The 130,599-nt window shown below is 46.4% G+C and overlaps 6 protein-coding genes and 1 long non-coding RNA gene across 15 annotated transcripts; 3 read left to right on the forward strand and 4 right to left on the reverse strand.

The window, feature by feature from the left end:
- Positions 1–6,067: 6,067 nt before the first annotated feature.
- On the reverse strand, positions 6,068–23,435 carry FBXO10 (F-box protein 10; the record flags this gene model as incomplete). Its single annotated transcript, XM_080638353.1, is given in 16 exon segments — positions 6,068–6,339; positions 6,498–6,604; positions 7,596–7,718; positions 7,720–7,907; positions 8,202–8,471; positions 9,876–9,986; positions 9,989–10,027; positions 10,596–10,666; positions 14,246–14,382; positions 17,505–17,624; positions 17,628–17,644; positions 17,647–17,967; positions 18,050–18,386; positions 22,719–23,007; positions 23,009–23,283; positions 23,400–23,435. Coding segments are annotated over 16 exon segments (2,640 nt in total). The 3' UTR covers positions 6,068–6,140.
- Positions 23,436–25,948: 2,513 nt separating this feature from the next.
- On the forward strand, positions 25,949–32,242 carry SLC25A51 (solute carrier family 25 member 51). 3 transcript variants are annotated; one of them, XM_080637661.1, is made up of 4 exons: positions 25,949–26,074; positions 26,421–26,763; positions 27,027–27,076; positions 29,660–32,242. In XM_080637661.1, exons 2-4 carry the CDS (start codon positions 26,748–26,750, stop codon positions 30,572–30,574), a joined length of 981 nt encoding a protein of 326 aa, XP_080493787.1. In that variant the 5' UTR covers positions 25,949–26,074; positions 26,421–26,747; the 3' UTR covers positions 30,575–32,242. The 3 variants fall into 3 exon arrangements, with proteins under 3 accessions (XP_080493787.1, XP_080493789.1, XP_080493788.1); XM_080637663.1 differs by lacking the exon at positions 27,027–27,076 and having other exon boundaries at positions 26,421–26,602; positions 26,694–26,763; XM_080637662.1 differs by lacking the exon at positions 27,027–27,076.
- Positions 32,243–35,924: 3,682 nt separating this feature from the next.
- On the reverse strand, positions 35,925–57,762 carry DCAF10 (DDB1 and CUL4 associated factor 10). The gene is made up of 7 exons (XM_080638560.1): positions 57,391–57,762; positions 54,337–54,450; positions 44,903–45,100; positions 44,218–44,423; positions 43,310–43,420; positions 42,804–42,949; positions 35,925–39,926 (listed from the first exon to the last, which is right to left on the reverse strand). Exons 1-7 carry the CDS (start codon positions 57,693–57,695, stop codon positions 39,558–39,560), a joined length of 1,449 nt encoding a protein of 482 aa, XP_080494686.1. The 5' UTR covers positions 57,696–57,762; the 3' UTR covers positions 35,925–39,557.
- Positions 57,763–58,485: 723 nt separating this feature from the next.
- On the reverse strand, positions 58,486–65,145 carry LOC308232399. 5 transcript variants are annotated; one of them, XR_013958817.1, is made up of 4 exons: positions 64,778–64,850; positions 63,743–63,888; positions 61,950–62,049; positions 58,486–58,729 (listed from the first exon to the last, which is right to left on the reverse strand). It is a non-coding gene; the product is annotated as an uncharacterized lncRNA (long non-coding RNA). The 5 variants fall into 5 exon arrangements; XR_013958818.1 differs by lacking the exon at positions 58,486–58,729 and adding an exon at positions 60,214–60,663; XR_013958819.1 differs by lacking the exon at positions 58,486–58,729 and adding an exon at positions 65,027–65,145 and having other exon boundaries at positions 60,694–62,049; positions 64,778–64,862.
- A 205-nt stretch (positions 65,146–65,350) lies between these two features.
- TRMT10B (tRNA methyltransferase 10B) lies at positions 65,351–70,620 on the forward strand. 3 transcript variants are annotated; one of them, XM_080638561.1, is made up of 8 exons: positions 65,351–65,505; positions 65,620–65,728; positions 65,872–65,996; positions 66,359–66,511; positions 67,256–67,334; positions 68,174–68,241; positions 68,541–68,664; positions 69,693–70,620. In XM_080638561.1, exons 1-8 carry the CDS (start codon positions 65,356–65,358, stop codon positions 69,797–69,799), a joined length of 915 nt encoding a protein of 304 aa, XP_080494687.1. In that variant the 5' UTR covers positions 65,351–65,355; the 3' UTR covers positions 69,800–70,620. The 3 variants fall into 3 exon arrangements, with proteins under 3 accessions (XP_080494687.1, XP_080494688.1, XP_080494689.1); XM_080638562.1 differs by having other exon boundaries at positions 70,093–70,620; XM_080638563.1 differs by lacking the exon at positions 66,359–66,511.
- Positions 70,621–71,554: 934 nt separating this feature from the next.
- On the reverse strand, positions 71,555–96,822 carry FRMPD1 (FERM and PDZ domain containing 1). The gene is made up of 15 exons (XM_080638354.1): positions 96,401–96,822; positions 95,428–95,585; positions 93,431–93,533; positions 93,053–93,098; positions 90,429–90,536; positions 85,376–85,471; positions 83,027–83,152; positions 81,747–81,866; positions 81,306–81,442; positions 79,861–79,987; positions 79,380–79,475; positions 77,915–78,097; positions 77,360–77,507; positions 75,298–76,113; positions 71,555–74,076 (listed from the first exon to the last, which is right to left on the reverse strand). The coding sequence occupies exons 1-15, from the start codon at positions 96,499–96,501 to the stop codon at positions 71,753–71,755; spliced, it is 4,689 nt and encodes a 1,562-aa protein (XP_080494480.1). The 5' UTR covers positions 96,502–96,822; the 3' UTR covers positions 71,555–71,752.
- A 28,596-nt stretch (positions 96,823–125,418) lies between these two features.
- On the forward strand, positions 125,419–126,476 carry TOMM5 (translocase of outer mitochondrial membrane 5; the record flags this gene model as incomplete). Its single annotated transcript, XM_080637690.1, has 2 exons — positions 125,419–125,539; positions 126,061–126,476. The coding sequence occupies 2 exons, from the start codon at positions 125,419–125,421 to the stop codon at positions 126,093–126,095; spliced, it is 156 nt and encodes a 51-aa protein (XP_080493816.1). The 3' UTR covers positions 126,096–126,476.
- Positions 126,477–130,599: the final 4,123 nt, after the last annotated feature.

Consider the following 130,599-nt stretch of genomic DNA (forward strand, 5'->3'; position numbering starts at 1 on the left):
AGTGGGGATGTGAGTAGATGAGTTGATCCCTCAGAAACAGGAATGGGTGAAAGGAGAAATCCAGTGGCACAGGGGAAAGATGCTTTGCTGGAAATGAGGAGAGGTTTACTAACACTCTTCTTAACTTTCTGGGGTCATGTTACTCAAGACCACATCCTGGACATTGAGAATGCAAGATAGGCTGGTATCTCTCCAGAAACTTGTGTGCAGGTTGGCCTGTGGGAGGCTGACTGACACAGAACCTCTCCCCATTAATCCTCTGCCACTGCCCAGTACTTTGCTAGCATACAGAAAGCATTATAGTCCTCTTGACAATGTGCTTGGCCACCAGATAAAAGATTCCATGAAATAGGCTGGACACAGGCTCTTTCTCACACCTAAAAGCATGGAGCTCTGTAGGACAGAGGTTGCAGTTAGCTTCTCTCAGCAGTATTGGTATATTGTCTCACAGGTGGCTCCTGCACAGACAGCAGGAGGACAGGCACAGCAGCAGGGAGGCATTCAGCTTTTTTTTTTTTTTTTTTTTTGCCTTTCTGGAAATTATGAGCTCTAGTTAACTTACAAGCAGACAAATGCACTAATTGAGCAAAGCAAAATGCAAGGTCTGTGCTGTGCCAAGAACTGGATGTGCAGCTCATGTATGTGCACTGGTTTTGCACAATGTTCAGGTGATGAAGAAGCCAGCAGAGCTCTGGACTATGCCCTCAGCATAGTGCCATAGTGCCCTCACACCTCTGCCGTGTCAGGGTGGCTGTGAGATGTTACCCGCTGTGTCATGATGAGCACCTGAATTAGGGTGTTGCACAAGTACAGCAGCAGCAACCCATTCTGCTTCCATGATGCTCTACAAACTATACATTGTAATACAAGATCATGAAACATTTTATGATTAATGCACACCGGTGACAATTAATTATCGAGGGCCCACTGAATTCTCTCCACAAAAGAGAATAGTCTTTTCTGACTTTGTGTCTGAAAGTCTTAACAGTACTAACCACTCAGGGCCTTAAATATATTTAACATAATATTGAAAGATTAATTGGGAAAGCAAACTTTATTTTTGCTTTCTTTGTGAAGATGAAGTCAGTATGAGCATTTGGATTTTTCCGTAGTGATTGACAGTGCAAATATTAACGTTTGAAAACAGTATTTGAACCCTACTTCCAGAGCAACCTGTTGAAAGTTTAAGAATACTTACTCCATATATTGCAATTAACTGCTTATATTCTGCAATGTGAAGTGAGATAAACTATGTGTATTTTGTGAGCAATTTTCTGTATGCCTGCTTGACAGCATGTAGATCCTCTATGGGACATTTTGCTGCCCCAAAGTGAAAAAAAGCACTGAACGAAGAGGATGCAAAAGCTATTATAAAAATCCCACATCTCACTTTTTTTTTTTTAAGGTCTGGATGATGGGATTCAGGAGCCTTTGGGAAGTGCCTGAACAAAGTAATTCTCTGAAATCCCAACATTTGGGCCACTACAGTCAGCCCCATTACAGATTCCCCACCTTATTTTTGAGGTTCTCAGCACTGGCTTAGAAGTATGTTGACCCTTCTCCACCCTGTGTGTGCCAGTAACCACCACTGTGAACAGTCTGAGCCTCCACACCTATTGCCATTGTGCTATGTATTCCCTTGCAGGCATTTTCTGAGTAGTACTGAACATTTCCAGGTGCTTCTGCAGACATTCCAGCCTTCTGACAACTTACAGTATAAACAGTCCACCATCATCTTTCTGTCTGTGCCGGCAGCCTGCCTCTTTCCTGACTCACGTACAGCCCACTCTTCCTTTCTCAGTTCCCCTGTTTCTGAAGGTTCCCCAAGGTGATGCTCTCCCCCCCCATCAAGGATGTGGACACATGCCTTTGTACATGAGGCAGTACTGCAGAGACAGCCACACAGAGTTTGGGACTTCAGGTTCCTGACCTGCAACTTGAATTTGGGGTTTTGCATCCTTCCCACAAGTCCGTTCTTCCTAGGAACCTGTGCATTCACTCTCTTGGCACTTACCCAGTGACTCAAGCAGGCATGTTGTCTATTGGCCTCTCTCCCGCTACTACTGCTGGATTCTTCTACTGTTTGAGCTTGTTCCTCTCCAGAATGATCCACCAAGCAAACTAACCCTGTTATGAGATGGAGGGTGGGTCTCAGTTAGGAGCTACAAGCCTGCTTTCCCTGAAGTTTGTCTCTGTCAGAGCATCACCATGGCAGGGACTGCCCTGCCATGCCCTAGTGGGTCTCATCTTCCCATTTCCCTAAGCCTACTTCAGCTCAGCCATGCTAAGCTCAACAGAGCCCTGTGTTCAGCTCTCCCTTGTGCTGTGCACATTTTTCCCCATGCTGCCCACGGAATGGTGATCAGAAATTTGTGCTTCAGCTGCACTGGTCTCTTAAAGCTTGTGCTAGGCCAGCTTTGACTCTATCCTGAGGCAAATTAGGTGTTTGACCAACTCACGAGCCATACTGTACCAAAATAAGACTTTTTAGCAGTAAAAGATTTCCGGTGGTGGTGGTGGTGGTGGCGGTGGTGGCGGTGGCGGTGGTTCAAGATGACTCCAGACTGCACACCCAGAAGTAATACATTTTTATACCTAGGGGCAGAGATTTGCCAACTTACAATGTTGTTGCTTAGCTCTGATTTTAAACCTACTCCTGAACATAGGAAAACTCCCACGGCTTTGGCACAGGCTGTATGCTTGCCAAGTGCCCAGCACTGCCAGATGAGCCAGATGCATCCCATGGTCTTGCAGTGCAGTGAGCCTCTTCAGAAACAGTTGCCCCACAAACCACTTTAGGAACTTCACTCAGTTTAGAAAGCAACCCAGTTATCTAAATGCTTTTAAAATACAGCATTTTATTTGTGTCAGCTTTCCTGAGATTATAGTAAATAGTAAGATAGTACTTCTCCTTAAAAAAAGATAATAATAAAAAATTGAATGGACTGGATGTTCTTATATCATTGGTCTGCAGAGAAGCAGCAGGCTGTGCAACACAGCTATACCAGCTTGTATTGGGGGAAACCTGCATGGCCAGCTTGTTACATGAATAAGACAGAGAATATTCAGCTGGGAAAAAACTGCCAGTCTCAAGAGGGGGATGACAAGGCAGGAACTGCTAGCTGGTCACATGAGGCTATGGTGTGTGAGCCTCTGTCTCTCCACAGCCAGAACGCTGAAGCCCAGGCGCTAGTGGGGATCCCCAGGACACCCACCCTCTCCCCAGCGCCTCACAGACCCAGGGGTAACTGTCACCAGCACAGGGGGCAGGGGAAGAGCATTCTGGGATTGCACAAGTCTTGTTACAGGGTGCCTGGGGAGGAAACACATGTGGGGCAACACAGGCATTGACAGTTTGAGGAGAACAGGTTTGGGAAAAGAGAGAGAGAAGGTGATAAAAAAAGCCACCCACTGTATGTAAACAGGTGGCTGGTGATCAAGGACAGATCATGGAATGGTTTGGCCTGGAAGGGACCTTAAAGCTCATCCAGTTCCAACCCCCTGCCACAGGTAGGGACACCTTCCACTAGAGCAGGTTGCTCCAAGCCTTGTCGAACCTGGCCTCGAACACTGCCAGGGATGGGGCAGCCACAGCTTCTTTGGGCAACCTGTGCGAGGGCCTCACCACCCTCACAGGGAAGAACTTCTGCCTAAGATCTCATCTCAATCTCCCCTCTGTCAAGGTAAAAGCCATTCCCCATTGTTCTGTCCCTACATGCCCTTATTAGCATAGATGCTGGTCTGGCCATGCCTATGAGCACATCCTGTCTGCTCATCAAGTGCTCTTTCTAACTTTTCCTGGGATGAGAGCTCTCCCTTTGGTATGGGTGCCAGCATCACTGGTGTGTGTGGATCTGCATGGGCATCAAGTAGTTTGGAAGCCCAGAATCTGTCTGTCTGTCAGGGGGGGAAGGTGAGCTAGAGCCTCCTGGTGTCAGAAGCTGGGGAGAATGGGACCCAGGGGCAGGTACCAGCCAGACAGCATCCCATCCAGTTGCTGGAGGGACCTTACTGCATGGATGTATGTCTGTGCCCTTGTCTGTCTGCATTACTTTGTGTGCCCCATCTGGCTCAGAATCAGCACAGATAGAAATAGAGCAAGACCACAAAAGACACGCTGTTAGTCTCAGAGTCTTCTGGCACAAGTGCAGATAGTCTCCGACAAAGTATCTCCAAGGTAAGTGATTCCCAAATAAATAATGCTGCAGGCCCATGGCAAGACAGGTTTGTCTGGAGCTCAGGCTGGGGAGGCCTGGCCTGGTACGCTGCTGGTCCTGCCAGGAGTGCATTTCATCTAAGAACTGCTTGCTTGCAAATTACCCCAGCAGTGATCTCAGTGGGCAAAGAGGAAGACATTAATGGCTGTTTTCCCAGCTACTTTTTTTTATTTAATGAGGTGCCAATGAAGTTGCAAAATCCTCCGTGAAAAGGGAGTACATCCCAGTAAGGGTCCTCATCCCTGAGCTGTGACAGCTTCCCAGGAGTAGCTCTGGAGAAAAGACAGATGGAGAGATCACTGAAGAAACCTCCCTCCCTGGTCAAAGAATGGTGCAGAAGATGATTCCATGGTTGTGGCAGCCCCCATACACTCTGGTGGTTATACTGGAAACCCTCTGACCTCCAGCGGCCGTGCAGGACCCCAGCGCACCACCTTCAATGCAAGGCCATGCTGGAGGGTTGATCAGCATGCACTCCATATCAAACCTGCGAAAAGGAAAGATACCCCATATGGCCATGAGCGGATAAGTCCTTACAGAGCATCCTTAGAAACACTCCCTTGAGGTTTACCCTTCAAGGAGGAAAGAGGCAGAGCACTGCTGCCAGGCACACGACTCATCACACAATGTCTGTTCCAATACTCGAGTGGGACAGAAGTGACTGGAGAATTGACGCAGAACATCTTGCTTTACTGCAAAATCTACAATCCATGATTTCACAGCCAACACCTCTAAGTGACTGCAAGTTCTGAGGGAAGAGACAAGAGCCTGCAGAAGGAAAGTCAATGCTGGGACCTCTCACTAATTGCTTAAAGGAGGCCAGACTTAAAAACCTAATGGACGAATCATAGGGATAAGGGCACTGAGAGTCCCTAGTAGAGTCTAAGCTGAGAGTCCTTACTAGTACACTTGACTTTCATGCGATGGGATTCTAGAGGACCAGATGAGAGCATCATCAATCTCAGAGACCACACGTCCTAACATCCCCCCCAGTAGCGCAAGTCTTCCAACTTGCCTTTGTCCTCTCCCACACCCTATACCAAGATTTATGACCCAAAGGGAAGATTCAAGGTCAAATTTCTAATGAAAAAGAACAATCCACTAAATACCCAGCCCTTGCATGGATGATGAGGCTCCAGTTTTCCCTCCACATGCATCTGCTTCAGAGTCCTGGCCTAGAGTGATCGGTTTTGAACGAAGCTCATAAAGATGAGAGTCACTGACATCTGGGTGACAGCCAGCAGCTAAGGAAAGCTTTTCAATACCTATTAGAGATCTGCAGCTACAGACGTACCTCTGAAGACCACCATGAATTCTGTCTACTGGCACAAAGACAAAGATAGCTAAACCATGCCAAGGAAAAACAAGGACTCCAAGATCCATTTTCCCATTTGCCATTCACATTGCTCTCGTAGCAAAAGCCTGGAGGTGGAATCTGGTGCCCAATACCACTCTCCTCCTCACCAGCACAAAAGCACAATACGGATGGGGAGTGTCTCTGGACTTCCCTCCTTCCCTGACTCTCATAGTCCAGGCTACAAAAGCCCCAGGGCTGTCCGAACTGCAGGGACAGTAGCGCAGCCTGCAAACATAGCAGCCTGGCTTCAAAGGCAGCACTGCCCAGGCGAATGAGCTGGCCAGGTCAGAGGGCAGACATGCCTATACTCAGAGACATCGTGAAGACACATGCTGGCCTGTCAAGGAATAATCCAAGCTCCTCTAGAGGGGCTTCAGACATATCCTGTGAGGAACCTCCTGGTTCTGCTTGATCTGCAGTCCTCACCTACAGTGGTTACGCACATAAGGCTGGTGCCATGGGTCAGCTGGTATGGGAAACTGCAAAGGAGAGGTACAAAGCAGAGCTCGCCTAACAGGAGAGTTGTGAGTGCAAGCTTACAGCTGCACTCCATGGTGCCAGGGGCTTCACCTTTCCTTGAAGGTGAAAAGCATGTTGTTTTGGATGATGCAATCCTCTGCATTTGATATCAGTCGCAAAATGGATTTCTTGGATCTCCCTTGGAAAATGAGGTTTTCCTGCACCACGACTCTGGCTTCATTGAAGAGAGCAATCCCATAGTTCCAAAAGGACTGGATCCTGTTCTTGGTCACTTGCAAAATAAGCCTTAGAACACAATAGCCCAAGCAGAAGGTCATTGCTCATATGGCTTTTTGATCAACACAAAACCAAATCCCAAAGCTCTACCACAGGCTCACCAGCACTCCCTGGCAGATTGGGAGCATGCCATGGGTTCAAACTGAGCAAGCTATAGCCACGCACACAAAAGCTTTCCCAAGGCCTTCCACACATTAGAGGTGGCCCCAGCTGGCAGCTCAATAGCTGTCAGTGCTAGATGCTCCAAGCTTCCCCACAGCTGGTACACAACACCCTGTTGAAAGACAAGCACAGATGAGGCCGAATGTGAACCTCTGCTGCTCCTTGCCCTTCAGATTTGAAACAGCTATACTTAGAGGCTGTCACTTCTTTGTATATGAAAAGAAAGTACTTAGGAGTCTCTTCTTCCCCAAGAACCACTGTGCCATCGTCTGGAAGATCAGTCCTTTCTCCTTCCTGCAGCTACAGCTGCTGCAGTGCTTCTTGCCGAGCACTCTCCCCAACCCAGCACCACAGACCATCCCACCCTTTCTCAGGCTATCTGCTTGGCTCTGCCAGTGGGCAGAGGAGAAATGACAGCACCATGACATTGCCAGTACTTCAAGAAGGACCTGTTGCCCATATGAACCCTGCAGCATGAATCCTGCCTGTATGCTCCAGGAGACCAGACAGCCGGGACCATGAAAAATGCAGTCGGCTTTAGTTTCTAGTCCAGAAGACAATGTTTTCCTACAGGCATCATTTTTCGAAAGAGTCTGCAGTCCCTGCAGGACTCATGCAGAGCATTTGTCTTGGCAGAGGTTTCTGTATACTCATTTTAGGGGTCCTTCATGATGAGTTAAATTGCATTTATCTATCATTTCGATGCACAATGGCTTCACCTCAACAAAGAACAGAATGGAGGCAGCCTTGAGCCAGGTACTAACCTTGGGAACTGGTTAGATGCTGGAACACTGCATCTAACTTCCAAAAATTCTAGTTCAGATGCCAATTATCCCAGTTCTTCAGCACAGCTCACACTGTGATCACAGTCTGTGATCACAGGATCACTGGGATCACAGACTAATAGAATGGTTCAGATCAGGAAGGACATTAAGATTATCTATTTCCAACCCCCTGTCATGGGCAGGGACACCTCACGCTAGACCATCTTGCCCAAGGCTCTGGCCAACCTGGCCTTGGACACTGCCAGGGATGGAGAGTTCACTTTGCTCTCAGCTGCAGGGACACACATCAGTGCTCCATCAGCAATCTACAGGATGTACGTTTATATCTGCTGCCTGAAGCAGCTGAAGGCCACACTGCTGGTTGCCAGTGATGTCATTCTCTGTGATGATGCCCCCTCCCCTGGAGACAATGTTGTGGCTGCAGTTCTCATAGATGCCATTTTCCACGTATCTCCACCTGGCACTCAGGCTTCACGAACATGCCTCCCCGGCTGTTACAGGTAATGCTGTTGCTGGCAACACTTGTCAGCTGGCTGCTCTGCACCACCACCACCCTGCCATCACAGTTGGCATGAATGAAACTGGCGATGACATTGAGCACTTTGCTGCTCTTGACATGCAAGCTGGCAGCTGTCAACAAAAAGTCCTATTGGTCAAGAGCTTGCAGTCTCAGTCATGATGGCCACAAATGTATTTCTATGTCTAAAAGACACACAGTTTCTTCTATCACAATATGACTTTCTGACTGGGAAAACAACCCATCCACACTCAGGTCTCAGACCACCATTCTCCGGGGTCCTTCTGGTCTAGTGGCTGCTTAGGTAGGCCTGGGAGACCCCACTGCTGGTGGGCCAGGACAATACACTGTTCTGCACACCACCACTTCTTCTGGAGCCCAGGAAAAGCGGCAGGCCTCGAGCTCACCTCCGTTGTAGTTGATGCTGTTCAACTCCACCAGTGCCACATTGATAGGATGGTGGACAGCTGGGTACTCCTCACTGTCAGGGTCTTTCTCCCCTCCAGCACCCTCCCTTTCCTCCTGTAAATTCTCGTAGGGCCCCTGACCAGTGGGATAGTAACCAGCATCCTTGTGGCAGAACACTGCCACCCCATAGGTGCTGTTGTGGCTGATCTGGTGGCTGATGAGGTGTGGGAGGCTGAAGGACATCATCCACACACCACAGCCCTTGTTGCCTGCAGTGCAGGGTGGCACAGCCCATCAACTTAGCAGTGCTTGGAGACCCCTAGCCCTGCCTCAAAGCAGCTGGTAGTCCACATGCAATGCAGGTGGGATGAAGGCAAACTCCTCTTTGAGCACACATGAAGGCTAATCCAACGCATGAAGGGCTCACAGAGATCCTTTAGCCCAGATTTGGTCCCACTGGGCTGACTCAAGTCTGTGAGCCTTTTTTTCCCCACCTCTGCCCTTTCCTGGCACTGTCCATGCTCTGACTCCAGCTCAAGTTCCCTGGTTCAAGTCCTGCAACCAAGAGGTAAATTCCCATTGCCCTGGGGCTCTGTGGGATGGCCAGGCAGTCCCATCCACTGGCTCCATGCACAGGTGGCTTTGTGGCAGATGGGCAACCATAGAGTGGGAAGCCCATGTGCCCTGGTCTCTCCTTCTCCAGGACTGGGAATCTCTGTGGCCAGGGAGTGTGCAGCTTTGCAAGCACCAACCTGGGTTTCCCTGCAGCTTGGCCTCATGTGCCCAGACGTATTCTCCAGTTTCTAAAGCAGGCTGAGCCACAGCTTCGTCATGCACAGGGTAGCCAGCCTCTATGACCACCCTCCTCCTGCCCTGGCCACTGCTGATCCACAAACCTCTGGTAACTGGTAATTCCCTATCTGTGTACCTTACCCTCACTGCAAGAGGCTGACACTGTTTGCCAGCACTACAGACCACCACCACGGCCAGCATTACTAGTGGGATAGATGGACAGACAGATGCACACAAAGCCATGCTATGTGACTACCTGTGCTGTATCTTTGTCTCAAACAGGGCCAAAGAGAAGTTCAGCTGCTCCAGGATGTAGATCCATGGCCTGGCAGTGTGGGTTTCTCTGCAGCACTTCTCTCTCCACAGCTCCTTTAAATCCCCTTTAAAAAAAAAAAAAAAGCTATTTCTAGTTTCCTAAGAAAACCACATCACGAGTTTAGCCTCTGTCACACGGTTAGCCCAGTCACTGAATTACAGACCCTGCCAGACTGCTATGTCCCTTAGTTAGCTGGTGCAGGACAGCAGCAGATACAACTCACTTTGTCCCATGCATCCTCTCCTTCAACCCTGTCCTGCATGAGGGTGATGGTGCTAGACTGGCTTCCTTCTCAAGGCTCAGAGGGAAGTTCCTGCCCTCCACTGGAGAGAAAGCAGTGGTGAGGGAGAGGGCCTCTCGTGAGCAGCAGCCTAGCAGTGCTGGTGGCATGACCTCTGGAGTGCTTGCTCTGGGCTGGGCTGGGCTGGAGCTGTTCCCTGACAAGCCTCCTGTGCACTCATTGCCAACCACCTCCTGGGCTCCCACCACAGCTCTGGGGTGTGCCAAAGGTAGAGGGCAGCCTAGCAAGGCAAGAATCATCCCCCATCCGGGTTTGTTTCCTTACCATAAGTGGTGTTCCCTTCAATGAGGCCCTTCCCACACTCGCCTATCACCACACTGTCCGAGCAGCTGTAAGAGATGAAGTTGTTCTTGAGGACTGGGTCATCCCCCAACAGATATCTGCTCCACCCCACTGCTTCTTGCAGATGACATTCCCTAGGGCAAGGTAGGGAGGACGAGGTGACCGCACGGGCCTCCTGTCCATGGAAGAGCGAAGACATCTCGCTAGCTGAGATCTGGCCCCACTGGAAAACTCCCATTGCCTGCAGCAGAGCCCGAGCCTCAGGAGCTTCCCTAGCAATGCTCTCCCACACAGGCCACCAGTCATTAGGAGTTCCAGTAACCATCACCTCCCTGTCGTCTGAGATGTAGAGCACAGTGGAAGACCACTCAGAGGTGTCAGAACAACGGGAAAATATCACTGACAGTTTTATAAATTGGATAGCATGGGAGGGGAAAAAAGCAGTCTACATGTTAGACTGCTCTAGAGCACAGTTCTATGCCCCAGCTGGGACAGCGACAAAGAGAACAATAATTTGGACGACATGCTGCAGAAAGACATGCTCCCCCCATCAATAATAAAAATGCCAACTAGAAAATGCAAACTAGGGGATTATTGCACCTAAAGTCACCCAAGAACCACAACAAGGTAAATTTTGCAGTTGAACAGAGAATTAAAGACAGAAACAAACTGGGCATAACAAAACCATTTTCATTCCCATACCTGTGATCTGGCCTCGCCTGTTATCATTCACTGCTATTCCAGCAGCCAGTCTCTGGAAAATATGGTTCCCACTGAGGGAGGAAGAGAAGAAAGTTGCCGGCAACAGCGTTGGCAGCTCAAGGTTTGGACTGATGCCATTACAGCAGGTCTTTGCAGAGGCACCAGTCCCCCTGGCTGGCTACTTGTCACAGCCTGTTGCCTGTGCCTAGCAGGAGAGCTGGGCATGGGGCAGCTGCACAGTGAAGTGCAGGGAGAAGGAAGCACAGTGGGAAAGGAAGGCACATGCAAAGCAGAGCAGAGCTACAATCAGCTGAACCACTTTCAAGGAGGCAAAAGCACAAAGAGGCACAGGGAAGCACACATCTCTAAGAGTATTCAAATGGCAGGAGATGCTCATGAATTTCCATACAGCCACCATATTAGACCACTTGTCTGTCCAGCCAGGGTCTGCTCTCCGGGAGTGGCTAGCCACAGCTGCAGCCACAGAGAAACTACTGACAAGGAGAACCAATGACTGCCTCCTGCAGCCTGGCTCCTCCACCCCACTGGTTACCTGCACTCACAGTTATCCCTACTCCCAAGTTGGACTTTCCTTTTCCTCAGGATTAAACTCACTTCCCTGCAAACCAGCCTCATGTTCGGCTCTCCCAGCACCACATAGAACACCTCACAGGGAGGCAGGCTACCCACTGCAAGCTGCTGCAGCCTCCCTACCCCAGAGGTGCTGATGAGCAGAGAGGCTCCAAGCTGCAGGCTCCTGTGCCCCATAGAAGAGCACAGAAGATGCAGCATGTAGCAGTTGAAGCCCACCTCGGTTGATGCCACAGAAGAGTCTGGGCTTTAGCCTCCTTCAACCATCCCCCTCACACCAGGAAGGAGGTGAGAGACTTTATCAGCCACGGAACCGCTGCTCTGAGAGGAGCCCCAAAACCAGCATGCAGATGGCGACCATAGCTGATGGTGGGAAATATTAGACACAGTAGCAGGAGCAGAGGCAGTTCTGCATTGGAAATGATAGCCTACAGAGCACATGTGGGCCCTGTTGTGCATGAGTAGAGGTGCCACCTGCTGTCCGCTGGGCTTCCACGTGCCTCCTGTCAGAAGGAACAAAGCCCAAGAGCCCCAACCCCACCACCAGCTCCTCCTCCCCAGTGTGACCCTGAATCTCTGGCTTGCTGCTGAGATCCAGAGAAGGAGAGCAACCAGGCTGATCATGAAATAAAACTACCAGCTGAGCACAGTGCCTGCCACAGACTGCATCAGCATCCACTCAGGAGCACTCACCAGAGGTGGTCCACTCCAACCATGCTGTGAAGTGAGTGGAGGAGCTTCTGCAGCAGTGAACCAGGGTGGGAAAGCAGTGCATGTGATATGCGATCACAAGCAATGCACGATCACTATCACTGGCTGGGGGTGTAGGGCTGAGTGCCGCACTTCAAGCTGCTGTTCTGCTCCAAGGATAAGCGCAGGCAGTGCAGGGGCCATCCATCTTGTCTGGCCAGACAGCTGTGTCCTTGCTGTCCTTCGTTTGCCCCAGCATGGCTGCCCCTCCTCTCACTGCTGCCTGCTCAGGCAAGGCTTGGCAGCTGAGGAAAGCGCCTACCATCCTGCCAGAGCAGTACAGGCTACCAGCAGTGCCCAGCGAATGGAAAGCTGCTTGTGGGCCGCAAGGCCTGGTGTGACATGTATGCTGGCCTCTAGAAAGAAGGGCCAGGCAGGAAGAACACACAATGTGCCCATACTGGACATCCACACTTCCACCAGCAGCTGCAAGGGTGTGAAGGAAGAGAAGCTGTGAAACCATCCTAGAGGCAATCCTCCAGGAACACAAGGCAGAGGCCATCACCTGTGGGGCACTGCCCTCCAACACTGCTTTCACCAGCTTAGGGGAGCAGGCAGTAGCTTTGCACCCCCAAGCAACACCATACTTGGCACCTCCCAGCCTCAACCTCAGCACAGCAAGGGATCAGTCTCACCCAAACGTGCTGCAGAGGGTTCTTCTGACTGGAAAATACACATCCCAAGGCACCTGTATCATGCTTAAAAATGGTACTTGGCACTCAAGTAGCTGGCACACTTCTCAAAAGGACACCTCCCTGCTTTCTTCACAGAGCCCCTTGCAACATCTCATCTAAACTTGTCCCCCAGCCAGGCAGCTGCACATAGTGACACAGGACAGAGCTGGGCTTGCAGGTCTCAGGAATGAGCACAATATTGGTCTGCTTCCAGGTGTGGAAAAGGCATCCAGCAAAGGACATGCTCCTACCATAAATATCCCCCTTCTGCCAGCCCTGTTTGCCAACAGCTGCATACACCAACCTGTTGATGAGGCACATCCATGCCAATAGCTCCTGTTGAGCCCCATGCTCAACACAGTACGTGGCACTGGTTGGACAGCATGCGTGCATGCAGCCTTGGCCAGGGCTGGAGCCTGCCTCAAGCCAGCACAGAGCAGCACTCATGAGACGAGCTTGAGGGCTCCTCCAAGCAGGCAACTGGTCAGGAGAAAAAAGGTATCTTCCTGCTGAGCTTGCTCTCTGCCTTCTCCCCATCATCTCCAAGGTGCCAGCAGGCAAGGAAGGTCATATGCATCAGTCACAAGGTGCAAGCTGTGGTTGCAAACAGTGTTGTAAGAAGGTACTAAGGGAAGGATATCTAGTGAATCTCTCCATCCCCCAAGATACTTCCTCTGCACTGCTGGGCTCTGCTATTACAATACCTCTTTGAGAAAGCACTTTCATAAACCCTTGTTGGAAAGCCCAGCCCTGACACCTGTGTTTTCAGGGCCAATACTTCTGCTGCAGACCTCTCCAGGTCCCAACCTAGACTAAGAACCTCAGTAACCTGTTCTTAATTGTCCATACAGGTAGTCTGTCTAAACCTCACCAGCTCTCCATGCGGGTCACAAACCTTCAAGAGGTCACTTTCATTACATCTGCAGGACTCAAGGCTGAAGCAGTTATTTATCCACACTTCCAGCATGAACACTCACAACGTAGCTATGGGGCTGATCCAGGGCAATCATTTTCTTCCCTTTGTGCCCCATCCTGCTCTACAGTACCGTGAGTTACCCTATGCCTGTTCCTTATCACTCACAGGCACAGTGACAGGTGGGAAGGGGTGGCAGTACAGATGAGATGCCCCCCTCACATCTGCAACCAAAACCATGCTCCAGCTGCCATTTCATTTCTGGGCTCATTGCTACCAGTTGATACCACTAGGTAAAGCTGATGGCATCGACCTGAATAAAGCCTTCCAGAGACCAGCACTAACATCTAAATCAAATGGTATTAAACACCTACAAGTTACCAGCATCAGATGTTTAAAGCTGAAAGGTGAATTGGAGTAACAACGACTGGAGTGTCGAGGTCCTTTCCCCTTTTCCTGCAAAAGGCACCATGACATGTGAGTTGTTCATCTTGAACACAGCTTGAGTACTCCTCAGATCTGGGGAAAACCTGAGGACTGGCACTTGGCAAAGACCTGTGTGCAGCAAGCAGAAAGAGGAAAGTCAAAGAAAGGCGCTAGCACATCATGGTCCTATTTCTGCTCTATGGTGGGGATTGAAAAAAACAGAAGTGTGCAGAGTGGGAGGAATAATGCGTAACAAACAAAGGAGGAGAGAGAGAGGTCAGTGCTAACTACCATACCTCGCAGCAGGGTTTCCATTATACCGAATATAAATGCCAGCTTCTTTATTTCCATAGATCTGATTGCTACGGATGATGCCTTTTTTGTTGCCAACAATGACAATGCCTGAGCGAAGGCCGCTGTGTATCTTATTGCATTACAGTTTCATTTTTGCACATGTAGAGTGAATAAAAGCAAAAGGGAGGAAGGCCACTTATAAAAGTGAGTGAGACATCAACCACAGAGAAAAGCAACAGCTCCCAACCCTGCTGGGGAAAAGGGCAGAAGGGTAATTAATCCAGCTGCCAAGAAATCACTCTGAAATGGTTAATGCACACTTAAATTTTATCTTTCTTTGGGTTTCTAGTAAACAACGCCACATTTCTCTTCCCATCATGCCAGCAGCCTCTTCTTCCTCCAGCAGCTCCTGCTGCCATCTCCAAGGGTTGCCCCGGACCTGATGATGCTTCATTCACCACAGCCCATTCAACACTGGGCAGGGCTTGTGGGGCTGCAAGTCCAACACCTCCCATGTCCAAGAGGAAAAAATGCCAGGCACAGAGGTGAGACTGACTCGTCTGTAATTCCCTGGGTCATCCATTTTCCCCTTCTTGAAAATGGGGGTTATATTTCCCTTTTTCCAGTCATCAGGAACTTCACCTGACTGCCATGATTTTTCAAATATGATGGACAGTGGCTTAGCAACTTCATTCGCCAGCTCCTTCAGGACCTGTGGATGGATTTCATCAGGTCCCACAGACTTGTGCACGTTCAGGTTCTTATGATGACCTTGAACCAGATACTCTCCTACAGTGGGCCTAGTGTCTTCATTCTCACAGTCCCTGCGTCTGCCTTCCAAGATTTGGGTGGTGTGGTCAGAGCATTTGACAGTGAAGACTTCAGCAAAGAAGTCATTAAGAACCTCAGCCTTCTCCAAATCCAGGTGTCCTGGGTTCAGCAGTAGCAGTCATTTTTTCTCCTTCTTAGTAGCTGGCGCAGTGCTGTGTTTTTGACTTTCAGCCTGAGAACAACGCTGATAACACCGGTATTCTTAGTTGTTGCTAAGTAATGTTTACTCTGACCAAGGACTTTCTGAGTCTCATGCTCTGCCAGGGAGCAGGGGAAGCTGGGAGGAAGCAGGGACAGGACACCTGGCCCAAACCAGCCAAAGAGGTATTCCTCTATACCTATATACCTATATACCTATATACCTATATACCACAGCACATCATGTCCAGTATATAAACTGGGGGCAGTTACCCGGAAGGGCTAGATCACTGCTCAGGTTGGGCTGGGTATCGGTAGGCAGGTGGTGAGCGGTTGCATTCTCTTCCCTTGTTATTTCCCTTATCATTATTATTATTGGTGGCAGCAGTAGTGGTTTGTGTTATACCTTAGTTACTGGACTGTTCTTATCTCAACCCGTGGGAGTTACATTCTTTTGATTCTCCTCCCCATTCCTCTGGGAGCGGGGGGAGGAAGGGGAGGAGTGAGTGAGCGGCTGCATGGTTCTGGGTTGCCAGCTGGGCAATCACGGCACCAAGACACCAGGGTAACCAGTTCTCCTGCTAGCTTCCAGAGAGGGCTCACACTGTATCTAGTCTGTCTTTTATTTGCAGTGTACCTATAGAATCCCTTCCTGTTATCTTTCACATCCCTAGCAAAGTAACAACCTAGTTTCCACTAAGCAAATAAGTAAATATTTACATAATAGCAATCTTTAGTATTTTCCAGCCAAACAAAATTATGTCTTAAATCCATGTCTTATGAGTGCTAAGAAATAATCTACAAATTGCCTTTGCATATCCCACTTCAATGAGCAACACAGATCAGAAGGTAATTAAATTATACTACCTTTTATTTGCACACTCCGGAATGGTGCTTCACTCAATCTCTCAGGTAAACATTGCCTGACAGCTGCCCGTCTCCATCAGTCACGCTTGGCTGCCTGGGGAGGGACCTACAAGAGGCAAGAAATGCAGGCACCTGCTCCAGCTAGGTCCCACACACCAAACCCTGGCCCAGGAGTGCCCTGCACTGGAGGGTCCTGGCTGTGCAAGGACATCGAGCCCTTGCCAGCTCCACCATGCTCCCACTTTGTGTATCACCTTGCTCCCATCTCACATCCATGCACTCCACTGCCTCCCACCACCTGGTGCTCTGACACTCACCTCTCAACAAGAGCCTCTGGTCTAATTCCTAGCAGAGCAAATTCTCACTGAGAGCAGCAGCTGGGCTGGCCTCATCTCCCTCTCATTTGCCACCAGTTAAAACCAGGCTGCTGAGCAAACTGGAAGCAAACGAAAGAGAACAACAGAACAGAGGCCAAAATGCTGGATCTGCATTTGTTGCCAGCCTAACTCCTATGAAAATAGCCCCACAGCAGCTCAGAGGGGCTGAACAGCTAAATTTAGCCTCCACTCCCTCCTGCTACTACTTTGTCCATGGGTGAGCCTTCAGGAGGGCACCTTTGGTACAGGTATTCCTTGGAAATAAAAGAGGGGTCTTCCACTGGCAAGAAACAAGGTGTTTCTGCACAGGAACAGTGATCTTGGGTGGGGACTGCAGATGAGGAGCTAGCACAAATCACAGCAGTCCCCTTTCCCAGAGTCAGGTGGAAAAACATCTCCCACCTTCCCTTGCACAAAACTTTTCCTTGCAATCTTTAAAAGCAATAGTCTGAAAAGTGGGCCCAGATCCTGAGCTGCCCTGACCAAGCAGTGGGGATGGTCTTGCTCTGGGCAGGTGGCTGGAGATGATCCTTCGGAACCTCCCTGACACTGGGGGTTTTTATCACCCCAGTCCTTGTCTCCTGTCTGAAGAGAAACACAGGCAGAGAGGTGAACTTTGGGCAAGCACTATGTTGAGAAAAAACTCAGTTCAGCCTCCAGCACATGTCCTGAACCAAAATCCCTGCTTATATCCCTGTGGCAGGCACCCTCCCCTGAGGGTCTCCTGAAGCAGCCAGGTCTGGCCATGGCAACGGTCAAGACCAAAGGCTGACATCACAGTCCTGCAGTCACTGCATTTGTGGTATGTGCTGTGCAGCACTTTTATAGGGTGAGAGTTTAATTTACAGGTAGAGCAGGCCTGACTACATGACACCAGCATGCCACCGAGTTAACATCTCCAATTGCAATTACATTACTGCATGAAGAAAGCAGGTGGCTGCAAGTGACCTGCCTTTCATTTGGGCTGGTTAACACAGGCAATGCATAGAAAGGGAGCCAGTGGAGCAGGAGGGAGAGGGAAGAGGGCTCGCAGCAGTCTTCACAGCACCTTAATGCTCTGTATGCAGCGCGCTGCATAGGTAAGATCCCTGAAGATGCTTCCTTCCAGTTTTGCTTGCTCTTGTGAATAAATGAATAGTCCTCCCTTCCCATCCCTGAAAAGGCACTGTTAGATGATGCAGCCCTGAGAGAGTTGGGCAAAGACTGGGCCTCCTTGTCCTGCTGCAGCTCCAGGAGGAGCTTCAGGAGGAGCTCCAGCAGCTGCAGCAGCAGAGACTTGAGTTTAAGGTCCCTCTTAAGGGTGTGCAGTCTGTTGCTTTGAAGCCTGCTGTCCATAACATTAGCAATTGTGTCACTCAGACTGCGAGCTTGATAGGGCAGTTTGTAGGCAGCCTGAGCATCCTCTGCATTGTCACTGTTTAAGTCACTGTCACTGGAGTTTGAGTGGAGGGCTGGGGATTCCTCCTCCTTTGCTGCCTGCAAGTTGTCTTCGAATCCAGTGCCTTGCTGGGCTGAGCCGAGCAGGGCTTGAGCACCCACAGCAGAGAGGAAGCTGCTTTGTTCTTACCCTACGACAATCTCACATGTTCTTACTGGCCCCAGCAGTGATTCCCCCACAGCCATCCCGCTTGGCCAAAGGGCAGCCAGCTGGGTTGGGCTCCCATATGGACAATGCATGGGATTTGGCCAGCATGGCCAGGTGCTTGCAGGTCCAGTTACAGTCAGAGCTTGGGCAGCCCTCCAGAGTTACAGAGGCATTCTCACTGCTGGTGAACTCACAGCTCTCCAGGATGCAGAGGGCCATGCTGTGGAGGTAGATGCTAGACTGGTTGAAGGTGCAGAACTTCACCTGGCACATCCCTGGTGCATAGATCTGCAGCTGCCCGCTTTCAAAGCTGCAACTATCTAACTGGACATAGCCTGAGCTTGTCTGGAGAGTAAGCACAAAGTAAGTTCATTGCACAAAGCAAGAAAAAGTGGTCCTGGACATACCATCAAGTCCTTCCACAGCAAACAAGCTCATGCTCACAATACGCATTCAGGTGTCACAAAAACAAGCTCACACAGACACAGATTGTTAAGCCGATTTAGCAAGTACCTTGCAACAAGTGACATCTACTGACTTTCTTCCCTGCTGGCAACATTTCCTTAACTTCAAAAGCAAGACACAGCTTTGCAGTTGTCGTGGTTTATCACTTCACTGTTTAAGTGGTTTAAGCCACTTTAATGTGGTTTAACACTTGCCCAGGGAGGCCCAGCAGTCACAAGAAGCAGCAGACAGGGCCTGATGTGCCAAGATCATTAAACTTTAGCAACACTCTCTACACAGTAGAGTTTGCAACTTCAGAGATGTGTTACTGGCCATTGGGCATTGTTAATGGACTTGGGTTTACTGGGTGAATCAGAAGTTAAGACGACATCAAACATTACCTGGGTGACCTGGAGAGCTACAATTCTTCCTGGAGCCACTAGCATAACTGGTGAAGGATGCTGCACTCACAATGTATCAAGCGCAAAGCAAAGAATGTAAAAATTTGTGCCATACTGTTGCACAGGCATTATGTTGTGACACTGCAATGGCAGAGACACCACCAATTACTTGTTACCTCACTGTGGTTAACCGTCTGACTTGCTGGTGCTTGCAGAACTGTGAGCCATCCGTACCATGGCCTTCCTGCTTTGTTAAGCAATGCATATAGGAATTTATGGGTGCTGGTATACCACCAGGATGATTGTGCATCACCAAATATCTCTGCTTATCTACTTAAAAGGCCAACTGTAATGCAACAAGGTACAGAGGAGCCAGGTCAGAAAAGCTGAGTAGTGTGCTTGGAATTTCACAGTGCTCCTAATTTGACAAGAATCTCTTAAATCATTATTTTCTCTTCCTTGATTTGTGCACCACATTAAAAGCAGACTGAAAATAGCTTGTGACAAGTGAGCTGGGGCAATTTTACATATCCAGAGTCTGCAGCCAACATACAGCCCTAACATCTGGTTTCAGCCTCGAGCACCCTCAGAAGTGGTCATACTGCGGAAAGGTTTTGAAATGCACTTATTTGTACCAAAGACAGTAACACAGAAATCCCTTCAGATCACTAGCCTGCTCTAGACTTAATCATACCTTCCCTTTTTCTAACTAAAAAGCTCTAATAAACAGAGATACAATCAAATAAGCTTCTGAGAGGCTGCTTGTGAAAACCTTTCTGAAATTGCAACTTGCAGGGTTCTTATGACTGCCAGGAAGATTGCTGTAAGTTTGCTTTTTATAATTTGTTTTTCATTGATGGCTTGGGGGGGAAATGCTCTCATTTCACCAACAGCAGCTGCACATGGAGACCAGAGCAACAGTCTGAAAGGCGAAATGCAGCCACATTGACCAGCCGAATGAAGGAGATATTACTGAGCAAGACACCATGTGTCTGCTTTAGCAACCCAGCACGTGGCCATGGACAAACAGGGACTTTTTCAGCAGGTTTGTAACTCAGTTTTTCCCACCATGTGCCAGTGCATCATCTTTCTCCTGAGGACTTTCAGACTGATTAAGTTAGATATGATAGCGTGACCAGCAGGTCAAAGGAAGTGATCCTGCCCCTCTACTCTGCTCTCGTGAGACCTCACTTGGAGTATTGTGTACAGTTCTGGTGTCCTCAACATAAAAAGGACATGGAACTGTTGGAACAAGTCCAGAGGAGGGCCACGAGGATGATCAGGGGACTGGAGCACCTCCCGTATGAAGACAGGCTGAGAAAGTTGGGGCTGTTCAGCCTGGAGAAGAGAAGGCTGCATGGAGACCTCATAGCAGCCTTCCAGTATCTGAAAGGGGCCTATAAGGATGCTGGGGAGGGACTCTTCATTAGGGACTATAGTGACAGGACAAGGGGTAACGGGTTAAACACGGGAAGTTTAGATTGGATATAAGGAGGAAGTTCTTTACTGTTAGGGTGGTGAGGCACTGGAATGGGTTGCCCAAGGAAGTTGTGAATGCTTCATCCCTTGTGGTGTTCAAGGCCAGGTTGGACGAATCCTTGGGTGACATGGTTTAGTGTGAGGTGCCCCTGCCCACGGCAGAGGGGTTGGAACTTTATGATCTTATGGTCCTTTCCAACCCTAACTATTCTATGATTCTAGATATTATACATGACATCATAAAATTGTTAAAAGGAAATGAAAGTGTACATTAGAGCTAATGATTGGCTGAATTATCAAAGGAAAGTCTTGTTTTTGGAGGCACAGCCCATGGGTGCAGTATTCATGCTGGGCATATCCCACTCTAGACCAGTCAGCAATTGTCTATGGGGACCAATGCCTTGTCAGAGCGGACTACGGCAACAGGGCTAAGCCCACAATACTGTGTTCTGGCTTAGGTACGCAGAAGACCCTGGGTATCCCAGCTGCGGGCTCCCAGCCCAGGCTGAGGCAGATTGCACATCAACAGCAACAGGCTTTTGGTGCAGAGGGGCTGATGTGGTGCACACTGTAAGGGCTGCCAGCTCCCAGGGTATTTCTTGTATGCCCAGCTTCTTAGGTTGCTCACACCTCGCCACATGGGCAGTTGGAAAGGTGGCTGGTGAGAAGGGGAAAATCACTGAACAAAGGAGAATGCCCACCAGCCTGGGAGCCAGAAACATCCTTAAGAAGCACAGATGCATCTCTGAAGCGCAGCTGGGTACTGAGAAACTAAAGACATCCTGAGATACCAGCAACAGGTGAAACATACAAGGGACTTCAATGGCAATCTATCATCTGGAAAAGTGGAAACAGGCCATAAAATTAAAATCACTCTGAAAGAACAAAAACCATCATTATTGGCTGCTGCAGATGAAAAATTTAAATCAACAGCATCTACTGGTTGCTTAAAGTGGTGGTGTGCTACACCCCCTTAAAACAGACCCACTTTTTATCCAAAATTAAGCCTCTCTCTGAGAATGTCCCACCCTGCATGTACTTTTCATTTGCCCCCCCCTTTTGGGATTGATTCAGTTTGCTCTCCTGCCCCTGGGATGGCTGGGTTCCCTTTTAAATGGAGTAACAGATGCCCACTCTGATAGAGCGAACAGTGCTTTGGTTCAGGTAGCACAAATAGCCATGACTAAAGTCAAACCTGCAGTGCAAACAGTGCCAGGCCAGACCTTCTCAGGGACTAAGAAGCTAGATCAGGTCTTACCAGGAGCTAACAGTGCCAGCCTGAGCTGGGAAAACTGCTACAGCTAACAAAACGAACACTGCTACAGCTGTGCACCTACACAAACACCAAAGAGTGAGGGTTGACAAGTCCATCAATTTGAGTCCACCAAGCTCTCCTCTAGGGTTGCACTGCCTTGACCTCCCTCAAGCAGGGATGCCTCTCAAGATTACTCCTTCAGCCTGAAAGAACTCTTAATATGGCATCTGATATGAGGTAACATGATATGAGGTAACCTGGTATGAGGCATCATAATGAGGTAAGCAATGTTTTACAGTAGGCCTACCTAAAAGTATGTTCTATAGTAATGATATTTATATATCGAGCTGTTGTGTACTTAAAAGTATAGTAAGCAGTAGTGTTTCACCACCATCTAAATTATTGTTTAAATCATTTAGATCAGTGTCAAATCATTGTCAAATCAGTTTCATTACCATTTGATTATTGCTTAATCACAATTTTATTACCATTTAATTATTATGCAATCACTGAATAATTATAATTTGATCATCATTCAACCATTAATAAACCCTCTAGTTTACACCACAACAATGACCTCTCCTAATTCACAGCTAGTTTGATCCCTTCTGAAATCTAATTCTCCTGGTAAGTGTATTATATTATCCATATAAGTAACCTATCATGAGCACATCTGTTATTGTATTAGTGGTAAGTTTGCAATAACCTGTAATAATATTTACCTACTTGTTTGCTACTGTTATTGGTTGTTGCTATAAGACTGTTGCTATTACTGATTGCTGCCATACTATTGATTGGTACTGTATCATTGATTGCTGCTAGTAATCTGTAATAGCCTGATAGCTATTTATATTTGCTTTATTACACAAAGGCATTTTTGCTAGTGGCAATCTGTGTGCCATTTGTGGCAATCTGTAATCAAGTGGAGATATTTGAAGGATAAATCCCCTGAGCCCCCGTGCGTTAGGGAGTCCAAGAACCCCTGGTTGTGCACTCTGAACACCCAAGGAATTCAGGTGGCCTCGGGAATCCTCTGGAATCCTCGGGAATTCTTTGGTGGCCTTGCCATCCCCACAACTCTGCCCTGCCAAGCCTCACCTTGTAGAGCACCAAGGAGAAGTGGGACAGCATGAAGACCACATTGTGGAAGCGAGCAGTGGGACAGTGCTGGTCAATGCTTGCCAGCAGTGCCATGTCCCCCAGTTTGGCCTGCCCCACAACCTCCACAGGCACCTTCAGCAGCACCTCGCTCTGCTCCTCATGCTCAACAGGCAGCAGCAGAAGGTGGTTGTAGAGGCTGGCGGTGCCAAAGGCTGCCTGGAGGCTGCTGAACTCAGCCCCTATGCTAACACAGAGCTGGCACCAGCCCCTCCTCCTCTGAAAAAGAGGCACAGCTGGAGGACTGCACATCCCACATGTTTTTGGCCCAGGTTTTGGAGGCCAGGTAGTGCTGTTTCAAGGCCTCTCTCCAGGACTGTGGCTCCACACCAGGCTGGTTAGGCCAGTTGGGGTATTTGTGCTCAAGGCAGCCCCAGGCAGAGCTGCCACCTGTTTTGTCCAGGCTCAGGACAAGCTCATACCAGGCTCTGCAGATCAAGCTGCAGCAGTCCAGGTCAGGGAGGCATAGGTAGGCTAAGATGAGCTGCCACAGCTCCACTGTAGGCTACCAACCTCCATCAGCATCTGCAAAGGACAGGACACAGAGTCAGTGGTGTGCCCAGAAAGCTCAGGGCAGGGACCCCATGTTGACAGTAACATGCGAGTCCCCGCTGAACGTACCTCTCCAGGGACAGAACTATACAGGAGCAGGCCCATGGTAGCAGGCTGGCACACTTCAGGCAGACATGGGATCTGAGCAAGTGGGGCCCAGCACGCATCCTATGGTGTGCTCCATCCACCATCACCCCTGGCCCTCCTTTCCTCCCTCTCCTGCTAGCCCCACTCATGGGTCAGCAATGCCCAAACAACCTGTTCTGAGGTCTCTGCTCTTTCAGGGTGGTTAAAACTTTGTTGCTTAACTCTGAGGTTCAAAGATGCACATAAACAAGGACATCCATCCTCCCCTAACAACGAATCTCCCACTGTGGCTTCCCCTGTCCCAGCCCCTGCTGTCACCTGCCTGGGAGAGTCGTTTGCCAGCTTCCACACAGTGACATGGCATAAGACCCCACGAAGGAGGGGCTGCCGAGGCAGGGTGGGCATGAGGACAGATCATAGAATCATAGAATACTTAGGGCTGGAAAGGACCTTAAGATCATCAAGTTCCAACCCCCTGCCATGGGCAGGGGCACCTCACACTAAACCATGTCACCCAAGGCTTCGTCCAACCTGGCCTTGAACACCGCCAGGCATGAAGCATTCACAACTTTCCTGGGCAACCCATTCCAGTGCCTCACCACCCTAACAGTAAAGAATTTCTTCCTGATATCCAATCTAAACTTCCCCTGTTTAAGTTTGAACCCGTTACTCCTTGTCCTGTCACTAAAGTCCCAAATGAATAGTCCCTCCCCAGCATCCTTATAGGCCCCTTTCAGATACTGGAAGGCTGCTATGAGGTCTCCACGCAGCCTTCTCTTCTCCAGGCTGAACAGCCCCAACTTTCTCAGCCTGTCTTCATACGGGAGGTGCTCCAGTCCCCTGATCATCCTCGTGGCCCTCCTCTGGACTTGTTCCAACAGTTCCATGTCCTTTTTATGTTGAGGACACCAGAACTGTGAACTCCAAGTGAGGTCTCACGAGAGCAGAGTAGAGGGGCAGGATCACCTTCTTTGACCTGCTGGTCATGCTCCTTTTAATACAGCCCAGGATACAGTTGGCTTTCTGGGCTGCAAGCACACACTGCCAGCTCATGTTAATTTTTTCATCAACCAACACCCCCAAGTCCTTCTCCGCAGGGCTGCTCTGAATCTCTTCTGTGCCCAACCTGTAGCTGTGCCTGCGATTGCTCCGACCCAGGTGTAGGGCCTTGCACTTGCCATGGTTAAAGTTCATAAGGTTGGCATCAGCCCACCTCACAAGCGTGTCAAGGTCCCTCTGGATGGCATCCCTTCCCTCCAGCGTATCAACCGAACCACACAGCTTGGTGTCATCGGCAAACTTGCTGAGGGCGCACTCAACCCCACTGTCCATGTCACCGACAAAGATGTTGAACAAGACCGGTCCCAACACCGATCCCTGAGGGACACCACTCGTTACTGGTCTCCAGCCGGACATTGAGCCATTGACCACAACTCTTCGCATGGGGCCATCCAGGCGGTTCTTTATCCACCGAGTGGTCCATCTATCAAATTGATGTCTCTCAAATTTAGAGACAAGGATGTCATGTGGGACAGTGTCAAATGCTTTGCACAAGTCCAGGTAGATGACATCAACTGCTCTACCCCTGTCCATCAGTTCTGTAGCCCCATCATAGAAGGCCACCAAGTTGGTCAGGTAGGATTTGCCCTTAGTGAAGCCATGCTGGCTGTCACCAACCACCTCCTTGTTTTTCATGTGCCTTAGCATGCCTTCCAGGAGAATCTGCTCCAAGATTTTGCCAGGCACAGAGGTGAGACTGACTGGTCTGTAATTCCCCGGGTCATTCATTTTCCCCTTCTTGAAAATGGGGGTTATATTTTCCTTTTTCCAGTCATCGGGAACTTCACCTGACTGCCACGATTTTTCAAATATGATGGACAGATGCACCTCTGGTGAACGAAAAGCACGGCTGAGAACACACGCTGCACGACAGAGAGCTGCCGCGTGTTCGGCCAGGTCTTGCTGCTAGGAGAGCGCAGTGCGGCATGCTGGATCTGCATGGCTAACTAGCAGGCGTTCTTCCGACGAGCGCCTGCGGTCTTCTGAGGACCGCCCCTCCGGGATGCAGTACCCGATCCTAAAAAAGCTTCTACAGGGCCTACAAACAGTGCCGCGGGGAACACCACAAATCCAGAGCAGCACTGGGAGCTGCGAAGCTGGATAAAGACGATACCAGGAGACAAGTGCTGCAGCGCCTCCCTCCGCGGCTTTCCCCAGCTCTCTCCCCGAAAGCTCCGTGGCTGCCGCAGAGGGAGCATGCCCCGTCCACGGCAGCAGAGTCGCTCCCTCCCTGCCGATTTGTCGCACGGGGCTGCCCGAGAGCACTCATCTGCCCGGCGCTCAGCTCTGCTCCGCGCCACCCCACCACCCATCACATCCGCTCCCGCTACGCCAGGAGCCCGGGTCGCCACACAATGGCACCTGGGCTTTCCCAGGACGTACCGTCACCTTATCGACTGGCAGCATCGGGTCACGTGGAGGGGAGACAGCACTACGCTTCCTCGCCCTCGTCTCCCTCTGCTACCGTCATCCCTTGCGTCGGGCAGTGCGGCTGCGGTACACGCGAGCGCGCGCGGCGGAAGCCGGGGGGTCCAGCCCGCCGGCAAAGACTCCCTTCCTCTCCCGCCCCGCCGCTGCCGCCATGGCAACGGCAGCAGGTACGTCCTGAGGCGTGCCCCGCCATCGGAGCCCCGAATCGGATCGGCTCGTTTCGGCGCGGCACCGGGGTCGCGCAAGCGCGCTGTGTCGGGGGCGGGAGAGAGAGCGTGGTTCCGCTGGGAACGGGCCGCAGCCGCCGCCCCATGTTCTGCCGCGCCGCCGGCCTGACCTTGAGCTCCCTCTCGGGGCCCAGAGCCTTCGGGAACGGGGCAGCCCTTCAGGCCCCGGCCCGGGAGAGCGCCGCGCTGCTGGCCACTCAACCGGAAAGCCGGGCGTCTTCTCTCGTGGCCTCCCCTCTTGCGCCGCTGCTGGGGTACTGACTTGTGCTTGGCTGCTTGCTTTTAGGTCGCCTGGCGCTGTGTCCCGGAGCGGCTGAGATCGCAACCAAACGTCCCCGGCACACCGGCGCTGCGGCCGGGCTGCCCTGCCAGCGTCGTCGAGAGCACTGAGGGCTCTTCAGCAGCGTCAGCCCGGCGAATTTGGCCCTGGCACAGTGGCTCCGCGGAAGCCCCACGCCAAAGAATGCTGTGAGTTTGGAAGCGTAGCAAGGGAAAGGCTCGGTACTGCCGGAGGGCCGCTGAGCCAGAGGTGGTAATCTGGTGTTTGACATCGCGGTAGGTGATCGGCTGGAGAAACGAGTGGACGAATCCATCAGCCTTCCGTGCTGACTGCATGCCTTCAGGATTTGGTTAGTATTTTAGGATGAACATTTCTCATGATGGCGTAAGTGTGAGTTTGTAGAGTTACTCTGGTTTACTGATCGAACAAGTGTTTGGAGTAATCTTAAACAGTGACTTGTCCAGGAGGAGTTCCTAGGCAGCACATTTGTTCCATGGCAGTCAGGATGACAGGAAACACTGCGATCTCCTGCAGAAATTGGAAATACAGAGGCATAATGCAATACCAGATACCAAATGCCTTTTTCTTTATTTTTTCCCTTGTGCTTTTCAGACCTTAGTGGGTCACCTGCTATCATTTTGAAGGCCATGGCCATTAAGCAGGTAAATGGGTTGAGATCTGTCTTTAGAGGAACTAGGTATATGTACCATATGATGTACAGACCTTGGATTAAGGAACCTGATGTCAAAAAGAATTGCATGTGCTCCCTTGCTCTGAGCACTCTGAATTTGGCTGCTGCATTGAGGGGAACTTCTGTGTATAAATGGGATGTTGCAATAGCTCCACATGTTCACCTATATAGGCAATTTTGTTAATTCATATTTTTTTTTATTTGAGAACTGGTTTTTTTTTTTAATGTTAAATTGTAATGGCTGCTGTATTGAAGTACTTATAGATGGTACAGGCCATACAAAGTGTGTCTGAAAACAAGGGTTCTGTCATAAACACTTCTGGGAGGACTTGCTGTGCTTGGCTCTTGCAAGTTCCCAACTCAGAAGCGTGACGAGGATCCTGCAGTCTTCAACAACTCCTTACTGCACACATGCAGTACTTACACCAAAAGGAGCATGTAGCTTCTGAAACTAAAAGTCTGTCTCTCTTAGTTTTGTTTTGTCTTTGTTGTTGTTTTTTGCCTCAGTCAGCTGTCACCCATGTAAATGACTAGTTGTCAAAGGCCTTTTGAATCATCTTGTTATTGTGTGTGATGAGACTGTTCCGTACTGTTAACATGACCCACTATCCCCTGTCTAAGGCTAGCATATCGTCAGATGTGGCTTTTTTAGTATATACAAGTAGAATTACAGTAATCTGAGTAATACTGTAAACCACTTCATATATAGTGATGTATAAGCCATATAATACAAATCCTTGTCTCTTATGTTTCTTCTTATATTGACAGAAACACTTCATCTTTGTAAAATATTAAAGTGGCATTTTCACTTGCTAGACCTTAAAGGAGTAAATAGCATGTAAGTGTAGGGGAAAATCCAATCAAGGTAATTATGTGTTTTGTTTTAGGAAGAAATTGTGTAGTTGGTCAGAATAATCTGTCAGGTTGCTTTGAGCAATCCAGCTTGTTTCTGGATAGCCTCTGCAACACATCCTTCACATAAAAGCCTGTAGTGGCTGCACCTTGAGAATCAGGTCCTCGTGGCAGTTACAAGTATTAGCTTCAAATAACATTTTGAAATCATGGGACTCTCATGCTGATTGCTGGCAGGTAGTATCTGAAGTTTGCAAGCCAGCACCTGCCTCACTTGATTGTTACCAACTTAGCTCAAACTGTGCTGTAATGAAAGTTAGGATTCGAATCAGCTACAGAAACAGATTTTTACAATTGTTGAACAAGTAATCCCATTTTAAGTGATGAACAAGTGTTGCCTGGTAATGATTACTTTAGCGCTTCTCTGCTTTATTTGGTAGAACTGTCTCTGGTTTTGTGTCCTTCAGGACCTCAGACTGAGCCAAGCTCAAGGTCCTAAACTTCTTGACAGAACATGAAAACAAAGTGTGGGTTCAGGAAGCAGTCTTTCTCTGTAGATGAGGCTGCAGGTTAATTAACTGGAATGCTCAGAAATTTTCAAAACTATTAGAATTTTTCTTGTTGTTTAAAGCTGTGGTTACAGTTGTGTATTAGATTTGGTATAGAGTCAATTTTCTTCCTAGTAGCTGATACAGGATTGTATTTTGGATTTGTGATGAAAATTATGTTGATAACACCAGAATGTTTTAGCTATTGCTGAGCAGTGATTGCAGAGAGTCAAGAGCTCTTTTGTTCCTCATGCTGCCTTGCCAGCAAGCAGTCTGGGAGTGCACAAGAGTTTGGAGGGGATACAGTGTAGAACAGCTGACCCTCATTGACCAAAGGGATGTTCCATACCATACAATGTCATGCTCAGCAATAAATCTGGGGGAGGGAGGTTGGAGCTGGGATGCTGCTCAGAGGCTGTCTCCTCTCTCTCTCTGTTGGGTTTTTTGCTTGGTTTTTTTCTAGGGGGTGGGGAGGTGCCCCTTAAAAGATACTTCTAAAATGAATCTTCTTAATTTTTAAACTTTTTAGCTCACTTTTACCTTCCCAATTCTCGGAGGGGGGAGAGTGAGCATGTGATGTATAGTTGCTGGATGGGTTAAACCACAACTGCCAAATTGTTATTTAAATTATCTGATGTTTTCTGCCACAGAGAAAGGCAGAGTGGAATAACCAGAATCTTTAATACTACAGCATGTATTTTATTTATTTGTTTATTTATTCTTAGGCTCTCTTTTGTCCCCATCACCACCATCCTGGTGATGTGTATTTTATTTGCGTGACAATAGGCCTTCCACTGTTTGAATTATTTGGCACAGTGAATGGGGAAGTCCAGCGTATAAGCTTCCTCTTGTTAGCTGTGATGTAGCACTTGCGAAGTTCATATCTCAGTTTTCTTCCCAGTTTCCTTCTATTTCAATTTGAAAATGTATAGAAAGGAAAAACTGCCACTTTTTCAGGTCTCTGAGACTTGAGTAGAAAACAGTACAACATCTGTCAAAGCTGGCATTTGTCGCTTTTCTCCTTCATATTTCATGAGCTTTCCTCAGGTGTAAGATACCAGGTGCTGTTGGAATGATCAGCTAGTGTGGAAAAAAAAAGCTGCAGGGGAACCTGCAGCTCTGCTCATGTTCTTTCTTTTCATTTTTTGATGTAGGTAAGGAGAATTGAGATGAACTATAGCAAGAAAAACAGTATTATGGATTCAGAAGGTTCTGCCCCAAAGAAGGCAAAGGAGTATCTAAGCACTGATGTAATGGCTACCTCTGGAAAACATTATCTTTGTGGCTGCTGTGCAGCCTTCACAAATATAGCAATCACTTTTCCCATCCAGAAGGTCCTCTTTCGACAGCAGTTGTATGGTTTGAAAACAAAGGATGCAGTACATCAGCTGCAGAAGGATGGGATTCGAAATCTCTATCGTGGTATCCTTCCTCCCTTAATGCAGAAAACAACAACACTGGCTTTAATGTTTGGCTTGTATGAAGATGTCTCGTCCCTGCTCCATAGCCACACAAATGCTCCTGAACTGGTCACTTGCAGCATGGCAGCAGTGCTTGCAGGGACCACGGAAGCTGTTCTTACACCTTTTGAGCGAGTTCAGACTTTGCTTCAGGACTACAGACACCACGATAAATTTACAAACACTTACCAGGCCTTCAAGGTACTGAAAGTCTATGGGTTGAGAGAGTATTATCGGGGACTGGTGCCTATTCTGCTCCGAAATGGACCCAGTAATGTACTCTTCTTTGGCCTGCGGGGACCTATTAAACAATGTCTGCCAGAAGCAACTTCTTACAGCACTCATTTGGTCAATGACTTTATCTGTGGAGGGCTGTTGGGTGCCATGCTTGGATTCTTGTTTTTTCCAGTGAATGTTGTAAAAACTCGCATGCAAGCTCAGATTGGTGGTGAATTTCAGTCCTTCTCAAAAGTTTTTGTGAAGATCTGGCTGGAACGAGATAGAAAACTCATCCACCTTTTCCGAGGAGCCCATCTGAATTACCATCGTTCTCTCCTGTCCTGGGGCATAATCAATGCAACCTACGAATTCTTGCTAAAACTGTCATGAAAACCACTATCTTCCTTTGGCTCCTCTGTTCATGTGGTTATTGGGACATACGATGTCCCTTAATCCCAGGAAACAGTGCCTGCATAGTATGAAAGGTAATTAGTCTTGGCCTTCAATATTTATGGAGTGAATGGTGATGCATCTAGACCTTGGTGCAACTAAGGTGAACTTTTAAAATTATTTATTTGCTGGCAGGTGAGTTTTCCCATAATGGAGCTACTAGACAAATAAAAGATTTAAAACAAAAGAAACTTAAAAATACTCATATTAGTCCAGCAGCTTATTCTGTATCACTCCCAAAATTTTGTAACACTCTGATGGAATGTGCTCCATTGTCCACACTGTAGATCATAAAAATCAAGGATTGGCTGATGAAAATTGATTCTTTTGCCTGATAAACATCAAAATCTCAATTTAAGAACTGTATTTCATAATGTTTTAGAGTCTTAAGTACTTCTTACTATTTAAAGCTAAAAGGACAGATCCAAATGGGGATAACTGAAGTTTAGAACTTCAAACTTAAACTAAGCCTACGCAAACTGCTTTTTGCCAGCTGTTTTGATGCTTGGCTTTAAAATGAGTATTTCATTCAGCAGTGTAAGAGTGGTTACCAAATGTTTTAATTTCAGTGTAAACTGACTCCAGAGTGGAATCTGTGTATATGTACGTGTGCCTTCATGTGAAAAGGGAAAAGTGGAAGGAATGAAATGGCAAATCTACTAAAGCTTTAAAGTGCCCTTCCTTGTTAAAAAAACCTTCAACTTGTAAACATGGAGTTTGTTCTGCTTTTTGTTGTTGGTTCGTTGGTTAGTTTTGTCTTTTGGGGATTTTTTTTTATTACTGCTTTTTCTGTTACTTGCAGCTGTGGGGCTAGAAAGATGGCCCTTTCTGTAATGCTCATGAAATGAGTTCAGCTTCCTGCAGCAGACAGTAGTTCACAAATACAGCTCTTTGTACTGAGGTATCTTGTCTCTTGAAAACTTTTCTTTCATTTGAGCTGTGGAATAATGGATCACAAGAAGGTACTTTAACCTGAAGCTTGGTGTTCTGCCTACTTGATACGTACTCTTGATGGTTCTGTAAGGCAGAATTGTATAGCAGCATTGACAAGATGAGGTTTCTGGGTATTACTGACTTAAGTGGAGGTCTTTAAGTGTAGCAGAGATAACAGCCAAAGACTACTTTAGAAGCAACTAGGTAGAAAAGATACAGTGTTTGAAGATGTGTTTAAGTCTTCTATAGGTAACTATTGAAAAAGACTTACAGAAATAGGAAGAAAAATGTGTCTTACAGACTTGGGAGTTGAGAGATAAGACTTGAGGCCTTAGAGAAAGGGACAGAAGAGCAAGCATGACCATAAAACAGATGAGGATCTCAACAAAAAACATTTGATTTTCCTGGGGGACTTTGTTTAATGAAACTCTATGTAAAACAAAATATTTTGAATGTTGGGGGGCAGGAAAGCTTTTAGAAACTGGTCTGAATTGATCTTTTCATAAGTTTTGAATGGCTATTACTTTTTAAAATTTGAGTTTTCCATTTGCTAAACTGTCCCAAAACATTGATTCTAATCAGTGTGTTATAATACAGTCCCTAGCTTGACCATCAGAAATGCCCAGGCACAAGTGAGCATCCTGTATCTGAATGTTGTGATCATCTGTATTTAAATAAAAAGTTTACTGAATGTTTGTTACTGGCAGAATCTGATTTTTACCAGTGAACTGTTTTTTTGTAATCATTCCTTAGTGGAATAAAAAAATTGCATCCTGTTTCTCTGTGAAAAATGATACATACTTCTCTGATTTTTCTAAGAGAAATCTGAAGTGTTTAGAGTAAAATATTAACCTAAGCCTGCCCCTAATTGGTGATGGGCAGCAAAAACAAAGTGTGGTCCTGATCTGTTGCTGTACCTGCTTATGTTGCATGATTAGATTGAGTACATTGCAAATCTGTCATGGTGGAACAGTGTTCAAGTATCACCTTTATAGCCACTGACAGTTTTACAGTACACTCAAAGGAATTGTATGCTTAAGGTACAGATGTTTTATGTATAAGGGGACATACTCAAAATCAGTGAAGAGAGAGATCCAGTGAGTTTTGGCACACAAGTTACTGCTTACAAAAGTTACAGAGTTTACAAGACAGGATGTGTAATCAGTCTTCAAGAGAGCAGAGAAGGAGCTGCAGTGCTTCAACTGTTTAATATTGGTATTTAGGTCCCTTTGCCATGGGACAGCACAGGAGTGGGATCCTCAATGTTTTGCTGCCAAGTCTCATCGCTGTGTTGCTATTAACCCAGGACATTGCCTGAACAACTAGAGGGGCCAGGCCTCAGTTGCTGCGTTCTCTGAAAACATATAGCTCATGTTTTGATCAGCCTCTAAAGGAGAATTTTAAAACTGATTGCTGGTGCTGTGGTTGCTCTTGGTGAACTACAACAATAATTTCCAGCTAAAGAACAGAAAGGGAATTGAGAAGGGGAATTCCACAACAATAATAACTGGAGTAAAGACAGACTAATAGAGCTAGACTTTGGGTAATAAGTGCTTTGAGCAAAGGAGGGTAATATTGCAAAATATTTCTCTGTGGGTTTTCAGGCATATTTCTATTCCAAAGACCTTCTATACAATATTTTATGCAAATCAGTTAATCAAGTTTGGCCAGTTCTTAGCTGTTTACAGAGGTGGGGTATGGGGAAATCTTTTGCAAGTGAAAGTAAACTAATATGAAGGCAACAGCTTTCAGCACCTCTGAAATGACTGACTGGAAAAGGCAAGAGGCTCCAGTAACAGCTATAAGAAGTAAACATCACATACCAGTCAGGCTGTGATAGTTCAGTTAGATTTTGGTCATAGAAAAAATCTAACAACACCTCTAACAACTAGAGAGACAGCTTTCTCATTTATTATGCAGTGTGTGATGAGGGGGTGAGAGAAAGCCACAGGCACTGACAAGCCCAAACGGCATTTTTGCAGCATCAGGGTAGGTAAACTGGATATAGTGTATTGATTTTAGGCAGGGTACACTGTTTATCACTGCCTACTCTGGTGATCTGCATCAGACAGGGCTGTTGTACCGATAAGAGGTTTAGAGTCAAATTTTGACTCTTCTTAGCTCATTTTCAGGAAAGCTTGATGGAGAAGCACTACAGCTGGGTCTGTGACTCACAAGTTTTGAGAACTGCATCAGCAGCTTAGTATTACCACCTTTATTGTAAAGCCAGGGCAACAAAGTGTGCTCATTTCCTCAGCTGCTTAGCTTGTATTCCTTTGCCCAAGCTCAGATCCACCTTCTGATTTAAACCCAAATGTCATATTGCTCCTGTGTGTTGAAGGCCTCATTTACAGAAAACAGCAGATAATGATATGTACAATGTACCTTCAGCGCCCAGTGCCCCATGTCCCCCGTCAGTCCTGCATGACACTGTGACATTTATCAGCTCTTCAGGTGATAACGAGGCAGAATTCAGTTTTTGTGCAGATGATGTTTACGCTGTGCCTAACGGTGAGTGGCCTTTACTGGAGCCCAAACCTTTGCAAGTGGAAGAGGGCAGTGTGTCACTCTCCGCACAGCCAGCCCACGAACCTCTGCTTCAGATACAGCTGTCCATGGCAAAGCAGACAGGGTATTTTCAGTCTCAGGCTGTTCCCTGTGGACAGATAGTTGCCTGTTCATCAGGTGAATGCAGAATTTTACAAAGAACAGCAATGCTGTCTTCAAGGATTGCAAAGCTGTCTACCCCACAGGTACTGTCTCGGGCACAGGAAGGGTTACTTGTACTTAGTTTGTAATTATCATACTAGCCCTCGAATGTGTTCTGCTTTCTGGGCTGCATGAGTGAACTGTTTCTTCTTACAAGCATGCTTGACAGTAAGGACAGTAACAAAGAAACTGGTGGAGGGGAAGAGACCTGCGTACAGAGGTTGTTTTGCTGTAAGCACTGCTTAAGTCTTAGTTGTAGGGAGTAGGCAAGAACCAGTGAGCATTACAAAACACAGCTCAGTGTAAGATAAATACATTAAAATAGATTTTAATTCAGTGAATTATTAAATATTTATTATGCAAGCAAGAGAAACTGTCCACAAATAGTAAGTTACTGTATGACTGTAAGTACAATATTTTAAGAGCAGGTCTGGTACTTCCTATACTATATTAAAAGGCTACAATTTTTACTATGAAATCTCAGATATTTCAAAATATTCTACATGCACAATTTATTCTTGTAATAAAAACCTTAACTGAAGTTACTTAGTGCTTTAGAAAAATGCACCTTTGACTAAGATCAGGAAATGAGAAGTTTCTTTTTCCTGCAGGCTGTTGACTTTTTTCTTTTACTCCAACTTTTTAGAATCTTGTAAACTAGATTTTTAAAAAGCTTTCATTTGGCAAGAGTATTTCTTTTTTCTAACAGTTCATATTTCATAAAGCAACAAACCCATGTTTTATGCTATCAGGACCATTTCCACATCAGTTACCCAAATTAAAAACCAAAATCAAATCACCACCACCACACAAAGCAAAAAAACCCCACGAAAATCAACCACACCATCCCCCAAAACCCTGGAAGAACCTGATGCATACATTCTAATTCTGGTAGCAGGCAATCAAACTGTCCTTACCAAGACTTCCAAGAGTGCAAACAAATGTGTGTGTGTGTCTGTCTATATCACTGTGCTTTTCTTTCTATCCCCAATAGTTCTGTTTGGAGGTTACATTTTTCCCTGAACTACCCATGTTTGACAAGCGGGCCCATGCCCCATGGCTGCATACATACTGAAATGAAATTACCTCATATGGATAAAGTACATATACACAAATGTCATTGTACAGTCTCATTAATAGTTTCTCACCCTACCCACAAAAATCCAACAGTGCTGTAGTGATTTACAGACTAAACTCTAATGGAATACTCAGAAAATGCATTTACTCCCACAACATACAGTCACTGGACTATTATGGAAGATTACCATCTTCAGATACTGGTTTGATTCCTGTCATTGCTCATATACTTTTTTTTCCTGTAGTGATCTTAATTACACAGTTTATCTGCTTTTGCTGATCAGCCCTGCTGTGAATGGAGAAATTCTTTTACTACAGAAATTAACGAATATGAAACCATCCATTTAAAAAACATACTACATGCTTTACAATCAAATTGAGATCTCTTATTCAGTATAAATACTGTCAAATCTATCAAATGATAAACTCTTGAGTGGTCAAAAGTAAACATGTTAAAGAAACCTCTCATATAAGTCAATAGCTTACTTAGCTGTTAGAGCAGTCTGTGCAGTCTTTCACCTACCATTTGAAACATTTTTTTGTATTTATTTCAGGTTTATATATTTATGGAACGTTAAGAATTCATCTTTTGAAACTAACAGCAAGATAAACCTTTTTTTTTTTTTTTTTTTTTTACTATCTAGAAATAATCCAAAGCTCACCAGCAAATTACTTCATTAATCCAATAAGGTACAGTAATACTATTCAGAAATAACTGACAATTACTCTTTCCACCAAGACGGTGGAAAGACATATCAGTAATGATACTCCTGCAACTGGAAAGCATATCAGTTATGAACTACTGAACAATGTTTCAATAAGTGTTGCTTGAATTTCACAGGTAAAATAATTAACTTTCACTGAAAATTTCCAAGATGTGTTGAAAGGGAATAATCAAATTATCAAAACCTAATACTACTTACTTATTCTAATTCAACTTATTACCAATATAATCAGAAGAACTAAGTAACATTTCTACAGCATACATGGACAGAATTAATATGCATCCGCTGGACGCGTTACAAAAACATCAGTGTTACCATCAAACCCCTTAATCAGGTCAATGTCAACTTTTAGCATCAATTCTACACTCTTGCTCAGCAGCTCTGGTTTCCAGAGCTGGGCAAGGCTGGGCAAGCCACACTCAATGCTGTGATGACGTGTCACTTAGGAGTAAAATTTCTTTATACAGAAAAGTTAGTGTCTAATGTTTCAGCACAATACTCTTGTAAAAAACAGTGGATCATGAGGTAGAATTAAAAAAGTAACACTCAGTGCATATTAACAGGCATAGAATTACGGTCATAAGCAGTCTACCAGTTCAAGGAATTTCTGAGAGGAAAAACCCAAACCAGCCATGAAAACAAACAAACAGACCCAAGAACTACTTTGATTTCCTGTGTGCTGCTTTACCTCCAAAATGAACACATTCAAGCCTATAAGAACAGTAAGTTATCTTCAGTTACCTGTAGTCCCTTCAGTGGTATTTAGTAAAACAGTGAGGTGAAAAAACAGCAGCCTAGAAGCGAGTGCTTAGGGAAAAGTCATCATAGTCCACTGCAGAGATAGGGGTAGAACCTGTTTATTACTAACAGGAAACAAATTTTAATGGAGGGGAGTGCAGAGAAATGCAAGTGTTCATACAGTCACAACGCATTCTGTTTCAGAGTACTTCAGGCACATATAACTTAGCACTTCCACTGGTCTAATACCAAGAACACTGTATGCAGAAGTTTTGCCACACAGTTAATAGTTTCGTGGGGTTTGTTTCGTTTTGTTTGGTGTGGTTCCCCCTGCAAACAGCTTAGCTCCTCCTTTGCATAACAAACTTGTGTTCCACAAACAGTCTCAAGTTTGGTGCACACTTCACTTCCACTGCTTTTAAGTCACAGATAACAGAAGTCCCCCTGAACTCTTTCTAACAATCAGCAGATCCAAGTTGCCCCATACGTAGTTTTGGATCACAGGCTGTTACATGTATGCAAAAGGAGCTGGGAGCCAGTGATGGGCTTGTAACTGGTCTCAGATACACTTGCATCTTTTATTTAGTTATTTCATGGCTTGGGCAATTAACTTAAAGTGAACTGTATTCCTTGCACAGAGTACTAAACGTATTCAAAAGGTGCAAGTGCTTGAACTTCAGAGTCACTTTTACAGAAAATGGGACATCTCTTATTTATTATTTCCTTGATCTACTTTTGAGTTCAAGGCAATAGTTTCAGCAACAAAATTGCTCAGAAGATATGCTCTATAATATTTCAACTTATAAATTGCTAGGAAGACTATGGGCATTCATGAGAACAGAAAAGTTAGGACTTTTACCAAACAATAAACCAGAAATCTGTCAGTTGTGCTAACAGTGCATCAGTCAGATGCAGAAAGACTACTAGACATGATAAACATGCTGAAAACCTAATGCAGGAGTAATTGAGTCCTCAGTCCTCAGATTACCAAATATGCAATACTGAAGGCTTTTTAATACTAAACAGTTTCTCCAAAAGATGAAATTTAAATTCTTTTTCTCATTATGTATAAAAACCTTAAGTATCAATGACTGCTCCACCAACACCCAGTGTATATTGCAGTAGTATTTGTTACCTACACAAACTCAAAACTATGAAAGGATCATCAGGCTTATGTATTTTCAGCTATCTCACCTTCACCAATATCTTCTTTTTCCCTAGACATGTGTTTCCTAGAAGGCTTTTTCAAAAAGCATGCTCTGTTGAGTCAGAGACAGCGAAATCTGAACACCAAAATATGACAGTCTCTTTTCGGTAAGGTTTCCTGCTGAACTGAGCATCAGCAAAACCTTAGTGAAATACACACACAAAAAAACCCCAACACAAAATCAAACCACATACACACACAAAAATAAGAACTAAAAACCAAAAAATCCCACAAAAAATCCCCACAACCAAAAAAACCCACATTTTGGAACATATAAGCAATGAGAATATTATAAACCAATCTGGATGTACAAAACTGAAATAACTACTTACAAGGTTAGCTATATTAACTCAAGGGCTAAAACTTGGCATTCATACTTAGCATGTGATTTAATGGTAAACATTAATGTTTTTCACATCGTATGAAAAGCCCAGCTAAATCCAAATAGATCTTACTGTAGACAGGCATGCTTTTAGTCCATTCCAAAACAGTACATGTGAAAAAAGTCTACCTGGTGATACTATGAAATATATCCTAGATGAATTCCTCTCACAGCAATGGTGCAGGGAAGATGTGGAAGAACAGTCAGGTGGGAAAGAGTCTTAACATCAGCAGAAAATACTGCAGTGTTAAGTTTTAAACGCAGGATGGAGGTTTATGTTACTGATGCAGAAGGCTCCTTACAACAGTAACCCTAGAGGCTGAGAAGTCACATATGCCTAAAAGAGGTCAATCAAGGACACCCCCACTGTACAAAACATCCAGTTTGTCTGCAGTGGATAGAGGGCAGGGTTCTTCACCCATTCAACTCCTGCTTCACTGCCCCAGTCTTTTCCTACTAAATTCCCTGGAGAAAACAAATGCAGCTACATTTCTATCCAGAACCTCTTCCTCCTGGCAATAAACGCAGTATATGCAACCACAGGAAACCATATGCTTTAGGTGTAGCAAAACATTACAGAAAGTTGATGCAATTTCTAGCCAATCACAATCGAATACATAAATGAGAAAAACCTTTTCTTTTTGTGACAGTAACTAATTGTGTTATTACTCAGAAAAGTAGCTCCTTATCTATTAATCACCATATAGTAGTTTCAGCAATGTGTACAAGGACATGTATGTGAGGAAGTCCAGCTCTTTGAAACAAGGAGGTGTTGTACCTGTGGAGCCTAGTCAAGTTTTGGCTGAACTGCTACCCTTGGCCCCTCTACAGTAGTTTCAAATAGCCCACTTGAAGTTGCATTGAAAGAAATTATCAACAAGTATTATGGTACAAACAAACCAGAACAATGACCTGATGGCACAGGATCAGGGGTCTGCTTGGAAGGCTGAAAATACAGTGCGTGGAAACAGATTTGTGGATGCACTATGAGAACACATACAGTACTGGGCTGAAAACTCATTCTACTATTGTGTTCGGAGATCATAGTAACCATGATCTTATCCGGATTTGGAGATTTCAGAAATAACATACTTCAACTAAACTGAAGTAAAACCCACAACCACCTGAAGGTCCCATTGATGCAACATGTGCCTAGAATTTTGGCTGATACAGAGAAACACGTCCGCTAAGGCACCCCGAGGCAATCTGACAGTGTGTTGGAGAAAACTTGGTTGTCAGTACCACATCATTGTGAGAGTAGAGGGAACGGATTTCTTTCAGGACACTGGCTTCTTTGGGCAAACAGTCAACAAGTTCGCTGCAGTATGCATCAAACCCCAACAAACGGATCCCAAAGCCATGCGGGGATGAAATCATCCGGCCATCAGGACTGAAACAAAGTTCTTTGATGTAACCTCGGCCCACATTGGCTTCTTCAATGCAATGAGTCAATCGCAAGGAACAACGAGGCGAGACAGGGCGCACAGGAGCTCCTTCCTGGAATTCATAGACACAAGTCCACTAAAGGGAGAGGCAAAAAAAGGAACATTGAAAGAAAAGTAAACCACTGCAAATACTCATTCCCTCCTGTTGCATGTTGAGTAACAGGAATGGTCAATGCTATTGCTTGTCTACTCTTCAATAAGCATCTACTATGAAACACTGAAAACAGGCCAGTTCCTGGACATCTCTACTGCTTTGAACTGCCTAAGCAAAACAGCTGTCTAGCATCAAAGCTGCTTTTATAATTAAATGGATGCTAGATATAATCTTTTAAAATCTAGTTTTATCTGGAATGAGTGAAGCCTAATCCTTTGGCCAGGCATCTGCTCTAATTTAGTAAACATTTAAATGAATTCTACAATAAAGTAGAACTCTGCCTACTGTAATTTATAACTGACTATAGGCATTTTGTGCCCTTAACTTCAAAGAGAAAGAAATCTTAAAAACAAGAGGGAGAAAGATTTTGAAGGAGTGTTATGAACAGCTCTATAGCCCTCTTGTTACTTTAGAGACAGTCTAGGATTTTAATGTATAACCTAATCAACTAATCTCAAATGAAATGCAAAACCAGCTCTATGACAAAGTTTGTATCGTGTTCAAAGATTCAACTTCAACCACCATACAAGTGTTCTTAGTCCTGTACAATGTATTCTACTAAAATAAACACAAAGGAAACAATACTAATTAATAGAAGAGAATAAGGCAGACACTAGGACTACAGGAACCTATAACTAGGTCAATCATCACTATCAATCAACCCAATATAATATCTGCATTCTCAGAATTCTGTGTTGTTTGGAGGTTTGATCTGCTGAGTTTCCTTTCAGTCCTCTCCACATTTGTATCAGATTACCATTACAAACAGTGGTTTTCTTCAGAAACAGCCAAAAAAAACCAGAAAACAAACCCAACAAAACAAAAACCCACAGAACCCCCATAAAACACATCCCTCCCAAACAAACCCAAAACCAAATCAACCCAAATTTACACCAACTATTAACTAAAGTATTCAAATAATTATTTGTGATTTTGGCAAACAAATGTAAAACCTCTGTGTCTGAAAACAGAGTGGTCTGGACAACTGTCACAGCACTAGTTTTGAAATAACCCTAAGACCACGTGGAAAAATCCAGGTGTTCTAAAAGCTCTGCCTGGGCTTTATAAGTGAACTTGAGTCAACCTGGATAACTTCAAGAGCAGGTGCTCAAACCTGCAGATCCTTACTTTTTGTATACAGTCCATGAGAAGTCAGAGTTTTTTCAATATTTCTGAGTGCATTAGACACTGCTTTTTTGTCTTTAAACAGAGCCCCAGTGCATATAGCAGCAATGATGTGACACTTCATAAACAATTTGAGAAACATAATCAATCATAGGCCTTAAAGCCTGCCGTTACTTCTCGAAAGCAGTGTTTTAGGAAGTGAAATCTGCAAGCTGCTGCAGATGAGCTGTAGCTGGTCTTATGACTTAGTACTTCAAGTAAAGGCTTGAAATGGATTCTGCCAGGAAGATGAGCGATATCCAATTTATATTTAAGTTGCAGAGTTTTAGTGTGAGAGCTGAGATCAAGGCACTTTGACATTACATAAACAACACTGGAGTTCACCATACTCAGTCCTACACTGTGGCAGTTTTAAGTAGATGCAGAAATATGCCATGAGATTTTTTTCACAGCAGTGCAGGACCAGCCTTTGGAAAGCATTCATCAGCACAGCAGGAGCACTTCATCCTGGGAGGCAGAAAAAATTGCAAAGGCACTTGCTCAACTTAAACCACGTTCACCAGTACACAACCGTCCAATCCTCTGTCTTTTCCAAGCTGATGTCTCATAGATTTTGGCAGGTGTGTATTTTTAAGTCATGCATTTCACAGCACAACTACTATTTGAAAACTTCTCACAGAGCCATAAAGTATATTCTGTGGAAAAACTGGGCAACAGAAGTACTGAATGCAGGATAAAAAGTTGTATGAGGTCATAAAAAAAAAAAAGAAAAAATATTTTCATTTTGGTCTAAAATTAAATACATTTGTAAGCATAAATAACTGTCTAATTTATTCAAATGCAATTTTATCATAGACTTACAGAATGGTTTGTGTTGGAAGGGATCTTAAAACTCACCAAGTTCCAATCCCCTGCCACAAGCAGGGAAACCTTTCACTAGACCAGGCTGCTTCAAGCCCCGTCCAACCTGGCCTTGAACACTGCCAGGGATGGGGCAGCCACAGCTTCTCTGGGCAACCTGTGTGCGTGCCTCACCACCCTCACAGGGAAGAACTTCTGCCTAAGATCTCATCTCAATCTCCCTTGTCAGTTTAAAACAATTCCCCCTTGTCCTATCACTACTTGCTCTTACAAAAAAATCCTCTGGCTCTCTCATTGTCCCCTTTAGGTATTGGAAGGCTGTTAATAAGGTCTGCCCAGGGTCTTCTCCAGGCTGAAAAAACCCAAGTCTCACATCCTGTCTTCATAGGAGATGTGCCTTCTCTGGACTCATTCCAACAACTCCACATCCCTCTTATGTTGGTGGGCCCAGAGCTGGACGGAGGACTGTAGGTGGGGGATCTCCTCAGAGCGCAGCAGAGGGGGAGAATCTCACCCCTTGACCTGCATCTCACGTTCTGGGGATGCAGCTCAGCACACGTGGGGTTTCTGGGCTCAAGAGCACACTGAAGCCTGGTCATGAGGAGCTTCTCCTCAAACAACACCCCCAAGTCTTTCTCCTCAGGGCTGCTCTCAAAACAGTCTCTGCCCAGCCTGTGTTTGTGCTTGGGATTAATTAAATTTACCCGCAAAACAAGGAAATGTCAATATAGTTTTGTGATCAATACATCTCAATGTATTAAAAAACAAAAAACCCAAACAACAAAACAAGAAAACAAAACATATTTATTTTACCTCCTGGTCATCTGTATTACTTGAGCATCGAAGAAGTGTAGCCCAACCTTTTGGATGCAGCTGTAGTGACGTAATGCAGTTGCCTCGATCTCTTTCTCCAGGAACCTCTGGTGTTAAGACCTCCAAACTATTTCTAGGTGATCCACCTAGAAGGGGAAGTCAATTGTATGTATCAATGAAATCTAGACATTGATCTTCACCTTCTTCATCAGTCTACTGCTGGTTTTGAGTTGGGTGGGGTTTTTTTTGTTTTTCCACATAACGATCACATAATCAGATAAAATAAAGATCTTGTTGCTGTTATCAGATTTCTTGGAAAAAAAAAATAGATGCCCAGATTTGGTGTGCAATGGTATTCTATTGGTTTAATACAAGTCATAGCAACACTACTCTGTTAAAAAAGTCTTAAGAGCCAAACCCACAGTATTTCGCTATACACTCTGGCCTCTTCTGGATACAAAGAGTCCAAGTCCATGATTTTTTACTTTTTAGAAGTCTTTTCCTACCTTCTCGCTGGGAGGACCGTGACATGTGTTTCTCAGACAGTGGACCTGAATCATTTTGGTGACATGGTGAACCAACAGCTCGAGGACCAGAGGAACCTGATGAAGTTACATCTGCAAACAGAATCAGCCATGTGAACATAACAGCTTAACACAGCCCACATACTGTGCACGTTGCCCACTTAACCCTCCTTAGAAGTGTTATGTAAATGGTAGGGCAACTTGTTAAGAAAATACTTTCCAAAGCTCAGTTTATAGTCTAAAAGTAGCGTTCTATTTGTGCCTCATACAAATAAACTGCCACCACAGGACTCTACTGGGAGTTAAGAGCCAAGCTGTATTCCTTCCTTCTTATGCACTGTCTCTGCTAGAAGCTGGGGTAAGAATTTTTCCCCAGGCCACTCCTTTCATATCCAGACACCCCAAATGGCAGTTTCTGTCACTACTTTACTCTATTACTGTCACAAAGCAGGAGGAAGCAAGCAGTGAAATTTCAGAGCATGCCGTTTTTCCAGGTCTGCTGTCAAGAGCAACCACACTACTACACGTCAATAGTAGTTGCTGGAGCTCATGCAGAGTCAGATCTCTCAACATGGATTAATTTCTTCTGTTACAGGACAAGAACAGAACATAAATAAAGCTAAAGATGGCCAGCTCGAGGTGACAAAACTCCACATCCTGAAGTGCTAAAATCTTGACACCAAAAATCACCCTAGAACCCCACCTGAGTCAGAAGATTACCACTCAACAGTACAGATGCGTGACCCTTGAACAACAGAGCAGCTAACATGCCAAAGAGTTCCTTGGCAGAATTCTGCCAACTCCACCTCTGCCTTCTTTTGATAGCTAAGAATATCCCATAAAACACCTCTAACACAGAAGCTGCCACACATTTTTCCAAATGCATTCACCTGAACTTGATGAAGTAGTCCTCCTCGCTCTTAAAATTGGGTAGCTGCCAACCTCTAAAGATTTGTTTAGGTCAAGGTCATGCAAAATCAGAAGATACCCAGAGGAGGTTGAGATCAACATTTTGGAACAGTCTGGCGTCAGCCTCATTCGCATAAGAAAACGGGTGTGAAAAAACTTCTTGTGGGGACATCCATCTTCTGTGCACCTGGACAGCAAAAAAAAAGAGCACAAGAAATGGCTGGAATTAGCTTTGCCTGAAGTCCCTAATAATGTCCATAAGAGTCAAAAATATACTAAGCATCCTTGTTCATCCTAAAACTTTTCTAAGTACTGTCTTTATCCTACTTAATGAGATTTGAATGAAATGGCAGAAATCACATTTTCATTCTATCACAACAATGAAGACAGAGCTTTTTCAAAAAAGGAAAAACTACATTTTGGCACATCAGCAAGAAAAGCTCTCTTTTTAGCTACTGTACAATAACCACACAATGGAGATTCAAATTCTTGATAAGGGCTATAAACCGATCGTGGTATTTAAGAATGCAGTATAGCACCATTCAAGGAAGCAGGTTTTCTGTCTTGTACAGAAGAACCTTATCCTTGTAGATATGTAACAGCATGAACAGAATAAAACATGAAGAACATGAACAGAAACATAAGAGCATGAACACAGCCACATACCTGTTTGTGTCCCAGATGATAACATTTCCATCAAATCCTGATGTTACTAGTAACCTTGTATTGGTATCGTACTCAATGTTTTTAACCCAGCTGGTGTGACCATGTAAAGTACACACTTTCGTGTTCAACTTTCTTAAATCCCAAAGTGCTATTGTAGTGTCATCAGAACAAGTTGCAAACAGTCGATTATCTAGAAACCTGAAAATAGGAAAGAAATACTGTGCCTGCTTAGTGCCTTTTCTAACTTAAATATGCTTAAGCAGGCATTTAAGCTAACACAAGAAATACAGTGGCCACAGAGAAAAAAACCAAACAAACAAAAACAAGCAAACAAAAAACCCAAACAATCCCTCCAAAAACAAAACAGAACAAAAAAAAAAAAAAAAAAACAACAACAAAAAAACCCACAAAACACACAGACAGTAGATACAGCAGAATGTTTGCCAATAGAACAGTTCAATTACAAAATAGTACTGTTGGGATATGAACCAGTAGTACATCTGTAGTAGTAAACTAGTAAACCTGTACAAGCACAGCAGAATTTTATCTTCTTTTTAAACAAATCATGTAAAGAACACACAACTACACAACCACCAGTGGAACAAATGCTCACAAAGAATCCCTATAGTAAATATACCAGTTACCCATCCAGACAATACTCAGCTTTAAACTGAACAAGTCTTTGTATGACACACATGACATGACTGGTCAGTTTTTAAACCACTGGCAAGGTATTCCTATTGACTGGTCTGGCAGCCTCTGCAATAAAGATCTGGTAGCCTGAGCTGAATGTGGTTTATGCCTTTTACCCATTTTTGCCAGATCCCATTGCTACTACAGCCATGCAACACCAGAAGACACAGCAATTCTAAATTTCTGACTACAAAAGGACCCATCGGATCATAATTAAACCCACGCTCTTTACTCTTTTCATTTCTACCCACACATCCACCCTCATTCTTCCCCTACTATTCTACAGATTTTCCTCTCTTCCCCACCACAGGCATAAGCTCTCTGCCCTCACAGAAGGTTTTTTTAAAATACAGATCACTTTCCTTGCTACTGGAAGGCCTCTAGTGTTTTTAAGCCTTGCTGCCCCGTGTGGCACACAACCCATTAGCTTAGCCAAAACACATGATGTCCAAGCCTCCTTTAACTAACACCTGAATGCTCCCCCTCTGCCAGGCCTGCTCTGTACCACACATCATTGCTCAGCATCTGAGGCACTCAGCCCCTGCTGAAGGCTCTCACCACATCTTTGCATCACTGGCACAGGCAGAACACAAAAACACTTTGCAACACTTTTGTTGCAAAGCCTGCAATAGGACCTGCTTTTACAAACACCTGTCTAGCCAGCCCAGCCCAGACAGCAGTGGAACCACTTCTGCTGGAAACACCTAGTGCCAAGCTTATCCATGTGCCAGTGAGGCAAACCAAAGTCTCCTCTTACCAGAAGCCTGTTACAGGATTTCCAGAAGCCCTTTCCAACCAGACCTCCTGAAGCACACGTCTGCACTGAGTGTGCTAAGAAGCTGGGCCCATGGTTTTACACAAGACATACAACAGCGCTTTTCCAAGAGATTTAATCCAGCAGATCAACTGTCTGATGTATGGCTCACATTACTAACCGCATGGTTTACACTACAGATGGTATTACTATCTTGGAAACATGTAGTAAATTTAAATTTGAACACTGCCACTGTTTGCACGTTTCCCTAGACCCTTAATTTCATTTCACCTTTGCCCATCTCTTACTTTAGGTGCCTGTCCAGCAACACAATGCCCCAGGAGCACTGCTCACTGCAGCTGCGGAGCCAGAAACAGCCATGCAGACCTCCTGCATTCAGGCAGGTTTTATACCACCTGGGCAGTCTAAACAGTGTCCATCAAAAAGCAAGGGGATTTGGTGCCCCTGTTTCTGCCTTTCCTTTCCCTACACTACAGTTCATGCATTTGAAGCAGGCACACTGAAGTTGGGCTTTTCGAAGGCACAAAAGCAGGTACATGTATCAAAGTGATAGTGCACAGAGCACTGCTCACGATGAGAATTTCAGATCATCTTTGGAAGTAGCAGCTTCAAGCGGCACAGGCTGCCCAATTTCTGGAATCATCCAATAAAAGTGTGCATTTGAGATTTGAGTGGTTTGAATTTGGATCACAAAATAACATACAATTCTGTTTAACTCAAACTACTGCAAGAAGAGCAAGCCTACTGCTCTGTATTTCAAAAAGTATTTACAAGCCTGTAGTTCTATGCAGCAGTGAATTTATACCATGTGCATCCACATGCACTGTTTATGTTTTGCATTTAGCAGGTCTTGAGCTCCTGCTTTCTGACAGATGAGTCAGTCTAGTCATACTGGTAGAAGATGATAAAGTGGAAAAGAATATAGGTCATACTAGTTGCATTATGACACCAATCAGATTAAGTACTTAGCCTGTTCAGGTGGTAATTCTTTACCATGAAAATCTGTGGTCTTGTGAAAAAAACAACAACAAACAAACAAAACAAAACAAACCCCAAAACTGAAGACTAGACTTTGTCTAAGCATACTTAGACAAGTTATTTGGTTCACTGAGAAAATCATGGGATACAATTATTTGTTTTGCATTACACAGATTGAAGTTTATCATACTCTATTCCCACTGCAATTTATGGGTGCCTTTACTGCGAGATGGTGAGCACTCGCCTTATGATCAGGGCCCAGTCTGGGAGCTCTGCTCTGGCTGTCCTGGCAGTGGCCAGCGTAGGCACCCAGACAGAGCTGATGAGAGGGGAGGCTGCAGTGCAATGCTGAGAGTGTAGAGAGTGCCTGCACTGGTCTTGTGAGGGAACAGTGCCCAATGGGCAGGGCTGCACTCGGTGCTCCTTGGTGGAGGTTCTCCTGCAGGAGGTGCCTGAGCTGAGGGACACTGTTAATAGGCTGCAAGATGTCAGGGAAGCTGAGAGGAAGCAGGACTGCTTGCTCCAGGCCCAAACTGTGCAGGGGCCTCAAGCGTCCCCTGAAGCTCATGGAAGACTGGAGGAGGCCATCAACCCAGGAAGCTGGGAAATAGTAACAACAAAAAAAAACAACAAAAAAAAAGAAGAAGAGGACAATTAAAAGCAAGGGGCTTCCTCCTAAAGCTGTTGTCCCCACCCAGAACCGCTTTGCTGTCCTGCAGGGGGATAAGGAGGAAACACACTTGTGCCAGAAACAACCAGCTGATGCACTGGTAAAGAAGATCTATATTGGTGCTGCCAGGAAGAAGTGACGGGTCATAGTGGTAGGGGACTCTGCTTTGAAAGGGACAGAAGCACTCATCTGTCGGCCTGACCCAGTCTCAAGGGAGGTGTGTTGCCTACCTGGGGCACAGATCAGGGATGTGGCAGAGAGGCTGCCTGCTCTAGTAAATCCCACGGACTACTACCCACTTCTAGTGATCCATGTGGGTGCTAGTGATATAGGTAACAGTAGCCCAGAGAACATAAAGAAGGACTACAGAGCCCTGGGAGAGGTGGTTAGGGGCTCTGGAGCTCAGATTGTCTTTTCATCAATTCTCCAGGGCAAAGGGGAGGACCTTAAAAGGCCAGGAGGATTTACCAGGTTAACAAATAGTTAGAATGGTGGTGCCATAGGCAGGGGTTTGGGTATCTATAACATGGGACTCAATTTAGGAGGCCAGGTCTACTGGGGGCTGGTGGAGCTGGTCTGACAACGAAGGGGAAGAGTGGTTTTGGTAGGAGGCTTGCCAGGCTGGTCAAGGTTGCTTTAAACTAGATGTGTTGGGGGAGGAGGCATCATTCCATCCCAACACACCCACTCAGTTGCCAGCACCTACAATAAATGCTCGGAGCAATGCAGAGATATTCCAGCCGCTCCAGCCAATGAGCCAGCTTCATCTGGAGCTCGGCTCAGATGCCTCTATACAAACGCCCGTAGCATGGGGAACAAACAAGAGGAATTAGAGATGTGTGCACGTCTCCAAGGGTATGATATAATAGGCATCACAGAAACATGGTGGGATGGCTCCTATGACTGGAGTGTTGGAATGGAAGGTTACAGGCTCTTGAGAAAAGACAGGCCCAGCAGACGGGGAGGGGGAGTTGCTATTTATGTTAGGGATAGGCTGGAGAGTATGGAACTCTGTCTGGGGATGGGTGAGCAGTCAGCAGAGAGTTTGTGGGTCAGGGTTACAGGCAGAACAGCGATGGGAGACATTACTGTGGGGATCTGTTACAGACTGCCTGATCAAGAGGAATCTGTGGATGAAGTGCTCTATAGGCAGATAGGAACAGCCTCACGCTCACAGGCCCTTGTTCTCATGGGGGACTTCAACCACCCTGACATCTGTTGGAGGGATAGTATGGCCCGGCACAAGCAATCCACAAGGTTTCTCAATTGTGTGGAAAACAACTTCCTTCTGCAAGTAATAGAGGAGCTGATAAGGAGAGGTGCCATGCTTGACCTCGTGTTCACCAACAGGGAAGGGCTGGTTGGAAATGTGACGCTCCAGGGCAGCCTTGGTTGCAGCGACCACGAGATGGTTGAATTCGAGATCCTCGGGACAGTGAGAAGAGCGTGCAGCAAGCTCACTGCCCTGGACTTCAAGAGAGCAGACTTTGGCCTCTTCAGGAACCTGCTTAGTAAGGTTCCATGGGATATAGCCCTAGAGGGCAGGGGGGCCCAAGACTGTTGGTTGATATTCAAGGATCACCTGCTACAAGCTCAGGAGTGTTGCATCTCAACTAGAAGGAAGTGCAGCAGGAGGGCCAGGAGACCTCCTTGGATGGATAAGGAGCTGCTCAGGAAAATTCAAAGGAAAAAAGAGGCTTATAGAAGGTGGAAGCAAGGACAGGCGGCCTGGGAAGAATACAGGGATGTTGTCCGGGAAGCTAGGGACCAGGTTAGGAAAGCTAAGGCCCAGGTAGAATTAAACTTGGCTAGGGATGTTAAGGATAATAGGAAGGGATTCTATAGGTACGTAGCGAATAAAAGACAAACGAGGGACAATGTAGGCCCCCTCTGGAAGCTATCGGAGAACTGGCTACCCAGGATTTGGAGAAGGCTGAGGTTATTAGTGACTTCTTTGCCTCGATCTTCACTGGCAAAGGCTTTGACCACACCACCCAAGTCTTGGAAGGCAGATGCAGGGACTGTGAGAATGAAGACACTAGGCCCACTGTAGGAGAGGATCTGGTTCAAGACCATCTTAAGAACCTAAACATACACAAGTCCATGGGACCTGACGGAATCCATCCACAGGTCCTGAAGGAGCTGGCGGATAAAGTTGCTCAGCCACAGTCCATCATATTTGAAAAATCACGGCAGTGAGGTGAAGTTCCCCACGACAGGAAAAAGGGAAATATAACCCCCATTTTTAAGAAGGGGAAAATGGATGACCCGGGGAATTACAGACCTGTCAGTCTCACCTCTGTGCATGGCAAAATCTTGGAGCAGATTCTCCTGAAAGGCATGCTGAGGCACATGAAAAACAAGGTCGTTGGTGACAGCCAGCATGGCTTCACTAAGGGGAAACCTGCCTGACCAATTTGATAGCCTTCTATGATGGGGCTACGAAACTGATGGACATAGGTAAAACAGTTGACGTCATCTACCTGGACTTGTGCAAAGCGCTCGACACTGTCCCACACGACATCCTTGTCTCTAAATTTGAGAGACATCAATTTGATAGGTGGACCACTCGGTGGATAAAGAACTGGCTGGATGGCCGCGCACAAAGAGTTGTGGTCAATGTCTCGATGTCCGGCTGGAGACCAGTAACGAGTGGTGTCCCTCAGGGATCGGTGTTGGGACCGGTCTTGTTCAACATCTTTGTCGGTGACATGGACAGCACCCTCAGCAAGTTTGCCGATGACACCAAGCTGTGTGGTTCGGTTGATACGCCAGAGGGAAGGGATGCCATCCAGAGGGACCTTGACACGCTTGTGAGGGGGGCTTATGCCAACTTTATGGAGTTGAACCACGCCAAGTGCAAGGTCCTACACCTGGGTCGGAGCAATCCCAGGCACAGCTACAGGTTGGGCAGAGAAGAGATTCAGAGCAGCCCTGCAGAGAAGGACTTGGGGGTGTTGGTCGATGAAAAAATGAACCTGAGCCGGCAGTGTGCGCTCGCAGCCCAGAAAGCCAACTGTATGGTGGGCTGCATCAAAAGGAACGTGACCAGCAGGTCGAAGGAGGTGATCCTGCCCCTCTACTCTGCTCTCGGGAGACCTCACTTGGCATACTGCGTGAAGCTCTGGTGTCCTCATCATAAAAAGGACATGGAACTGTTGGAACAAGTCCAGAGGAGGGCCACGAGGATGATCAGGGGACTGGAACACCTCCTGTATGAAGACAGGCTGAGAAAGTTGGGGCTGTTCAGCCAGAGAAGAGAAGGCTGCGTGGAGACCTCATAGCAGCCTTCCAGTATCTGAAGGGGGCCTATAAGGATGCTGGGGATGGACTCTTCATTAGGGACTGTAGTGACAGGACAAGGGGTAACGCGTTAAAACAGGGGAAGTTTAGATTGGATATAAGGAGGAAGTTCCTTACTGTCAGGGTGGTGAGGTACTGGAATGGGTTGCCCAAGGAAGTTGTGAATGCTCCATCTCTGGCGGTGTTCAAGGCCAGGCTGGACAAAGCCTTGGGTGGCATGGTTTAGTGTGAGGTGTCCCTGCCCATGGCAGGGGGGTTGGAACTAGATGATCTTAAGGTCCTTTCCAACCTAACTATTCTATGATTCTATGATTCTGCTTCTAGAAGGACAAAACATACTGGTTTATGTTTGGAATTCATGCCTGATGAAGGCATTTGAGGGGGGGGAAAAAAGGCACCCTATATGATGCAAAAAAGGAAAATAAAACCTACCCAAAACCCACCTTGATTGATGATTACTAAGACAAGAATGACCTACACAGACATGTGTGGTAAGTCACCCCTAGAAACAGTGTGGGTTTAAGTCTAAAAGATAAAATGCTACATTAGGTAAAACCAACAACAACTCCAATGAAATATAACCTACTACAATGGGAAGAAACCGACATTTCAGATTTTCAGTGTGAAAGTAAACAAGAGTACATTTCTCACCTGTATAAATCCATTTACCTTTATCTTGGAAGCTATAGGCAAACCTGCTTCACTCACCACAAACAGCTTTCACAAAAAACAGACAGGGAGATACAAATGGTATTGTGAACAGCTTTCATATACAGAATGACCAAGTAGACTAGGATTCACTTGAAAAACAGTTAATTGAAGGTGCATGAGACTCAGGAGGAAGTAAATTGAGATTAATTGTTCCTCATCTCCCTACTTAAGAAATAAAAAAGAACTAGAGGACCTCAAACTAGTTAGAAAGTTTAAAAAACACTGTTAACTACTCCTGTGCCATGCAGCTCTGCCATGGGAGTTTTAATTAAGCTCAAAACCTGACCGAATTCAGGTGGAAAAAAAATCTCCTTCAGATTACTATACACAAATCCTCAGTGACTAGGAGACTGCTAGAAGAGGACCACTACGTGCTTCTCTGTTCCTACATAGCTCTGAGGCACCTGCTATAGGGCACAGCAGTAATGAAACTTGTTTTGCTGCTTATTACAAGGAATTTCTGTATTCCTGCAGTGCCTGAAGTCCTGCTCATTAAGCAGAAATAATATTCCAGGTAACGATGTACTAACGATATTTTGTAATACACAATTAAGTTCCTTGTAACTAAGTTTATAACAAATGGAGACACGCAGGAAAACACAGGAAAAGACACCAATATCCTACAAAGACAAAATAAAGCTTTAAGAAGCATTTTGAAGGAAAGCATAAAGTTTACTATATATTGCTAGGAGCTACCTTAGTCTGGTAGATATTAGATAGCAGACCTAACAGTTACCTGCTTGGAACTAGTACTTGTACTTTCATGTAAATCAAACTACACAAAGAACAGACATTTAAGGACCAATTACAAACTTACAAAGCCTCAGAGGCAGACAAAGTGGAAAGAAAGAACATCCTTTCAATAAGAGAAGAGAGTGGCAGGAAGTTTCATTTGCTGTTCTCAACCAAAGAATTAGATATACTTTCAAGACCAGCACAGCTGACTGCAACAGAGAGAGCCAACCAGCCAAAGAGCCTGCAACAGAATGCTCTTTGTAAAATATGATTGCACTAACTCAAGACCGAGCAAGAGCAGTTTGAATGTGAGGATCAGGTACTGAATTAGGGACGTATAAAACCCAAAATAAATCCATTTTACCTTTGCCTTCTGATATCTTTATAATATGGCTTTATTTCTCACCTTGCTTTATCTAAAAACTAAGCATGTTTAAAGGACAAACACTGTCATGCAAGACAAAAAGCTGTATTTCCTTACAGAAAAGCATGTTCTAAACATCTCCTCTTTTATTTATGTCAGCTAGCCCCAGCTTTTATGTTAGCTTTTCTGACAAACAGACATCCAAATGATGTGAAACTTCAGTCTCTTCTAGCAACGACAGGCAGCTTGTGACAAACATCAGTTTATCTCTGAGTATGTGTTTAAAGCAGGCAAATACATCAGTTTATGTGAAGACACTGGCACCCCTTATTTTATCCAGCTCTGTTGAGGGGAAATTCTCAGATTGCTTATGTAGATTTCCTGGGGGCTTTTTGGTTTGAGCTTAGTCTTTTGGTTTTGTTTTGTTGGTTTTGAGCGGGTTTTTAACTCTTTCTTTGAGGATCTGAGTGAAGAGAGGCTACAATATTGTCCACAAGGTCCAAAAGTGCCTTAAGTTCACATTTCAAAGTCTATCCTCAGACCCAGAACAGCTAAAAACAATAGAATTTGAAAGGGAAATCATTAGATGACAAAAATACTGATGATTTAGGTTTCTGCACTTGTCATTTCCTGTTTCATCCTGATGAACAGTCAGTGGACTTAAATCACACAGGCTGAGTTCAAGTTGAACTGCAGAAGCCATTTCACTTTCCCAGCTCTCCCATATCATGCCTGTATTTAAAGCAGACAATCTTTCCCTGGAAATTTCTATGCAACTATGGCAATTACTCTTACAATTCAAAATACCAGCCATATTCATACAAATACCTAATCTTGCTATGGTCTCAGACTTGCACTTCAAACATAAATCATATGCTACTTCTTATGCTCTGATTTACCACATTCATTCAAGGCATTCCAAAGGCCAGTTTAAACAGGTGATAATATAATAGCTTAATACTCTTGCCTCCCATAAACTGCAGTACCTGACAGCATTACACACCCCTACCACCACTTTCAGATTCCTTTTCTTCCCCTTTTCAGCCTTTCCGCACCTCCAATACCCAAAAGAAGGAAAATGGTACAAAGCAAACTGAAGCCTAACCACTTCACAAAACCCGCACCCTCTGAGAATGTATATAACACAAACCACACTGTCACAAGAAAAGCATCTATGGTAAGACAAAATATTCCTTCTGACTTACCTGATATTATTTACACAGTCTTCATGAGCTTCAGAGAGAGTTTTGATGTGCTTTGAAGATATTGGGTCAAAAAGCAATACTTCAGTCTGTTCACAAGCAACAGTCAGCACTGACCTGCAGGGGAGCAAGCCAAAGCAGAAATATTTGTATTCAGTAAAAGAACTGAGATCTCTGTGCATCCAGTGAACCTCCGTTCCCTATGCTTACAGAAACACAACTTCACCATTACTTAGCTTGGCTTTCTGTTTACATTGCACTAATCTGCAGCAGTGTTTACTTTTTCTTTTTTTAATGCCTTCTTGCAGATGCCTATTCACAACCGCCTAATGCACAAAACATGCAGAAGGAAATAGCATGTTGTTTTATTCCGGAAAAGTTACCTTCTAACTCCCTTTTCAAGAGACCATGACTCTTCTGCCTGGCCGTTGGCATAATTAATGCACAGCTGATGCATTTGGTGAACAGAACACATCATCTTTCAAAACACTTAAAAAAAAAATAAATTAAGGTGGTTGTTTTATAACAGCTATGTAGTTCCTAGATCCAATGATTACATTATTTAAATCATACAGTTAAGAGTATTAACATCAGTGAGTTTATTTATAAGTTACTTGAGGGCAATTTGTGTGGTGAAGTGCACGAACCTAGTGGTTCCTGTCTGGGGAAAAAAGAATAAAGCTCTGATATGAAACCCACTGCTTCGTTCATGTGAGGATACCTGCTTGATTTTGCAGGGAAAAAACCCAACCCAACCCAAACAAAAAAAACAAAAAAGACAACAGCACCCAGGAATAAGTGGAAAGGCATCTACTCTGAACATTCTGCTGCAGCTTTCCCATCTGACTGTGCCCATGTCATGGTATTCCTCTGACATCTGTTGAATGGCAACAATTTTGGGGGAGTTCTGAGACACTGTAGTTTGCTTCAAAAAGAAGACAAGGTGAAGAGCTCTGTAAAATGCAAGGGTCTGACAGATGCTGTCCTGTACTGCAGCAGCAAGTGCTGGTAGCCTGCTCATGTGTGTGAACCAACCAGCTGTGAGCCACCTCTGGATAACTTATACTCTATCACTGCATTAACTACAAAAGTGTTCCCCTAAAACCTTTACAGATGTTACTCCAGCTACACCACCTCTTTGTAACAGGCAACCAGTGCTGAAGTGCAACCACCAACTTCTCCAGGGCAAAGACATACCCTTTCCTCATCTCTTTTTGTCACACTGATTTCAGTGGCTATTTAGTGTGGCATCCACCCAAAATCAGCACAAAGATGACATTCAGACTGCAAATTCAGGAGCAAAATTTTTAAACCAAACTCTAAAGGATAGCACCCTTCCCCAGTAGTCACAGAATGGTTTGGGTTGGGACACCTTTCATTAGACCAGGTTGCTCCAAGCCCTGTCAAACCTGGCCTTGAACACTGTCAGGGATGGGGCAGCCACAGCTTCTCTGGGCAACCTGTGCCAGTCCCTCACCACCCTTACAGTCAAGAACTTAATATCGAATCTCAATCTCCTCTCTGTCAGTTTAAAGCCATTCCTCCTTTTCCTGTCACTACAGGCCCTTGTCCAAAGCCCCTCTCCAGCTTTTCTGTCAGTCCTTTTCGGCACTGGAAGCTGCTCTAAGGTCTCTCGTTAAGGAGCCTTCTGTTCTCCAGGCTGAACCAGCCCAGCTCTCTCAGCCTGTCTCCAGAGCAGAGCTGCTCCAGCCCTCGCAGCATCTTCGTGGCCTCCTCTGGACTCACTCCAACAGCTCCACGTCCCTCTTGTGTTGTTGCCTCAGAGCTGGACACAGGACTGCAGGGAGGGGTCTCCCTAGAGCGCAGTAGAGGAGGACAATCCCCTCCCTCGACCTGTTGCTCGCGCTCCTTTTGATGCAGCCCAGGACACCCCGAATGTACAAAAGAAATTATTCCAGCAACAGTCACCCAATGATGATTTCTGGAGCTTAACTTTGTCCTCTTCAAAAAACAGAGGAATACATAAGGAGTTGGAGCTTGGCTTTAGAGAACAACTATGGCAAAATCATCACAGGGTAGGTGTTCAAGGAAACCAGAATTCTGTTGTGATGAAATGCAAATGGAGCAGCTGACTACCCATTAAGGATAACAAAGCTCTCTATTCTGATTACCCAAACTGAAAAACAACTGTTGAGACCACCCTTGTTTGCAAGGTCTTTCTGCCGAAAAAACTTCACCTACAAGCATACTGCAATATACAACTGTGCAGGTATCTCTGAACTGAACTCTGCTTTAAGCTGGTGTGCAAGGGCTTCTTTTATTCTAAACAAGTCCAACTGTCACTTGCTTTTGTCTACCCTGCTACAAGTGTCTAAACTCATCTGTCCGTGCAGACCCACAGAATTCACAGAACCCTTAATGAATAAGTAAGTATCATATTTCAAACAGAAACTTATGTCTGTGAAGACATTTGACACGAACATAGAAGCGGTTGCCCCCCCGTCCTTGATCTCAACCGTATGCCCGTTCATCGCCTCCTCTTCTCCCACAGAAAGGAGCGGGAACACCGCCGGGCAGTGGAAGCGCACCCCATACAGAGGTGTTCTCCCTCTTACCGCTCTCTTGCTCTACTCGTGCCGTCCTGTGCCTGCTGCTTGCAATGCCTGGGGTCAAACACCAGCCACGCCGCTTGCAGCGTGCCGGGCTGTCGCTGTGACAGCCGTGAGCAAGCGCGAACCTGTGCCGAGTGCAGCCACCGAGCAGTGCCAGGGAGTCGCGTCCGGGCCTGCCGAGCCAGCGCTGCTGCCTGCTTCAGTCCCGCTGCTCCTTCTGCGGAGCTGCCTTGGACCGCACAGTCCTCCAGTCTCGGATCACTACAACAGGGCCCCCTCCTCAGCAGAGACCGACGAGGCGCGGGGTCCCCAGCCCTACGCAGCACCCGGGAGAGCCTCCCGCAGCCCAGCGGGGCTGCTGCAGCCCGAGACACCCCGCGCCCTCCCGTAGCCAGGCACCGAGGGCTCCCCCTCCACTCGCCCGCCGCGGCTGGCACCCGCAGAAAGGGGCGGGCAGCGCGGTGGGACCCAGAGACTCGCCTACCCGTCGGGTGAGTACTCGAGGTTGAAGACGGCGCCGTGCGTGCGGGTGCTGAGATACATGGAGTCGGCAGGCTGGATGGAGCCGTAAAGCCCGGTCATAGCGCGGAACGTGTCTCGTGCCGGGTCCACGGCGGCGCTGCGGCCCAGGCAGCGCCCGCGCAGCCACCCGAATAGGCCGGCCCCCGGCACCGCCCGCGGGAAAGGAGGGGGCAGCGCCGGCTCCATGGCGGCGGGCGAGCCGGGCCTGAGGGCCGCAGAGCCGCTGCCGCCAGTCCCCCTCCGGGGAACCTCGGCTTCCGAGCTCATAACACTGCCGGTCCCCGCCGCTGCCTGCCCTTTACCGGCGGCACCGCGCCTGTGCCGCACCGCCCCTCGCCACACGTCACCTGCGGTCTCCGTGCTTTGCGCCGCGCGGACGGCGTCCTGCACCCGAAAGTGGTCAGAGGGGAAGACCCGGTCGCCTCGTCCTCCCCTAGCCCGGGAAACCCCCGACTTCGGCTAAGGAAACGGCCAGGACACCCAGGTGTACTAGGTCGCACATTGCCTAGCTGGCAAAATGCCGCGGAACGGCTTGTGCTAAGTCACGTAACGGTCCAGTGAGCTTGTTGCCTGCGCAGCCAGGCAAAGACCAGGACCAAAACTGCAATCTTCCGGCTGTGCTCGGAGAGAAGCGCTGTAGTCAGCAGAAGTCACACTGGGACTGGTCACTAGGGACTAGCGAGGCCTCAGCACAGGTTGTGCAGAGAAGCTGTGGCTGCCCCATCCTTGGCAGTGTTCAAGGCCAGGTTGGACTGGGCTTGGAGCAACCTGGTCTAGTGGGAGGTGTTCCTGCTCGTGGGCTGGAACTGGACAAGATTAAAGCTTTGGTCCTTTCCAAGCCATTCTAGGATTCTGTGGCTGCCAAACACTGATGAAAAGGGAAGCCCACCATACTTTATGCCTACAATATGGCATGAATTTTTTTAAGCCTTTTGCAGATTTAGAAATAAGCCACACTAGCTTGAGAACTAAGAGCTTGATCAATCTTTCAGATGCATTGGCATCAGGGGCCATTAGGCATGCTAAACTTCCTCCTTCTCCTCCTCTTCATGCAGCATCCTGCCCATCGTGTAGCATTCCTTGTTTGGGCATAGGTCAATATAATGAGCTATGTGATTAGGCATAGCAAAAAAAGGAGAAATCAGGCCTATGTCTCAGGCATCTTCACGGTCAAAACCATGCCTCTCCAGCTTCTGGAAATGCCCTTCAGTGATATTATCAGCTCGACAGACTGCAAGAGCAAACTCCAGCATTGCCAGGTCCCGGTCACTCAGGTCAGCCAGTTGCCAGTTCACAGTGAGCTGTGAGAAGGCAGAAACAAGAGGCAGCACAGATGGACCCAGCAAACAGTAACTGGCTGACCCCCTTCTTGCTCTGCAAACCAAAGAGATGGCAGTACACAGGATGCAGGGTTCAGCACCTGAACAAAATGAAAACTCATCTATTTTATCGCCCTTCTTGTTTCAGGGACTATGACAGTTTTGCTGGGCAGGTTATGGAGGAGTTCTTGAAATGACCCAATGCCACCAGGACACATCATCTCCCCACTGTTTGCAAGTTCTTCCACAGACCAAATTAAAACAGAAAAGAATGTGGGCAGCAGGATGAATGTTCTGCAGGTCAACCACCCCTCCTTGCATCTTGCTTGGAAGGTAGATGACGATACATAGACCCCTACCTCGAAGTGCTACCCACTGGCTACTGGGCTGACTGCTCACCAGTAAGCCAGGTACTGAGTTAGGGCCTCAGACATGTCAAGATTGGTGGGAACCACATAGACTTTAAGGATCAAAACTTCATGTGAAAAAGCAGACACAAGAGGGCTATTCCCACTTCCCAAAGGACTATGCCAAGGAAGTGGGGAGCACGCCATTGTAATCCTACAGACCTGGTCAGCCAGTGTTGGCTGCTTGGAATATATCCAATGAAGTGCTCCATGTGCAATCACACACTAGGGACATCTGTTCACAACATTCGTAGCCACAATTATGAGCTCTTTGTCTGCCTTGCTGAGTCGTCCTACAGGAACAGCAAAAGATCTGACACACTTTCCTATTAAAAACATCCATCATAGCAAGAATCATTGGGGAAACAGGGAGAGGAGTGCTCTGCATATAGGCAGCCTGCACTACAGCATAGGAGATGGGGTTCAGAGAGCAATCAGGGTCCTGCAACCAAAGCTCCTAGGTGACATGACAAGGAGCAATGGTTTGAACTGAAATATGGTATGTTTACATTGGACATAAGGAGAAAATGTTTTACAATGAGGATGGTGAGACACTGAGACAGGTACGTGCTGAGAAGTTGTGGGTGTCCCACCTCTGAACTGTTCAAGGCCAGGATGGTGGGGCTTTTGAGCAATCTGATGTAGTGGAAGGTGTCCCTGCCCATGGCAGGGGGGGGCGCTGGACTAGATGATCTTTGAAGGTCCCTTCCAACCCAAACCATTCTGTGATTCTATAATTATCCATCCACGCAACCAGTTTACCTGGATAGTTGCTCATGTGGCACCTAATTAGGATGAGGTACATGAGATTTGGTCAACAGGTAAACAACAATTCTGCATAACAGGAAAATTCAGAGGAGCAAAATTACTTGCTCACTGAGTAGGCAGCTCAGTTGGTACTTCTCTTTGTACACCTCAAAGGCAAATGGCTAGGAAGGGTATTGTCTGTTCATTTTCTGATGCTTTATTGCTGCTTTTGCAGAAAAGTGCAGTGTTCTAAAACCCACTAAACAGGTTTCAGCAAGTAAATAAACAACCTCCACAAAAGGAACAATGAAGTACCCTAGGACTGTGGTTTTGAGTAGTCCTAGTGACCACCAGACGGACAAACCGTGACTTCTACAGAGTGTCTATCTCTGTGACTGCTTTAAAGAAGCTGTGGAAAAGAAGACTGTGCTTTGTTATACTCAGAATGAATCCCAGTCATTTTCACAAACAGATTCACAACAGGACTGTGTACAGGATCTGAAGAGCTTGCCTGGCTGCGCATCACCACTGCTGCTCTTTGCCTTTTTAAAGATAATTAGCAGAAGGGTTTTTTAAAAACTACCTTTCACAGGGAAGGTCAAGAGCCTTCCCCACAAAAACTACTGCTTTACTGGACTTTGAAAATATTTCCATAAAATCAGTGTTTCTAAGAACATGAAAGACGCTGCTAAAACCTATTGAGTTAAGGAGTCAGAAGAGGCCTTGCTCTGGTTCAGTCCAGAAAGTGGCAACACTGTGATGCTGCAAGAGAAATATTCAAGAGGGTGGGATCCAAAATATTTCTATTCTTGAAGTCAGATTAAAAGGAAGCATGGGAATGAGAAGGGAAAAAGAGACCCTGGTACAGGTAGGGGCATGGCTTCACTCCAGCAGCATAAGCAGATCAGAAAGCTTCATACAGAGACTGCACATACCATACCACATACCAGCAATAAGGCTGCACCCCTCACTGCCCCTAGAACTTGCCAAGACACACTTGCCCTAGCCCCCATCTCCCAAATGCAGGAGGAGTAGTCTAGATGCACCAGATTATTTTACAAAATCTGGGTTTTACTAATGTACCTTCAAGAGCCAAAGCAATAAGAGGATTCTTGGTGCCCTCTACCACAGGCTACCACAGGAAATGAGGGAGAAACAGGCAGTCCTCAAACTGCATTTCCTCAAAAGCTGCAGAGCCATGCAGAGTTCCCTACAGCCCTGCTCAGCAGCTGCAGCCAGCCCTCTCTTACCTCTACACCAGGGCACCCTGCAGGCATCCTAGTGTACAGCAAGCGCCTCGCTCCTTTCCATGCTGCTGCAGGAGACAGATACCCCTGGGTTCAAAGTCCCTGATGCAGTGCATCAGATGCCAGAGGGCACAGCCACCCTCACACAAATTCTGCCACTGCTCTTGGGCCGCTCACTGCCAAGAACCATTGTGAAGGAAGAGCTGCAGACAGGCTCAGCAAAGACCTGCCTCTCCTTTAGGAGCTATTTCATGCTGGATGCTTGGCTGTGACTTGATCTGAGCCACGCTGTGTTGCCTGGCTGCATAACCATACTGGTCTGAAACCTAAGTGACCTGTTTGAGGATGACTTTCTGGCTTGATCTTGCATCAGCCTTGTCCCCATGGACTTGGCTGGGAAATCCTGGCTGGCCCTGGTCACTACTGCTGGACTGGCCCTGCTGGTCTCACTCCTGTAGTCTAGGGCTGCAGCCTTGCACATGAAATCACTGCCTCTGCCCATGCCCTTCCAAGCACACTTGGCTCCCAGCTCATCTTCTCTTAGGCAGCAGCCTCTCCTTTCTTTGTCGTGACACAGAGTACAGTGCAGTGAGGCAGCAGACCTTGGCTTGGGAGCTGCTTTTAACCACAAGCTAAAGAGTATGAAGCTGTAAGCAGTACAAGCAAAGCCAGAAGCACCTGTGTGCAGTTCCAGCCTCTGCCAGCCACTATTATGGGCTGGGGGAAGGCATGGTGAACCAATGTATCTGTAAATTTTCGCATCTACAAAGGGAAGGGCAGTGTGGTGGTTGTATGGTTTACCTGTGTCTTTGTTCATAATGGCGTTGTAATAAGCAAAAAGAGCTCTGAATTCAGCAGGTCAATGAGACATGGCTTTGAACACATTGGGCAGAAATCCAGTCTGTTGAAGGAAAAACAAGTCAAGAACTGCAACTTAACACAGAGCAGAGGTGACATTGGTGCACTAGGCTCAAAGAACAATTTGTTAGCACAGCAGTGCTGAGGAATCTCTGCAGACCCATTCTCTTGCCCTTTGAGCCCATTTATACATATGACTGAGCATGTAATGATGTATCTCTACTTGCTCTCCCTGCACAGATGCTGCTATGCCCATCCGACCATCCTAAACCTTCTGTAACTCTCTTCTTACCTCTATGCCTACAGGACATGGCTGGCCCAATCTCAACACCACATTGTTTGAGGTGCCAGCATACAGTCGATATATCTGCTGGCACAACAATGCTGCTCTACTTGTCTCCCCATTCTCCCCTGACAACTGGCAATGCCCAGTCTACCTGATAGTGTTTGAGGCTGCCTTTCCCAGAGGCTTGCTGCATCTCATACGAAGGATTAGCTGATGCTGCACCCATCTGTGTCTGGGTCCCAGCAGCTGGCATTTACCAGCAGGGGTTCAGCCTCAGTGCCAGGCTGCCCACTGCAGTTCTACTAAACAAGCTAGATTCACTGTGATTGTGGTAACTGCCCACAGACACCATTAGCTTACCAGCCGCTGTTCTTCAGGGGTTTTACAAAAAAGGAGAGTAGCTCAGGTGTCACAGACTCCTCTGACAACCTCCCTCCACTGCCACACAATTGCCTGTGCCTTCCTTCTGTTTCACTTGTCTGCTTGTTAGTTAACCAAGGGGAAGCTCTATCCTCTTCATCCACAACCTATTAGTTTGCTTAGGAACCTCTGGCAACAGAGGTTAGCTATCTGAGTCCACTAAGTTAACTGGATCCTATACACAGGTCTTCACTGACTCCATCAGTGCACTGCCACATAGAGGTTTGTGTCACACCATGTGAACTTTGATCTGACTCTTCCCCGCTATACCATATTTACCCTCCACTCTGCTGACTCCTTTCATGATGCAGACTTCCCCAGGTCACTGCAATGGTAGCAGAGCACAGATTCAACAGGCTGGCGGGAAGGATAGGGAGGGATGGACCAGCACTTCCCTGAGAGGAAGTTTTTAGGAGAGAGAAGTTTTCACACAGCTGTAGCTGGTGGAGTGTTTTAGACATCAGGAAGGATTATGTGGCATTCCTCCTCTGCAACAGTAGGGAAGGACACTCTTGTCCAAGTCCTTCTTCTTCCCATTATACACAGTTCTGTGTTAGGCTTACTGTTCTGACACTGTGCAGCCCATTTAGCTTTGGAGAAAAAATGTCAAAGCTCAAAAGCAGAAGTATCTCCTCAGCCTTTTAATACTGTCATCAAAACAGCTTCTTCTGTTTTTTCTCCTTTAAAAGTGTTAAAAATACTCCTAATAGTGTCTTAAATAAACACAGTTGCTCTCCCAGAAAAACAAAGTGTTTTTCAAAGCAATCCAGCTTAACCTACGTGCAAGACCCATCTGAAACAACCCACTAGTCTCATGGAACCAGGCAGACTTACAACCCTGTCAACACACTGCATGATTTCCAGTAAAATCTACAGCCTGTACACTGTAAGGAGCTTTGCAAGAAGTGCTCCTCACTTCAGCTTCCTGTCAGGTTTCTGGACCAGAGTGGACCAGAACTTCTCATTTAGCGTGTATAACCTACACGGGTTTTGTACACTTTCTACTGACAGAATCTTGCAACTCTTTTACCTTCCTTTCTACTTCCTCCATGAGCTCCATGATGTCATATGGCATGTCCTTCTTGTTGGGTACTGGGTACGGCCCAAAAGACCTTGCAGTGTTCTCTTCCTTGGTGCTGTATGCCACCCAGGGCTGCCTCTGGAGTTCCCCTGAGGCTAGAAGAAGCAGAAACCAGGGAGAAAGGAGGAAGGAAAGTTTATTTGGAGGGCCACTTACCATCTTGGCAGCCTGAGGAGAGAGGACTTTTCCTCATCTACTCGTGTTTTCCTGGCAGAACTCAGGGGCACCTCTGTAAGCCATTTGGTGCTACATGAGCAAAGGAATCTGTGCTCTGGAAGACAGAAACCCAAGTCCCATTCTTGGCTGTAGCCCTAAGCTGCTGTGTGGTGATTCAGAGAAAACTCCAGGAACAAACTCGCCAACAGTTTCAAGTTGACAAGCAAGTATTCTTTATTGCGGCGACAGGAGACACGGGGGATAGCTCCTCTTAAAGTGTATTCCCGTACTGCTACACAGTCCATCCTTATATAGTCACTGGGGCATACAGGCATATTCATGAGGCTACACATGAATTACATCATTTTCCAGAAAGTTTGCCGCATGCATACAAAAATGTGATGGTGGTCTTTGAGGGTCGTTTACTTCTCCCAACAATCTTCATAACTTCTGGCAGTCTTTGAAGCACCAGCTTAATTAACATTACAGACATAGCAATCATCCTGTCCTACTTATCAGTTAGTTGAACTACTCCCACCCTGGATATCTGCTGGTCCCAGATACTCCCCAGTAGATGTTTACACCACCTTAATGGGCTCATTAACACCACAAGCAATTACCCTGTCCTTCTATTTATCAGTTAAACTGTGTCCACCCTGGACATCTGCTAGTCCCAGATACTCCCCATCCCCAGGTCCTGTTTTTCTATTCTGCCTTTCTTACATTTTTTGTACTAAGGTCCTAAGGACTTAAACCTATGTCAACTACCTTCTAGCACCGCAGTTATTTTCCATTACAAAGCCATCAAACTTACTTAGAACTGATTACATTTTGTGCTTTTGCGCCTCCTTGTCTCAGTGGGCATGCAGCAAGCATCCTCTACCCCCCTCTTACGCGCCATCTTAGCTGCAGGCTACAGATGAAACGATGAAAGGGTAGGAGACCGTAGAGGCCGATGAGCCCTTCCCGCTCCACCACTCCTTCGGCGGACAGGCCCCGGGGGACCCGGAGGGGCGGCTCCTCCATACGGCACCTCCCCACCGTCCTCCGGGTGTCCCCGGTTGAGCCCCTACTCACGGGCGGGCGGCCAAGGCACAGCCACACGGCCCGCAGGAAGTAGCCACTCGTAGCCCGTCCTCTCCACACGAACCATAGAGCAGGGGCGCCGGAGCACCACCTGACCTAACCGCCTTCCCTCGGCAGGGCCCGCCCCAAGCCTCGCCTCGCCCCGCCTCGCAGGCGGGAGGGCCTAGTTAGGCGTCCGGCAGCGTGCACCCGACGCTAGGAGGTTGTCCCGGGTTGTCCTGCCCGCCCGCTCGCTCGCTCCTGCGGCGCCACAGGGACATACTCCCCGATCCCCGCGCCTCCCACGGAAAGTCGCACCCCGGGAAGAGAAAGTGGCGCCGATGGCGGGCGGCGGCGTAGATGACGGCTGTCTGTCGGTGGAGCCTGAGGGGGAGGCGGCGGTAGCGTGCGAGGCTCTCCGTCTGCTGCGGATCGAGCCCTCGGCCGTCAGCCCCGGCGCGGGGCGGGGGGGCGGGGCGGCTAGGTGCTCGGTAGGTGCCGCGGGCGGGGCGAGGGGTGGCAGGGCTTAGCTCCGCCTTGACGCCGGTCCCGCGGCCTCCTCGTCGGCAGGAGGCCGCAGGGCTGAGGGCCCGCTGCTCCCACAGAGAAATGTGCTGCGGAAGCGGAGGCACTGGGAGCGGGTGCTGGCGGCCAAGAAAAACAAGAGGCAGCAGGAGCGGGAGAGGAGCAGGGCCCGGCGGGCTGATGGCGCAGGTGAGGGGCGGCACGACACGACACGGCATGGCACTGTACGGAGTGGCCCCGTCGAGGGGCTCCTGGCCGAGGGAACGGGGTTCGGCCGTAGCTCCGCGGCCCTGCCGGGGCTCAGGCTGCCCTCTCGCTGCTCTGCCTCCCAGGAGCTGCCAGTCGGGACGGCGGGAAGGCCCCGGCCGCCCTCGCGAAGGAGCGCCTTCTGCGAGCCAGGACATCGGGGCCCCGGCTCTGCGTGGATCTGGGGGTGGCCGACCGCATGACTGAGAAGGTACGGAGGGCCCTGCCTGCTGCTGCCTCTGCACCAGTGCTTCAGCGCAACTAGAGCTGAAGGATCAACTAGAAGGGTCCACACAGCAGCTCACCTGAGCTCAGCCTGTAGGGGGATGCTGTCCCCTCGCATCCCTGCCTGTCCGTACGACCCCTAGCCTGCACGCAGCTTCCTGGCTGGCTGCACGCCCAGCTCTGGGTTTCCTTGAGGCAGTTGAACTGTGCTCCATAGGAACAGCCTTTCCAGAGCCTCAGCAAGCAGCCAGTGATTCGGGCATCATGGATGTCTGCAGGCCCTGAATAGAGCCATGTTACCCCCTTCTTCTTGACTTGTGGGTCACTGTGCTTGTTGTTTATTGGAAGGAAACAAGCCGCCTCGCCTCCCAGATCAGGAGACTCTATGGGGCCAACAGGCGGGCTGAGAAGCCATTTTGGCTCTGTCTGACGGAGTTTGTTGTGGGCTCGTTGATCTATGAGGAGTGTTTTCGCATGAACGACGGCTTCTCCAATTATTTGGTAAGGGTCTTTGATGACAGTGCACATAAGGCTTGTAGCACCCTGCAGCTGCTGCTGGCCTTCAGTGTTGACCCACAACAGGCTGTGGTGCACTCATCTGAGAGCTGGGAGTTATGTGGGAATGCAGTTTAGTGGCAGTGGTTAAGGTCAGATCTTCTTACGCTTTGACAGGAGATGAAAACTGACAGATAATGGGGCAATGTACAAATGCTTCAGGTTAGAGTTCGCGTCCTTCCTGCTTGCAGGAGAATTCCTTCTCCAGATGCTACTTCTGTAAAAAGACCTGTGATACTGGGGACAGGCAGCTGTATAAGCTTGGTCAGGGTTTGGGCAGGTCACACATTCCTGTCCTGAGTTTTTGCATTGAGCTTGGTCTGACTTGAGCACAAGACCCACACATGGCAGTGACATTAAGCCGTCTGTTCTACAGGGCATGTGGGGTCTGCACCTGGTAACAGTGAGGGGACAAACCAAGGTGGAGATTCCTGAATCTCTTAAGAATTAGAATCTCATTTAAAATTATGTGACTTTTTCTGCTCTCCTTTCCTTAAAGAATAGGGATTTTGAAATATGTATTGTTCAATGCTCATATAGAAACATTTTCCAATTAAGAAAAAACCCACTATCTGCGGGAGTATAAACACCTAAGGCAGTAGAGTCAGTATATTTCTGAGAGTGGGTTTTGCTCTGGCAAATGGACTCTGGTCTCATGGGCTTCTTCTCTCCATGTCTTGCATTTTTCAGATGGATACAACTCAAGAAAGTTACCTGGACCTGTTTCCTTTAGATGCAATTGTTTATCTCACTCCTGACTCTGAGAATGGTAAATATTTCACATGCTTTAGGCACAGGGGAGCTAGGGCAAATCGGTGTTTTTTAAGCTTTTCTTTTTCAGACTATTTAATACTTCAGGTGACTCAATTCCAAGTATTCGCTGTCTCAAATTGCATGAGATGTACTGTGTATTTATATCTGATGCTAGATCTGTTCCTATTTGAATCTGTTTTTATGAAATGAGGTTTCAACTTAGAGCTGTGTGATCTGCAGCAGACTTAACTAAAACTTGTGTGTACATCCCCTGCAGCTTGTAATACTAGGAAGTGGTAAAGTGGAGGTGCTGTGACATCTTTCTCTGAAATAATGCAGCAGCTACAATGTTCTCTTTATTGCTTAATTTGCTACTATTTATTTTCTCCTCTTCTTCTATTTCTAACCTGCCACATGTGGCTGAGGGCATAGATTCTTGTCTTGTTTTACAAAAGTGCCTTACCCTGCTAAATAGTCTGGTATGGGGGGGCAAAGGTTTTAGTAGGGAACCTTGGTAGTGGGAACACTGGAGCAGATTGGGATCAGACTGACCAGATTAGCCATATCTCGTAACGGACAGTGGTTAAAGGGAGCAGTGTATGGTATCTCTGGTGCTCTGTGCCTTCAGCCTTTCTGAAAAGGCTAAGAAAAGCCTTTCTCCCTTTCACACTGCCTGCGGGTTCAGGCAGACACGTCTGTTTCTGAAGTCTCAGACTCCTGCATGGTCTGAGGCTTTGGGGTAAAGGGTGACTCTGGCCATGGTTTTCTTATGGAAGTGGGCTCTTGCTTGGAAAATGGTGTAGCATAGGATTTTACTGCTGTGTGGTGGTGAGCAAGTGCTTATCTTGTTTCTAGTCCTTGAAGATATTGATCCAAATAAAGTATACATCCTCGGAGGCCTGGTGGATGAAAGTATTCACAAGGTGGGTAGCAGCCTGTTGGAACCTGAAGGTGCTGTCTGCCCCATAATCTCCTGAGAGCAGAGACATCCCACTTGTAGTACCCAGTGATCCTGCTGCCTTGATTTGAGACATCACTGTTGTGCCACTATACGTTTTTCCCCAAGGTTCTGCCTGGATCCAGCGCCAGGCTGAGAGACTGCAGCAGCCTGGGTGAAACAAGCCTCTTTTAGCTTTGTAGCTGCTCACACCCAAAATATCGTGCATGCTGTGCATATGCAAGTTTGTGCACATGGGGCACCTTGTTATTGTTTCCTTTGCAGAAGCTGACTCTGCAAAGGGCACAAGAGCAGTCCTTGCAAACAGCCCGTCTCCCCATTCGTGAGTACATGGTGAAAGCTGTTAACACCAAGAACTACCACTCTGAGACACTGGCAATTAATCAAGGTGAGAGGCTGAGCCATGTACTGTCACTTGCCTGGGCAGGGAGGAGAGGGCTATCAAGCACTGAAGTCAGATGTTTTCAAAATTATTCCCCATTGCTGGATAATGGGGGAAGCACTGGGAGCAGAGGTTTCTCTTAATAGGATTTATTCCTGATACCCCCTTTTTAAAGGTCTTGTGTGCTTCTCTGCATCAGCGCATTCTCAGGGACAGAGGAAGAAAAGCAGTGAACATTTAGTGTGAGGGAGATGTGAGGAGGCTCCTGTTGGTACGAGTCATACAAGGTCCCGGGCAGGGAAGCACAGAAATTGTCTTGCCTGTGTCAGGCTCAGTCAAGGCAAGGCTCACACCACCAGGATGACGTGATGTGCTCTACCACTGTGATGGCTCCATGTCATGACTATGGGTTGGGCCACCCAGTCACACCAGTGGATGTGCCCATGCTCCTCTACCTCCACTGGCAGTCTGTGGCTTTTTAATGTGAACATCTTTCTGCTATAGATTATGGAGCAGAGAGGAACTCTAGAGGAACTCTAGTAAGTTCTTACCTCTGGCATGAGGGCATCATTGCCATCTCCATCAGCACAAGGCAGAGGAGGTGATGGAGGGCTCTGCAAAGCACCAAGTGTAGTTGCTAGAGACCACTGTGTGGAGATGTGGAAACACAGCATTTGAGAAACAATGGTGGAAGTGCAGTAGGTATAACCCACCATGGTGGTCAGTGGCACAGATGGGTAGTACAGGTTAGTCAAATGGTGACTGGGGAGCCTTGCTTTAGTTGACACAGCCTCTGCTTTGCCTACCCAGAGCTCCACAAAGGAATCTTCAAAATGGCTTCATGTGCTATTTTGAGGCTGCCTCAAACACTTGCGTGTCAGATTTTAAATGAGAGGAAGGCAAACTGCCAGATCCCATGCTAACCTCCTCCATCATCAGCTACTGTAACTTCCTTATGCTTTGCAGCCAATGGGGGATGTATTAATAGAGCTTGCAATCGATACTGTTACCACATCTCTCTCTCTTCCTGACAGTCTTTGATATCTTGTCAACTTACTATGATACTCGAAGCTGGCCAGCAGCCTTAAAAGCTGGAGTTTCTTCTGGAAAAGGCTATGTGCTACCAGAGGCCGTGAAATAAGTGAAAATACCTCAGCATGATAATGCAGAAGAAAATTCTTTATTTTGTAATGTTAAAGAGCTGTGCAGACAAGAGAGACAAACTCCAAATTTTGAGCAGAGGCACCAGCATGAGTGTGCATAAAGAGGATAGCTCTGCTTAAATCTTGTTCAAGGACCCTATCAAGAGTGACGCATTTCAACTCAGCAGTACAATGCTGGAAAATACTTTTTTCTCTTGAACAGAAAACATAAGCTAATGCAGCCCTGGGATCAAGTGAAAACTGACAGGAATTCAATTCTACTTCTTTACAGATGCTTGTTAGAGTGTTTCTGACTCTTGCATCTACACTTGTTCTGCGGCAGCAAGGAGTGCTTTAATGTATTTCTTCTTGCTAAAACAGTAAGTAAGGTGAAATTAGAATTGCAAAGTTCTCTGGTGAGGAAAATATCTTCCCATGGAAAAGGACAATGCTGTTCCAGTTGGGGAGCACAAGATGGGATTCCCAGATGGAGAAACATTTTCCAGGTGCACTATGTCCTAACAACTTTAAATCAGTTGAAGACTCGGGGAGTTGTTGAAGCCTATAGCTAATCCTGTGCTTCTGTTTTAAACAGCTAAAATAAAATGTTTACTCTTAAACTCCCATTGCATCCTTATAGTTACTTATGCATGGTACCTCATGACACACTGACATGCAAAGTTCACTAACCCTGAAGTTCCTCCTGGAAGGGTATCTGGGATCTGACTCTGCCCTGCACAAAGAGAACAGATACAGTTCGTAGCCACAGCAGAAAGCACTTTTGATGCCCCTAAGCTGATACGTTACCTCAGCCATTATTGCTAGAAAAATCCCCAAAACCCCAACAAACCACCAAACAACCTCCATGTCACTGTCAATGACTAGCTCGAACCACCAGTGCAAGGATTTGAAGGTCTTCTGAGGTAAATTGCTATCTTATTTGCATAAGTATTTTCATTTTTCTTTCATATCAAGAGCCTTTTACAACACCTGGAATTCAGTGCCATGAGGCAGTGTCAGGAGCACCTGTTGCACCAGGCTTTTCTCTGCACATCGGCTGAATTTGCGTTTGCCAGTGCCTGCAGCTCTGCTGTGCCCTATGTGCCCTTCCAATTCTTAGTCTTCACATTCGCCCTCTCATTAGTTGTTGGTGTGTAGTTAGAGGTTTGCACTTTGGCTCCAGTGTAAGAGCCTTTAACTTTACAATTGAGCCCCTGAGTTTGCTATGCAGCAACATATGCTAGCCCAGACCAGAGGAGGCAGAGTGTTTGTTAGGGACTTTCTCAGGCATCAGCAAACATAAATAGAAGAGCTGGCTGACACACAGAAACCAGATCAGAAAAGCAGGATATGTTGTTCCCTACATTGGCTGGGACAAGCCTCTTTTCTGTGGTTGCAAGAAAAAGCAGTTAAATACAGCATGGCTTTCTTCCCAAAGAGGTTTCCATTACATCGTCAGCCACAAGTGGTGGACAAAGCGTCCTGGGTTCCTTCACATTGGGCCAGGGTGGCATCTGACATCATTTTATTTCGGAAACTGCCTGGAGAGTGTGGAGTGGCAAGAAAGGCAGGCTAAAAGGCTTCACAGGTGACAGAAGGCTAAGACAACACCTTGAGACCAGCCACCTGCAAGGCCTTTGGGAGGTGAGGGACAAGCCCCACGCAAGATACATAAGCCACTGAAGTACTCTATGAATTTGCATATTACATAGAGAGATTGCGTACACAAAATTGCGCAAAGCTAGGCTGGAGGGCAGTACACCCTGCATCACAACCACCCCCTGCACAGGGGTGGCTCTTGGTGGAGCTAAGCTGACACCAGGGACACGTACTTCTGTGCCCATTCTTGAACTGTGGGGCTAAATGCCCTGTAGGGGAGAGCCTGGTAGTGGACAGAAGGAACATGGCTCAGCTTTTCCCACCCAGTGCACTCGTGCCACCAAACATCCCCATCACAACAATGGGGGCACCCTTAACTGCTGCAGAAGACAAAACATGGCAGCTGTAAGGGCTGTGTGTTGGCGGGCAAGGAGCTTGGCACCCAGATCCGGGCAGCCTTGCCTGCAAAGCTGCTGGTGAACAGCCAGCACAAGTTGCTGGTAGGTTCCCACCACATCCGTGAGTGCAGCCCCAAGCTTCTGCTGCCTCTGGCTGCACAGCTGGCAGTGCGTCACCTGGAAGCAGGCCACTGCCAGCTGAACTAGGTGGTTGAATGTCACCCTCAGCACACCCTGCAGCTCTTTTAGGGGCTGCTGTGTTTTCAGGAGCTCCTGGCAGCTGGACAGCAGATCCCGGGAGACTAAGCCAAGGGTACCCTTGCTCTCAGCACCCTGCTCAGAACATTGACCTTGCAGGTGGGTTGCTTGGTTCCTGGAGAGCTTCCCCACAACCTCCTGAAGCTCTGTGGTGTAGGCCAGGAAGCAGGAAAAATCTGCAGGGCTCATCTGTGCTTGGTCCTTCAGCTTGCTGAGGGCTTGGACATAAGGGTCCCACCATGCCATGTCCCTAGCAATAGAGACTGGGTAACTGCTCACAGGGGTCCCAGGAAGACTGCAGCTGCTGGACGGTGGAGTGGTGAGGGGCCCCAGAAACATGTTGCACATGGGGATGGTAGTTTCACATTCCCCCTTGTCATCAGGCCTGTGGAAGCAGCTGATATAGGACAGCCGACAGCTGCACTTGTCCATCCCAAGCTGTGGTGGAGATGTCTTCTTCATTGTGAAAAAACCCAAGGACCTGGTCATGATGGGGTCAGGAGGACTCTGCTCATCCTCCTTGTGGTTAAAGCAGAGTAAGGAGTGCTTTGAAGCCCCATGGTCTGCTTTTTTCTTCAACAAGCCAAAGGGAACTGGGCCTGAGGAGGTGGAAAGCCCTACAGATGGAGTTATAGGAGAGTCTTTTCCCACTTCAGTAGGCTGTTCTCTGGGAAGAGGAGTGTGAACAGGCTGTGGCTGTGTGAGAGCCACATTTTCTGCATCTTTTCTAGGGTCTTCATTCAGCTCCTGACTGCTTAGCAACTCTTTCACAAATAGTGCTCCAGCTGGGGATGTTTGTATCTCCTTTCCAACAGCATCAGCCCGCAGGCACCCACTAGTCTTCTCAAAGGCCAAAAGCTCTAGTGGGATATCTGCCCTTTCCTGAGATGGGCTGGATGATGTGAGGTCTGTCCTCAGCCCACATGAGAGCCAGGAGAGGCGAGTTATAACCCCAGAAGTGCTGCTGCAATCTGTTAAGAGCTGAGTTGCATTTGGAAAACCTATGTGATTTTTATTGTGCACTTTCCGTAAGGCCTCCCTGTTTATCACTGGTCTGCTTTTTGCCTGTAACAAGGCACTGTCACTGCTGTTTTCAGCACAGCTGTCACAATTAGCTTTTCCTTCTTCACAAAGAGCTGGGACAGGCTCCTCACATGCTGCTTCCCTCCCAGCAGTGAGGAGCAGTTCCTGGTCCTGGTCCTTGTCCACCTCATGGGGAGAGTCCACGCTGGAGCCATGAGCTGGCAGTGTGTGTTTGTTAGCAGGGCAAGTCACTTCTTGGCCAGGGCATGGGTGTGTATCGCCAACCTGCTGGGCTGCCATCACCTTGCCCATCTCCTCCTGTGCCACTTGGGCCAGCCAGCCTTTGGTGGCCATACAGCTCTCCTCACTCAGCAACCCAGTATTTGTCTTTATGTAGGAACTTCCCTGAGCAGGTGACCTGACAGCCTGTAAACAAGATGTGCCCACAGGAAGGGGCACACCTTCTTTCAGGGACAGGAAAGGTAGATGTACAGCATGTGTAGGTTGGAGGCCACTGTCCACATGCATGGCAACACCCTGCAGGTGAACAGCTGAAATGGAAGAAACCAACAAGTCAGTCACTGATTTGGTTTCCATGGTATCAGGCTCCATTTCCACCAGGCCAGAGGATGGATTTGGGCTAGCATTGTTTCTCTGGGCGTGGGTTGCAGCAGGAACTCCCAGCTCTGCATCCTTGATGTTCTCTGAGGAGGTTAGAGAGGGCAGCTGAGCAAGGAGTGTTGGTGTGGGTGGCCAAGAGCAGCAGCTTTGCAGAGGGCCTGATAAAGCTAAGGGGAAAGTGACCTGTGAGGTGTAATTGGTTTTCAGGAAAGATCTCCTCTTCTTCAGGCTCTTAGCATATGTCATCTTCTTCTCCTTTCTGTGTTTCTCCCTTGCTGTCTGCCTTGTCATCAGGCTTTCTCCCAAGCTGTAACACCTTGGTTGCTTTAGCATGCAGGAGCAGTTGTCTGTACTCTCCTGGGACATTATATTGTAGCCTGTTGACAATAAAAAGAATCATACAAGTCAGGAAATAGCCCCAGACAGCAGAATATCCATGCGTCTATGCAGTGAGCCAAAAGGCTCTTAACACAGGTCCTGCAATTGCAGACATAAATGTTTGGCTGAAAAGCCTGGGTCCTGAGTGCCAAAGGAAACTGTCTCTTATGATCAAGCACCATCCTGGAATCAGCTATGTCAAGGAAAACAGAATTTGTGCCTATGGCTACAAAGACTGAAGTCTAGCATTATTGATAAAGGGTGCTGGGTAGTCTCTCTCTTTGCTTATTGGAGCCACTTGATCTGACTGCAGATACATCTGTAATTCCCAAGTTTAATTTGGTAGTATTAGCAGCAGCTACAGAGAGTACTGCCTACAGCTGGAGATTTATTAACAAGATCAGAAATTTCCAGCTTGGATATTTAGATGATAAAAATTTCCAGAGATTGCAGTGTTGTGTCTGAACATGGTATTGTTAGTGCGAATGAATGCAAAATCTAAAATTGTACTAAATACACAAAACAAAGATGATCAATTTAATGTTGAAAGAGCTGGTTATTTCAGAAACAAAAATCCTCTTCTTTCTGAGAAAATACAATGACCAGGGAGCTGCTCAGCCACAGGACTCCTTGACCCAGTTATGTAACATGCTCCTGACCCCAAAAGATCATTATCTTGTGGGTACATGGAACAATAATGTTTTACAGCTTTTAGCTCTCCTCAGCTTGAAGGAAAGTAGGAGAGTGAAGGTGCTGCCTGTCAGTGGGAATATTTACCATAAAGCTTCCTCTTAGTGCAACGCTCTTTTAATTACTGAAGATTCAGCCTACATAGGATGCACAGAACTTACTCATGCAGCATGCTGGCTTCAGAATCGGGCAGAGCCATACATCAGTATTCTGGAATTCCTGCAGAAACCTGGGAACCTTCCAGAATGCCAAACTCATTTGAAAACTGACTTTTTCTGGGATCTAATGCTTGGATGAGATGCCAGACTTCCCTGCAGAGTTGCAGCTCTGACCCCTATGTGCACATCTACTGTATTTCTACTGAAGAATGGCTTATAAAGAATGGGTGTTCAAAGGTCTTCTAAAAATCCTGAGAAATCTATGAAGAGCTGAAAGATGATCTCTCTAGGAAGACTGACATGGGGAAAAGGCAATACCTTAGTCCACGGGATGGAAGAAAGGTGACCTGCAGCATACGGGTGAGGGTTTACCTGCCAAGACATCCGGAGGACTAAGCCTGTCTGCAGCATCGTAGAACTCCTCCTCAGAGCTGGTGTCACCAAAGCCTGGGGGTGGCTCCAAAATGGGGTCGCTTGCATCTGCAGTCAGCTCTGCTCCACATGGTGCCCCTTCCTGGGAAGACTCCTCTTTCCAAGGACTTCTTTGAGGGCTGTGACTGATTTTGCTCCTCTCCACACTGCCTGCAGGGGATATGCTGTAGCACAGGTTGTAATAGCCCATGGTGTTTTTCTCAAACAATCTGGTTTCCACCACAGATGCACCCATGTCCTCCCCTCTCTGCTCAGAGGGACTGTCTTCACACCCAAGCTCCTCTGCATGTGGTACCTGCAAGAAGCAGAAGTAGTCTCCAGTTTCTGCCCTGGTGGAGCCTCCTGCAGCATGAATAGGGAAGAAGCTCTTGTCTGAGTGGCTCATCTCCTGAACTGTTGGTGTGTAGAAGTGGAAGAATTCTGGCCTGAAGGAAGAGCATATTTCCAACTCATCTTCCTCCAGCGCATCCATAGAATCACTGGAGCCACTTGTCTTAAATCCTCGGCTCTCAGTGTTGGCTGAATCTGAAGTCTCAGACGCGGTGTCTGTTGCATTGTCACACGCATCATACTGCTCAGTCCCTCCAGATTGGGGCTTTGTGCTGTCCTTTTCCAGACTGTGGAGCTCTCCCAGCTCCTCCTCGTTGCACACAGGATGGGCACTGCTGTATGCTGTAGGAGTGTCCAAGCAATGATCTGAAGAGGAATCCTGCTCCCAGGAGTCTTCAGAGTCACTGCAGGTTCGAGATTCGTATCCTGGGATTTAAACACATCTATCAGCCTGTCCCTTGCAGTGGCGAGTAGGAACAGCCAGACAAGGGTTATGAACTTGTCTGCAGAGCAAAGCCTTAAAGCCCAGAGAGTTCTGCCCTCACTGGCTCATCAGCAAACAAGATGAAGGTGCAATCAGACCTCCAGGACCATACACAACCTGTCAGTGCAGGTTTGGTCCCTCCTGCCTGTTTTGCCTGGTTTTACCACAAAGCAGTACCAGGGGGAGCTGCAGAACAGCAGCCAGCTAACTCGTTGCCTAAAACCTCAGACTGTAACCGCTATGAGGCTGCAATTAATCCTGATAAGGGACAGGACAGCATGGCAAATGGATCCTCTCTCTCCTGGCCGAGGGGTGCCAGCAGATGGGAGTTGTTCAGGAGGCTGGCAGAAGAGCACAAGTGCTCAGTGGTAGGTTTGCCATTCCGCTGACAGGCATTCAGCTTTCATTTCTTGGGAAAAGCTGCCAATTACCGCTGCTCTTCCCCTGTCCGACAGTTTGGGGTTGAGGGAAACCTGGCACTGCCTGCACTATGGCTGACAGTCTTAATAACTTGCAGATGCCACTGGGCTACTGTTCTAGCATGATACTATTCCCAGGAGGGAATAACACTTCCAGTGCTGGAGGATCCACCCACTTTCTTCCCATCCTTTGACAAAAACCAACCAACCAACCAACCAAAAAAACCCCCCTAACCCCCCCCCCCCCAAAATATCACAGTATGTTAGAGATTGGAAGGGACCTCAAAAGATCATCTAGTCCAATCCCCCTGCCAGAGCAGGAACACCTAGATAAGGTTACACAGGAATGTGTCCAGGCGGGTTTTGAATGTCTCCAGAGAAGGAGACTCCACAACCCCCCCTGGGCAGCCTGTTCCAGTGTTCCGTCACCCTCACTGAGAAGAAGTTTCTTCTCAAGTTTAAGTGGAACCTCTTGTGTTCCAGTTTATACCCATTACCCCTTGTCCTATCATTGTTTGCCACTGAGAAGAGCCTGGCTCCATCCTCATGACACTCCCCCTTTATATATTTATATACACTAATAAGGTCCCCCCGCAGTCTCCTCTTCTCCAAACTATAGAGACCCAGCTCCCTCAGCCTTTCCTCATAAGGGAGATGCTCCACTCCCTTAATCATCTTTGTCACCCTGCGCTGGACTCTCTCCAGCAGGTCCCCAAACCCAAAAAACAAACAAACAAACAACAAAAAAAAAAGGCTGTTTTTTTAAAACCTTCTTCAGCTGAGACACGGTGCAGTTGCTGGTTTTTCTCCCCCCAGGTAAATATGGAGACATTTGCATCCACAAACAGTCTGTAATAGCCAATGATGAGGCAGACAAGATCTTTTGCACTGTTTGATTCCAGGAGCAGAGTCAGCAGCTTGTTGTTTGTTTAAGGAGGTGGAGGGAAGAAAACAGTAAAAATATTTTAGAATTTGCAAATATTGCTTGTATCACCATCTGCAGGAACAAGCTGCACACTGAAAAGACATTCCCCCTCCCTCATACCACCATCATTCCAGAGCACTGTTTCCTGCATGAGGCACAGAGAAACAAGATAAATTGTTTTTCTCGTATTTTGTTTCTTTGATATGTCTCACTGATGGAGGACAGCAAGAAGAATCACTTTTCTTCAGTAATTTCATATTCCTTTTATAAGGTTCCCTTTCTGAGTCTGCTCTAAGCCTTTTTTACTGATGATACCACCAGCTAAATATCAGATTTTGAAAATGACGTGAATGACTCCCCACTTGTTCTCTAGCCCTGACACAGCCATCAAGAACTTACCTTCAGATCCTGCAGATAGATTTTGACGGTGCTCACTTTTTCAGACTCCTCTGTAAGCTCCACCCTGCTGATGTTTGCAAACTCTGCCAGACTTGTTATGATGTTGAGCTTATTATTGATAATCTGGCTCACCCCATACTTGGCGCCCACCAGCAAGGCAACATATGATTCTCTGTCCTGTAGCTGTAAGGAGGAGAAGTTAAATCTGTAACCAAAATCTGAGCACGAATCAAATTGCCTGTGCTGGGACTCCTCAGCCACCTGATCTTGTGTACTATCTTAACACTGGACTCTCTTTACAACTGTGCTGTAACCAGCTGCAAAGGGAGCCCCTTGTTACTTACAAGCTTTCAGGTCACCTGCTCCCAGCTGTTCTGTTCTCTTCTCTGCCTTGAGGACCACCAGTTTCCCTGTACCCCCAAGGCAGATGGTTCCAGAGAAGCAGCAGCTATCTAGCAGATCCAGAGAGGTCAGATCAGCAGCAGATTGCTATCAGAAGTATCACCTGGCAGGCTGTGTCAGATGGACCAAGTGAGACCTACTGGATTTGGCTAGAAACTTCAGGAAGGCATTCTGGTTTTGGAAGAACTTCCCAAAGTTCTTCCTAACACTTTCTGTTAGGATCAGACACTTAGAAATAAATTAATACCCAAATAATTTGGCAAAACTATTTCAATATGCACATAACTGTAAACCTAGGCATTACTGTAACCCATCAGTAAGGTCTTCCTCTGATACAGTCCTACCTACATTGCTCGGTGTGCTGTACAAAACAGCTTGTGGTCTATAGTTCAGTACAGGTCCAAGTGAGGACAGGCGAAAAAAAAAAAAAAACACAAAACAAAACCCAAGAAACTCTTGGGGAATTGTGAAAAGAGCAGTGTTCTTTTTTACAGTAAGGTTTATGCATAGCCAATATCTCTTCAAGAGTTTTTGATATATCCCCAGATCTCTTAAGTACTTTACAACATACAAAATATAAACAGAGGTCATCTGAAGAGCAAGAGTCACAGCTTTCAACTTGAAAAAATATGCAGAATTATTGTGTAGGCTGGTGTGTTATTCACTTCAATGGAATTATGCTCAGTTATCCTAGCAGAGTCCCTTACCAATACTTCTCATGAAGTCCCAGGACAGGGAAAAGTAGTGTGACTGAACTGTCTGAAACAGCATCACCAGAGCTAATTTTCTACAAGGATCAAAGCAAAGACAGTGAGGAGACTCAGTAAAAGGTTGCTAGTCTCACATCAACAGTCAATTAAGAAAAAATATTGAAACATTTCTGCCTTAGATAGGGTTTGCTTTGGTTAAGATATGATCTTACACAGTGGTGAAATAAAAAGGTTAAAACTCCTTCTTGCATCCTTATCTTTGCAGTTATTGTCCAAGTACAATAAGAGATGCACAAAGCAAGGCAACAAGACAGTATGCCAAAGCCCAGTTGCATAAATAAATGCACTCGTACCATAAGGGTGGCATTAAAGATCTTCCCATTGTACATCTTCAGGTCTCCCAGAATTTGCAGGTAGCTCAGGCGCACTTGGACTGCTGTGAGCATATGCTTCGTTTTGCAAGAGAAGAAATACTGTTTAGAAACATGACAGACAAACAAGGTTTTCCAGGTAGCCTATCGGGTAGAAAAGGTTCTTTTCATACAGGACTTAGTATTTGACCAACATATTTACCTTGGTCTGGATAGGCACTTGATCTGTACAGGACCACCCGACATTACCACATTTGCCATGTGGCAACCCCACACCAGAACACACTTTGTAGGGAAATTAGTGTGTGCACAGCAGACAAAGTTATAAGAGGAAAAGATAGAAGAAAAGTCCCAAGTGATCCCACAGATGAGAGACCCATGGAGAAAAGACATTGCTTCTTTGACCATGAGAGATGCTGCCTCCATCCTGGGAGACACCTTGAACCCAGGGAACAAACACTACCTTTTGCCGAGGGTCCAGTAGCATCTGGTTCTGCTTCAAGTGGTAGCTGATGGCTTTCTTGATATCCTTCCCTCTCATGTTTCGAAGCAGAGTTGGTGAGATGAAATTTTCAATTCCCCAATCCCTCCTGCCGGAAAAATGGGAAGGGAGCAAAGGGGGTCCCACCTGTGCTGTCCCCCAGCAACACAACAATGTGCAGAACAACAGCTGGCCATAGGCAGAGAAGGGCAAAGGCACCATGCCAGTCATAGACGCACGGAATCATAGAATAGATTGTGTTGGAAGAGACCTTCAAAGGCCATCTAGTCCAACACCCCTGCAATGAGCAGGGACATCTTCCAACTAGATCAGGATGCTGTAACATGTTTGGGTGTAGCTCATGGAACATGACTGCCTTACTCAAATTCACTTCTATGTGCATCTGCTACTGAGACAGGAGGTGGGTTGGAGGAACAATACACTTTCATGCAGAACACCCATTTTTACATGGCTATACAGGAGACAATCTGCAAGCTTTGTCAGCATAATGGTCCCAATCTGTCTGTGCCTCCCAGAGGATGAAAGTTCTTTAACTTTACTTTGGTCACAAAATCATTATGTAACATCTCCAGCTCCCTACACCCAAAAATGTGGATCATTATTCAGCCCAAGGACTAAATATCCAGGAACTAAGAATGCTGCACTTGTCTGTAGTCACTTCTCACTCTCCATTAACTGCACACTGTTGGGTATGTCTGCCTGTATGCAGGCATGAGCAGCACTTGCCCAGGCTGGTGAAGGCTGAGTGGTGCAGTTACTACACAAATGTCTGTTATTTAATGACTGGCTCATCACAAATTCTTCAGAGAACTTCAGGGCAGTTCAGAACTTCAGGCAAGTTCACAGACTTCAGGGCAAGTGTGGTCTAACAGCACTGGCATGCAGCACAGCACACTTGCTGCTTGTGAAAGCATTTTTTGGTATATTTTTTCTAGATCCCATTACTTCACAGGACCTAACACTTATGCTGAAATTAGATATTTCTGAAATAGTTATGGTCGATGAAAGGGTGTAGTGGCTGCGCAGAGTTGATTATTATCCTCTCACTCAACTACTGCATGCAAATCTTAGTATAGTGGCAGAGGCAGCCTGAGTAACCATAACTATCTGAGAGATTCAGAATTTTATGTCCCTGCTCTATCTACAGATAAGAACCCCGCTCTGCTTAGGCACATGTCCAGATGTTATACTGTACATATTATTTAAGCAGCTCAGCAGGCTAAAGACAGGCTCTGAAGCCAGCTTGACCTAAAATGACTGGCACAACAAAGAGACTGCGGTCTTTCTGGGTCAGAGACAGTCTTCTATCCAGAGCTAAACACTGGGCAAAGAGCTGATGCCACTTTTAGTTGGCTCCCTGTTCTGCCAGACTTAGCCACAAATAGCACAGAAATTTGGGAACTTACTCAATGTATTTCAAGGATACTTTCTGTGGCTGAGCACAAGCATAGATCCTCTCCTGTATGTGCAGAGCAGCCAGACGTAATGCCACACTGCATTTCATTTCCACAGCAAATCTTTCCTGAAGCACATCGCTGCAGCTCTGGAACAAATATGGCTGAGTTAGCATGATGATGTGAGCTCAAGAAGTCAGATTAAGGCCTCTGATATAACTATTTTAAGTCATAAATGAAGCCACTCAGCTAACTTCAATCTCATTGTGTTAGAAAGACAAGAATGTAAGTTGATTTAAGAATTTAAGACAAATTGAATCCAAATGCTCTGTTCCGAAGTGCTCTGCATTTCACATTCACGTAAATGAACTGGCCTGAAGTATGCTTTGGTTTAAAGCAGAAATGAGAACTGGATGAGAAGAGATCCAAAAGCATGGAATGCCTCAATTTCACCTGTAAGTAGAGATATTCAAAGGCAATTGGGTCTTCCTTCAGGAGGTCTAAGGGATCCTTTGGGACAAAGCAAACTCTAAAGAGGCACCGGTAGTCGTGAGATTCTCTTTTTCGGACCACCTGCAACAGACAAACAGCATCATGCCTCAAGGACTGCTGTAGTTCTTCCCTTCATAAATGCATAGTAAGCCTCTGCCTTGTATGAACTCAGAAATAGTTTAAAGATACTGTCAAGTGGGATGACTGTACATTAGACATCTGTCCTCAGCAAATACAAGGAGACACTGCTAATGTTTGTAATTTTATCTTAGATTCTTGTCCTGGTTTTTGCTCCTCCCTATGGTAGCTTGGAAGTTCTTTGACAGCAAAGCTTCATTAAATATCCATTGATCTCATCTATTTGCAGTATAACCAGGCCAGATGCTGCAAGGACATATGACAATGACAGAGAAAGGTCAAAGCTTCTCTGCTTTTATGTTCAGTCTAAGATAACAGCAGCCCTAAATAGACACTTGGATCATCATCATAATATCAATACAATGTTCCCTGGGTTACACATTAGCATGCTTTATTCTGGGAAAATCCCATACAGGCTTACTATCTGAAACAAAGCAGAAATTCTCAGGCACATGTGCTCAGTGACTGGACAGCGTTGGCTATCGAACCTCTTTGCATCACAGTGCAACACCAACCAACAAAGTCAACTGCATGGACATAAGACTCCCAAGCAGGCACATTCTCACAAATTAGATTAGTTGAGAATTAGCAGCAGAGCAACAGAATTACTAAGAGAACTAACCTCATGCTTGCAGGACACAAACTTTTGATTTAGAATTTAATCAAAGTGGCACCTGGCTGGGTTAACTCTCTGATCACCAAGGGAACAGTAAACAGCTGGCTACACAGCTATTTTAAGATTGTCTGAAATAGTCTTCTGTAGATGGGTCTATCTGGCAAGTGGCACAAAGCATGCTCAATCCCCTTAATTGCTCTACACAGTCCAAACAACACCAGCCCATGGGTATTGTCCTGTGGTCACTCTGAATGGAGTGAGACACTTCTGAAAGTGTCATTTCTCCAGGAGCTCTAGTTAATGCTGTAGTAACACATGCATCAAGGAGAGAACAGCACCTCTGGAGATGGGGCCAAGCTCACACCCTCTTGTTATACCCACAGAGCCGAGTTTTCTCTGCACTTCACTGGCCAAAATTAGTTTCTGCTGGTGATCCCTCTTCCCCCTCGCACCATGCCTGCAGGGGCATGTAAGCGGTTCTTCTCACCTGCTCAATGAACTCTTCCTCATGCAGCAAGTGGATCTTTGCCACATTGCACTGCTCCTCCAGAGCAAGGGCAAAGTGTGCAATGCTCCGAATTGAGAGCTTCTCCTTCAAGGTGAGAACAATGTCCTGGGAAGGGAAAGTCCATAGCTAGTTAAACAGAATTTAGACAGAGCTGCTGAACACTGCTAGTGTACCGCATGAATGTGGATGATTCTAGCCTGCTGCTGGCAGCCATGTGGAAAAGCACTGAAAGGGCAGTGGCCAGATAAAATTCTCTGCAGCCAAGAACATGCTTGGTGCTACAACACAGTGAAATTTTTAGAGCTGTTTCACAGGAAACCAGTGCCTTTACATACTGCCTTCCCCTCTTCACTAACAGTTTCTGAACACATTGACCTAAACAAACCACAGAGGTCTCAAGGCTAGTGAAAGCCTGCAAGTTCATCAGAAATGGAGATACAAGAGATGGCAACTTCTTTGGGACACCAAGCACAAGCTTGGCAGTTTTAGCTGCTATGCTATCCCAGCTGGATGTCTAAGCAACAGAAGAACATGCCAGCCCGGCAGTCACCAGGATGGTGTTCAGAGCCAGCCACGCTGAAAGTTTCGGCCTTACAGTTTTTAGTTTGGTGGTGTTGAGCACTTTTTGTCACCCTTGATTCAAATGTTTGCTGTTAACCATTCCAGCTTTCTAGAACTCTATGACACTTTATGAAGAAACTACAAAGAACTGCTGGCTCACCAATAAACAAGAATTTGAGAGCATAATTGTACAAATCTTACCTAATTTGATTGAAATTGATGTTCCTGTGATATGGAGAATTCTGTTGGAATACTAAGTCTCATGAAAATAACTGGGTTTATTTTTGGCAAACAGAAACCATTATATAAGGCTTGACTGAATGGAAAGAAAACTCCTTTTCTTCACTCAAGATCTTAAGGTAACCACAAATATTTGACTCACCTCAGTTTTAAGCAAGGATCTCTTGAACAGCAGAGGAACTTTTGAAAGCACCTAACCTGGGAAGCATTTTACCCATTTGAGTGTTTCTGTTAGGATGCTGGTGAGGGTTACATTCAATTCCAGTAAGGAAAAATTTGTTCCAGATCAGAGGTGAACAAGTTGAACCTAACATGAAGAGCTAATCCATCTTTTAGGAATTAATCCCTTGCAGGTGGGCATTCAAATCTCTCTTTACAACTCATCTCCCCTTTCCTTACTATCTCCCTGCTTTATTTCATTATTTTCTTTTTCTGTGCCCTCCAAGTCACAAGACTTGCACAGACTTACTTGCATGAGAGACCACAACAGTTTTGTGAAGTTTGGATGAACTAAACAATAAATTTCTCCTTTCTGAAAAAAGTTTTCAGTGCATTATAAATAAAATCTCCTTGATTTTCCCCTTAACATTCTTTCAGCCTGATAACTCCAGAAAGCCTGTCTATTGTGCATTTTTTCTACAGTAACTGCACTGCTGCAGGACATCATATAGCCTTTAAAGAAATTATGGCCTCCAATCACTATGTACAGGCAAGTCTTATTAACTCCAACATAAACACTGATCAACTCTACAGATCAGGCTAGAAAATCTTAAGGTTTGTAAGTCTATGTCTAAGCATGGAAGTTTTGGACAGTGCTAGTTAGTGGCTCTGGAAAGCAGCACCTTGTATTTTGAAGAGAATGACGGTAACCTGTCTATAATGCCTCCAAGCATAAGTGATTCTAGGTAGATGGTACTGCTTTTCCCCCTCAAGAGGTTAATCAGTTTTTATGTCTCCACAGGGAAACATTTTCACCAGTGCAAAAATGAGGCTGCACAGACAGAAACTTTAAGGAACAACCATCACAACTGTACTTGCTGCATTTTATATGATACCCACATGACAGCCAAACCTGGACTCCACTGTTCAGGTCCCAAGCCAGGAGACTTGCTCTCTCTCCCATGGATGCACATTCTCACTGCTGTATTAAACAACTTCCTCTATATTCTGTCATGTGGTTTCCAAAGAAAGCCATGTTAGTGTGGACAGCTGCTGATTTGCCAGTTCCCACCAACCTATATACTCTTGCCCAACTTCAATCACACTTCCGGAAGTATAATGGTCTCATAGCCAAATTCTTGCAAGTTTTGTGAAAATTGGCTGCTTAGAAGAAAAGAGAGGCGAATTAAAGCAACATCTCCTCTGCACAAAGAGCATGGAAAATCCTGTATGCTCAGCATCAGCTGGCAATCCAGTTCTACTAGCTGGCCAATAAAACCAAGAGGCTGCGAATTCCACTGGATGTAACTTTACTACTGGATTGAATTCAGGTGGTGGGAACAAAGGCAGACAACCAAGCATTGTTACCTTGACAGTAGTGCTTGTCTCAAACCTGAAAGCCTTCGTCTGTCCATTTTCCAAATATACTTTGAGAATGTTGGGCATACAAAGAAGAGAATTCCCCTGCAGAACAAAATCAACAGCACTAATCCTTGGATGTTAAGCCTCCAGGCACTAGTCTGCTCTGCCTGACACAGCACCTGCTAGTATAAACGAAAATCTTTATCTGCTTTTGCAATCCTCTTCTGTGGCACCAAGCTTTATTCCCCGATGATGCTTATGGCATGGAACAAGGGAAAGAGCATAACAAATGCCTTTACCATAAAACTCCAGCCAGTGCAACAGCTGCACATAGCTTATACATGCTTGCTGGTCAGTTCCCACATGATATAGGAAGATTTAGCAGATATTGAAAGCTGAGGGCCATCTTTCCTGGACTCTTCATCAGGGACTGTAGTGATAGGACAAGGGCTAATGGGTTCAGACTTAAACAGGGGGAGTTCAGGCTAGATATAAGGAAGTTCTTTACTGTGAGGCTGGTGAGGCACTGAACAGGTTGCCCAAGGAATGTGAATGTTCCATCCCTAGCATAGCATAGTTAAGGCCAGGTTGGACAGGGCCTTGGGTGACATGGTCTAGTGTGAGATGTCCCTGCCCATGGCAGGGGGGTTGGAAGTAGATGCTCTTAAGATCCTTTTCAACCCGAACCATTCTGCAACGCTATTACCAGAAAAGCAGTGATGTCTGCCAGAAAAGACATCTTCCTGGGCACCAGGCAGCACTAACCACCTCGCTGACACTTTCCCACTAGCAGCAGCAATGACTTCAACTTCAAAGCTACCTAAACACTGCATGAATGAATCTTGCACACCACAAGAAAGCTGTAGGATTCAGCTAAACACGCAGGGTATTTTATTGAGCATTCCCTTAGGACTTGTGACTCTGGGGCTTCCCAAACAGGAGATGATATCACCAGAGTTTCTTGAGATGGATTTCAAACGCATTAGACAAGGCACTGACTTCCATAACAAAAGCACCTCCATTGGGTGCTCTGAAATTTTGGGAACTTGGCTTCTGTCCTTCTAGGGCTGTTGAGAGCTGCAATCTTTAGCCTTCCACCTTACTCCTTTAGTACAACTCATCTGCATCTTCCTTCTTGTTTTCAGTATTATTGTTTTCCAGTCCTGAGAAAGTTACTCCTCCACCCTTGGAATTCCCATTCAGTACATCCTTCTTGTGTTCTTGGAGCAGCATGTTCCTCCAATTTTTATCTAGTTGTCATGACAGTGTCGAAGCTGAGAACACATTTCTAAGATGAACTCTCCTATGTTCATTTGCTGTGTAACACCTTGTAAATCTCACAACCTTGGTCTATCTTGACAGAGAGCTCATATACCCTGGAAGTACTACCAGAACAAACATAAACCACATATGAATCTTGTTCCTCCCCTCCCTGTTTCATGGGGCTCAAGCTGCCTACAGTCGACACTGAGGAAAAAGAGTGAACATTGCCACTGTTCCTGAGACCAAGCTGTAACTGCATGCTGAGTAGCACAAACACATCACATCTTTGACAGGCTTTGAATCCTCCATCAATTTAAGAACAGTGATGCTGGTTTCACTAACTGCACATTTTCTCTGATTGCTTCCACAGTCACAAGTTATCATCTGAATGAGGCCTTGTACAGTCAGCACACACAAGAATTTAAAATCTATATAGAAATTCATAGACAAATTAAGTATCACCACTCTCCTTGCCAGATCCAATCAGATGGCCAGAGCACCCAGATGGGATTTCTCTCTATTTTTGAGGCTCTAATAGTCCACTATGAATTAGTTCTGAAAGCTTCTGCTATGTCCTAAGCAGGTGTATCCCTCCTGTTTTGTCTGGTGCAAGGTTGATTTACTCCATGTTACAGCTAGGCCCACAGCTTCTAATAACACACTGACTGATGCTGCCTGAGGATCCTGAGGGACCTGCATCTTGCATATCATTCCATTATATGGAAATACATAATCAGTTTGCAATAGAAAATGAAGGCTGTATAGCATTGAGGCTTATTAACAATTTATGTTCCCAAACTGGAGTTTCAGGTTTCAACTGCAGAACACAGCCTCTGGGTTCCTTGCAGTTGCCACAGAGATCATTTAGCAATGCTCCATTAAGATGACAAGAGTAATCTATTTACTGAAACAGGAAGCTTTGCATTTTTTCAGGACCATAATACCCACTTTGGCTGTCTTAATACATCAATCCACTGAAAGGAGAGCAGTTCTAAAACACTCAAGCAAAGTAGCTGCTATGATGAACAGTATTCTTTCAGAAATAGTCATAAATATATAACACATTTAGTCTTGCTTCGTGCTAATATTTTACTGTATCCAACTGTTCAAAAGGGAAGCTAACACCATAGAATCGTAGAATAGTTAGAGGTGGAAAGGACCTTAAGATCAACCACCCTGACATGGGAAGAGACACCTCACATTAAACCATGTCACCCAAGGCTCTGTCCAACCTGGCCTTGAACACCACCAGGGATGGAGCATTCACAGCTTCCCTGGGCAACCCATTCCAGTGCCTCACCACCCTCTCAGTAAAGAACTTCTTCCTGATATCTAACCTAAACTTCCCCTGTTTAAGTTTGAACCCATTACCCTTTGACCTACCACTACAGTCCCTAATGAAGAGTCCTTCTCCAGCATCCTTGTAGGTCCCTTTCAGATATTGGAAGGCTGCTATGAGGTCTCCACGCAGCCTTCTCTTCTCCAGGCTGAACAGCCCCAACTTTCTCAGCCTGTCTTCATGCAGGAGATGCTCCAGTCCCCTGATCATCCTCGTGGCCCTCCTCTGGACTTGTTCCAACAGTTCCATGTCCTTTTTATGTTGAGGACACCAGAACTGCACACAATACTCCAAGTGAGGTCTCACGAGAGCAGAGTAGGGGGCAGGATCACCTCCTTTGACCTGCTGGTCACATTCTTTTTGATGCAGCCCAGGATACGGTTGGCTTTCTGGGCTGCGAGCGCACATTGCTGGCTCATGTTCATTTTCTCATCCACCAACACCCCGAAGCCCTTCTCCTCAGTCTGTTCTGAATCTCTTTTTTGCCCAACCTGTAGCTGTGCCTGGGATTGCCCTGACCCTGGTGTAGGACCTTGCACTTCGCATTTGTTGGTTGGCATAGGCCCATGTCTCAAGCATGTCAAGGTCCCTCCAGTGTATCAACTGAACCACATAACTTAGTGTTGTTGGCAAACTTGCTGATGGCATGCTCAATCCCACTGTCCACGTCACTGAAAAAGATGTTGAACAAGATCAGTCCCAACACCAATCCCTGAGGGACACCACTCGTTACTGGTTTCAAGTTGGACATTGAGCCGTTGACCATAACACTTTGTGTGTGGCCATCCAGCCAATTCTTCATCTACCAAGTGGTCCATCCGTCAGATTTATGTCTCTCAAATTTAGAGACAAGGATATCATGTGGAACAGCGTCAAACACTTTGCATAAGTCCAGGTAGATAACGTCAATGGCTTTGCCCCTTTCCATCAGTTCTGTAGCCCTGTCACAGGCCATCAAATTGGTCAGACAGGATTTCCTCTCAGCGAAGCCATGTTGGCTGTCACCAACCACCTCCTTGTTTTTCATGTGCCTCAGCATGCTTTCCAGGAGAATCTGCTCCAAGATTTTGCCAGGCACAGAAGTAAGACTGACTGGTCTGTAGTTCCCTGGGTCTTCCATATTCCCCTTCTTGAAAATGGGGGTTAAATTTCTGTTCTTCCAGTTGTCGGGAACTTCACCTGACTGCCATGATTTTTCAAATATGATGGACAGTGGCTGAACGACTTCATTTGCCAGCTCCTTCAGGACCTGCGGGTCGATTTCATCAGGTCTCATGGATTTGGGCACATTCAGGTTCTTAAGATGATCTTGAACCTGATCCTCTCCTACAGTGGGCCTAAGCTCTTCATTTTCACAGTCCCTGCATCTGCCTTACAAGACTTGGGCAGCATGGTCAGAGCACTTGCCAGTGAAGACTGAGGCAAAGAAGTCATTGAGAACCTCAGCCGTCTCCAAATCCAGGGTAGCCAGTTCTCCCATTAGCTTCCAGAGAGGGCCCACATTATCCCTAATCTGTCTTTTGTTTGCAGTCTACCTATAGAAGCCTTTCCTGTTATCTTTCACATCCTTTGCCAGACTCAGTTTTAACTGGGCCTTAGCTTTTCTGACCCTCTCCCTCCTTTCCTGAATGACGTCCCTGTTTTCTTTGCAGGCCGCTGGTCCTTGCTTTTACTTTCTATAAGATTCTATTTTCCCTTCTCTGTTTTCTCAGCAGCTCCTTATCCATCCATGGAGGCCTCCTGGCCCTCCTGCCACATTTCCTTTTAGGCAGGACACAACACTCCTGAGGCTTGGAGCAGGTGGGACCCCAACACCCAAATGAATTTCTCTTATCTTTATTTCTCATTAAATGAATGACAAACTACATATTGATTGTCTCCCTCCTCTGCACTTGCTACAACCGCAGTGCCCAATCTCTGTCTGAAACAGCTCCATGAAGCTCCCAGGCAGATACTAGTGTGAAGCTCCACCTACAGATTACTGTGTGCAGTTCTGATGTCCTCAACATAAGAAAGATTTGGAGCTGTTGGAGCAAGTCCAGAGGAGGGCCACAAGGATGATAAGAGCGCTGGAGCACCTCTCATATGAAGACAGGCTGAGAAAATTTGGGTTGTTCAGCCAGGAGAAGAGAAGCTGTGTGGAGACCTCATAGCAGCTTTCCAGTATCTGAGTGGGGCCTACAAGGATTCTTGAGAGGGACTCTTCATTAGGTATTTTCCATTAGTCTAAGCAAGCAAATAAACCATAAACCCCTCTAGAGATTCCAGTGCTTCCTCCCTGATCACAGATGAGCCTAGGAAACAAGTTGGCACCATATGCCTGGATGTATATCCAGATGCAGACTCTCTGTAGGTCCTGGCCACACTAAGCCAGCCTGGTATCTATCCCCAAATGAGACCCATTTCTTCCCAGCATGCACTGTTCATGGCACCTGGCTGTAGCCATACCCCACTGACCTGTGTGTGTCCATTCACCAGCACTTCCTCCGCGAACCGTACTTTCACAGGGTTTGTTTTCAGCCTTGCCCTCTTCTCTGCAGTAAGAAATGATGACTTGGGCCCACCCTGAAAAAAATAAGAGCATTTGCTTGGCAACTTAGTCTGTTGCAGTTAGGTACAAGATGCAGAGGCCCACACTACAGGCAGGGGTGTGAGCACAGCCCATGCTGAAGCTGCTCACACTTACAGGAACAGGTAATGTTAGGAATCGCTCAACCTCCAGGCTTGCTACAGGCAAAACCTATCTGGGCTACAAGACTTACCTGGGTGGTTCCTGCCTTCCAAACCCAGATCCAGCTGTTCGCCAAGTGGACACACATGCAACACATCCTGTACATACTCCTAATTTCACTGCATGTTAGCCAGTTACTGTGTTTACACATCTCCCCAACTCCTGCAATAAAGCCAGAATCCTGCAGAACAACTGTTCATCTACCAACAGCTGGCTTGCAGTAAGGCTACACAGCACCATAAATGAACACATGCAGAGTGCCTTGCAGTGACAGACAAAATCCCCTATCAGTGTATCACAAGAACACAATCATGTATGCAGCACATCCCAGCTCAGCTGGGGTTTCTAGAGCATACTCTCATATTGCAAATGTTTAAGAAAACTGTCCAAGGCTAAAAAGCCAACTTGACTTCATTACACTGTTGTCACATAACCATATCACATAACCATGCTTTCATCATGATAGGGGCCTACCAACCTCACAAGACACCACATGAGCCTAGGAACCACCGACTTCTTGTTTGCAAATGTCCTGATCTTGTAAAACATGTCATTCGCTAAGAAGAATAGAAGCAGTATCCCTCAGTATCTTCCTAGACAACTTCAAGGCAGAGCAATCCCTACACTCTTGTCAGAAGCGCAGGTGCCTCCCAACCTGACACAGCACCATCTTGCCCTGAGGCCATTTGGCAAGGACAGAGGACAGGAGGCAGGCAGGAGTCTCTGTGCTTGGCCAGCAAGCCCTTCCAGAGTCTGCCGGGCTGTATGGAGCATCATGCCCCACAGCTGCCCTGAGGAGAGCCAAGGCCTCCCATATCTCTTCTAGTATGGCCAGTGCAGCCCTGGCAGAGGGTCTGGTATCCGTCGATGAGAGGCATTACCTCTCAGCTCTAAGCACAGCTGCCTTCAGAGTGGGGCAAGAGACAACCCCAAACCAAAGATCAGCCTTGACTGTACTTAAAGGTGTCCTTAAAGTGACCTGCAATGGAAAAAACAAAAATGGGTTTGTGCCCCATTTGCTTCTCAAGATTGCATGAAGGCCTGTGAAGGGTGTTCCAAATCCCACTCAGGGTTTTCAAAATCCTTTTCTCTCTGAAACCCTTCTGGCAGGCATGTAAGTCTTGTAAAACTCATTTTCATTTTTCCCTTGGTCTCCAGAGCCAGATCAAGCACTGGCAAGACTGACAGCCGATGTACTATGCAAGGGAGATTAGATTAACAAAAAAGGGAAGCCACTGTTAAGTGGGTTTGCTTAAAGTTTTTGTGGTTACTTTGGCTTTGTACGCATCTGTCGAATGGGAAACTTTGGGCAGGAAAAATTCATTGAAGAGATTTTTTTTTTTAATGTACCTTTACTGAATGGCCAAGAAACTGACATTAAGCCTGAGAACTCCAATAACTCTTCTGAAGGAATTATCATTCTTGTTTCTAGGAATAAATCAAGAAAACCCAAAACCTCCAAACAAAAAACACTCCCAGAATGCTTTCCAAGGTGTGGGGGGCAAACTCCCTCAGGCCACTTGCCACCACAAGAAAGCAAAAAGCACACAAACCCAATTTTGCCCTTGCCTTGCAGCTCAGTGTTTACACATACACATTGAAATCCACATGGATAAACACATCATGTTGGCAGTACATGCCTTCTGGGGAATTTAATGCTACAGGAATGGGCAGTCAGCACCAAAGTTTTGTAATAAAGCTTTGTAATAAAGCTTCTTGTTCCCAAAGTATGAGCCATTCCCAAAGTATGAGCCACTCCCAGGTCCCAGCCCTTAACCACATGGAGCCTGGAGAAAAAGAGAGTAATTTTTCCAGCAGTCAAAAGGAAAATCTCAAGAGCTTCCAAGGAGCACCTAGGACAGATGCTGGGCCTGCACCCTTGGCACCTGCCTTTCATGTCAGAATGGTCGCCATGTCTCAGGCAGCTCCAACACATGGGGAGCACTTCAGGCTGTTCTTAGCGGACTGGTCACAGCTTGCTGAAGAGACCTGCCTGCGCCCCAGTCATTGTGACCTCCTGTCCCCTATAGAGCCTTGTCGGGCTCTCACAGCTCCTGATGGAGCCTCCAGCTCCAAAGAGTATGGGCTTAAACAGTTCAGAAAGCCCCTGCGTGTGGTGGGCTCTGAAAGCCACCATGGTTCTTCATACCGGTGAGCTGTGAGGAGTTAACACTGATTCTCCCAAAAACCTCTTTAAAGGGCATGCATAAAAGCAGAGAACCCATGCAGAACTCTTGGCTTTGGTCAGGCCTTTGTATCCTGTGTGCTAGCCCAGCTGCCACATCTTCCCTGTGGGCCACACTGCAGCAGTGCTGCTGGGAGTGCTGAGTCCTAAAGAAAGGCCACTTACCGAGGTGCAGCGCAGGACAGTTAGGAGGAGCTCATCACCAGCCTCCCTGTTAACAGAGACATGCAGTCAGCCAAGGTCAGCAGCTGCCTGTGCCTTCCTCCCCAGTCTCATGGCAGACAGTGCCAGTGAGGCCTCCATCCCCACTGTGAGGGAAGGCTCTCAGCACAGTCCAACCAAGACAGAGAAAAGTGAGGTAACCCACTCTCCTAGGCTGCTGTGCCCTTGAGCTGCAGGGCAGACTTGTTCCTGCAGGACAAGCCCCCACTGAGCCAGCCCCACATCACCATGCACCTTTGTAACCCCTAGTGAGAACCCATCCCTACACCTCTCCATTCAGCCCTCTGCCACCTCATCCCTGCAGGCGATGAGGAACCACACCTGATGATGTCAGCTGCTCGTTCAACAGATAGGTCATCCACCACGGTGGAGTTTATCAGGAGGACCTGGTCACCTGGCTGCAGCTTCCCTTCGGCAGTGCTCCCTGTGAGTGAGTGGCACACTGTTACACATGACAGCACCATACCAGCAGACCTCCTCCCACCAGGGACGTTCACTGTGAGCTCCTTATCCTGCCTGGAATACACTTGCCTCAGCAACTGCCTCTGGATGGCAAAATAAAAAGGGGCCCTAGGATGCTGGATCCTGATGGGAGCCAGCATACCACTGACCATGTCCATGCCACCTCGCCTGGGCTGTTCTCTGGCCCCATGAGCTGCCCCTGCACAACAGAAAATCACTCTTATGCATTGTCTTTTTTCTTTGTTGCAGCCCAACACACAGCCCTGCCCAGGGTGCAGCAGGACAGCTCACAGGCTCTTGGATAACCACAGGAGGACTGAGGGGTAGAAGCAGTGCCTTGACCTGCCTGCACAGAGGCCTCTGAGCAACCGGCACACCATGGTGCTCCTCTCTGCGGGGTTTGCACTCTGGCCTGACCATGCTGGTGACATCCCAGTGGCTGACCACATACAGTGCATGGGCCAGGGCTTGGTGCTCCTGGCATGCCACTATCCAGACCAAGGATTCACCATCTATGCCACTATCCAGACTGCTGCAGCAGTCCTTGGGAGATGTGGGCTTGATTTCCAGCATGGTGACCCCCCTGTGCAACCTAGGAGAGGAGGTCTTCATAACCTCGCTGGTTGATGGGAGGACCCATAACAAGGGAAAAAGTCAGTTTCTGAGTTTTGCTTTCCAAGAGAGTGGCAGCCACAAGATGTAAGGTTTAAGGAGCAGGTGGACCTCTGGTCTGGTCTGAATGATTGAGCATGCAACCCACAGCACCTTCCACCTGCCCTTCAGGGAGATCCAAGGGTCAGATAGCATATATGAAAGGCAAAACACAATCACCTAGAATTAAACAAATGGCTTTTAGCCACGGACTCCCACAGCAAAGGACAGGCTTAAAAGGACAGGTTTCTCCATGCCTCAGTTTTAATAAAATGTTGATTCTTTCTGATTAGGAAAAAAGTGTGACAGAAAATCTTCTTCCCCATTTCTTAGACCCCAATATCCTCAGCTAATTTAGCCATGTTTCCCATAGGAAGAGGCATAAAGAGAAAATTTCACTCAAAATCACTGTGAAAGGACAGAGACCATACTGTAGTGCCTTTATACTAAACATCCCACAAGCGCAAGCACTTGGACAGGCTGCTCCCTCAGGCAGATGGTGGATGTCACAGCCCACATTGGCAGCTAGAGGCAGAGCCTAAGCCAGCCCTCCTGCTACCCTCCCAACACCTACCTGCCCAGCTTGAGCATAGTCTTTCTCTGGCTGTCACACTCATGCCAACAGATAAAAAAGCATGAATTTTTGTGTACTCGTTAAAAAAGAAAAAGGTATATAAAAAAACAGATTCACAGGTTTTTATTCAAAACCCCCAAGCCACCTTAAAAGCAGAGTTATACCTTTTATAACTGGAAGAGTTGATCTGCCCAACTTAAGCAGAATTTCACCCGGACTGCCTGTAACTAGCAGTGATCTCTGTGTTATAGGGATATAAGCTCCTAGGGAATAAAAACTCCTAAGATTAGATTAAATTTTTCCCTTGCATTTCAGATAAAACATGAGGAAGAACTTTTCTTTGAAATGGATCTTCACATCCCTGAAGGTCAGCTGTGTCTGAGTGCAGGCTAAGAACTAGCAGTGAAGTTGCCATTAGTTTAGATTTTTCCATGCCATCAGAATGCAGTAGATGTTCAAGCACTCTCCACACCACAGGCACACAGGCTTTTGCCCTTAAAATTCAGGGATCACATGCCAACCAGAAGTACCTGAAAAACTCAAATACTGGCCAGAGTTCATCACTAAGGCCAACTGGAACAATTCAGGCTTCTCACACCTATGACTGTAGAGACAAGGAAATGGTGCTTACCTGCAGTAACAGAGGCAATTGTAAGAGGAAGGTTTGGACATATCTCAAAGCCATAATGATGGAGAACCAAATCTTTATATACCGTGACAGTAATTTTGGCACGGCTGGCAGGCTGATTACTGCCATCACTGCTGCTGTTTGTCACAGACACACTGCCCCTGTGAGACAAAAAATGTCATTAAGATACCATCTGACGATACTTTATAGAAGGGTCATAGATCCACATACACTTTCAGTGGCCTGCGTCAGTACACAGAGAGACCAGCACTTCTCTGGGTACCCACAGGTGGCCCTGCAATGTGCAGGCCAGCAATGATCCTCCAGGCTCCACAGAAAGCTTAAGATACAAGACCAGTGGCACTAGCTGGTTGTAACCACAACTCTTCTAGCCACCCCAGCCCAGTGGTCACATAGAGGGAGAAATCTAGGTGTGCCCCACAGTAAGCCCTGACCTCCACAGATGACAGCAACACCTTTACCCAGCAACAGCAACACCTTTATCCAGCAAGGCAGTAACAAAATTTACAGGTCTCTGCTTCTGCCAGGATCCAGTCCACCTTAATTTTGATTCACAGACCTTAGGAAAATAACATAGCTGTGGGCCAGGATCCCTTGTAAGTGCAACTCAGTCTTGAGATAAAAACATGGGCCCATGGCAAGACAAAGAGAAGTACAACTCTTTCTTCAAGAAAAGCACATTTTATATTGAGCAATATTGTATTTCTGCAGAATTTTGTGGCTTACAAAACAAGAATGCCTGAAAGAAGGAACATCTGTCCCTGGAAGCCAAGAGGGAGGCTTAAAACCACCTTTTTTTTTTTTTCCCTAACCCTAGGAACTACTGTATGCGTATTTCCCACAAACAACTTAAACAATGAGTAAGATCTGCAGCCTGTTCTTGCTGAGAATAAGCTTGCACAGTCTTTGGTCAAAGGTGATCCACAGATGTTTCTTTCACAAAAAACATGTTTACCTTGATGCACCATCCCGACAGCGATGAAGCCATTTTGCTACCATCTGCTCTATTCTACATGCTTTCCTTGTCTGGATTAAGTTAGCCTCCAAATCTTCCATTTACCTGAAAGTGACAGAAATCACAGGAAAACAAAATGACAAAATATTGAGGAAATCTTCTAGGCACTTTTCAAAATTACCAACACAAAATCACTTTTTTTTTTTTTTTTGTAATAAAGAGATCCACTGGCACCTTGGGAAGACCATTTTCTTTAACAGAGGACATTAACATCTGTAACACTACAATTCCTCCTGCCCAACCAGTCTTCCCTGCCTGGTGCTTTTGGTTAGTCCATGTTGATGGTCATAGTGCAGACATGACCATACTCATGGCAGACAATGAACCAGTAACCTCTGTTGTCCTTTTTCATGGTTTCTGGATTTTCCAACAAGAGAAAGCTGCTATACCTAGTCATAGGAAAGCCCTTCTCTATTTTAATCTGGGATCTCTGAAGGATAAGCTTTGATCAATGTACAGGTAAGTGCTGCCAACATAAACATAAACATTCCATTGACCATCATTTCAGGGACAACTACACAGCCTTCAGCTGTATCAAACACTTCAGGGCACAACAATGAGGTTTACAGCCAACTCCTGTCTGCCTTGGGGAGGCAGAGAGTTGGTGTATTTCCTCACTATGACAGATTACCTCTTGGATTAATAGTTTCACAGGATTCTACAGAGAGTAGTAATGAAGCAAGAAACTGAGTGGCCAGTATAAGCTGCTGAACACTGTTGTTTGCACTAGCAGAAGCAGTCTCTAAACCAAGATCATCAACTCAAATTTGTTTCTGACATATATGGTCCAGTGTACTGATGTTTACTAGTCCTGGAACTCTGCAAATATATGTGGTTCCAGGAATTAGTAAAGTGAGTGGCTCATCTTGGATCTTCCATTTAAAAGCTCTATTTCAATAATATCAAAATGATCACCCACCCAACCTGCTCCTTGTGTGTACCCTCTGCTGTTAACAGGATGTTTTTAGTCCTAGTGAACTGAAGAACTGCAGAACTAAAAGGGTTTGGCTCAGATCTGGTTAATTCATGGCAATTTAAATTGCACCTAAAAACATTCCTTCTTTTGAAGATGTAAAGGCAAGGGCAGCTTCCAGACCCCAAACTGAACTCACCAATCCACTTTTCCTCTATCAAACCAGACAGAGGAAATTTGCCACTTTAACACTGTGCCTTCTGAGATACAGAAAGCCTGTAGCCACATATCATTTTCATTTACTCATTCAAACACTGGAAAGAACTGTGCACTGGGCTGCAAGTGAGCCAAACACAAAATGAACAGAAAATGTGTCTGCATCTACAAGAAGTCATGAAGAATATCAACTGTTTGTGTTTCAACTGTATTTCAGCAAAGAAACATAATTATTCTATCCACCTTTTACACTGTATCTTGTGGTCAGCTTGCAAGATTTGCATGTCCTGAGCTCCACTCTTGTGCCTTCTGCTCAGACAGTAAGTTCTGCACATTGGGGACATTGTCTCTTATGCTAGGACAGTACACAGGACAGTGTGCTGCTGGTCCATAGCAGGAGCTATGCTATAGCAAACACATTAGTAAGCTAACTACAGGATCACAAGATACAAACAAGATGGTTGGAAGTCGACAGAAATGAGGCCAAAACTTTATCTCAACACAAATTGCACTCTTTTCATCAGTACCTTCCCAACTCACAATGCTCTCCCTAACTCACATTTTCTAACAAGGATGAGAGGACAGGACCAACATTTATTGATGTCTCTTTCACTCCCAGGAAGCCATTCTGCCCCACTTCCTGCCTGCACAGCAATGGACAGAAAAAGAGGTCCATAAAATTCAACCCTTCAGGAGCTCTTTCACTGCGCATTCTCCTGGCTGCTCTTTCTTACGCAACACAACTTAAAACTGCTCCTTCAGCCACACTGCTCCTGTACCTGCCTCTGAGCAGCATCTTTGAACTAAAACCAACTACCCTTGCAATTAAATGCCGTTTTCTGAAGAAAACTAGAGCTTATAGGATGGGAAGTCTGCTCCCTTTCCAGAGAGTGACTGGGAAGTAACCACAGAACAAGTAGAAGCATAGGAATTCTGCAGCCTGAAAGACACACACAGGACATATGAAAACAAGGCCTAAGCAGTCATCACATGTAGCATGCTTCCTTTGAGCCTCCGTATTCCACCGATTCTGACAGTCAGCTCTGTACACACTGTAACACTCATGCAACAGTGTGGCTGCAATCATCTTCTGAATTTGACTTAATCTCCCTTCTCAGTAGCATAAAGTGCTTTGGCTTTCCAACATCCCTTCAAATGCTGTAACATTCTCCTCTGAGCCACAGGGAAAGCCCTGCTTGCAACTGGTCCTTCTTCACAAGCAGCTCTCTGGATACCTAGCAGATACCTGCTTCAGCTACTGATGCATTAAGATCAACTGTTCGCTGGTTCTCTCTCTACCTTCATGTGCCTCTCTGCCCCTGCCCCACATCTTTTACTCCTTTGCAGAAAGGACAGCCTTTCCTTTCTATATATCTGCCGTGCTTCACAAAACAGAATTTCCAGAAAGTCTCTTAACTCACAGGACAAGGAGAAAAACCCTGAAGAATAAACATAAATGCTTAAAAAAACCCAGACAGAATGCTAAAAGAAAAAAAACCCCACCTTGTCCTTTTAGTAAACCAGAATGGTTGAGTCAAACAATAAGCTTCTTAGAAGATTCAGACAATTTCTGTAACAGTGCAAAACACAAGGCAGCAGCCTTCTTTCTCATAGTGTCCCTAGGATGCACAGGCACTTGCACATGTACTGAGTGGGACATGATTACTTAGCTTTTTGCAAGGAGCCATCACGCATGTGTGGCTGGCACCTCCTGCTTTCTTCAAAAATGTCATTGTCATACAAAAGCTCTGACCTGAGTCCTTCTCCTACCTGTCCTTTTGTAACTGTTTTTTAGCCAAGCCCTTGAGCATATCACTAAGCAGCTTGAGTGGCTGTCATCCTAATACACAAAGATCCTTAAACTCTGTCAGAGGAAACTGAACTTGCCAGGTATTTGCATAGCTAACTGACCCATCCAGACAGCCACTGCTTCATGTCTCAAAGGAAACAGAAGGGAAACAGGCCAAGAGAGCTGGGCTTGTTCAATCTAGAGAAGGCTCCAGGGAGACCTTTTAACACTCTTCCAATACTAGGGGGCCTACAAGAAAACCAGAGAGGGAATTTTCGTAAGGGCATATAGTGACAGGACAAGGAGGAATGACTTTAAACTGACAGAGGGGAGATTTAGAAAAGATCTCAGGAAGAAGTTCTTCCCTGTGAGGGTGGAACAATGGGGAACCAGTGAGATGAACCCATGTATCTCATATGAACGTGGCAAGGCACTGGCTCAGATTGCCCAGATGTGCTGTGGCTACCCCATCCCTGGGGCACAGTGCTTGAGGCCAGGTTGAACAGGGCTTGAAGCAACCTGGTCTAGTGGAAGGTGTCCCTGCCCATGGCAGGAGGTTGAAATCAGATGATATTGAAGGTCCCTTCCAACCCAAACTGTTCTATAACTCTATGAAACCTGGGAGGGTGATTCTGGATCCTCAGAAAAAACACAACTTGAACATCAGGGCCTTTGCAAACCCCAGAGTATGCAGCCATGGGTTTGCACAACAGACAGCACTGCCAGGAAATGCACTGTCACCTGCATGGAGGACGTCAGGCACCTCCATCATAGCAGCAAGAATACTGCTTCTGCACCAGTATCCTTTCTCACAGCCTCCCTTTTATCCACAAGAGATCCACAGCAGGTTCATGTATTACACCCCTGCTGCAAACAAGGACAACGTAAACTGATCTCACATCACTCAGTTCTTTTCCACTCCAAAGGGGAGCAGAAAGTTGGTGGCAGAGTGCCCTATGAGGAGAGGAGGCAGTGAAAAATGTGTGGGGACTGAACAAGCAGGCAGAAGGCACTGAAAGGAGGAGTATTCAGCCATTTAGCTCAGACTTGACAAGATTTGAATAGCAAGGGAAAACAAACAAATAAACAAACCATTCTATTTTCTAGGAGAATTCTTAAATTTTTCCATGTCATTACATGAAAAGTATTAATTCAAACTGAAATTTTCTGATCGACAAAAATTTGACTGATGTTTTTGAAGCTACATCTTTGTTTTAAAGTTTTCACTAACATCAAAATGTAGCAGCAGGAGCGTGGTCAGAATTAGCAGGTCTCCTCCACTCAGAACTGCATGAAGAGAAATTGCTGCAATTAAGCTGTCACTAAACAGCTCTGGATGTGGTACATCCATATCTCCACTCATTTGGACTTTTGGAAGCATCTTTCTAAGTACTTATTGTAATGGATGCCAGTCAGTAGTGAGCGATCTCAAGAAAGGCAGTTATAAAACTTCAGGGCAGTATATAACATGCCCTGTCCTCCCCCAGTTCCCAAAGCACAGGACAGTAACAGGTGCTGACAAAGAGCATTCAGTGCTCCTTTGTGTGAACTGAGGTCTGCTGCTCATGATTCACTTTCTCACTCCCCATGCAGCAAGCCTTCAATGTATGGACCACTATGTACATAGAAAGCAGCCCTGCAAGGCTAAGAAGAGTATAATGGTTTATAGGAATACAACCCTTGCTCTTCTGTTGCAATTTTTTTCCTCATCAGCATCTTACAAGAGCACAATTTGCTGAGACGGCACCAGGCCATATTGAGACTTCCTAGGAGTAACCAGCAGAGAGAACAAGGATGACCTAGGTTAAATAAGCTCTGGCTCTCTTCAGGATATTCAGCATGGTGGCTATTTTTATACAGCTTTTTGAATCTGACAGAGACATCAGGCAGGTCACCTGAGAGCAAGCAGAACAACAGGCAGCATGGGAGGAAGCAGATGGAAGGAAATAATCGTCAGGTCTGACTCCAGCTGTCTATGCTGAGCTCTCAAGGCTAGAACACTGTGAGAAAGATAATCTGTCTTCTGCCTTCTCTCAAAGACATTGTCAGAGGTGGTCAAGCCAGCTGAGGAAAGTATCTTCCTTCTGCTTTGAAGAGCACCCCCCTGCAAAGCTCCAAAAACCTTCTGTGGACATCAGTGACTCACTAGATTTGGCTGGGAAGGGCAGGACACCCAGCTGCAGCAACATGGAGGGTGCACATACAGGATCTTTCTCCAACACTCCCATCTTCACATCAGCACTAACTCATTACAGCCCAGCCACCCTCATACCAATGTCCCCAGAGCCTCAGCAATAAAGTTATACCTATGGCTGAAAGTTTCAGATCCATCTTGATTTTTACTGTGACAGTGAAGTATCTCACCTTTACAGTGGCAACAAAAACACCCTTGACCATCCTTGATATGTGACCCTAAGTGTGTCCTCATGAAGCAAATTGACAGGAATTCAAGAGTTTTGTTTGTTTTAAATTTCCTGGAGTTTGGGGGCTGATTTGTTCTAAAAACTGGGAATCAGCACTATGACACAAATATTACTATGAGCATATATGTTATTTATAGCAGATATGGAACAACTACTTTTTTTTCTTTACAAAATACGCTTTTTTGCCTCAAAAGCAGATGATCAGCATTTGCCTTACCACTGTTGCTGATGTCTTACCATTCCGGCTGATGGTACCAGTGGAAGATGAAGCCAGACTTGGCAGCAGATACCCAGTTACTGTAACTTGCTTTCTGTGGGATTTAAGGAGCACGTATCAGGAACCTGTACAGCAATGCAAAGATTAATGTAGTACTCCCTGCACCACATGCACCTCACATTTACAGGTGCTTCTATATAAAAGGTATAAAGATGTGGGTTTGGAAGGTCAGTCAGTTGGTAATGTGGATGATGGTGCATCTACACCTGCTGGTCAAACTAAAAGGCAAGAAGAAAATGCACAGGCAGTGGAGTGGAAACAGGAACAGGCATCCTGGGAAGAAAATAGGGATGTAGCACAGTTGCACAAGAATGGGGTCAGGAAGGCCAAGGTGCAGATAGAGCTGAACTTGGCAAGGGACACAAAGCATAATAAGGACTTCTATAAGTATGCCAGCCAGAAAAGGAAGGTCAAAGAAAGTGCATGTTCCAAATGAACACAACTGGCAAAATGGTAAAAAATATATGAGGAAAAAGCTAAGGAACAAAACGGCTTTTTTTCCCCTCAGTCTTCTATGGCAATTTCTCTTCCTACATCTCTGCAGTGGATGGACCTAAAGGCAGGGACTGGGGGCATACTGCAAGAGAAGATAAGGTTTGAGACCACCTGAGGAACCTGAACCTACTTAAAGTCTATGGGGCCTGATGAGATGCATTCCAGAGTCCTGAGGCAACTGGCTGATGTAGCTGCCAAGCCACCACACCAAATATCATATGTTTGAAAAGTCATGGCAGTTCAGGTCAAGTCTCTAGTGACTGGAAAAAGGGAAACATTGAAACCATTTTTAAAAAGGGTAGAAAGGAGGACCCTGGAAACTACCAACCTGTCAGCCTCACCTCTGTGACTGAAAAGATCATGGAACAGATCCTCCTAGAAGCTATGCTAAGGCACATGGAGGAAAGGAAGGTGATTCAAGACAGCCAGCCTGGCCTTCCCCTGAGCAAATCTGTGATGTTTCCCTGCCTTTTGTGGAGACAAGCTGCATTCACACAGAGCTTGCCCAGAACAAAGGGCAGCCCAAATTGTCCACACACATTTCTGCCAATGGTTCAGGTTGGAAGGGACCTTCAACATCATGTAGTTCCAAACCCCTGCCACAGGCAGTGACACCTTCCACTAGATCAGGTTAACCCAAGCCCTGTCCAACTTGGCCTTGAACACTGCCAGGGATGGGGCAGTCACAGCTTCTCTGCACAACCTGTGCCAGGGCCTTAACACCCTCATATGAGAGACATGGGTCTACCTGGGGCTTATCCTGCTGTCCAAGGAGCAGGGTCCAGAGCAGAATCCTCCTCACAAGGGGGCCACAAGCACGCTTGTGTGTTATGATGTCAGTCCCATTACAGCAGCACTGCTTCTCATGACCCTCATGACACTACTCAGTTTTGCCAGATGTCACTTAATAGGATTGAGATCTGTTCAGCAGAGTTTATCCACCACAGTCCTAAGTCAAAGGCTTGTCTGATCACCTCTGGGGCCTTAGTTATACTTGCTTTAGTAGCACAGGATGGCTTGCTTTCTTAACAAGGACTTCACATCTGAGTGGATATCCCTCTGACCACATGACAGTTCTGAGCTCTTCAGTCCAGCCTCCCCATGTTAGGGAAGCTGAGCTGGGACCCAGAAAATGAGCAGCTTTTACTCGGTTAAAAGGGTAAGAAGCCCTACAGCACCAGCCAGTGGGTCATCAAGCTTGTGACCTAGTGCTGTGTGGAAGTAAAGGCCATGTTCCTCCGGGCTGGTCAGGAGGTAGCACACTGGCACAATCCTACAAGGTCTTCTGTGCCTTCTGTGGTTCATCTACTACCATTGGCAGCCAGAAAGAGAACCTGTGCTGTGCCCAAAACACACAACCTTGTATGTGAAGCAAGACCAGGCAAGTCCATTTTATGAATCCAATTACAACGCCACTGTGCACAAGCCTTCTCCAGGTGTCCCACTTCGGACTGCCATGCATTCAGTGAGCAGGTGAGCAGTTCTGGCTTGTCACCTGACTTAATTAGTTTTTTTATTCAGCCATCAATGCGTCTTGGATTTTAGGCTTTTGTTTCTATAGAATGAAAGTACTTTGCACTTGAATGGTTCATCACAGTTCAAACAAAGCAGCAGCCACCACCATGCCCACTCATCAGCCCACCCTCAGAGCCAGGGCACCTTCTGACAGAGGTAAAGTGAACAGGACAGCCTGAGAGAGTGTCATTTCTGATGCTTCCTGAAGCTCCTTAAAAAGTCACATTCTTCGACCGGACCCTTCCCACGATACACCATATCCTCCAGTCTTTGAGGAGGAAAGTGGCACATCATGTAATAAGAAAGCCATGAAGCGTTTCAGGAGGTGCAATCCGTATCAGAAACATCATGTGCCCAACCTGCAGTTCCCACAAGTGCTGCCAAGTCATAGCATTATTTCCTTCTCATGCAAAATGGAAAAACCTTTGATGCTCAGCACTTCTTTATAATATCAGGAAAAAAAATATTAGCATTACCACCCATCCACCCAGCCCACCACCAAAATATATATTAAAAGTACTATTGTTTTTTAATGTTATTGGAAGCTCAGGCTTTCAGTTACAAAGAAATGCTGTCCTAAATCAAAAATCAGCAGGAGAATTTTGAACATTTGGCAACCCATGGAAGACGGAAGAGGTTCTGCTTCAGTCTGCGGTGGTGCTGAACCCTGTCTGTTGTAGTTGTGTCACACAGAGGACTCTTCCCAGGAACAGCAGGAACAACTCAAGAGACAAAGCCTATGCTGCTTGTACTTGCACATTCTAACTACCCGAGTTCTCCAATCATCCTCTTTCCCACGGCACTGTCAGGTTTTACACAGATACACTCTGCCTGTGAAAGACCATGGCACAGGTGTATGTCACCTGGGACAAAGTTTCTCACAAGTCCCAGTGCAACCTTCAGATGTTCTTCATGGGGGACCCTGCTGTGCAGCAGATGCACCCTTGGACCAGCACGGTCTGGGGTCTAGGTGCCCATGGAGCAGAGGAATAGCAGAAGACTCCACGCAACCTGTGGATACATGGTTTACTGGTGGGGTCACAGATTCAGCACTATTGGGACCTGATGCCAGCACTGTTTGCAAGGTAGCTCCACACCCGGCCCAGGAGCAGGGCCTTGCTGCAGCAGAGTAACAGAGGAAGAGACCAGTGGCCACTGGCCAGCTTAAGGATGAACCTGAAGCTCCAAATGAGCTACACCTTCCACAGCAATCACCTACCATAGCCATCTTCCAAGAGGCCCAGAGGAATCCATAATGTGGCATCTTTAAGCAAAAGCCAAGTAACACCTGGCCAGACCCAGGAAGCCAGGAGCACATATTGTAGTTTGCCTGAGAACAGACACAACCATCAGAGGAGCAGGGTGACCGGCACTACCAGGTCACACCTATTAAAATCATAGAACGGTCAGGTTTGGAAAAGACCTTAAAGTTCATTTAGTTCCAATTCCCTTCCACAGGCCTTCCACTAGACCAGCTTGCTCCAAACCCCATCCAACCTGGCCTTGAATACTGTGAGGGATGGGGCAACCTGTGCCAGTGCCTTACTACCCTCACAGGGAAGAACTTCTTCCTAATGTTTCATCTAAATTACCCTTTTGTCAGTTCAAAGCCAGGTATCTGTGAAGACAATCCCTTTGCCTCTTTTAGTGTTATCAGACATACTACTGGTGGCCAGAAGTCAACAGCAAACAGAAGCACAAGTTACCCATTCACTGCTGCTCCCCCCCCAGTTAATCTGCAGGGCAGTGGCAGCTGTCAGCTTTCTTTCTGAAGTCATTTGCAAGTCTGGGCTGTATCATTACACCTCATTGTGCTCTGGTTTCCTGCTGACATAAGAGGTTCCATATTTGAATTAGTTTTAAAATATGAGGTTCTGGATGTAGCATGCAAAGACTTCAGGCACCAAATAAAAATTGTCTCAGCAAAGGGCGTACATCCTTGCCTGGATCATATATTTAGATGGGAAGGAAAGAAGTAAGAACAGCTATGTGTACGGTCCATTACACACGAACTGAAGAAAATGATAAACAGAATGTTCAAGGTGGAAAGGAGAAAAATCAATACTTCCCCCTGAACAGCTTTCTCCTCTAAAAATAGACTTGTGTGGAAGTGTGTGAAGACTTTTACCCCTTCAGCTATATCTCTCTGGACAAGGACTGCCATGACAGAAAGAATGCCCCAGTACCTCTATGCACAATACTATGGAATCAAGCAGCTCAACCTGTTGGTAACACATTTATGGCACCTCTGATATGAACAACAGGGTAGGGGGGAATCAAACCAAGCAACAAAAAAACAACATCCAAGCAGATCCTCTGGAGAACTCCACATACCAGTGCTGATCTCCATGTTCTGGTGCAGCCCCTGAAGCAGCAAGCCAGCCTCTAAAGTCTGGCACTTCGGAGTACTCCCAGTGTCTTCCTGTGATGGGTTGTATGGAAGAAAACTCACCTCAGAATATAAAAGTTCAAGGTGGGCAACACAACATGTTTCTTCATATCCTTTGGTATGGATAATCTTTACATATGCCTCGGATCTCACTATGCATGAAGACCATACACTAGGAAACAACTTCTCCACAGCCTTTTGGCAAATGCCAAGAAAGTAAGAGTAAATAAAGGGAAAATAAATGTATTTCAAAAATAGCGATTTGGGAATTTCATGCTGTATACAGAGCCATTTCAAAAAAGCCTAAGAGGTTCTCTTCAGCTTTAAAAACACCAGGCTCTTTGCAAGCATTAGAGCTGAGATAACTAAATAGCATTAAAAACACTATTTGCTAGCAGGTTGCTCAGCAAGAATTTACAGGGCAATTTACAAAAACTTAAGAGCAGCAACACCCAGGATAAATGAGATAGCACTAAACTTGAAAATGTGTGCCATATGCCTGCTAGAGAAGCAAAGGAGTCTCCATCACAGCAAACTCTACGCTTGGCTGCAAGCCCAACTGCATTCAAAGTATGCCATTTCTGGTGTCAAGCCATTCTTTCCCATAGCAGTTGCAGTTGGTACAGGACACGACTGAGAAGCTTTGCTGTGGAAAAGAACTACACCTGCCATTTGCTGGGAGGCTCCAGAGGTTTCTTTTAAACCCTCTGTCCACCCAGAGCCCTCCTACCCCTCTACACTTGTCTGAAAAAGACCTGTCTCCACATCACCGTCTTTATTACCGCTTTAGTATCATGGTAAATGGTACTTTTTTGAGTTGTGCTGAGTCCTTGCAATCACTCCAGTGCACCCTTGCTTTTGGCATTCCCACACAGTATGGTTTCAGAGCATATTCGTCAGTCTTGCCAGAGCTGCATGGGCTGATTCACTAATGGAGGTATGGAGAGGGGGTTAGGTGCCTCTGTAGTTGATATCAACCGGCATTTATATGAGGATAATAAAATGCTGCCTGCAAACTTCCAGATTTATTTTTCTTTTCCCAGCTTGGATTTTTATCAAGTTGCATGATAGCCCTCTGAACATTTCTCTCTCTCTGCCCTGCTACAGAGAACCCTGGGAGTGGGAACAGCACCACAGAAAGAAATAAAGTGGAGAAAATGGTTCGCTGGTGGCTCCCTACCTATCACAACAACTATTTCAGTCTCTGATTCTGCAGATCTTTCTGGGCCACCAGGACCCTTCCCCAGGACAAGACTTCAATGACTAATGGGCTTCCTAACATTTCTTGTCTTACAGCCGCTTTAGACCATTCAGCCTTATCTCCTGCATCTCACTGGCATGTTACATCTCAGCCAAATCTGCCAGGAAGGAGAAATTTCAGATAGTTTCCCACTAATGGGGTAAATCCATCCTCAAAAGAGTGTTGCAGCAAAGATGCATGATGCTTAAGAGGTAGAGATCAGCATGTACATCCAGAACAGGCTACCCAGGTGGAAGCTGGCAAGTGCATTTTCAGTGATTACATAGCTATCATAAGGATCTACAAATCAAGCAAATCCAAACACTTTGGATTACACCAATCTGTAACACCTACCAGGCAAACACCGACTGTCACCCTGACCTTATGTGGCTGTCCTGTAGAGAGTTGTCACCTCTGTGCTCCAGCTGCCCCACAGAAATCCTGTCTTTGCCCACCGAGACTGCTGCTCTTGGCAAGGAAAAAGCTCATCACAGAGTGCTGCACCTAAAGCTTGCATATTAAAGCCACTCTGATTTCTGCTACCTTAAGCACAGTTGAAATGTCTCTCACAATATTTTCCCATTGTGGTTAAAAATCTAAATCACTGACTGTGAATTCCACAAAAGAGAGGTGCTAGTTGGGTTTTTGTTTGAATTTGGTTTTTTTTGTTGGTTTTTTTTTCATGTTTGCTAGTTTTGCATTTGAGGGATGGTGGTGGTGTATGTATAGCTTCCTCCCATGAAAAAGAATATTATCTCACAGTGTCTGGTGCAAGATCAGGCCAGAAGACACTTAGCAAGTCACCTGAACGAAAAGAGAGGCACACAAAATTCAAGGTCACAAATATTTCACTAACACAGGCATAGCTAAAGCAGCTACCACCCAGCAAGGCAGGTATTTCTGGATGAAAGGTAACAGCAGGACAGTAGACCAAACCTCAAAGACACAAACTTTCTGTTATACCCCGGGTTAGATTGTCACAATGTCTCCCATCTCAACCTGGCCACCACCAGTTAAGCCAGTGCAGCAACACTCACGTTTCTGCTGACAGCCGGTCTTGGGGCAGACATCCTTGCAACTAGCTATAAACTCCAGTAGCAAAACAATTTTCTCATGTGGCTTTTGAGAAACAGCCGACGCGGAGCCCAGACCAGCAGTACTACTTATTGCAAAGCCTTTTTCAGCCGAAAACTCTAGTTTTGACCACCTCAGCTGACACACGCAGCTCCGCATCGCTGGTATCGCGACCCAGCGGGACCCAGCCTGCCCAGCCGGAGGGGTCAGCGCCCGGGCCGGCCAGCCCGCTCTCGCAGCGGGAGAAGCTCAACAGCCGCCCCGCATTCTCCCGCGTCTCCCGGCCTGCTCCTCGGCGGGGCTTCGGCTGGGCGCCAGCGGGACGGACCCACTCGTCGAAGCCCCGAGGGGCAGTCGCAAGGCGCGGCCCTTACGAGGGCCCCGAAGCCGCCGCGCATGACCGCGCGTGTCCGGGGTGGTCCCGCAGCTCCGATGCTCCCGAGACAGGAGAGGACTCACATCCCACCCCACTGCGGAGAAAAGCCCCTCTGTTACCTGCTGCCGGGAGCAAAGCGAGGAGCTGGCTGTGGAGACGAGGCAGGTGCGGCCAGTGACCGGGAGGCGGGGCCGGAGCAGCGGGAACGGGTCCACCCCGCCGGGTCCGCGCCCCCGCCCCGCCGGCATAAACAAGTCCTCAGGGGAATGGTTTCGCTCCAGCTGTTGGAGCAGAGCTTTCTGCGCGTACCAGCACAGTCACACAAACATAGAGAGCTGCCCAGGACGGCCCCGGTCCCCTAAATAGTGGGGCCCTCCGGTGGTCTCACCCCATAGAGACCTATTCCCGCTGGTCACATCAGCTCCCCACCATTTGTCAGGCTGGATCATCAACAGCACTTGCACACTTTCTTGCACACCCACACCGCTCTAGGTTCTGCACCATTGACACACAGGCCACTCTGACACAGCAGATAGAGAGTCCCTCATTCAGGAAAACTGCTGGAAGTGGAATTGGTAGTAGCAGGACAGAGACTGACCCAGAATGGCCAGAGGAACACCCTGACCAGAACTGTTTATATGCTGCTGTCTCTTCTCATCACCTTATTCCTCTGTTTTCCAACATTTGTTCTCCCCAAACCATGTCAATGCCTGTGTTTCCCCACATTTGGTTCCTTCTCTGGGCACCCTCTAATAAGCCTTGTACAATTCTCGAATGCTCTTCCCCTGCATCCCATAGCATGTCCCATGTGATGATAGGGTCCTAAGGATGCTCAGACATCAACTCCTTTTGATAGGTTCCATGCCTGGACTGTGTGCCTTAGCCTTTCCTGGGACAGCTCTGGGAAGGTCCTGGACAGGATTTCCCTTTCTCTGAGTTCCTATTTTTTGTTCCCAACTGCCTTGGTGCCCCTGTGATCCTCTGGGCTTGTGGAGGTGGGCTTCTGTTGGGCTGGTGACTCCTGTATGGGCATGGGAGTAGACAGAGCAGGGTATTATTTGTGTTTCCTCTGCCATTATGCCTCTGTGCTGCTCTGTGGGTGTGCAGAGTGCTTTTGTCACATAACACAGTGTGCAGTACTCTTGCTCTTGGTACTCTGGGCACAAAGGTGTTGTGAAGGACAAAGAAAGCGGGTACAATGCTGCTTGAAGATTGCCTGGCACTATGTGACTTTCATTAGCCACAAATGGGGACACAGGAACCCAAATCCACTGTGTCAGCTCTTACTTTCCTTCTCTGACTCCAGCCTTTGCTGTAAAAATGCCCTGCTCTGTGCTTAAACTCCTCTGCAACTGTCTGCAGCTCTTTATTTAGCACAGTGCTTGTCAGGAAACAAAGACTCACCTACTGAAAGGTATTGATTTTTTTCTGCGTTGTGCCTTTCTGGTTTTGCTCTTTCATACTCCCTAATTAGCCACGGTATTTCTGCACTTTGGGTCCTTCTGCCTTTACCTATCTTTCTGCTCCTTTTTCAGGGACTGCTTTTCTCCCAAATCAACTCACCCACAGAAACCATGGTTATTTTTCTTTTCTGCTGATATAAAAGCTTTTTTCTGTCACCTTTCATGATCAGTACTACTTTGCGGTCACTGAATTTAACAAAAATGAGGCTGGGACATGGAATCTGTAATCAATATAACATTAAACAGTGCCTAAGAAAAGGTCTTGCATCAACTGCTGATTCATGGAGCTTTCCTGGACAATCTGCATTACATTTCCCTTCCTATCAGTGCCCTGGATGATGTTTTCAAAGCAATCCACACAGGAAGCAGGAGCTTGAAAAAAGAAATAAAATTAAGCCACAGTTCTTTCCTGGGGATTGAAACGATCCACTAACAGGACAAATCAGAGCTTCATGCCAAGCTACCAAAGGTATTAGATTTGTACCTCTGTGAGGTGGAATTGAGCATGTGGATTTCTTCTCTCTGATTATTCTAGGTTTCAGAAGCCTGAGGAACATTTATCCAGAAAGTTATGAGACCTTTTGTCTCTAATTAATGTTCTTTCATTGCTCATGTTTTGATCATGAAACAACTGACTTATAAAAGCCTTCTGCCTGGGGAAACATTTCAGAATTAATTGGAAGCTTCCACCTTATTTTTACTTGCCTGCCAAGCTGCTTCTATGAAGAATGCAAGAGTATCAAACCTCTGAGACCTCATCTTCGTCATGAGCTGAACCTGTGAACCCATCCACATGTCGTGTGATCCAGATAATTGCTCTGGAACTGCTGAGCTTAAGGATCCAGAAAGTTGCATCTGCTGAAGAAGAATGACTAAGAGAGATTTCATGAAGGAGAAAGAAACCTTCACATTTCACATATTTGAAAAATCGAACTTGCCGATTAGTCAGCTCCTTTCTCAGAGTTCCTTAGTCTGGATGTGGCAGGGCTTCCCAGCCACGTTTGAGTGCCTGTGTGTTGCAGGTCTTTTGGTTCCATGAGCTACACAGAAACAGCTCAAGTTCCCTGATATTCTGCCTGCCCTTCTGCAGGATAAAGGTACAGACAAGGCAAAACCTCTGTGTGGTTGGCCATGCCATTCTGCTGCTGCCACCTAGGCGGGTTGTCTGATGACATTTCACCCATTGAAAGTCATTCAACACTATGTGAGTGACCCAAACTACCTTAAAATCATAAAATCATAGTATGGTTTGGATTGGAAGTGACCTTTAAAGGTCATCTAGTCAAACCTGCAATCATCAGGTTGCTCAGAGCCCCATCCAACCTGGCCTTGAACACTTCCAGGGATAGCGCAGACACAACTTCTCTGGGCAACCTGTTCCAATGTCTCACCACTCTCATTGTAAAAAAAAATATTCCTTATATCTAGTCGAAATCTACTCTCTTTTAGTTTAAAACCATTACCCTTTGTCCTATCTCTATAGGTGCTACTAAAAAGTCTGTCCCCATCTTTCTTATAGCCCCCCTTTACGTTTTGAAAGGCTGCAAGTCTCCCTGGAGCCTTCTTTTTTCCAGGCTGAATAACCCTGACTCTCTCAGCCTTTCCTCACAACAGAGGTGTTCCAGCCTTCACATTGTTTCTGTGGCCTTCTCTGGACCTGCTCCATGTCTTCCTTTTACTGAGAACTCCAGAGCTGGACACAGTACTTCAGGTGGTATTTCACCAGAGCAGTTTAGATGGGCAAAATCCCCTCTTTTGACCTGCTGGCCACACTTCTTTTTATGACACCCAAGACACCCTTTTAAAATATAACATGGCATATGTGACCAGTAAAAGACAAAACAGCTCAAAAGTCAAAAGAGGTGCAAAAAATGTGTGGCACAGGTGCTTGTACTGGAGTCCATCCAGAGAAATGGCACCTGTGAGGAGGGTGTGTGTCCTTCCAAGCCTTTATATGTGCACCAGCTATCCCTGGTTGGGTAGACCTGTCTGGCAAGCCAGGCTGTAGATTGAGCCAGGCCATCTCTCTGAATCTCTCATGCAGAATGCCTACTCCTGTGTGCTTAAAAAGGGCACATTCTGCCTATTTACAGCTCACCCTGACACTCTTGCTAGTCACTGGCTTCTTAAATGTGGACAGCAAAAAGGCAAAGAGACAGCACTGAGAAGCTCCAAAGCTGCTGTGCAGGTACTCCTCACCAAGCCCTTTTTACAGAAATACTTTCAGATCCCTTACGCAAGGAATGGACAAATGGACCCATGAAGCAGAAAAGCTCAAATACATGAGAGCCGAACTATACAGTCCATAATTTGTCCGTCAAACTTCTGTTTTCCTTCTTACAACTTTGACAATTTGTTTCAATGACAGAGAGCTCAAAAAGGAATCCACAATTTTTGCATGTGATGGAAGGCAACTGAGAGAGTGTGATAAGAGAAATACTTCTGTTACTTATGTAAGTGACCAGAAAATATTTCTCCTGAAGGTTCAAACTCATTCAGACGGTGTAGACATAATATTCTGCTACATGCTCTAATTCTACTTAAGAGTAGCAATTACTTCTTAAAGCAATACAGACAAATGATACAAATTATATCCACTTTTTGGTTCCCTTTAGCATAAAGATCAGTGCATCTAAACTTCTGAAGACATCAGAAATCATGTTCAGCCACCTGGTGCAGGGGCAGAACATGCTGTGGCTATGTATCTCAGTTTTTTGGGGATCACATTTCCAGTTCTCCCTGTCCCAGGCCATAGGTAAGTGAATGGTGATTCTGAAATATTTGCCTTGAGGCAGGTTTTTGGGCTGGACAGTAACAGCTGACACAGTGGCTGAATGTACCACTGCATGAGAATCTACACAGCCTCCTACCTTGTTCCTAGAAAAAGTCAGTGCAATGTATTTTTCAAAATCTTTCTCTGCTTAAGCTCCTTGCCATTTTTGGTTTCAGTAGGAGGCTTGCCAGGCTGGTCAAGGTTTCTTTAAACTAGATGTGTTGGGGGCGGGGGGCATCGTTCCATCCCAACACACCCAGTCAGTTGCCAGCACCTACAATAAATGCTCGGAGCGATGCAGAGATATTCCAGCCGCTCCAGCCAATGAGCCGGCTTCATTTGGAGCTCGGCTCAGATGCCTCTATGCAAACGCCCGTAGCATGGGGAACAAACAAGAGGAATTAGAGATGTGTGCACGTCTCCGAGGGTATGATATAATAGGCATCACAGAAACATGGTGGGATGGCTCCTATGACTGGAGTGTTGGAAGGTTACAGGCTCTTGAGAAAAGACAGGCCCAGCAGGCGGGGAGGGGGAGTTGCTATTTATGTTAGGGATAGGCTGGAGAGTATGGAACTCTGTCTGGGGACAGGTGAGCAGTCAGCAGAGAGTTTGTGGGTCAGGGTTAAAGGGAGAAAACCTATGGGGGACATCACTGTGGGGATCTGTTACAGATTGCCTGATCAAGAGGAATCTGTGGATGAAGTGCTCTATAGGCAGATAGGAACAGCCTCATGCTCACAGGCCCTTGTTCTCATGGGAGACTTCAACCACCCTGACATCTGTTGGAATGAAGGTATGGCCCAGCACAAGAAATCCAGGAGGTTCCTCGGCTGTGTGGAAGAAAACTTCCTTCTGCAAGTAGTAGAGGAGCGGACAAGGAGAGGTGCCGTGCTTGACCTCGTGCTCACCAACAGGGAAGGGCTGGTTGGAAATGTGACGCTCCAGGGCAGCCTTGGTTGCAGCGACCACGAGATGGTCGAATTCAAGATCCTCAGGACAGTGAGAAGAGCGTGCAGCAAGCTCACTGCCCTGGACTTCAAGAGAGCAGACTTTGGCCTCTTCAGGAACCTGCTTAGTAAGGTTTCATGGGACACAGCCCTGGAGGGCAGGGGGGCCCAAGACTGTTTGTTGTTATTCAAGGATCACCTCCTCCAAGCTCAGGAATGTTGCATCCCAACTAGAAGGAAGTGCAGCAAGAGGGCCAGGAGACCTCCTTGGATGGATAAGAAGCTGCTCAGGAAAATTCAAGGGAAAAAAGAGGCTTATAGAAGGTGGAAGCAAGGACAGGCGGCCTGGGAAGAATACAGGGATGTTGTCCGGGAAGCTAGGGACCAGGTGAGGAAGGCTAAGGCCCAGTTAGAATTGAACTTGGCTAGGGATGTTAAGGATAATAGGAAGGGATTCTATAGGTACGTAGCGAATAAAAGACAAACTAGGGACAATGTAGGCCCCCTCTGGAAGCTATCGGAGAACTGGCTACCCTGGATTTGGAGAAGGCTGAGGTTATTAGTGACTTCTTTGCCTCGATCTTCACTGGCAAAGTCTCTGACCGCACCACCCAAGTCTTGGAAGGCGAATGCAGGGACTGTGAGAATGAGGACCCCAGGCCCACTGTAGGAGAGGATCTGGTTCGAGACCATCTTAAAAACCTAAACGTACACAAGTCCGTGGGACCTGACGGAATCCATCCACGGGTCCTGAAGGAGCTGGCGGATGAAGTTGCTAAGCCACTGGCCATCATATTTGAAAAATCATGGCAGTCAGGTGAAGTTCCCGATGACTGGAAAAAGGGAAATTTAACCCCCATTTTCAAGAAGGGGAAAATGGATGACCCGGGGAATTACAGACCAGTCAGTCGCACCTCTGTGCCTGGCAAAATCTTGGAGCAGATTCTCCTGGAAGGCATGCTAAGGCACATGAAAAACAAGGAGGTGGTTGTTGACAGCCAGCATGGCTTCACTAAGGGGAAATCCTGCCTGACCAATTTGGTGGCCTTCTATGATGGGGCTACGAAACTGATGGACAGGGGCAGAGCAGTTGACGTCATCTACCTGGACTTGTGCAAAGCATTTGACACTGTCCCACATGACATCCTTGTCTCTAAATTGGAGAGACATCAATTTGATGGGTGGACCACTCGGTGGATAAAGAACTGGCTGGATGGCCGCATGCAAAGAGTTGTGGTCAATGGCTCCATGTCTGGCTGGAGACCAGTAACGAGTGGTGTCCCTCAGGGATCGGTGTTGGGACCGGTCTTGTTCAACATCTTTGTCGGTGACATGGACAGTGGGGTTGAGTGCGCCCTCAGCAAGTTTGCCGATGACACCAAGCTGTGTGGTTCAGTTGATACGCTGGAGGGAAGGGATGCCATCCAGAGGGACCTCAACATGCTTGTGAGGTGGGCTGATGCCAACCTTATGAATTTTAACCATGCCAAGTGCAAGGCCCTACACCTGGGTCGGAGCAATCCCAGGCACAGCTACAGGTTGGGCAGAGAAGAGATTCAGAGCAGCCCTGCGGAGAAGGACTTGGGGGTGTTGGTTGATGAAAAAATTAACATGACCCGGCTTCAGTGTGCGCTCGCAGCCCAGAAAGCCAACTGTATCCTGGGCTGCATCAAAAGGAGTGTGACCAGCAGGTCGAAGGAGGTGATCCTGCCCCTCTACTCTGCTCTCGTGAGACCTCACTTGGAGTATTGTGTACAGTTCTGGTGTCCTCAGCATAAAAAGGACATGGAACTGTTGGAACAAGTCCAGAGGAGGGCCACGAGGATGATCAGGGGACTGGAGCACCTCCCGTATGAAGACAGGCTGAGAAAGTTGGGGCTGTTCAGCTTGGAGAAGAGAAGGCTGCATCGAGACCTCATAGCAGCCTTCCAGTATCTGAAGGGGGCCTACAAGGATGCTGGGGAGGGACTCTTCAGGGACTCTCATCAGGGATTGTAGTGAAAGGACAAGGGGTAACGGGTTCAAACTTAAACAGGGGAAGTTTAGATTAGATATAAGGAAGAAATTCTTTACTGAGAGGGTGGTGAGGCACTGGAATGGGTTGCCCAGGGAGGTTATGAATGCTCCATCCTTGGCGGTGTTCAAGGCCAGGTTGGATGAGGCCTTGGGTGCCATGGTTTAGTGTGGTGTGTCCCTGCCCATGGCAGGGGGGTTGGAACTAGATGATCTCAAGGTCCTTTCCAACCCTAACTGTTCTATGATTCTATGATTCTATGATTTTGCTTCCCCCTTTGGATTAGCCATCCAGTTGACAGCTCTGCTAAAGCACAGTGTTAGACAGAGTAGATGCAGTTTCCATTTTGGAGTCTGCTATTCAATGAAGTTATCTGTGCCAGACAGTCTTCCTCTTGTACATTCGCCAAGATTCCTGCTGGAAGGGTGTGATTGGCACTGCTGACTTTCCTAGCCCTAAGTAGCTCCTATTAGCTGCAAGCCATGCCAGAGCTTCTGGCTGAAATTTGTTGAAAGGAAAGTCTTTGAACCTAGTGAAATCAGAGGCAGAGCTCTGGGTATATTCAGATGCCTATCTTGCAGATTTTTTCTCTTCAGTGAGATGAGGATGTTACCTGCCTCAGAAAACTTAGGAGAGGAGACGAATGGAAAGAGGACCATGCTGTTTCTGGGTGTCTGTTACTGTAGCCCTGGATAGTATGACTACTGTGTGAACTATGGGCACTGATCTTGCTATACAGCTGCCCCAGATACCACGTGCAATAGCTGCATTTAGCTGTGTACCATTTGGGTAGACAAACTTGCTGGAAACTTGCAGAATCCTATATAACAGCCCTTGTCTTCTTACCTAACCTTCACTCCAGAAGCTGCAGATACAGGCTGGAAAAGGGGGTGGGGGTGGGGGTGGGGTGGAATGGAGGGAGATGAAAAATGAGACGAGACTGTGCTGAAATGGCAGACCCAGCTTCTCACAGGCAATACTGGCAGGACAAACAGTCCTGTTTGGAGGGTCTGCCCGAGCATTCTCCTTTATGAAGGAGAGCTCTTTTGCATTCATTGAACCAGCCTAATCCAGCCTCAGACACCCTTTGCCTGGTTAAGCCTGGGTTAGGTAGCTCTATCTTCTCATGTACCTGTGCAGCACTGTATGCAGTAGATTTGTCAGTTCTAGACTCATCATACACCTAGTCTGTAGCCATGTCTAGTGAAATAGAACTGAAACACTGAGTACAGTTGCTCCAGCTGCAACGCACCAGGAAGCCAATGCACTGAGCATACTCCAGCAGCAAGGGCCATGCACACTATTTGTGTACCTATGCACTAGGAGAGATAGCATTGCCCTTTACACCAGGTCTGAGAAGCTCAGAAGCATCAGTGGGGTGGGAGGGAACTGTCCCTTCAACTTGAATTGGCAGTCACATTAATTTGCTTTTTGTGCTGATTTGATGAAGCCCAGAAAATACATATTTGTACAGTCTGACCGACTGTGTGGAGCCCATAGAGACTACACAATGTCAAGCTGAAGTTTATTGGCCAGACTGAGTCTTTTTTTTCCCACAAAGACAAATGCTGCCATTAGTATATGTATCAATATTGATTCCTTTGATGGGGTGAAAGGGTAAACATGGTAGGTAGCACTGAGTTTCCAGCACTGTCTGCTTTGCCTCCCCCTAGTGCTTCTGCAAGGCTTTCCCTGAGCCTCTAAAATGCATTTGATATGAATCAGTGATAAACGACATGATCCAATGTCAGAAGTGAAGGTTTCTGGCACTTCTCTGAATCTTACTGGTAGATGCTCAAGGGGCCACCATGAGCCAGAGCAGGCTAATGCTGCCTTGCCTAAGAGAAAGGCAGCCATGATGAACCATCTCTATGATGTGGGAGCAGCCCAGAAGCCCCAGAAACACCCAAGAACAGTGTATGGAGGGCCATTTCACAAAACATCTTCATCAAGGAGGATCAAGCCATCTTGGTGAGTTCCTTTCTCCCACAAACCTGCCTGAAGTCATAAAAAAGGCGATCAGGGCGGTTTTAATTTCTGAGCACTATTTCTTGCCTTTCCTCTGCACTAGCTGTGACTTACCTCAGCCTCAGTGCCAGCACTTCATGGGAGGGGGAGAATCCCTGGTGCAAGAAATCTGAGTTTTCACTAGTGTGTCCTAGCTCAGGTCCATGGACAGCCCTGACTCTTCTCTGCATTCCCACCCAGCATACAGTCCTGCAACTGTCATCTGGAGTCTGTTCCATGGCCTGCAGAGCTTGTTTGCACTTGAATCCTGCAGTTTCCCAGACAGCTTGCACTCACAGCAATGAAAGAAGAAACCAGAACCAAAGCTCCTCACTTAGGCACATACAAGTCATCCAAATCACAGGCACAAGGGAATGTTGATTTATTTAATGTGCATGCAGAAGGATGCCTGGACTTGGGCCTGCTTCTTGGTGGTTTTGCTACTGGGTTAAAGAGGCTGCCAGACCACGATATCATATCCTTGGTATACGAAATGCACCTTGGCTTATGTGGACCTTAACCGACTGACATGTAGAGTGAACTGGTTTCCTTGCTAAAGGAGTACAAATTAATATTCTGTGTCACTAGTCAACCTTTTCTCAGCAAGGCTGGAAAAAAAATGAACCTGTTTTTAAGCAATGTTAGGAAGTTTGATGGCTGCCAAAGCCATCAAACATAGAAGATGCATTTATATGGTAATACCAGGAAGTTCAATCCATGCACCTGAGTGTTCCCAAGTCTGTTAGGGAAAACAACATACCTTCCCCTTCATCTTCCTGATCAGGACATAGGTTTGATATACAGGCTATAGTCAAAGCAATAGGTTTGTTTTAAAATTCTGCTCTAGCAATGGTGATCACACACAGGGCTGCTTGGCTGCTTCCTCTATGCAGCACTGGTCACAACATTTGTGTACTTTGGTACTCCCTTTTCCCATTCCTCAGCCTTCCTTTTTGCAAATCTTGTACTTCCTTTGTCTGTCAAAATCTCCTCCCAAAGGAACAACTGTCTTATAACTATTTTTCCCCACTGGTATTGTGGTGGGGTTCTTTTGTTTGTTTGCGGGTTTTTAACATCTATGTCCACTTTGGTATTTCTGATACTGTTACCTAGGTAATCTTGGCATTATGTGCTATTACTGACAGCTACTGGCATTATCCCAGAAAGACCCCCCTGCTTCTCTCCAGCTATCTTTGAAAGTTTAGCTTTTCCTCACATCATTGCTTCAAAGCCACTTGGCAGATCCAGCTGTTCCTTGTGGCATTATGTGCAACTTTTGTCAGCTTTTCATACTATTACCTGCCACATGCAACCATCTCACATACCATGTCGTGCACTTGTCCATGTTCTGTTCAGAGACTTTATCCTCAAGTCAGTGGCTAGTAGTCTGCTTGTAGCCCCAGGAAATGAAAGCTAAATTTTCATATAATTACAGAACTGAGTAAAACTAAGGGCAGGGTACGATTTATCAAAACTGCACCATTTGGAGGTTTGAGGGAATGCAGGGAAATTGATGCAAACATTTCAAGGACAGTTCAGGAAGTTGTTCATGCTGCATAAAAACCCAAAGCCAATGTCTTCTGTTCCTTGCTGGTCACTCCACACCTTAAGTCTCCTGCCTACTCAATGTGGGTCCAGTGAAAAAACTTGTGGCAACAACTTCCCAGCCAATGTCCTGGCAGAGTCCTCACTTACATTTGGTCTTCTTCTTGCTCTAGTCTCTTTTTCAAGAGTGTGTCATGTTTGATTCAGCTTTGCCCAAATTTGCCCAAGTTCCTTTATTTTCTGCAGAGCAGTGCTCAGGAAAACAGCATCACTTCTGCTTTTCAAATAGAAGTCAAGACTGGGAGGACCAACAGTCTTGAAATGTAAGACAAGACTCCTTGCTTTTCTGCAAAGATGGGCTTGGCACCTGCCAACCTGTTTCTGCTAGCAAAAACCAGAGAAACCTATATTCAGAGTGAAATCTCAACAAGACTTCTTGGAAGACAGCAGAAAAAGGCTAGTTTATGTTAGTTGCAGATCTGGGCAGCTCTATTGTATTTTCCTCCAGAGCCTTGCTGTAAAGCTCTCAGGAGGGCAGTCTTCCAACTTCAGTGGTGAGAAGAGGTTGCCCCTTCATTTGCACTGGGGAGTGGGATTGAATGTCCTGCAAATATGCTAGGAGTAGGATAGTTTGAGAACACTCCTCCTTGGCCATTCTTTGCAAAGTCACAGAGGGCTCTTGAGGTAGCACTGTTGCAGATTGTCTTTAAGTTTTACTGAATCTTTCTATATTTTGTGTTTGTTTGTTAAACACTTACCTATAGGAACATCTTGATTGAAGAAGTTAGCCTTTATGTTAGCATGGGTTCCTGTGTTGCTTGAAATCTGATGCTGAGTTGCTTGAAGTCCCTGTTCTCTGGAACATATTACCTTAGTCCTTACTCTCTAAACCATAACCAGAGCACCTAGGGTCTATTGTATATAGGATGAGTTATTTGACAGCCTGGCAAGGTAGCCAGACAACTTGGCAACAAAATAAGTTTAGGGTGTCCTTTGGATGAATTATCCTTATTATGCTATCATTATACTACTAAAAAACATACCCACAGATCAAGAAGACCCTTGCCCAGGTGAAGACCCTTCCTCCACGCAAGCATAGTAACAGAAGAGAATGACACTGCAGATACCATAATTATGTGCAGATCACTAACCAATCATTGTAACTGGAGTGTACTATCTTGTAATTTTCATGTATAAATGTAATTATGAGATAGGCATGGGGTGTGCTTGATTTGTGGAAATTCCACCTAGCACCCAGCGCTGCAATAAAGAAGTGACTGCTTTTTAATGCTATATTGGTATTAAGGAGTTTTATTCTCCTGACTTTTGGTGACAGCACTGAAAGGCAGGAAAGCTCTCCCAGACAGTGGCACAATGAAAGCAGCTGCTCTGTAATTGGCTTTGCCTTGGATCATAGGCAGTTTAGCTTAGGGAAATCCATTTTTTGAATTATCTGCCTACAGTGCATTGCCTGATCCCAAGAAGCATAGGCAGAGCAGGGTGGCCTGCAGAACCCAGTGGGTGGTGGTGGATAGAGCCACAAGGACAGAGCCACACTGACTGCTTGCTTCATTGTCTCCAGGCATTAACAGCACCTGTGGCCATCTCTGACCGTATTCCTGGCATGTGAGTAGGAGTTCTGAAGGTATTGCTTCTTCTGAAAGTATTGCCAGCTGCCTGCCATGGGCAGGAAATAAAGGCTGGGCTGGCTGAAACCTGTATGCTACAAACAGAGCTCAGAGGGAGGTAATTCAAGTCAGCATTCAGGGTGATCCATTATCCTGACTGAAACTCACCCACAGCCCAACTTCCCATGACCTTTAGCACCCAGAGAGGTGGCTTTGTGGTTAGCAAGGGACATCACCAAAGTCAAGATTTCTGTTCCTCTTTGTTTCTTTGTACCTGTTAAGTATTACTGCCCTTGGATGGTCTCCTTACACTTGTTTGAGAACACAGGTTGCCTTTGTACAAGACCTTGCATGATGGGGTTCTGCGCTGAGGTAAAGGCTCCACTATTACTAAATGAAGCAGCACAGGTAAGTCAGTTACTAGCTGAAGCAGTAACAAACTATAGATCAGCAATGGTACCAAAGACAGTGGTGTGTTATTCAGGAGACTGCACAACTACATTAATTCTTTACTGCAATTAGAGAAGAAATAGTTATCTATGAAGTCCTACTGTTAATAGATTACCCAGAATGAAGGCACTCAGAAGAGTTCAGAGGGGCCAGCAAGGCAATCTCCACTCCTGCCTGGTGCACTATAACCTTCTCTCCCCAGTGATCAAGCACACCGAGACTAGTCTACTTTTCAGGACTGTCCTCATGTACACACAGTAGTACCACACAGACTGGGAAGCCAGTGGGGTTTGCAGCAGGGGATGCAATAACATGGTGTCCTGGGTTCAGCAGCAGCAGTCAGTTTTTCTCCTTAGTAGCTGGTGCAGCACTGTGGTTTTGACTTTCGGCATGGGAATAATACTGATAAAGCCGATGTTTTCAGTTACTGGTCAGAAAGTTTACCCTGACCAAGGACTTTGTGAATCTCATGCTCTGCCAGGGAGGAGGAGAAGCCGGGAGGAAGCAGGGACAGGACACCTGACCCAAACTAGCCAAAGAGGTATTCCATACCACAGCACGTCATGCCAGGGGATGTAACTGGGAGGTACCCGGAAGGGCACGTCCTCTTTTCTGTCGGGCTCATTTCCGGCGGGCGATATCGTATTCTCTTCCCTTGTTATTTCTCTTATCATTATTATTATTGGTGGTAGCAGTGGTGATTTGTGTTATACCTTAGTTACTGGACTGTTTTTATCTCAACCCGTGGGAGTTACATTCTTTTGATTCTCCTCCCCATCCCTCTGGGGGGGTGGGGGGGGAAGTAGACTGCGTGGTTCTAATTTACGGCCTGGGCTTAAACCACGACACATGGCCGGAGCTGCTGAGTTTGAAGCTGTTGTGTTGTGACATGCTTTGAAGTGTCTTGAAGTGTAATCCACAAAAGGAGGCTCTCTTCTATCTGGGTTCACCACTTCTAGACAAAGCCACATAGTGCATTCCCATCCCCAAGGCAAGATCAGACATAATACCAGCTGTTTGAAACCATTATCAATTACAGACCAATTGTTGGTAACAGACATCCCAAGAACTATTACTTGCAACAGAGCTATGGAATCACAAAACCATTAGGGGTGGAAGGGACCTCTGGATGTCATCCAGTCCAACCCCCTGCCAAGGCAGGGCCACCCAGAGCAAGTTACACAGGAACATGTCCAGGTGGGTTTTGAATGTCTCCAGACAGGGAGATGCCACAACCCCTGGGCAGCCTGTTCCAGGGCTCTGACAACCTCAATGTAGAGAAGCTTTTCCTCATGTTGAGATGAAACTTGTGTTTTAGTTTATGGCCATTGCTCCTTGTGCTGTTGCTGGGCACCACTGAAGAGTCTGGCACCATCCTCCTGGCACCCACCCTTGAGATATTCATCTGCATTAATGAGATCCCCTCTCAGTTTGCTCTTCTCTAGACTAAACAGGCCCAGCTCTCGCAATCTCTCCTCATAAGAAAGATATTCCAAACCCCTGATCATCCTTGTGGCCTTCCCCTGCACCCTTTCCAGTAGCTCCTTGTCATTCTTGTACCAAAGAGTCCAGAACTGGACACAGTTCTCCAGATGTGGCCTCACCAGGGTCAAGTAGTGAAGGAGGATTATCTCCCTTGACCTGCTGCTACACTCCTCCCAGCACACCCCAGGACACTCTTGTCCCAGCGGCTGTCTCAAAGTCAGTTTGTCATCCACCAACACTCCCAGGTCCTTCTCAGCTGAACTGCTCCCTAGTAGGTCTTCCCCCAGCCTGTGCTGGAACTTGGGGTTCTTCCCCCTGACATGTTCCCCTCCCTACACTTGCCCTTGTTGAACCTCGTTAGATTTCTCCCCACCCAATCTTCCAGCCTATCAAGGTCCTGCTGAATTGCAGCACAGCTTCAGGTGTATCAGACAGTCACCCCAGCTCCGTATCATCAGCAAACTTGCTGAAGGGACACTCTAACCCTTCATCCAGGTTACTGAATGGCACTGTACAATTTCTCTCTGCCTTATTATGTAGGGCTGTTTTACGTCTAAGGGAAAGCACTGGGCTGAGGAGGGAGGTTCATGATATATATATACATGACTCTCCTCCATGACAGCTACATCTAACCAGAACTCCTGTTCCATGCCCCCATGCAAGTGTACTGCCTGCACCACAGCTCCCCAGGTTCACACCAACAGGTCAGCCAGACCAGGCAGCTTCTAGGCTGCTCTGCTGTAGTCTGCAGTAGAAAGCAGAGAGCTGCTTTCCAGCCCTTGAGGAGCAGAGACTCAGGTAGTACTGATTCTGGATTTGCAACAGGAAGACTTAACCCAGAAGAAACTGTGTAAACATGTGTCAAGGCTTAGACAAAGAACTGTCTTGTTCTCAGTAGATGACAGAATGGACAAAGGCCAAAGGGCACCAGAGGAGGAGAACATGCTTTGGCCAAGAGCATTTATCTTAACAAGAAGTTGGCAAGGAAACCAACTTTTATGGTGTCCTGGACTGCCTTCACTGATATTAAAAAAAAAATCACACCTCTTTGAGACCCTTGCCCACAGAGACACTTACAGAACACGCATGGTGAAATAAATCAATACCATGACTTCAAACAGAGATGGGAGAACAGAAGAGCCTATGATTGTACATTACTGACCAATCATTGTAACTGGAGTGTACTACCTTGTAACTTTTGTGTATAAATGTAACCTAGAAGCCAGCATTGGGTGTGCTCGATTTGTAGAAATGCACCAAGCAGCTTGTGCGGAATAAACGTTGTCTCCTCTCTGAACAGACCTGGAGTGTGTTTTGAGACTTCTTTTTCAAGCAGGTAGCAGCTCAGTTCCCCATTACAGACCCATTTCTGCCGCAAGAAACAGCATGCTACTGTCTGCAACCTGGCAGGAGCAAAAGAAACACGCACTGCTGCTGGCAGAACCCTCGAATCACCCACTGGTTTGGGCTGGAAGGGCTTTTAAAGACCAGAGTTCCAACTAGTGGAACTCTCCCTGCGGGAATCCCACGCACCCCACCCCGAGTTAGCTCCCCCTCCCTAATAGGAGCCCGTGTCCCGGCTGTCAGCCTGGCACAAGAGGCAGACGCGCAGCCCCAGAAGAGGCAGGACGCGAGCGCACAAGAAGCGGAGGAACGGCACCCATAAGAAGCTGGACGCGACTTCACGGTAGCTGAAACTACAGCTCCGAAAGAGGTAGGACGCGAGCGCACGAGTGGCAGAAGCACGGCCCCGGAAGGGGTAGGACGTAAGCGCGCAGCACGCTCTCAGCCCTGGGCGGAGCAGCCGCAGAACTGCTGCTGCCATCGGGGCCATCCCCGCGCCTGTTCGCGCCGCCGCCCGCCCTATTCACGTGAGGCCAGTGCGCGTGGCTCTTCGCGCCAGCCGCGGTGGCGCGCGGGGACGCCGGCGGTAAGCATGTTCCGCATCGAGGGCCTGGGGCCCAAAATGGACCCGGAGGAGCTGAAGCGGAAGATGCGCCGCGACGTCCTCACCTCCGTCCGCAACTTCCTCATCTATGTCGCGCTGCTGCGGATCAGTGAGTGCGCGGCGGGGTCGGGTCGGGTGACAGCCGAGCCTGCGTGTGTCGGTGGCTAGGGACGTTCTCAAAGGGGCAGGAGAGCCTTGGCATCCCGGCGGGGCCTGGGCGGACGCGGCGCTTCTGGACTTCCCCAGAGCATGAAAGAACATCGCCGTGCTGCCTCTTCTTGCAGGCAGTGCTGTAACGTGTTGCATCAGAGGCTCGCAGCTTTTCTTCAGGGTGCCCTTCACTCCGTTTGGGTGATTCCACCCCTGCCTGGTGGTGTCGAGCGCTTGCCTAAGGCGTTGAACTGCAACACAAGCGGGCATACCCCTGTGGCCCCTTGAATCATGCTACTTCACCCGTTAAAGGGGTCATGCAGGGAGAGAAGGGACGATGTGGGAGGCAGGGGGTGGTATCTCACCCGGGGTCTGAATATTTTAGATGCCACATAAACGTGTTGTAGTTTCATCGCAGATTCACTGTGAACTTCTTGTTACTTTCAGCTAAGTTCATGTGGCTTTATTTTCTTTTTTCAGCTCCTTTCGTCTTGAAGAAGCTGGACAGTATATGAACATTTAAGACTCAGTATATGAAAACATAAAATGGACTGTAGCTGCTTTCCTGTTTGCTAATTAAGCATTGTGGTAGAGGCAGACATCCAATACTAAATGGTTCTAAAATGTTTCACTGAAGCATATCTGACCCGAGAAGGATAGCCAATCTGGGAGTATGGGGAAGATGCCTGTTCCTGAAGGTGAATTCTGGTCAAAGAATACTCCCTAGTGTCATCAAGTAATGACGTGTGATGTAACATTTCTTGTACTGTTTTGAAAAACCCTCCACCTCCATTTTGTACAAAGTGTTAAATGTTAGCAAGTTCTTTTTATTATGCAGCTACCTCTAAATTGCCACATGCTATCAATCTTACTGAACCTGTCTGTATGAAAAACAAAGTTGTTAATGAATCCAGCTCACAGCAGCTTGATTTGAAATAAATGGAAGAGCAGTTGTGTCACTTAACTCTGGTAGTGATTTGTTTTTAATACTCATCACTTAAACTAGAGGTCATCTGGTATTATATCTCTGGCTCTTGTCTCAACTTTGCTCTCTCCTCCACCTTAAAAATCAACTTATATTGAGGAAAAGCAAGAGAGAGTGAAAAAGACAAGGTAATGGTGTGTTTTTCAGGTTGCTAAATGTGTGGCAACTGAGAGACATGAACGTTTAGTCAAGATTCATAGAATCATAGAATAGTTTGGGTTGGAAGGGACCTTCAAAGATCATCTAGTCCAATCTGCCTGCAATGAGCACGACAGCTTCAACTGTATCAAGCTGCCCAGATCCGGCCACATCCAGCCTGGCCTTGAATGTCTTCAGAGATGGTGCATCCACCACCTTTCTATGTCCTTACTGGGTTTTGGGTTCAGATCTTGAGCTGCTTCTGAAGAATGTCATATATTTATGGCACTGTAAAGCAACTAATGAATCGTATCAGATGTGTTTCTAACACCCGAGAAACACTCCAGGTATCGCTTGCAAGATGAAGTAAACCAACAGAAACAAGGGCCAGCTTTTGCACAGAAGAAACTGACACATGAGCAGTCCATGTGCCATTTGTTTCCTCAAATCAGTGATGATAAACATTAAGTACTTTGGAAAAAAAAACCCAATTATTTGAAAGATTCATAAATTACAACAGCAAATACTAGAAGTCCTTTTTCTTCTAATAATACAGTGTACATAAGCTGAATGAATCAATACAAAACAGTTCCCCATATAGTCAAAAAGCAAGCTATGATACTGAGAATATCCTCCACTATATAGGTGCTTTTGGAAATCTACAAAAATGGAACAGATTTCTGTCACTATTACCCAGGCTAAGGTAGAACATGTTTATGTATATAATAACATAAGCATGGATGGCATTCTTCAGACATGAGACAAGACAATTTGGCTGGAGACAAAAGACACAGAGAACAATATTGGCTTGTTAAATAAAAGGAGGAAATGTGCTAAAGCTTTATCCAGCAGGTCTGTACCACTTTTCCCTTCAATTAGAACCTCCTGGGTCTTGAATTTACACAAAGAAAAGCAGGAACACTGCTGTATTTCTTCTTTGAGAGGTAACTGAATTTTAGTCACAACCATCTTTTTACAATGCCTGTTACTGCCTCTTGCCATTACTTACAGTGGTTTGGGTGTTCTCTTACTTTGTTGGGTTTTTTTTCTTAGTATCATGAATCAAGCTCATTTTACCATGACAAATTGCTGTATTCTGGTAGTTCAAGAGTATTATTTTACTCCAAGGCTGCCTGCAATATTACTGCCTTGCACTGCTTACGCTGATGTCAAAATAGGGAGTATTTCCTCAGAGAGACAGCTTGGTTTACACAGGAGATTGTGATTGTCCTCTCCGAAAGGGGTTTAGTAAACTTTGTACTAATGCTTATTAGTATCGACCCTATACTGACTTGCCAAAGCAGGAGTTGGATTTTCAGCTGCTTTGGTTTGCCTAAGTCTTAAAAGATACATTTAGGATTTGACTTGATATCCCTTAGATCAGCTGCACAGTAAATCTCCAGAGAGGCTTAAATGCTTCTCAGACTTGTACTTAATGCCTGGAAATAACTTAGGGGAGTGCTAGAAAAGCCACTTGTAAAAAGGCACCCTGAGTACTTGCCCCTGAGACAGGTAGGGGTTGAAAATGCAGTTCATGAATGGCAGGCTGGGAAACTGGGTATTAATTTGGAAGCATAACAAATTAATCTGGAGACTTCTAACCAGTTACTTATCCAGTTACTAATTAAAACTAAGTTAATGCAGCAGGTAACTGCATTGGAGTTACAATGTTGATGGTGGCAGTAATGAGATACATTAAAGAGTTTGGCTCTGCCTGTGCTGGCCAGAATCTTCAGCCACCCTATCCTTTGCCCAGCTCTGGAGAATGAAACACGGGAATCCCTTTTGGTGTTGGGTCTTTGTTCAGGGTCAAGAGGTAGAGGGGTGGAGTACTCAAGCAGTGTAAGGATGTGAAGGCTTCTAGCAAGCCACTTTATCCTTAAAATCGTGTGTGGTGCTTTGTCCACTTGCAGGCACATTTCAAGGCATAACACAGCTGACAGCAGTTCTTCAAACTGGCTGTTGGGAACTGCTAAAGACTTTTCTAGGAACTTGCTTTCAGGCACATTGAGAGATGAAGCCATCTCTTTATTAAAATAGCAGAAAATAAATGGCTGGTGTTTTTCTGATGACTCTGGTTTTCTGCAATCTCATGTGCCAGGCAACTGCATTATCAGCAACCTCCTCGCAGGAGGAGAGAGATCTGCAGCAGGAGAGTGCGTGGGGTGTCAGACTGCAGTCTGGCTGATGATTCATCTGTTGCCTTTTCACTTCTATGGCCTGTTCTGCTAAAGTGTAAGATGTGCTGCGTGGTCTCAGACCCTACAGAAACATCTCATCACAAGTCTATGTCAAGTATAGGGTCAGGACAGCAAGACAAGTAAAACATAAGTCCTTGTGAAGCTCAGAGCTCAGCTTATCCTGTAGGTACCTTTTTTCAGGTGATGTTATGACTGCTGGCAGTAGGAGGAAAACATTCTGATTTTTCCACACATTCTAGGCCTTAGTAACATTATTTTCTTTCTGCTCTGTCTTGGAGACCTCTGTCACCCATCTGTGATGGAAGTCCGAGTGTTGAGGACAGTCTAAGCCTATGTCAAACTCTCAGTGTGGAGTCGTCATCTGTTTGACTATAGTTAACATGATGTAAGCAGGTTGCAAGCTTACCTTAGGTAAAGGATGTAAGACTGAAAACAAAAATGTTCCTAAGGCCAGCATGAGACCATATCAACATGACATTTCCTTGCACTTATGCTTCTCAGAGCTGTTTTGGCATTTTCTAAAATAACCGTACCATCATAATACTTTTGGACCTGAAGATTTGTGCATCACCCATTGCATGAAAGGATAGTGCTAGTGATCTATGCTACTCAGTATGCAAATAACAGTTCTAAAGCAGAACATTAAATAGCTTAATTCAGGTAACTGCAGCTTTGTATCTGAAACTGCATAGTCTTTGTGTGGCTCTCATGCATGAAGACCTTTTGTACTTTTTACAAAGTGGTATTCTGGGCCTCCTGTAATACTAAATGTGTCACAAACATGCAGCTAGAGAAGTCCTTTGTCCAATGCTTTCCCCATTTACAACCTTCCTTTTCAATGACATGGTTGTGTAACAGGCTTTTTCTGTGGCTGCCTGGTTCAGAAACTAAAGAAACTGATAGTATTTTGTCTGAACAGAGTTGATATATATACCAGACAAGAACCTATTAGGCATGTGCAAGTATTCATTAATTGCATTAATCTTCTCCTTGGGATTATCTGATGCAGGCACAGAGGACAGAGGCATCCTGGGATGGGCTGTATTCAGCAATTAACAAGTTACTGTCCTGGTGCTTGTGAGAAAATAATTCCCAAATAAAGAGCAGCTGTCTCTAGTTGGCCCACTCCCTGAGAAAGACAGATGCTATTCAGTAGAGATAAAAGTGCTCTTCCCTTTATGTGCTGTCAGAATACCTCTCTTCTCGTGTTTCCCCAGTGCACAGCTCCACACATCAGCTACACAGCTCTGACCATGTGCTTTGGAGTGAGACCATCCAGCCATGACCCAGCAGCTGGAGGAGACATAGGTAGATGACCCAGCAGCCAACATGTTGGGAAGTGCAGCCCAGCCTACCCTGGGTGCAGACAGTCTCACTGTAAGCTGGTAACCTGCTGAAAACTGCTGACACAAATGGTGCAACAATCGAGGCAAATGGAAGGATTTATAAAGCAGTTCAGTTGACAATGGCTGACACTTCCAGAGCTGACTCCCAGGCTGTACAGAGGCAGGGAAAATTACCTTGTGTGGGGTTCTTTTGTTGGTAGAACCTGGTAGGAAATAGTAATATCCTTGACTTTTAAACACTACCCTTACAGTGTGGCCCTCCAGTTTATATGTGGCTTTTTCTCACTGTGGTGGAGTATCAAGGGCTTGATCCAGTTGCTCGCTGGTGGTTGCTAGTCTCTTGCAGCTG

This window comes from Psittacula echo (genome assembly GCF_963264785.1).
Source record: "Psittacula echo genome assembly, chromosome: Z".
Lineage (NCBI taxonomy): Eukaryota > Metazoa > Chordata > Aves > Psittaciformes > Psittacidae > Psittacula > Psittacula echo.

Coding starts and splice junctions, on each gene's coding strand:
- SLC25A51 (XM_080637661.1), top strand. Junction 27,077..29,659: donor AGGCCATGGCCATTAAGCAG/GTAAATGGGTTG, acceptor TTTTTGATGTAG/GTAAGGAGAATTGAGATGAA.
- DCAF10 (XM_080638560.1), bottom strand. CDS start 57,695: ATGAGCTCGGAAGCCGAGGTTCCCCGGAGGGGGACTGGCGGCAGCGGC. Junction 45,101..54,336: donor GACTGTGTAAATAATATCAG/GTAAGTCAGAAG, acceptor TCCTATTTTCAG/GTTTCTAGATAATCGACTGT. Junction 43,421..44,217: donor GACTACTTCATCAAGTTCAG/GTGAATGCATTT, acceptor TTCTGTTTGCAG/ATGTAACTTCATCAGGTTCC.
- FRMPD1 (XM_080638354.1), bottom strand. CDS start 96,501: ATGGAAGATTTGGAGGCTAACTTAATCCAGACAAGGAAAGCATGTAGA. Junction 93,099..93,430: donor CGAGCAGCTGACATCATCAG/GTGTGGTTCCTC, acceptor CTCTGTTAACAG/GGAGGCTGGTGATGAGCTCC. Junction 74,077..75,297: donor TCCTCCGGATGTCTTGGCAG/GTAAACCCTCAC, acceptor TATTGTCAACAG/GCTACAATATAATGTCCCAG.
- TRMT10B (XM_080638561.1), top strand. CDS start 65,356: ATGGCGGGCGGCGGCGTAGATGACGGCTGTCTGTCGGTGGAGCCTGAG. Junction 67,335..68,173: donor CACTCCTGACTCTGAGAATG/GTAAATATTTCA, acceptor TCTTGTTTCTAG/TCCTTGAAGATATTGATCCA. Junction 68,665..69,692: donor GACACTGGCAATTAATCAAG/GTGAGAGGCTGA, acceptor TCTTCCTGACAG/TCTTTGATATCTTGTCAACT.